The following is a 144,179-nucleotide window of genomic DNA, read 5'->3' as shown; positions in this document are numbered from 1 at the left end:
TTTCTCTCATTGATGCGGTGAAGTAGTCCTGTACCCTTAGCACAGAAACTCCCCCAAAATATAATGTTTTCATCTCCATGCTTGACAGTGGGGATGGTGTTCTTTGGATCATAGGCAGCATTTCTCTTCCTCCAAACACAGCAAGTTGAGTTAAAGTCAAAGACCTCAATTTTTGTCTTATCTTACCACAGCACCTTCTTCCAATCACTTACATAATCATCCAGATGTTCATTGGCAAACCTCAGAAGAGCTGGAACATTTGCCTTCTTGAGCAGGGGGACCTTACAAGCACAGCAGGATTTTTAACCTTTATGGCGTAATGTGTTACCAATGGTTTTCTTGGTGATTGTGGTCCCAGCTACCTTAAGATCATTAACAAGTACCCCCCATGTAGTTTTAGGTTGATCTCTCCCCTTCCTCATGATCAAGGATACCCCATGAGGTGAGATTTTGCATGGTGCCCCAGATTGAAGTCGATTGATAGTCATTTTGTATTTCTTCAATTTTCTTACTATTGCACCAACAATTGTCTCCTTCTCACCCAGCATCTTACCTATGGCTTCGTAACCCATTCCAACTTTGTGCAGGTCTATGATCTTGTCCCTATAAAAATAGAACCCAGCACTCAACTTAGTGTAAAGATTGTTGGTGATTTTATTCTATCCCAAACAGTAGCATTACAAAACATTCCGGTCCATACAAAAGACCTTCATCAGTTGCGTACTGAGGGTGATGAATGCCAAAAGGCTATGTTGTAGTCAGATATGCTAGGTAGCAGGAGGGTGGATGGAGTTATAGTTGTAGCTGCTGACACGGGTCTTTTGTATGGACTGAAACGTTTTGTAATGCTACTGTTTGGGATAGAATAAAATCACCAACAATCTTTACACTAAGTTGAGTGTCGGGTTCTATTTTTATTCATTATGGTTTGGGAACCTACCTGAGCACCATTATTCAGCTGTGCACACGTTTTCTCTGCACAATATGATCTTGTCCCTGACATCCTTAGAAAGCTTTTTGGTCTTGCCCATGTTGTAGAGGTTAGAGTCTGATTGATTAAGTGAGTCTTTGGACAGGAGTCTTTTATAAAGGTGACTGTGTAAGACATCTGTCTTTAATGCAGGTAATGAGTTGATTAGGAGCACCTAACTGGTCTGTAGGAGCCAGTACTCATAATGGTTGATAGGGGATCAAATACTTATTTCTTACTGCAAATTGTAAATTCATTTATAAAATTAATACAATATATTCTATATCACAATGTTAAAATGAACCTACCCTTAAAATTATAGACTGTTCATGTCTTTGTCAGTGGGCAAACTTACAAAATCAGTAAGGATCAAATATTTATTTCCTTCACTATATGTCACATCAAGTTTTAAAACAGAGACCATTAACAAGTTAAATTGTTCTTATCACTGAGCTGTTGTTTTAAGTTGCACTCTGAGGATAATGGCTTATTTTAGGGTAATGAATGTTAGGGCTAGCGGAACACACCAAATAATATAACGGGAGATAAGAGGTGCGTTCGCAGCCCGGGGTCCACCGTGCAGAGATGGAACCTGCTGCTGAGTTTTGGCAGATGACACTTGCTCACACGTGGGTTGAGACCTCACCCAGTGTGAATGGAAGTGAACTATGTTGCTTCACAGAGTCGCCAAATATATGCTGCATCCTGTTAGCAGTCACAGGGTGCAGCTGAAAGATGCTAGTGGGATCCCTATGAATCACCCCCACTAAACTGGTGATTGGACTCGCTCTGACCCTCGGTGGCTTTTGAGCCTGCACCTAAGGATGCCCTGAGTCAGATGCTGAGTCCAAGGGGGAATTCCCACCCTACACTGACCAGTTGTCAGGAAAGCGCACTGATTACGTACGGCGCCACACTGGCCATCGTTGCTAATAGACGCTGTAGCTTGTGCCTAGTGCTGGATGGCACAGTCTGGCACTAGGTAGCTCAATCACCCAAGTACTTTCAACAACACTAGGGATGGGAATGATTGAGGAGCTTTCACCAGATTCAGTCATACATCCACACACACACAATTTCAGTTTTATACTAGCACATGGCCGAGTGGCCATGCAAACCTTTTATATCTGTAGCCTTCCAGGACCTTCCTAGTGCTCCAATCGGAGCTGCTGCAGGACCTGAGCATGTGACCCCCGACCACCAATGAGAGGTTGTCCCGCGGGCATGCTCAGTAGAAGAAAAGCAGGACTTAGTCCCTGGAATATCTGCTCGCCGCTGATCAATGCTGGTTACAAAGGCTGAGACTGGAATTGCTGCTGCAAAAAATTGCACACTATATGCTTGAGCCAGATGCTGGGACCGACGTCTCTGCTGAGCAGGCTGCACTGCGGCTGAAGGAGAATGGGAGACCGCAGCGGACATTGTTTGAGATTCCCCCTGTGCAGTGGTGGTAACTCAACACCAAACAATGAATTTACTTTTACCATGGAAAAAAAAGCTATTTTAGATTTCAGTTAATAAAGCTGTTATTGAAGCGTATTTCAATACAAAAGAATTATAAACTCAGAAATAAAGTCAAATTCACTCATATTTTAAATTATGATTTTAAAAGGAGAGAGAATTAAAAAAATAAAGGCACCACCACATCAGAACCTCGTTCAGTAATTCTTGTTAGACACTTGCATTAGACAGAAATCCACTGTGTAGCCAGAAGAAGAAAATCTAATTTATACACTTACTATCATTAAGGATTTGAGGCAAAAAAGGCATTGGTGGAAAAAAAACTCACCCAACAATCATTAACTTTCCAAAATTAGGGGCTAATGGAAATCAATTCACTCTTAGCACTTCAGGCATGGAAGGATTCAATAATTGACTTTGTCTATGAATGTCCAATCCCCCATAAGAACCACATGGAGAGTTTTTGAATAACAGAAATCAAAGTCAGCTCTTCCATATGTATGTCCAGAAAACAGTTATTTTCCAGGTCAGTGAAAGCTTGCTTGTCTCTGACAAGGATGTGTACAACATGTCACTTGTCAGTGAATTGACTGGTTTGAGCTTGTGAGCTTTTTGATGAAAAACAATTTCTTTAATTTCAATGGTACCTTTTATATGGAATGGCATTTCTATGGGTGCTAAATATTAACCTTCTGTCACCAACTTAACCATGAGTTGGTGGGAGGAGTGCTATATCTTTAATGTCAGTAATCCTTTTCTGGGCTGTATATTCTGGTATGGCAGATTCATTGATGATGTGCGACTTATCTGGCTGATGATTCTGCCATAACATCATTCATTAACTATATGAATATGAATCCATTTAATCTAAAATTCACGTTCAATGTACAGAAAACCAACATTGAATTTTTGGATTTAAAACTAACAGGTATCAAAGGTCAAACAATCATTACAGAAACTTTTATGAAAGACAGTGGGAAACACCATCCTGCATTCCAGCAGTTACCACCCCATGCATGCTATCAAATCAATCCTATTAGGTGAGCTCACAAAAGTCAAAATAATTTGTAGTTCAAAATCATCATATGAAAATGAATCAATGAAAATTAATAGGAGACGCAATAACATGGGTTATAAACAGTGGATGCTCACTAGACCTAAAAACATTGTGAATAAAAAACCTTGGTTTAAATACTCGAGTAATGTAGAATAAACATAAATATCTCACACCCATTTATCTTTGGAATACAGTAATCAATTTCCTATCATTAAGAAACTGTTTATCAAAAATCTATCCAATTTGAAACAGAGGAGAAATCAGTGTCAGTCATAAAAAAAAGGTTACCATGTTGTCCCAGAGAAAGCACCTTCCTTGGGATAAATTTTCACTCCAAGTTAAGTAAAAACTCTAGCCAAGAAAGTAGAAAAAATTGATTATCAATTACTGGATTTTTTAAATGTGGCATGAAATCTTGTATTATGTGTTTGTATACCAAGAAATGTAAGCCTTTTTTATTCCTCAGACAAAGCCGAGTTTCCAATTAAAACTTTCATCAATTGCTAATCAAATTTTGTTGTGTATGTCGTGGAATGCTCCCACTGCAATTTACAATACATCGTTTCTACCACTTGCCAACTAACGTTTCACATTAGGGAGCATATCTACGATATACACAACCATAAAAATTCTCATAGGCAAATTTTAATTGAAAAGCATCATAGTGACACATCAGGGATAATGGTTTATGCCATTGAACAGGTATTCATCAGTAAAAAAAAGGGGGAAAAAGAGATGCTGCTTTGAAAAGACCTGAGGCTTGGTGGATATTTAATTTGAATACAAGGGTACAGAAGCGTATGAATCTTAAAAAGGATATTTTGCTCCACCATTATCCATATTTTCCACCAAAGTAGGTGAAGGGTTGGATGGATTTGGATCATAATTTTCATATTCTTCCCATTGTTTATGTTGAATCAAGGTGTATCTGTTTGCAATAGAAATACTGTAATAAGAATATATTTATAAAAATATTTTTTATAATTTCTGGAAACATACATGCTTCTGCAGCAACAATAACAACAACAGAAAACCTTTCATTTTTGCACATATGCATATTGTTTACATATACCCTTCCCATTGTATGGTAACATGATTAAAGGTTTCAGTACCTGAAACTAGACTGTGTTCCAAATTATTATGCAAATTGGATTTAAGTGTCATAAAAATTGAATTGTTTTGTTTTTGAAATAAACTCGTGGATGGTTTTGTGTCTCACGACTCAATGGATCAATCTTAAACACATGTGATAATTAGTTTTCCCGGTGATTCTAATTAAAGGAAAACTACTTAAAAATGATGTTCCACATTATTAAGCAGGCCACAGGTTTCAAGCAATATGGGGAAAAAAAAGATCTCTCTCCTGCTGAAAAGCGTTAAATAGTGCAATGCCTTGGACAAGGTATGAAAATATTAGATATTTCACAAAAACTTAAAAGAGTCATCATCATACCGTGAAGAGATTTGTGACTGAAACAGAGCACAGACAGAGTTCATGCAGATAAAGGCATAATGAGGAAGGTTTCTGCCAGACAAATTCATTGGATTAAGACAGCAGCTGCCAAAATACCATTACAAAGCAGCAAACAGTTATTTGAAGCTGCTGGTGCCTCTGGAGTCCCTCGAACCTCAAGGTATAGGATCCTTCAAAGGCTTGCTGTGGTGCATAAACCTACAATTTGGCCACCCATAAACAGTGTTCAAAAGCAGAAACGGTTGCAGTGGGCCCAGACATACATGAAGACTAATTTTCAAACAGTCTTGTTTACTGATGAGTGTCGAGCAATCCTGGATGGTCCGCATGGATGGAGTAGTGGATGGTTGGTGGATGGCCACCATGTCCCAACAAGGCTGCAACATCAGCAAGGAGGTGGAGGAGTCATGTTTTGGGCTGTAATCATGGGGAAACAGCTGGTAGGGCCCTATAAGGTTCCTGAAGGTGTGAAAATGACCTCTGCAAAGTATATAGAGTTTCTGACTGACAGCTTTCTTGCATGATATAAAAAGCAGAAACATGCCTTCAGGATCAAAATCATCTTCATGCATGACAATGCACCATCTCAAGCTGCAAATAATACATTGGAGTCATTGGCTGCTATGGGCATAAAAGGAGATAAATTCATGGTGTGGCCACGATCTTCCCCTGACTTCAACCCTATAGAGAACCTTTGGAGTATCATCAAGCAAAAGATCTATGAGGGTGGGAGGCAGTTCACATCAAAACAGCAGCTCTGGGAGGCTATTCTGACTTCATGCAAAGAAATACAAGCAGAAACGCTCCAAAAACTCACAAGTTCAATGGGTGCAAGAATTTTGAAGGTGATATCAAAGAAGGGTTTCTATGTTAACATGTAACTTGGCCTGTTAGGATGTTTTGGAGTTATAGTAAATAGCTTTTTTGTTCAGTGACTGTGACTTCCTAATGCTGCAAATTTCACACATGAGCATTTTAAGTTCTTTAAAACATCAAATGTTTAGAAATTCGAATGTGCCTAATAATTTGGAACAGTGCATTTTTAGTTTTTATTCATTTTGGAGACTATAATGTTATCATTGGGAGGTTTTTTTTAATAAAATTTGATGTATACTCTAACGGGTGATGACTTTGATTAAACTGACTGTCATTTGTACTGACCATTTAGGAAAATCTGAGAAAAATGTAATTTGCATAATAATTTGGAACATGGTGTAGGCTCATTTGATTTTCTTCTCAAATTTTGTCTGTGAAATGGCCACAGTGTGAGCAAGCTCTTTGATATAGCTCAACATTTCATCTACTATATATAGCTTCCCATGGAAAGGTGACTGCAAGTCGGGCTACCGTCCTGCTCTGCCTTTCACATTTAGGTCAGCTGACAGAAAATAACAGTAGGGCTCCTGTCCAGGTCTGTCCTCATTCACATTTAGGTCGGCTTACACAAGTTAATTTTTTAATACTAGAGACAGGACAGGACCATCCCGAATGAATATCCCTTGCCGCGTTGGGATGACTTTTTTCACTTTTTTGATCAAAATAGTGTTAAGAACCTTATGTTATTTACCGTATATACTCAAGTGTAAGCCGAGATTTTCAGCCCATTTTTTTAGGCTGAAAGTGCCCCTCTCGGCTTATACTTAAGTCATTGTCCCAGGACAAGAATGGCGGCAGTCACAACATACTCACCCTCCCGGCGCAGTCTCTACACCTCCCTGCTTCACAGATGGTCTCTGGTGCCTGCAGCACTTCCTGTGTTCAGCGGTCACGTGGTATCGCTCATTAAAGTAATGAATATGGACGCGACTCCATTCCCATAGGCATGGCACACATATTCATACTTTAATGAGCTGTACCATGTGGCCTGTGAACACAGGAACAAGCTGCCGACACATGCCGGAGACCATCAGAGAACCAGTGACTTGCAGAGAGACCGCGCCAAGAGGATGTGTATGACAGGGAGGATGAGCCATGCAATATTCACCTGTCCCTATTCCACTGCTGCACTGTTACTTCCATGTCCTCTGGCTGTGACATTCAGGTCAGAGGGCACAATGAAGTGTTTAGTGTGCGCCGTCTGCCTGAACAGTCACTGCAGAGACCCGGAAGACACAGCAGCGTGCGGTGGTGGAATGGGGACAGGTGAATATCACAAGTGCCGGGGGCCTGATCCAGCGATGACACTGGCACCTGACCTCCACAGAGCAGTGTCCCTGCTTGCTCAGGACCCCGGCACTCAATGCCCAGTGATGAGAGATGAGTATGTCATTTTTTTAAATCGCAGCAGCAGCATATGGGCATATTATACTATGGAGCATCTTATGGGGCCGTCAACCTTTATGGAGCATATGGGGCATATTATGCTATGGAGCATCTTAGGGGGCCATCAAACTTTATGGAGCAGCATATGGAGCATATTATTCTATGGAGCATCTTATAGGGCCATCAACCTTTATGGAGCAGCATATGGGGCATATTATTCTATGGAGCTTCTTATGGGGCCATCAACCTTTAAGGAGCATTTAAGGGGCATATTATTCTATGGAGCATCTTATGGTGCCATCAGTAACCTTTGTGCAGCATTTTTTGGGGCATATTTTTGTATGGAGCATCTTATGGGGCCCATCATGAACATTATGGAGCATTTTATGGGGCATATTTTGTATGGAGCATCTTATGGGGCTCCTGATTCAATATGGATATTCAAAAACACTTAATCTACTGATGTCTCAATCAATTTTACTTTTATTGGTATCTATTTTTATTTTTTACATTTACCAGTAGCTGTTGCATTTCCCACCCTTATACTTAGGCTTATATTCAAGTCAATAAGTTTTCCCAGGTTTTTGTGGCAAAATTAGGGGTCTCGGCTTATACTCCGGTCGGCTTATACTCGAGTATACACGGTACATGCAATATTACTGCTTACTTACTATAGGGAATTTGGTTTTGCGTAGATGAACTGATACTGTTTAAAAAGATAAAGGGTGTTCACATTAAGTATTGATTTTATTTAGATTTCTTTTTTTGTTTAATTCACTTTCCATTTTGTAAATTGATAAAAATATGCTATTAAAAACCTTTATTTTTTCTAGCATTCTTAATTGCAGTATTCTTTCCACAGCTGCCTAAAATAATACACAGTGTATCCATTCTACCAGGTCTTGGCTAGCATTTCATTTATAATATTACTACAAAAATAATTAAAATTAATAGACTTTGTATGCCGCATATACACCACCATATACATGCAGGTTGATTTATTTATATATATATATAGCTAATAGTTATTTTTGGAAGATAATTTGGAATAGACAGAGTTTTATGGAAAGAAGAAAGTGCCACATTTCGTTATATGTACTAATTTTTGACATATAAAAGTGGAATGTTAAAGTATTTTAAAGGGAAAGACTTAAATGCCATTTATTTCTTGAGAGTACACAAGAATAGACACAAATATGTAGCATCTTAGACACATAAATCCATTACTAAATCACAATACTCACATATTTCAGATGTGTTGATTCATTTTTGAATTTCACTGTTCTTGATTTCCATTAAAAATGCATCAAATTTTTGATTAGTTTATCACAATGTGGAACCAAACAAGTCTGTATGATAAAATTTAATTTTGGTTGCAGATGAGCTATTCTCTTGATGCAGGAGCTGTGATCACCCAATCAAAGCCCATGTAAAGGTTAGGAAATATGCTCTTGAGTAAATGTCAGGAGAAATTTGATACAAACTATGAATAACCTTATCCTTTCAGTGACTTTCAATGGGAAAGAGATTGAATCAGCCCTTATTCCATATATCAAAGCTGCCTGGAACAAAGGATCCTTTCTTGCCTTTCTGCACTGATACACCTCAATTATTTGCAAATTTCTATCTGATGGATACAAACTTCAGTATAAATAATATAACTGTCAAAATTATTTTCAAGTCTGATAGATTGATCTATGATATATACGTATGGTCTGATAGCATTAGTGGAGAATAAATAGAATTTTTTTTTCCAAGTAGCCTAATTACTTTTACATGGTTAAGATAATTTGGTCTGTACTTGATTTAGAGTGCCAGCCATGTGCCATGATTATAGCTAGACATCCCTAAGTTCATGCACAGTGCTTACTGAAAAATTAGTCAGCACAGATTTTTACACTAAGAACCCCAGTAAAACTCCATTGAGACTGATGCCTAAAAATGTAGTATTAGGACTTCTCTTGAACTTATAGAGTATCAATAGTTATAGAAGAGATTCCTTTTTAAGAGTAAAATAACAATTGTATTGTGGCCCAAAGGAACAGGCAAGGCTATTTTTTCTTTTTTTTTTCTATTTTCTCTTTTTCCTTTCCTTGTTTGGCAATCTGATCCTTAATTCTTCTTTATCCTTTAAAGTTACTTTAAAGTATTTAAATTCGGAAGGTAGAATTTGGTCCCAATTCATCAAGCAGTTTTTGTCAGGTTTCTGGCATAAAATTTGATTGAAATGTCACAAAATGTTTCCAGTTTTTGGCATTTAACAAGAGTCTCTACCAGCTATATAATTTTTACGTGAATATGGATGGAACATAGCTGGAAGTGGGCATGGCCACACATGGATGACAACAAGCTCTTCATATTTTATACCAAAAAGTGACATCATTTACAACAGAAAAGTATTCCACTTGGTGAAATGGTATACTGTATATCCTGCAGTAGTGTATAGCAGGGGAAATACTATATGTGCCAATGAATAAGTATGTGTCCACCTGTTTAAAAATTATTTTGATGCATCTTACTCAAGTGCATCTTCTTTCAAAACAGGTATGAAAGAATGATCGTTTAGTACGATGAGACATCATTCAAGCATTGATTTCAAGTTTTTCAATGCACAATCATGCAGGTTCAATAAAAAATGTTGGTAGTGGTATGGGTTTTACTGAAGATCTTAGTAAGGTTATACATGATCCTCTGATTAGATGCTAACATTTTCATAATTCAATTTATGAAATTTCTGATCTTCTTGATCAGATCTGGATAATTATTCATACTATTACTCTGAAATTTAAATGTATAGGGTTAACAGCAACTTGGTCTTGAAGTAGTAGATCAAACATAAATACTGTATATACATAGAGCATAATAATCATCTATCATCTACCTCTAAGACACAATCTGTTTGGACTTAATGGTAGATCATTTTGTCTTCCACGTCACAAGTTTGAATCCTGGCATTGATCTAAAGTTTTAGTTTCAGACAAAATTGAAAAAAAAAAAAATTCTTCAACATTAAAATTGCACACACAAAGAAGGAAAAATTGTGAAAATATAAAAATCACAAGATGCATTAACATGTTATAGATATGAAAACAATAAAGGCAAAATGATCAAAACATCTCTATTTGGTTTCAAGTATGAGAGACAAATGTAGAAATAAACACTTTTACACATTATCGTGCTATCAATGAGGTTATTAATGATTGTCTGAGGACTGTTCTGTTATGCTTAATGCACTTGGGTATGGAAATTATTAAGATTTGCAGCTGAGAGCACTCTTTGCAGTTGCTGACTAACGATGTCCCAGAGGTTCTCAATGGGGAGACATGTCCAGAGATACTGGAGGGCATGGTTGCATGTTTAGTCCACAAAGGCTGCTCAAAATATAACAAGCAAGATATGTGCTTGCATTGTCATGTTGAAAAATGGTTCCTGAAGCATTGTAAAGAAATGGTCATACCAGAGGTTCCATGAACAATTCAATGCAATTGTTATTGTAACTACTTAGAATAAAGACAAGATTTTTAGAGCTACCATACATTTTTCCAACCCACAATATAATACCAGGAGTAAGGACTCTTCATGGCATTACCCATGTTATCTGTAGATCAATAGCGGGCTAACAGCACAATCAAGACTAAGGGTACCGTCTCACTATACGATTTACCAACGATTACGACCTGCGATACGACCTGGCCGTGATCGTTGGTAAGTCGTTGTGTGGTCGCTGGGGAGCTGTCACACAGACCGCTCTCCAGCGACCAACGATGCCGAGGTTCGCTGGTAACCAGGGTAAACATCGGGTTACTAAGCGCAGGGCCGCGCTTAGTAACCCGATGTTTACCGTGGTTACCAGCGTAAAAGTAAAAAAAAAAAAACAGTACATACTGACCATCTGATGTCCGTCAGGTCCCTTGCCGTCTGCTTCCTGCTCTGACTGAGTGCAGTCGTACAGTGAGAGCAGAGCGCAGCAGTGATGTCACCGCTGTGATCTGCTCTCACTTTCCGGCCGGCAGACAGACAGAGCGGGAAGCAGACGGCAAGGGACCTGACGGACATCAGATGGTGAGTATGTACTGTTTTTTTTTTTTACTTTTACGCTGGTAACCACGGTAAACATCGGGTTACTAAGCGTGGCCCTGCGCTTAGTAACCCGATGTTTACCCTGGTTACCAGCGAATGCATCGCTGGATCGCTGTCACACACAACGATCCAGCGATGACAGCGGGAGATCCAGCGACGAAAGAAAGTTTCAAACGATGTGCTACGATGTACGATTCTCAACAGGGTGTCTGATCGCAGTAGCGTGTCAGACACTGCGAGATCGTAACGATATCGCTAGAACGTCACGAATCGTGCCGTCGTAGCGATAAAAATGCCACTGTGTGACGGTACCCTAAAGCATGACCGATTGCTGAAGAGGATAGCTTGCTGTCTTGCTCTGTGCCATGATAGCCTGTATTGGTGGTGTTGAGATGCCAATGAAATTCCTGTAGCTGGACTTCTGGCTTGTAGCTCAGTGTCATGCAAATTGTTTACTAACTGTTTGACATTTTGGCTTGGTATGAGATATTCAATTTCACTTGCAATACGGAATGGATCATTTGTGGAGCTAACGAAATGCCCATTTCTACAAAGTGTTTCAGTAGCAGTTTTTCACACAACACAACAATGTTTCCTAAATTTGTTTCCATGGTTCACAAGGTGTCCATACGTGTCCATTGAGAGCATCTGAAATGTCATCAATTGCAAATAGAGCTGCCAATTGATGATTTGCATGTCCAGGTGCATTCAGTGTGGCAGAAAATTCTTCAGACAACTATTATTAATCTCCAGGATGACGAATTTCATTGCAAAACATGGATTGGATGTGGTGGGTTCCTTGTTGTTTACACTGTAGGTAATGTTATCTTTATCATCATACAGGGAGCAGGGAAATGGATTAATGGTAACTTACCACAATCTAGATGAACACAGGTGCCAGGAACAAGTACCTGGATACCACTCATTAAGAATGGCAAAGGAAGGAAAATCATGTGGGGACACAATTACAGAGATCAGACGTCTCCTGTAGCTATAGACTAAGTTTGTACACACTTCAGCAGGGATTTTCAGATCTTCTCCAGATCTTTCAGGTTTTGGAGCTGTTGCTGGGCAACATTCAGTGTCAGCTCCCTCCAAAGATTTTCTATTGGATACAGGTCTGGAGACTGGCTAGACCACTGCAGGACACTGAAATGCTTCTTAGGCCGGGGTCACACTAGACCGTAATACGGACGAGTGCAATGCGCTAAAAAATCGCATTGCGCTCGTCCCAATGTTAAGCTATGGGTCAGCTCCCATCATCCGATATTTTCTCACCCGTATTCCGGATCTGAGTGAAATCGCAGCATGCTGCGATTGTCAGCGTATCTCGGCCGAGAATCGCCAATGCAAGTCTATGGGTGCGCAAAAAAATCGAATTACACATGGACCATGCGTGTGCATTGCGAGAAATACGGAAGACTTCTCCAGGTGACAGGAAATTGAATCATCCATTATCAGGAAGCTTTGGCATGCTAATTTCTGGCCCACACTGGATTGCAAAGCAGGAAGCATGCCTCCACGGAGTGTACTGTGTAGCAGCATGGCCAGGCATATAAATATTGAGATGCTGATTGCTCTGGTCCATGATAGACCAGAATTATGGGACCAACGCGATGCACATTATGCGGACCATGCACGTAAAGACGCAGCATGGAGGGCAATCTGTCACCACATGTTCCCCGATTTTGATGAGCGACCTCAAGAGGTTCAGCAAGAAATTTGTAAGTACCATCCTTTACCAAAAAATGGGCTTTTATATGGGGTTCCTGATAAAATTAGGCATAAACACATCATATGTTGTGTGTTTATGAGTGATGTAAATGTTCAAAGCTCCTGGTTGAGGCTGAAAAAACATTAACAAGACACCCAAATATGGTTCAAATGTAGTAGCTATAGTCCTTTAATATATTACCAAGTGAGTTTTAGGTCCCCTTAGGCTCCAGGGCCTGTGTGTGATTGCAAACCCTGTAACTGTTGGAGTTATGTGCTTGGCCAGCATGGTGGCTCAGTGGATATGAGTAGGGTTGAGCGACTCATTTTTTTAAGATCGAGTCGGGTTTTGTGAAACCCGACTTAGTCCAGAGTCGAGTCGACTGCAGTCGGCCGATTATCGCTAAAAGTCGGGGATCGACCGAAACACGAAACCCAATGCAAGTCAATGGGGAAGCATAGTCGGCAGTGAGTGGAGGCCAGGAAAACACCTACAGTGCCCATTTTAATGCCAAAAACATCCATTCTTGTTTTCTGAAGCTTGTCAATCTTAATTAACTTTATAATAATAGTTGGGCACTGGAAATTGGGGGTCATTTGGCAAAAGTTGTGGGGGGTAGGGCTGGTTCAAGGTTTTAGTGGGCCCAGGAAACGTGGACTACGTCACGGCGGTGGAGCAGGGAGAGGTAAGTATTTCAATGTTGCAAGTGCTGTGATCCTGAGCAAGCGGGGGGGGGGCACTCGTTCGCATTGGCACTGGCACAGGGCCCCTCAAAGTACAGCGATGTGTGTTTGCATGGCGGGGGCGCCTCCCACCAGCAGCGACACTTTTGCGTACTCTGAGGGGCCCTGTGCCAGTGACGTCGCCAACGAGTATGCCCCCCCACCTGATGAAGGAACCTGCACTTTCATCTGCACCTTCCTCTTTGTCCCTGTGTAAGGTGGTATAACATGCGGGAAGGGGAACCTGACTTTCAGCAGGGTCAGATTCTGGCTGTGTAGAGTGCAAGGGGAATGTAGTGGTCTAGGTCAATGTACCAGCAGACTCATGTAGCAGTGGCTGGGCAGTGGGCAGGATGAGGAGGAAACAGATATAGGGCCAAAGAATAAAGTAGGCTAAATGCAGTTCAAAATTGGTAACAGGACTAAACAGGCGGCATTGCTTTGTTGAGTGGAGTAGCAAACCCAGGAGCAGCAGACACTGTTTTAAGGGCCCAAACATACTAATAGGCCAAATGCAGTTTAATATCTGCTACTGTAGGCCAAAAGCCAGAAGGTTGAAGCTCAGCTTTATTCAGTTGAGGACAAACACCACGCAGGGGCAGACACCGTTAGTAGGCCGGAACCAAAGTTGAAGGCCAAATGCAGTTTAATATCTGATACTGTAGGCCAAAAGCCAGAAGGTTGAAGCTCAGCTTTTTTTAGTTGAGGACAAACACCAGGGAGGAGCAAACAGAGCTATTAGGCCCCATCCAGCAATTTAAAAAAAAAAAAAAAAAAGAGACAGAAGGTGGAAACTCAGCTTTGTTCAGTGGAGGACAACACCAGGCAGGGGCAGACACCGTTAGTAGGCCCTAAGCATTTTTTTTTTTTAAATCTTAATAAGAGCCAGAAGGTAGAAGCTCAGCTTTGTTCAGTGGAGGACAACACCAGGCAGGGGCAGACACCGTTAGTAGGCCCTAAACATTATTATTTTTTTTTTAAAATCTTAATCAGGAACAGAAGGTTGAAGCACAGCTTTATTCAGTTGAGGACAACACCAGGGAGGGGCAGACACCGTTAGTAGGCCGGAATCACCAATCTTTTAAAAAACAGCAGTTAATAAGAGCCAGAAGGTTGAAGCACAGCTTTATTCAGTTGAGGATAACACCAGGGAGGGGCAGACACCGTTAGTAGGCCCTAAACACCCAATTTCTTTTTTAAAAATCTTAATTTGGAACAGAAGGTTGAAGCACAGCTTTATTCAGTTGAGGACAACACCAGGGAGGGGCAGAAACCGTTAGTAGGCCCTAAGCACCATTTTAAAAAAAAAAAACAGCAGTTAATGAGAGGCAGAAGGTTGAAGCTCAGCTGTATTCAGTTGAGGGCAACACCAGGGAGGGGCAGAAACCGTTAGTAGGCCCTAAACACCATTTTTTTTTAAAAAAACAGCAGTTAATGAGAGGCAGAAGGTTGAAGCTCAGCTGTATTCAGTTGAGGACAACACCAGGGAGGGGCAGACACCGTTAGTAGGCCGGAACCACCATTTTTTTTTTAAAAACAGCAGTTAATCAAAGCCAGAAGGTAGAAGCTCAGCTTTATTCAGTTGAGGACAACAGAAGGCAGGGGCAGACACCGTTAGTAGGCCGGAACCACCAATGTGTTTAAAAACAGCAGTTAATCAGAGCCGGAAGGTAGAAGCTCAGCTTTATTCAGTTGAGGACAACAGAAGGCAGGGGCAGACACCGTTAGTAGGCCGGAACCACCAATCTTTTAAAAAACAGCAGTTAATAAGAGCCAGAAGGTTGAAGCACAGCTTTATTCAGTTGAGGACAACACCAGGGAGGGGCAGACACCGTTAGTAGGCCCTAAACACCCAATTTCTTTTTTAAAAATCTTAATTTGGAACAGAAGGTTGAAGCACAGCTTTATTCAGTTGAGGACAACACCAGGGAGGGGCAGACACCGTTAGTAGGCCGGAACCACCAATCTTTTAAAAAACAGCAGTTAATAAGAGCCAGAAGGTTGAAGCACAGCTTTATTCAGTTGAGGACAACACCAGGGAGGGGCAGACACCGTTAGTAGGCCCTAAACACCCAATTTCTTTTTTAAAAATCTTAATTTGGAACAGAAGGTTGAAGCACAGCTTTATTCAGTTGAGGACAACACCAGGGAGGGGCAGAAACCGTTAGTAGGCCCTAAACACCATTTTTTAAAAAAAAAAACACCAGTTAATGAGAGGCAGAAGGTTGAAGCTCAGCTGTATTCAGTTGAGGGCAACACCAGGGAGGGGCAGAAACCGTTAGTAGGCCCTAAACACCATTTAAAAAAAAAAAAAACACCAGTTAATGAGAGGCAGAAGGTTGAAGCTCAGCTGTATTCAGTTGAGGGCAACACCAGGGAGGGGCAGAAACCGTTAGTAGGCCCTAAACACCTTTTTTTTTTTTAAAAAACAGCAGTTAATGAGAGGCAGAAGGTTGAAGCTCAGCTGTATTCAGTTGAGGGCAACACCAGGGAGGGGCAGAAACCGTTAGTAGGCCCTAAACACCATTTTTTTTAAAAAAAAACAGCAGTTAATGAGAGGCAGAAGGTTGAAGCTCAGCTGTATTCAGTTGAGGACAACACCAGGGAGGGGCAGACACCGTTAGTAGGCCGGAACCACCATTTTTTTAAAAAAACAGCAGTTAATCAGAGCCAGAAGGTAGAAGCTCAGCTTTATTCAGTTGAGGACAACAGAAGGCAGGGGCAGACACCGTTAGTAGGCCGGAACCACCATTTTTTTAAAAAAACAGCAGTTAATCAAAGCCAGAAGGTAGAAGCTCAGCTTTATTCAGTTGAGGACAACAGAAGGCAGGGGCAGACACCGTTAGTAGGCCGGAACCACCAATGTGTTTAAAAACGGCAGTTAATCAGAGCCAGAAGGTAGAAGCTCAGCTTTATTCAGTTAAGGACAACAGAAGGCAGGGGCAGACACCGTTAGCAGGCCGGAACCACCAATTTTTTTTAAAAACAGCAGTTAATCAGAGCCAGAAGGTAGAAGCTCAGCTTTATTCAGTTGAGGACAACAGAAGGCAGGGGCAGACACCGTTAATAGGCCGGAACCACCATTTTTTTTTTAAAACAGCAGTTAATCAAAGCCAGAAGGTAGAAGCTCAGCTTTATTCAGTTGAGGACAACAGAAGGCAGGGGCAGACACCGTTAGTAGGCCGGAACCACCAATGTGTTTAAAAACGGCAGTTATTCAGAGCCGGAAGGTAGAAGCTCAGCTTTATTCAGTTGAGGACAACAGAAGGCAGGGGCAGACACCGTTAGTAGGCCGGAACCACCAATTTTTTTTAAAAACAGCAGTTAATCAGAGCCAGAACGTAGAAGCTCAGCTTTATTCAGTTGAGGACAACAGAAGGCAGGGGCAGACACCGTTAGTAGGCCGGAACCACCATTTTTTTTTTTAAAACAGCAGTTAATCAAAGGCAGAAGGTAGAAGCTCAGCTTTATTCAGTTGAGGACAAACACCAGGGAGCAGCAAACAGAGGTATTAGGCCCCATCCAGCAATTAAAAAAAAAAAAAAAAAAAAAAAGCTTAATCAGAGCCAGAAGGTAGAAGCTCAGCTTTATTCAGTTGAGGACAACAGAAGGCAGGGGCAGACACCGTTAGTAGGCCGGAACCACCAATGTGTTTAAAAACAGCAGTTAATCAGAGCCGGAAGGTAGAAGCTCAGCTTTATTCAGTTGAGGACAACTTGAATTAGGGACTGCAGACAGAATTAGCAGGCTGTCCCCTGTGTGGACCATGCATCCAATACATTAACCCATTGAGCTACAAAGGACACGTAACCTTCCGTGGCCATGCCTACAGGTCCATGTGTCTGTTGTCAGGTGTACCTTTGTCAGTGTAGGCCTAGTGGAAGGAGGGACCGCAGACAGGCTTCGAAGGCCTAACACAATAAAATGGGCTGTCTGTAGGCACTTTATAATTGGTTCCAGGGGTACACGGGCAGCAGTGGTCTGGTCAGTGTAGGCCTAGTGGAAGGAGGGACCGCAGACAGGCTTCGAAGGCCTAACACAATAAAATGGGCTGGCTGTAGGCACTTTATAATTGGTTCCAGGGGTACACGGGCAGCAGTGGTCTGGTCAACGGAGGCCGATTGTAATGAGTGTCTGCCAGTTAGTAGTCAAAAACAACAATTAAATGTGAATGTCTCGCATTAAAACAAAACAAAAACACTAAAGGGTGCAATCATTAGGTTCAGGGGTGGGATCCTCTGCGTTGTTTCAGACTATGTTAAGTACCATCATACATGTCAACACAATGGTATTGTCAGTGGCAGGTGTGGAAGGATGTCATCGCATAGACTAAACATTGGTGGAAGTGTGAGAGATAACTGTGGAAGTGGTAGAGCAATGTTTGACCTGGGGGTGGGTGAACTCTCTTGTGGCCGGCGGTACAGGCCCAGGGCCCCTCATGTTACAACAGTGTGTCTGACGTTGGGTGCGCACCACCACTGCCAGAGACACTTTATTGTACTATGAGGGACCCAGTAGCAATGCCGTCGACCAAAAGCGAGCACACCCACCTCTTCAGACAAACAGCAGTCTCACGGGTGCTTGCGCCAAGTCGCGATACCACGGCCCCGTGTGGGGAGTTTGGCCATTTAGGGAGGTGTAAACATGTCGTATGCTGGACAATCAGCTGCAGAAAATTAGACATTAGAAAAGTAATTCACAGTAGTCCACAGGCAAGAGCTTTTCATAGGAAAGCTAGGTGTCGGCCGGGCAAGGTGGGGCAAAAGATTTCGAAATCCAGTTGTGGTTCATTTTAATGAATGTTAGATCGTCAACATTTTGGGTAGCCAGACGAGTCCTTTTTTCGGTTAATATTGAACCTGCAGCACTGAATACTCTTTCTGATAGGACACTTGCTGCCGGGCAAGCAAGCTCCTGCAATGCATATTCTGCCAATTCTGGCCAGGTGTCTAATTTTGATGCCCAGTAATCAAATGGGAATGACGGTTGAGGGATAACATCGATAAGGGATGAAAAATAGTTAGTAACCATACTGGACAAATGTTGTCGCCTGTCACTTTCAATTGATGCAGCAGTACCTGTCCTGTCTGTGGTCATAGCAAAATCACTCCACAACCTGGTCAGAAAACCCCTCTGTCCAACGCCACTTCTGATGTGTGCACCCCTAACACTCCTAGTCTGCTGCCCCCTGGAGCTCGTGTGAGAACGATCACGTGCGCTGTGTGCTGGGAATGCCTGAAGCAAACGGTCAACAAGAGTTGATTGTTTGGTTGCTAATATTAGTTCCAAGTTCTCATGTGGCATAATATTTTGCAATTTGCCTTTATAGCGTGGATCAAGGAGGCAGGCCAACCAGTAATCGTCATCGTTCATCATTTTCGTAATGTGTGTGTCCCTTTTTAGGATACGTAAGGCATAATCCGCCATGTGGGCCAAAGTTCCAGTTGTCAAATCTCCGGTTGTGATTGGTTGAGGGGCAGTTTCAGGCAAATCTACGTCACTTGTGTCCCTCAAAAAACCAGAACCCGGCCTTGCCACGCAACCAATTTCCAGTGCCCCAGGGAAAGCTTCCGCATTAAAAATATACTCATCCCCATCATCCTCCTCGTCCTCCACCTCCTCTTCGCCCGCTACCTCGTCCTGTACACTGCCCTGACCAGACAATGGCTGACTGTCATCAAGGCTTTCCTCTTCCTCTGGTGCAGACGCCTGATCCTTTATGTGCGTCAAACTTTGCATCAGCAGACGCATTAGGGGGATGCTCATGCTTATTATGGCGTTGTCTGCACTAACCAGCCATGTGCATTCCTCAAAACACTGAAGGACTTGACAGATGTCTTGTATTTTCGACCACTGCACACCTGACAACTCCATGTCTGCCATCCTACTGCCTGCCCGTGTATGTGTATCCTCCCACAAAAACATAACAGCCCGCCTCTGGTGGCACAGTCTCTGAAGCATGTGCAGTGTTGAGTTCCACCTTGTTGCAACGTCTATGATTAGGCGATGCTGGGGAAGGTTCAAAGACCGCTGATAGGTCTGCATACGGCTGGAGTGTACAGGCGAACGTCGGATATGTGAGCAAAGTCCACGCACTTTGAGGAGCAGGTCGGAGAAACCAGGATAAGTTTTCAATAAGCACTGCACCACCAGGTTTAAGGTGTGAGCCAGGCAAGGAATGTGTTTCAGTTGGGAAAGGGAGATGGCAGCCATGAAATTCTTTCCGTTATCACTCACTACCTTGCCTGCCTCAAGATCTACTGTGCCCAGCCACGACTGCGTTTCTTGTTGCAAGAACTCAGACAGAACTTCCGCGGTGTGTCTGTTGTCGCCCAAACACTTCATAGCCAATACAGCCTGCTGACGCTTGCCAGTAGCTGGCCCATAATGGGACAACTGGTGTACAACAGTGTCATCTGCCGATGGAGTGGTTGGCCGACTGCGGTCTGTGGAAGAGCTGTAGCTTCTGCAGGAGGACGAGGAGGAGGAGGAGGGGGTGCGAACGCCTACAGACAACTGTTTCCTAGACCGTGGGCTAGGCACAACTGTCCCGAAATTGATGTCCCCTGTGGACCCTGCATCCACCACATTCACCCAGTGTGCCGTGATGGACACATAACGTCCCTGGCCATGCCTACTGGTCCATGCATCTGTAGTCAGGTGAACCTTTGTACTCACAGATTGCTTGAGTGCATGGACGATGCGCTGTTTAACATGCTGGTGCAGGGCTGGGATGGCTTTTCTGGAAAAAAAGTGTCGACTGGGTAGCTCGTATCGTGGTTCAGCGTACTCCATCAGGGCTTTGAAAGCTTCGCTTTCAACTAACCGGTAGGGCATCATCTCTAACGAGATTAGTCTAGCTATGTGGGCGTTAAAACCCTGTGTACGCGGATGCGAGGATAAGTACTTCCTTTTTCTAACCAGAGTCTCATGTAGGGTGAGCTGGACTGGAGAGCTGGAGATCGTGGAACTTTCGGGTGTGCCGGTGTACATGGCAGACTGAGAGACGGTTGGAGACGTTATTGTTTCCGCCGGTGCCCTAGATGCAATATTTCCTCCTACAAAACTGGTGATTCCCTCACCCTGACTGCTTTTGGCTGGCAAAGAAACCTGCACAGATACTGCCGGTGGTGCGGAAAATGGTGGCCTTACAGTGACGGAAGGGATGTTGCGTTGCTGACTAGCTTCATTGGCTGAGGGTGCTACAACCTTAAGGGACGTTTGGTAGTTAGTCCAGGCTTGAAAATGCATGGTGGTTAAGTGTCTATGCATGCAACTAGTATTTAGACTTTTCAGATTCTGACCTCTGCTTAAGCTAGTTGAACATTTTTGACAGATGACTTTGCGCTGATCAATTGGATGTTGTTTAAAAAAATGCCAGACTGCACTCTTCCTAGCATCGGATCCCTTTTCAGGGATTGCAGACTGAGCTTTAACCGGATGGCCACGCTGTCCTCCAACAGGTTTTGGCTTTGACACGCGTTTTGGGCCAGATACGGGCCCGGCAGATGGAACCTGTTGCGATGTTGATGCCTGCTGCGGCCCCTCCTCCACCTCCGCTTCTGAACTACTGCCGCCTGCACCCTGTTCCCCCAATGGCTGCCAATCGGGGTCAACAACTGGGTCATCTATTACCTCCTCTTCGAGCTCATGTGCAACTTCGTCTGTGTCACTGTGTCGGTCGGTGGTATAGCGTTCGTGGTGGGGCAACATAGTCTCATCAGGGTCTGATTGTGGATCAGTACCCTGAGAGGGCAATGTGGTGGTCTGAGTCAAAGGAGCAGCATAGTACTCTGGCTGTGGCTGTGCATCAGTGCACTCCATGTCAGAATCTACTTGTAATGGGCATGGCCTGTTAAGTGTTTCACTTTCTAAGCCAGGGACAGTATGTGTAAAGAGCTCCATGGAGTAACCCATTGTGTCGCCTGCTGCATCCTTCTCTCTTGTTGTAGTTTTTGCTGAAGAGGACAAGGAAGCAACTTGTCCCTGACCGTGAACATCCACAAGCGACACGCTGCTTTTACATTTACCAGTTTCAGAAGAGGAGGCAAAAGAGCTAGAGGCTGAGTCTGCAATGTAAGCCAAAACTTGCTGTTGCTGCTCCGCCTTTAAAAGCGGTTTTCGTACTCCCAGAAAAGAGAGCGTTCGAGGCCTTGTGTAGCCAGACAACGAAACTGGCTCCACAGCTCCAGACTTAGGTGGAATATTTTTATCCCCATGACCACCTGATGCTCCACTACCACTACCATCATTACCAGCTGACAATGAACGCCCAGGACGACCTCTTGCACCAGACTTCCTCATTGTTTTAAAATCTTAACCAAAGTAACTTTATTTGTTGCTGTCAAACAACTTACACGGTGAGCTATAACTTCAGTATGATTTCAATATCCCTTAACAGGTTGGTGAGACCACAAGGAAAATCAGGCACAATGCTACACACTCTGTTTTCTGTGGCACCAAATCACAGAGATGCCACACATGCAGGACTGTCACTCAAGCACAAATGTCAATATTAATCTCCCACTGTTTTATTTTTTTTCCTTTTTCAGGGAGACTTTAGAAACAAAATAATAAAAAATAAATAGGCTCTCTATGGCCCACTGAGTGAGAGATGGCACACACAGGAGTCAGGAGTGGCACACAAGCAGAAAGGGCAATATTAATCTCCCACTGTTTTCTTTTTTTTTCTTTTTCAGGGAGACTTTAGAAACCAAATAATAAAAAATTAATAGGCTTTCTATGGCCCACTGAGTGAGAGATGGCACACACAGGAGTCAGGAGTGGCACACAAGCCCTGACTGAGGCCAATATTTTTCTTCCACCGATTGATGTAGTGTTTTTTTTTCAGGTAGATTTTAGAACCCAAATCAAGCAAAAAAATTAATAGGCTTTCTATGGCCCACTGAGTGAGAGATGGCACACACAGGAGTCAGGAGTGGCACACAAGCCCTGAGGCCAATATTTTTCTCCCACTGATTGATGTAGTGTTTTTTTTCAGGTAGATTTTAGAACCCAAATCAAGCAAAAAAATTAATAGGCTTTCTATGGCCCACTGAGTGAGAGATGGCACACACAGGAGTCAGGAGTGGCACACAAGCCCTGACTGAGGCCAATATTTTTCTCCCACCGATTGATGTAGTGTTTTTTTTTCAGGTAGATTTTAGAACCCAAATCAAGCAAAAAAATGAATAGGCTTTCTATGGCCCACTGAGTGAGAGATGGCACACACAGGAGTCAGGAGTGGCACACAAGCAGAAAGGGCAATATTAATCTCCTACTGTTTGAATTTTTTTTTTTTTCAGGGAGACTTTAGAAACCAAATAATAAAAAAACAAAGGCTTTCTATGGCCCACTGAGTGAGAGATGGCACACACAGGAGTCAGGAGTGGCACACAAGCAGAAAGGGCAATATTAATCTCCCACTGTTTGAATTTTTTTTTTTTTTCAGGGAGACTTTAGAAACCAAATAATAAAAAAAAGGCTTTCTATGGCCCACTGAGTGAGAGATGGCACACACAGGGTTGGCACTCTAGCAGAAATGCCAATCTTAATCTCCCACAAAAAAAAAACAAAAAAAAAAACAGGGACTGTCCTACAATTACTATCTCCCTGCAGTAATCTCAGCCAGGTATGGCAGGCAGCAATAAGGAGTGGACTGATGCACAAATTAAATAAAAAGTGTGGACAAACAAAAAAGATAGCTGTGCAGAAAGGAAGGAACAAGAGGATTTGTGCTTTGAAAAAAGCAGTTGGTTTGCACAGCGTCGTACACACACAGGCACAGCAACGCAGCTATCAGGGTCAGGGAGCCTTCTAGGGCAGCCCAATGAGCGACAGCGCTGAGGAAAAAAAATGTAGCTTCCACTGTCCCTGCAAACAAAAGGTGGTGTTGGACAGTGGAAATCGCTACAGCACAAGCGGTTTGCAGCTTTATGTACCCTGCCTATCACTATCCCTGCTTCTGAAGAAGCGGCAGCAACCTCCCCCTACGCTCAGATCAGCAGCAGTAAGATGGTGGCCGGCGGGAACGCCCCTTTATAGCCCCTGTGACGCCGCAGAAAGCAAGCCAATCACTGCAATGCCCTTCTCTAAGATGGTGGGGACTGAGATCTATGTCATCACGCTGCCCACACTCTGCGTTCACCTTCATTGGCTGAGAAATGGCGCTTTTCGCGTCATTGAAACGCGACTTTGGCGCGAAAGTCGCGTACCGCATGGCCGATGCAACGCTGGGATCGGCTCGGTTTCATGAGACGCCGACTTTGCCAAAAGTCGGCGACTTTTGAAAATGAACGACCCGTTTCGCTCAACCCTTGATATGAGTCCTGGGTTCAAATCCCACCAAGGACAACATCTGCAAAGACTTTGTATGTTCTCTCCGTGTTTGCGTGGGTTTCCTCCGGGCACTCCGGTTTCCTCCCACATTCAAAAAGACATACTGATAGGGAATTTAGATTGGGAGCCCCATTGGTGACAGCAATGATAATGTCTGTAAAGCGCTGCGGAATATGTTATCGGTATCTAAAAATAAAGATTATTTATTATTATTTGTTATTACAAAAACAAATTTTGTTTCTTTGCAGTGAATGATGTCACTAGACGGTGGCGGAGTTGCCGGGACCAATACCGGCATGAACGTCAAGTTTCTGGGCGGAGTGGTGATGCAGCAACAAAAAAAAGGAAATATATTTATTTTGATCGGCTTAATTTTCTTGCACCGGTGATGGAGCTCAGACCGTAAGTGCATGCATGTCACAAAATATTTTACACATCTTCTAACGTGAATATGTTTCTAAATTTTTGCTAAAAAATCCTTTTTGAAATCCAGAACAGAGTCAAATCTGACAGAAAGGGAGACTGCATCTGACTCGGAGTTGGTGATTGACCCCATTGGTCAAGGTTCCGAAATGGCTGGACCATCAGGGCAAGCACCAAGCAGCAACCAACCACCACCACAACCAGCAGCAGCGTCTTCTGACACACAGGAGGCCAATCCAGAGGTTGAGGAAGGAGCCCAGAGCAGCAGTCCAACCTTGGCTCTGGATACATCACCACAGCCTACTACAAGACCAAACCGTGGTCGGCGCAGAAGGGTGGCTTCTAACCCTGGCACCAGGAGGCAAGTGGATACAGGGGTGTTGGACTATTTGTCCAGGGCTGCACATGACGATGGGGAGGAAGCGTACGTCTGCAGTCTTGCCTGCTATTTACGCCCCATTCCACGCTCGCTCAGGCTGCGGACCAGAGGTTGTCTACAAATTGTGATTGATGCGGCAACACCCCCAAACAACCCGACTCATGTGTTCAACTACCTCGAATGGTGGCAAATGTCAGCTACAAACCTTCTGGCGGTGCAAGACCTTCCACAGGAACAAACCCAAACAGTCGCAGCACCACCCCTGCCACGTATAGCTCAACAACAACAGCCTGGCCAAAGCACCCAACAACACCAAAACAGAATATCCAGCAAATGTCCAATCTGACCACTTGAACAGACACATGTTTGGAGGCTGGGCCCAACATATGTCTGCTCGACATGGCCATATTGGGGGGTATGACCAAATGGGTCAATACAGTACACAGGACTTGATGCCCTTCTACCCTCAACATCAAGTTTTACCTCACACACAGGATAGAAACTTGCAACAACACCCTACATATATATCTGCCATACCACAGGTTGACAGTCTGGTTGGTCCACCACCTAGGCCAATTTCCGCACATGCTGGACACCCGCCATCACCATCGCCACCCCCAATATACCAGAACCTGTAATTTCTTCTAACAAGGTTTTGGCCTGTCATTTCGTTTTTTTTATGTGCTAAGTTATTTGCGCCCTTGGCATGTTCTGGTTTCTGGTTTCCTCTGGTTAATATGCCTACAATTACATATGATGTCAATATGTTTTGGGCTAATATATATATGCTTTGAGCAGTAAAACTGTTTTTCCAAATATGAGTGTTATGTATTCTTCTGACTAAAAAGATGATGTGGCAACTTAACAAATTTAGAGATTTTTAAAGGAGAAACATACTACACAATTCAAACAGGAACATTATGCTATTTATTAACTAACAACATAACTAAACTTTAAAGCACAAGAGCATTGTCTTGCCAAACAGTCGATCCCTCTGGTGACACAAAATAATTTGTTAACACATCACAAACTTTTAGGCCTGAGGGCTGACGACGTGAAGGAAAAACACGTGAAGTAGACAAGACAGTATTTGCATAATCAATTTCATCAGCAGCAGATGATGGGCAATCATGGTATCTAGTAAAGTTGTGAAGAACAACACATGCTTTGATCACACCATTGACATTGCCTTCACTCAGTTGTATTGCGGACTGAAGTACCCGCCATTTTGCAGTGAGAATGCCGAATGAACACTCTACAAGACGGCGGACACGGGAAAGGCGCAAATTAAAAATTCTACGCCGGTAGTCCAGGCCTCTCCGTGGATATGGCCTCATGACGTTCCTTGATAATTGAAACGCCTCATCTGCTACCATCATGTAAGGCACCGCATCCAAATTCGCCCCTGGTAGGTGACTTGGGGGTGGGAGATCCAAATCATTGTTGCGCAGCCGCCGACCCATAATGGAAGAACTGAAGACTCTAGAGTCTCCAGTTCTCCCATAGGCCCCAATATCTACAATTATAAACCTGTAGTTGCTGTCGACTAGGGCCAACAGCACTACAGAGAAAAATTGTTTATAATTATAGAATTGGGTCCCTGATCCTGGCGGCTTACGCACACGGATGTGCTTTCCGTCCAGAGCCCCAATACAGTGCGGAAACTGGCAGGTGTCCTGAAATCCTTGGGCAATACGTAACCAATCGGAGATTTTAGGCTCAGGCATCACCTCTTGATGGAGTCTTCTCCATATTTCCGTGCATGTATCCCGCACAATTCCAGAAATTGTAGATTTGCCAAGTAAAAACTCTAAATGCAGTGCCGCATATGATAGTCCAGTGGCAAGGAAGCTAAAAGAAAAACGAGAATTTTGTTTGCTAAATACCAAATTAACACATTACAGTGTTATATGGGCCAAAACTACAATTAGATAAATAATATGCCATGATTAATCAAACATTAAGGACATGCGATGGCTTTGATGTTCGATAAACTTAAATATTATAAAAGAAGCCAAAATGATGTTGAAGTTTCATAACCAGTTAATTAGCTAATTTTCAAAATGGGTAAGACCATTAAAGACAAAACATTGTTTGTAAACAGAGGATACATACCGTAAAGTAAGGATAAGGCGCTCCTCTGCAGAAATTGAGTTGCGCATCCTGGTGTCCTTCTTGGTGATCCCTGGTCGCAAAATCTCCAACAAAATATCAAACGTTTGGATCCTCATCCGACAATAGTTGAAGAACTTGTCTGGATTTGTCCTCAGAGCAGCATACAGATGGTGGAAATGGCCTTTATTGATCCGTTGCTTCAAAAGTGGATGTACCCACATCCGTCTCCACCTCCTCGGATCTACAATAACTGGGTATGGCTCTCCAAAACGTTGGGAAAGTACCCAGTTGTAAAGCACACGCTCTGTGGTGTTAAAAGTCAGTAGATCCGACATGTTGCTCATCAAGCAGAAGTGCACCAACACAAGCAGGGACTCTGCTGCATAGATTGGTGTCTGGCACCTGTTTTTGGGCCATTAAATAATGTTCTTGTTGATGATTTAAATTTTTTCAGGTGAAAAAAACTGTTATATGTCCATTTTGCAAGCTTGAGTGAAAATCTCACAAGACGGATGGCATACGGATGTCACACGGATGTCCAACGGATCATTTGATGCGAGAAAAACGCATCCTCGCACTCTCGCACTGCACACGGATCACTGTTTTGTTAACATTAGTGCGATTCTCGATCGTGAAAAACGGACCGTTTTTTTATACGTTGTGTGTGTCCCCGGCCTTAAGGAGATACTCCTTAGTTGCCCTGGCTGTGTATTTCATGTCATTGTCATGCTGGAAGACCCAGCCATGACTCATTTTCAATGCTCTTACTATGGGAGGGAGGTTGTTGTTGGCCAAAATCTTGCAATACTTGACCCCATGCATTCTTCCTTCAACATGGTGCATTGATCCTGTCGCCTTTGCACAAAAGCACCCCAAAAGTATGATGTTTGACCCACCATGCTTCGCAGTTGAGACAGTTTGTACTTTGATTTGGCTTATTGTACATTTAATTCTTCCAGGGCATTTTTTGCAAAATAACAACTGTTCATGAGTTTACCTTTTCTAAATATGGCATACTCCTTCCAGAGCCATCACTTGGTTCAGCTGTTTATTATTATTATCTTTTCATTTTTTGGTTTGTTTTTATACATTATTCATAATAAAATTTGGTATACTATGCTATTACGCTTTCTTTCATATGGTCTTCTTTTGCATTTATTTTGTATGTGATCCCTATGATAAAAATTACAGACCTCTCCATTTTTTGTAGGTGCGAAAACGTGCAAAATTGTCCGTGTATCAAATACTATATATATATATATATATATATATATATATATATATATATATATATATACACAGACGGAGGAAGCAAAGTGCAGGGATGTTTAGGTACTGTATCATAAGTCATGTCCACTTCTTTGTGCATATTAATTAACATATTGAAACTATGAATTTTGGTGCTGACTATAAACTATGGCAAAGACTTAACAAAAAAATGTGGTCTAGAGTACTTCGATTCTTACTTTGGACAAAATGTATGAACACATTTTTGCCGTAATCATAAATATGTATAAAACTAAGAATGCAAGTCTAAATTATAAACACACAACAACTCTTTCATAGGTAAGAAGCAGCATTCTGTAGGTGTGTAAAAAAAAGCATGTATATTAAAGAGAATGCACAAACAAGGCTTTTAAATAATACATAGCAAAAGACCAAACATCTATATGAAGAAAATGTTTGGTTCATGTTATTGATTTTTCTGAATATACAATCTTCTTTTTGATCATGATTAGGTTCAATTACATTTTTCTAATAAAACGTTCTGAAAATAAAAACAATCATATCAGTATTGACATTTTCTTGTTCACTAATGAGATTAATGCGACATATTTTAGGTGGTTTATGTAAGATACAAGTATAACAAGAAACAAATTCATGCTAAAAACATTGTATATACCTGTTTTAATATTTATATAATTAATGACTAAATAAAATAACATGTTTTCCATAACACTTCATGGATCAAATAATATTTTTTAACAAAATGACAAAAAAAATCACTGCTGGATATCTCTTTGGTTCATTTACTCCACACAGTTTTCAACAGATGAATATGTTCATAGACTGATTGCTGTAATTACGTAGTCCTGCTGCTTTACAATATTAAGTAAATAAATGCCCAAGACCAAACAACAACAGGAAATCATCCAGACCACTGAGAAAAAAACTTTCCTGCTATCAAATTATCTGCTGTGATTTATATTCCAATTTTCCAATTTCTCCCTGTAACAGCAAAGCTTTACATTAGCATAACTGTTTTGACAAAGATTGTGTATGCATGTAATTGTGTTACATTATGATATAATATATAGCCTGTTAATAATCACAATCCCAGTAATCTTCGTGTATAGATTTTAAAATCATTATACTGTCCTGACAAAATATATAGTTGCTTTGAAAAATATATGCTAATTTCAATAAATGCAAGCAATTTACCAAAAGTTCATGCATCCAATTAAATCAAATTCAAAATCTGTTGACCAAGGATGTAGCGATATATGTTGTACATATATGTTATTTAATATGAGCTATACAAAGTTCATGTTGGTAAAGTTCATTGAAAGACCCTAGTAATAAAAAAGAACTAATCTTTTCAAGTAATAACTTGTTCCACTCCTTTTTATTTTAAAAATTCTCAACCCCCCAAAAAAAAAAATGTATACAGTTTGTCATGTCAGGCTGAGGCCTGTTGGATCTGTGGTGGAAAAATTGTAGCTTTGCAGGCATAAGTTGCATGGTTCTGTCTGCTAGCCTTGTTCCACTCTTTTTTTTTATTTTAAAAATTTTCCAAACTCCCCCTCCCCCAAAAAAATTATCCAGTCTGTTATGTCAGGCTGAGGCCTTGTGTATCTGTGGTGGAAAAATCATAGCTTCGCAGGCATAAGTTTCATAGTTCTGTCCGCTAGCGTTGTTGTACTCATTTTTAATTTTTTGCCAAATTTCACATACAAGAGAAAAAAAAAATAGTCTGTTATCTGTGGCTGCGGCCTGGTGTATCAGTGGTGGAAAAATTGTAGTTTCTCAGGCATACATATCATATTTCTGTGTGCTAGCCTTGTTTTCCTATTTTTTCTTTTTTTTTTCAAAAATTCACTTAAAAAAATATTTTATAAAGTCTGTTATGTCAGGCTGAGGCATTGTGTATCTGTTATGGAAAATTAGTAACTTTGCAGGCATAAGTTTCATAGTTCTGTCTGCTAGCCTTGTTCCACTCTTTTTTTATTTAAAAAATTCTCCAACCCCCCAAAAAAAATTATACAGTCTGTTATGTTGGGCTGAGGCCTTGTGTTTTTGTGGTGGAAAAATCCTAGCTTCGCAGGCATAAGTTTCATAGTTCTGTCTGCTAGCCTTGTTTCACTCTTTATTTTTAAAAGGCAAAAAAAAAATATATACAGTCTGTTATGTCAGGCTGAGGCCTGTGGTATCTGTGGTGGAAAAGCTGAAAGTGGGCCACAACAAAGACCCACGTTTTCTTGCTTGACATTCCTGTCCCATTTTCTAGGGAATTGCAGCACACCACTATTGAAGCCAGAGCAGTGTGAAACGGTTATTGGTTGGATAGCCGATAATGCTTCCAGTCACTTAGCCACCACCACCACCACCACCATGTCTTCCACATGGTCAAGTCTGAGGAGACATGAGTGTGGACCAGATATTCCTCACCCTGATCCTCCTTCCTCCCACCATGCTGAGTGCCCTGAGACAACACTACGAAGAGCTGTTCAGTTTTCCCTTTCAAGATTTCGTACTCTCGGCCTGTCAACTTGAAGTGCAGCAAGATGAGATCACATGTAGTGATGTCCAAAGCTTTGACCAGCCACGGTCACATGAAGGCAATGGTGGGAAAGTGTCACAAGAGGTGGATGATGATGAGACACAATTGCCAGAAAGTCAGGAGGAGGAGCAGGGTGCAGATGTGGAAGACGAGGTGGTGGAAGCAATAGTGACTGACCCAATCTGGCAGGAAGACATGCAGAGTGAGGACAGCAGTACACATGGGGAAGGAGGCAAATCACCCCAACAGGCAGGAAGAAGCAGTGAGGTGGCCACAGACAGAAAGCGTGCATCCATTCCCCGTAACACCAACATGAGGGAAGTTGTCATTCCAACTGTCAGATCTTCCCGAGTCAGGATTTTTTAAAGATACTCTGCCGATAACCCCAAACATGCCATTTGCAACTCCTGCCATGCCCGCATCAGCACCTGTACCAAAACTACCAGCCTGACCACCACCAGTATGATCAGGCACATGGTAGAAAAGCACCCAACTTTGTGGGCCAAACCCCAGGCTCCAGGAACACTGTCTGCAGGTGACACCACTGCTTCTTCCACTGTTTTGTGTAGAAGCCAATCCCCAGTCTACCGTTCATGTGAAGATGCCTCTAGCCCTGCACCTGTTGTTGGTTTTTCAGGCACGCGCCGTTTGCCTGAAAAAGGAAAGCACAGCGCAGGTGCCGGGTACGTTACTGAAGGCAGAGGAGGCGGCACCCGACGCACAGAGGGACTGAGTGATGACTGGGAGGCGGTTGCGTCAGGGGAAAAAGATGTGCCCCCGGACAGACTAAAGGTCTGGTGCGCAAATTATAAAAAGTAATATTTCAGCTTTGGAAGGGACCACAAAAAGAAGAGCCACCTTCACAGAATGCAGCATTAGTGCTGCACAAGGTGGCTCTTTTAGTTAAAAATGCCAAGGGGGTGACAGATTCCCTTTAACGTCTTCTGTGCCGCTACAGGCAGTCCAATTTTTGTCAAGGGTGTCTATGATGCCCATAGTATATTTGTTAGAAATGTATCCCCTTTGGGAAATGATTGTCAGCCCATGCACTTGGAGCGCCCCCACTGCCGCAGGGCCAAGGGGTACCCGGTACCGGGCCTCTGAGTCTCTGTTCTGGGGTTGTCACGGTGGCTAGACCCGGTCCGTGACCCTGCTGAGGGGCGTCCAATGAAAGGTGTGGATGGTGGTGATGTTGTGGTGGTGCGGTGCAGGTCGCAGTAAATAACGAGGACACCAGATTGCAGTCTCTTTACCTCTTTACTGAAGGCTTCAGGATCCTCAGTCCGGAATACGGTTAACCGGGCTGTGCAAGTCCGGCCGGTCTGATGGCACCTCCAAGGTTCCCTTTGCAGGTGGAAATCTGTGCCTACCTTCTAGCGCTTGTGTGTTGTGGTCCTCCCCTGCTGTGCTTACGGGATAGTCCCCACAACTGTTGTGTCTGTTTCTGAAGTTCCCTCACAACTCGATTATGATATTCTGCTTCGTCCCCCAGATGATATGGCTAGGATGCACCCATATGATGGGTAGGCTCGAAGTTCTTCCGGGACCCTAGAGTCGCCCCTCTCCAAATGTTGCCCCCTATGTCTTCTTAGGTGATTTGAGTGAGACAGCCCGCCTATAACTGACTGTCCTGCCGTAGGTTTGAAGTAAGGCCTGGAGCTTAATACTTCCTCGGCATTCCGGACACCTGCTGCGCGCCTCAGTAGGATGTTGCCTCGACTTACAGCACGACTCCTACTGGTGTTTCTCCTTGTTGCATTGATCTCGTTTCTCACTCAGCACAATAAACCTCACTTCTTGTCCTTTCTTGGGGTACCGCAGCAACGAAGTGCAGGCGCGGTCCCGTAACATTCTTTCTGTTCGCTAGGCCTCTGTCAGGATCCCACCCCTGACAGGGACCCCTCTGAATCATCTTCCCCTGCAACACCCTCTGCCACAGGATGTTGCCTGGTTCCAACCCAGTCAGCTTCTAACTAACTTCCTACCTAACCCCCAGTTTTACCAGATTGTGAGGAGTGGCCTAATACATAGTGCCCTTAGCTCCTCCTGGAGGCCAGACTGTGAAGTGCATTGGTGTCTGTGATACCTGGTCAGGTGAACTCCTTCAGTGCCATCAGACGTACCATAGCCCCCCTTAGCGGCGGAGCATCAGTACTGCAACGACCAGGACTCTGGGGTGCTGCACACTCTGTGTATGGGCATTACAAATCTAGGAGACACACTCCTTTACATTGGGCCCAGTATTTAATGAGGCCTTCAGCAATGTCTTCTCATTCTCCACCACTACATCACCACGCTTAACGTGTTCTGTGCTGCAGTCCAATTTTTGGCAAGGGTGTCTATGATACTCATAGTATATTTTTAAAAAATGTATCCCCCTTTGGGAAATGTTTGTCAGCCCATGCACTGCGTGTATGGGCATTACAAGTCTAGGAGACACACTCCTTTACATTGGACCTAGTTTTTAATAAGGCCTTCCTCCACATCTCATCATTCTCTGTAACTAGAATACCATTGTGAACTTGTTGCATGCTATTACAGCCATTCCATTTTTGTGCAAGGATGTTTTTATGACGCCCATTACCAATTTGAAACCAAAACACATGTTAGTCCCCCAGAGGGAAATGTCGTAAAGATGAGCTCTTTTATATTCTTCCCATTTATTTGTAGATTTTCTATTTTTCATGTCTCTGGACCATCCTCTAATGAGATACTTTATACCTCTACAATAGAAAAGTATTGAAATACTATTATATTATATTTTTATTTATATCCCTGTCTCTGAGTTGTTGCTAGGGACAAACATATCTCGTTGGACACATTCTGGCTTCAAATCTATGAACCTGTATTCTCCCCTCCCTTTTGTTACTTTCTGTCAGAGGTGGATTAACTTTTTATTTATTTGTTTGATTTCATCATTATGTCTAGTCATTCTCCGCCACTAGATCACCAGGGTTATCATATTCTGTGCTGCTACAGGCAGTCCAATTTTTGCCATGCCTATCTATGCTGTCCATATGCTGTCCATATAAAATTTTTAAAAAAGGTACACCCATGGGGAAATGTTTCTCTGCCCATGCTCTTCATGTATGGGCATTACAAGTCTAGTAGACCCGCTCCTTAACATTGGGCCTAGTTTTTCATTGTGCTAGCTGGGCAGGGGAGTCTATGTGCACATATCTACATCAGTGCAAGGCTTGCAGGCACTGTATGTGAGTCTATAGATCTATCTGCATGCATTAAAAGGCTCCATTACTTTCCTCTGCTGCTTAATTAATATATACCTAGCTGCAGTTTTCTGTGGCCTTTTTTTCACCTTATACCTGCTCATTTTATTATAAAGCAATCCATAGCCCCCTTTTTCAACATTTATTTGCTTGGTCACGCTGCGGACTACAACCAGGTCATTGCAATATAAGAGCGTGAAAATATAATTTTTAACCTATTTTGGGGGGGGGCCCAGGCATCAGATGTGAGTGGGCCTAAAAATCTGCCCTTTTATGGGGGATACTATCTAATATTCTGTAGTATCTTACAACATTTTTGGACACCATTTTGCTGCCCCAAAAAACTTTAGCCGGCACCAAATATTTAGCTCCAGTTGTTATATTTATCACTGTGAGTTGTATGCCACACGCATCACATATCATTGCGCTAAATATCTTAAAATTGTAGTACTCCAATTTTATTTTTGGATGTCATAGCCAACTTTTTGACACAATTTTGGTGTGCCCAAAAAAACAAGGCCACATTTTGATCAGTCTGTTATCTCTGGCTGACGCCTGGTGTATCAGTGGTGTCAAAATCCGTGCTTTGGAGGCATATGTTGCATTCTTCTGTCTGCTACCTTTGGTCTACTCAGTATTTATTTTTTTAATAAAAAAAATAAATTATACAGTCTGTTATGTCAGGCTTAGGCCTGGTGTATCTGTGGTGAAAAAATTGTAGCTTCGCAGGCATAAGTTGCATAGTTCTGTCTGCTAGCCTTGTTCTACTCTTTTTTTCTGTTTTCTAAAAATTCACCAAAACCCCTTCAAAAATTTCTCGACTTTAACCAACACCACCCGATTCATCTTCATGTGCATTTGCTGTGTGATATTGAACATGTTCTGCAGAAGAGTGTTCACTGCATCCTAATTTCTCCGGGTGTAAAAGAGTAGCCAGTTATTCATATCTCAGGGGCTGATCAGGACGGGACCCCTCAGCCCTCACAACCAATTAGCAAACTGTGGATTATATTCAGCAGATTTGTCTTTTTGCAGGATTTAATTCCGGAGGTGCGATTCTCCCTTCGAACTGTAAGAGTTCAGTATCGAAAATTCAGCCCCCAGTCACATAGCTCTTTCTGTACGCTCTCATTCTTGTGTATGTAGTTCATGAACTTCGCAACTTGCCGCTCCCTCTGTTATGGTGGTAAGCAGGTGTGAACTGCCAGGTCTTTCATGATGTTGAAGTGGTTTCTCATTCTATCGGTCAGACCAGTTAGGTTACAGAACTCTAGCACCAGTACGATGCCTTCGTCTGTGGCTCCCGGCTTGGGCCTCCGGGGGATGTTCACGATTAGCAGCTGAATCATGTCTTTCACTTGTTCATTGTATTGGTTCTTATAGTAGTCCACAAAGCTGATCTCGCTTCTGTCAGCCTTCTTGAAGGTGGACGCTGTAGACATGTTCCAGGCGATATCATCTATACGGTGTGTTTTAGTGTTGTACTTGGAGAGGGCGATCTGTTCCATCAACTCCTTGCAGCAGGCGTCCTGGAACCTCTGAGGGCCACACGAGGAGTAGAGGCTGCTCATGATTAGTGATGGGCGAGCACTAAAATGCTCGGGTGCTCGTTGCTCGGGTTGAGCAAATTGGAATACTTGGGTACTCGGCCAGAACAACGAGCCCAATGTAAGTCTAAGGGAGACCAGAATATTTTTACCGCGATCCCTCCCGGGGTTCCTTTTAAGGTCTGAAAACATCTGAAAAAGATGGAAACACTGCTCAAATGACACAGGAACCTCATGGAGATCGCCTCTGGAAGCATTCCTGACTCCTAGTTCACAGCTTTAATCATTTTTTTTTTTAGAGATTCATGCCATTTTTCCCGGTGCCCCAAAAAACACATGAAAACGAAACCAGAACGGGTTTTGCTTGGAAATATGTCAAGGTACATCCTTTGCAGGTTAATGACTTGCCAGTAAGGCCAAATATTTAACCCCAGACCGAAAATTTCCTCTCCCACTTAGACTTAGTTCAGACACAGCATTTTTGAAGCATTTTTCAACTTTAACATTGCTTTCAACCACTATAAATGCATTCACTGGGAAATGTCATTGTAACATTTAACACTCCTAGCTGGCCATGTGGTGTGTGACACAATAGCAGACCCATCTTGTTTCATTTACGAAGGAGGGACTCTTAAAGTCACAGAGCCTATTTTTACTGGTGCATCAGGCGGCATTAATCTTCTTAAACGGCCATTATGAAACAGTGGGTCTCCTAAGCTGTTGTAGCCTATGCTGTGAGTGGATGGGCTGCCAAGAATTATGATGCACCACAATACCCCTGTCATAAGATGTCCAGGTAGGACTCCTGAAAAAGTATTGCATTGAATTCAAGGCCTGCCCTGCTACCAATTCATATGCACCCCAATAATCCTTTGAACCCACATAGTGGATGGGCCCAGGAAAATCCACTTGACAATATGCATTTTGTGCTCCATAGTCCTTTGCTTTATACATTGGCAGGAAGGCGAGCCCTGCTGCATAGTCATAGGCACCCTGTTAGGCCTTGGAACCCACATACTGGATGGGCCCAGGAAAATCCACTTCACAATATGAGTTTTGTGCTCCATACTCCTTTGCTTTATACATTGACAGGAAGGCGAGCCCTGCGGCATAGTCATATGCACCCCATTAGGCATTGAAACCCACATACTGGATGGGCCCATTAAAATCCATTTTACAATATGCATTTTGTGCTCCATACTCTTAGTTTTATACATTGGCAGGAAGGCGAGCCCTGCTGCATAGTCAGTCATATGCACCACATTAGGCCTTAGATTCCACATACTAGATGGGCACAGGAAATCCACTTCACAATATGCATTTTGTGCTCCATACTCCTTTGTTTTATACAATGGCAGGAAGACAAGCCCTGCTGCATGGTCATATGCACCCCATTAGGCCTTGGAATCCACATACTGGATGGGCACAGGAAATCCACTTCACAATATGCATTTTGTGCTCCATACTCCTTTATTTTATACATTGGCAGGAAGGCGAGTCCTGCTGCATAGTCTGTCATATGCACCAAATTAGGCCTTGGAACCCACATAGTGGATGGGCCCATTAAAATCCACTTCACAATATGCATTTTTTCTCCATACTTCTTTGTTTTATACATTGGCAGGAAGGCGAGCCCTGCTGCATAGTCATATGCACCCCATTATGCATTGAAACCCACATACTGGATGGGCCCATTAAAATACACTTCACAATATGCATTTTGTGCTCCTTACTCCTTTGTTTTATACATGGGCAGGAAGGCAAGCCCTGCTGCATAGTCATATGCACCACATTAGGCCTTGGAACCCACATAGTGGATGGGCCCAGGAAAATCCACTTCACAATATGCATTTTGTGCTCCATACTCCTTTGTTTTATACATTGGCAGGAAGGCGAGCCCTGCTGCATAGTCATATGCACCCCATTATGCATTGAAACCCACATACTGGATGGGCCCATTAAAATCCACTTCACAATATGCATTTTGTGCTCCATACTCCTTTATTGTATACATTGGCAGGAAGGCGAGCCCTGCTGCATAGTCATATGCACCCCATTAAGCCTTGGAACCCACATACTGGATGGGCCCAGGAAAATCCACTTCACAATATGCATTTTGTGATTTTGTGTTCCATACTCGTTTGTTTTATACATTGGCAGGAAGGCGAGCCCTGCTACATAGTCAGTCATATGCACCCCATTAGGCCTTGGAACCCACATAGTGGATGGGCCCAGGAAAATCCACTTCACAATATGCATTTTGTGCTCCATACTCCTTTGTTTTATACATTGGCAGGAAGGCGAGCCCTGCTACATATTCAGTCATATGCACCCCATTAGACCTTGGAACCCACATACTGGATGGGCCCAATAAAATCCACTTCAAAATATGCATTTTGTGCTCCATAATCTTTTGTTTTATACATTGGCAGGAAGGCCAGCCCTGTTACATAGTCAGTCATATGCACACCATTAGGCCTTGGAACCCACATAGTGGATGGGCCCAGGAAAATCCACTTCACAATATGCATTTTGTGCTCCATACTCCTTTGTTTTATACATTGGCAGGAAGGCGAGCCCTGCTACATAGTCAGTCATATGCACCCCATTAGACCTTGGAACCCACATACTGGATGGGCCCAATAAAATCCACTTCAAAATATGCATTTTGTGCTCCATAATCTTTTGTTTTATACATTGGCAGGAAGGCGAGCTCTGCTACATAGTCAGTCATATGCACCCCATTAGGCCTTGGAACCCACATAGTGGATAGGCCCAGGAAAATCCACTTCACAATATGCATTTTGTGCTCCATACTCCTTTGTTTTATACATTGGCAGGAAGGCGAGCCCTGCTGCATAGTCATATGCACCCCATTAGGCCTTGGAATCCACATTCTGGATGGGACAAGGAAAATCCACTTCACAATATGAATTTTGTGCTCCACACTCCTTTGTTTTATATATTGGCAGGAAGGCGAGCGCTGCTGCATGATCATATGTACCCCATTAGGCCTTGGAACCCACATACTGCATGGGCCCAGGAAAATTCACTTGTATTTTTTAATGGTATGATGGTTCCCTCTTTGCACAATTATTAACAGGAGAATTTTGCAATTTTATTTGACATGTTTTTAACACTAAGGTTCAGATACAGCTTTAAAAAAACAAATATTTGAAACACAAGGCAATTTTATTGCAAACTACAAAATTCAAGGAATAGTATGATTGAATAGTGTGATTGCGTACACTTTTGTATGTGTTAACATACACAGGTTAATAAGTACATATAGGATTAAATAAATATAGTGATTACGTATATATGAAAATTAACTACAAACAGTATAGTTAGATAATCACCAAGAGGCTTTTAAACATCATCCGTCTGGAATATCAGAGAAGTAACACCAAGACAGAGAACCCCACAAGGATTTAGATAAAACTACCACCGGCATAGTTTCAGTAAACCTTAATGTTTGTGAAGTGAATAAACAAACATTTATCAAGATTGTGTCACTATGAGCATTGTCTGTCACATCTCTAAATGTTTTACAAGAAATGCAGCTATGTGATTGAATGAATTCAGTATACAGTATTTCAATCTTGTTTACAAATCACCATTTGTATATTTTCCATTTGTACATTTGAGGCAGACAAAGTTAAGGCTCGCAAGGACAGAAACTAATAAAGTGGACAAAGCTATATTTTTAATGAACTATTGAGGCAAAGTAACAGCATTACTTTATCAAATTTATATGAAGTGTATTGTGTTCAATGTTAGCAACCAGGCAACACAAAAAGGAGCTTTTCAAGTGAGCTCTTTAAGGTACACAAATGTTATGAAATGTTTGCCAAAAAGGATGTGGTTTCAGCAATCTGGGGAACTTTTTTGTAAAAATAGACTAGTGCCAACACAGTCCCCCTTGACCAAACTTCACCGGCCTATAACAGTACAAAGCACATTCACCCTGGTGATCTAGTGGCAGTTAAACAAGAGACATTGCATCAGACAGAGTTAAGAAGTAGGCCCAATGGAATGCCATGCCCAATTCCCCAATGTGGGGTCCTTTTTGGACTGATTAAAATAGTGCCATCACAGCCCCCTAGCCCAAAGTGAACCATACAGAGCACCTTCAACCTTGTGATCTAGAGGCAGGTACAGGACACAATGCAGGAGACTGAGTTAAAAAGCAGTCCCAATGTAATGTAATGCCCAATTCCCCAATGTGGGGTCCTGTTTTTACAAAATGAAATAGTGCCTTCACAGCCCCCGTGCCCAAAAATCATCGGCCTATAACAGTACTGAGCATGTGCACCCTAGTCATCTAGTGGCAGTTAAAGGACACATTGCAGGAGACAGACTTAAGAAGTAGGCCCAATGGAATGTGATGCCCAATTCTCCAATGTGGGGTCCTGTTTTTACAAAATGAAATAGTGCCTTCACAGCTCCCTGTGCCCAAAAATCACCGGCCTATAACAGTACTGAGCACGTGCACCCTGGTCATCTAGTGGCAGTTAAAGGACACATTGCAGGAGACAGACTTAAGAAGTAGGCTCAATGTAATGTAAAGCCCAATTCCCCAATGTGGGGTCCTGTTTTTACAAAATGAAATAGTGTCTTCACAGCCCATGTGCCAAAACTTCACCAGCCTATAACAGTACTGAGCGCGTGCACTCTGGTCATGTTGTCAGAGATGAGGAAGAGACATTGCAGGAGACAGAGTTAAGAATTAGGGCCAATGTAGTGGTGTGAGTGGTGTGAGTCTCTGAGAATTTTAATGCAGTGCATGATCTGCCAAACAATTCCCCAATGGGGGTACCTTTTTGAAAAATACACTAGTGCCATCGCATGCCCCTAGCCCAAACTTCAATGGCCTATAACAGTACTGAGCACGTTCACCCTGGTGATCTAGTGGCAGGTACATTTTAGATTGCAGGAGACCGAGTTAAGAGGTCGGCCCAATGGAATGTCATGCCCAATTCCCCAATATGGGGTCCATTTTTAAAAAAAATAGAGTTCCATCACAGCCCCCTTGGCCAAAATGCACCCTACAGAGCATGTTCACCCTGGTGATCTACTGGCAGGTACAGGACAGATTGCAGGAGACAGAGTTAAGAAGTAGGCACAATTTAATGTCATGCCCAATTCCCCAATGTAAAATACTTTTTTTTTTAAATAAAAGAGAGCCATCACAGGCCCCTTGGCCAACATGCACCCTACAGAGCACATTCACCCTGGTGATCTACTGGCAGGTACAGGACAGATTGCAGGAGACAGAGTTAAGAAGTAAGCCCAATGTAATGCCATGCCCATTTCTCCAATGTGTTGTCCTTTTTTTATAAAAATAAAGAGTGCCATCACAGCCCCCTTGGCCAAAATGCTCCGTACAGACCACGTTCACCCTGGTGATATAGTGGTTCTGGATGAGGAGGATGAGGATAAGGAGGAGGATAAAATCAAACCGACCAAATCTGGAAGCGTATACCCATGTGTGGTTGTGAAGAGGTGCATGAGAATACACCTCCCCAAAAGAGAGAATGTATTTGAGTAGGGTTGAGCGACTTTTACTTTTTTAGGGTCGAGTCGGGTTTGGCGAAACCCGACTATCTCAATAGTCGAGTCGAGTGAGATCGGCCGATTATGTCAAAAAGTCGGGATCGACCGAAACACGAAACCCAATGCAAGTCAATGGGGAAGCATAGTCGGCAGTGAGTGTGGGCCAGGAAAACACCTAGAGTGCCCATTTTAATGGCAAAAACATCCATTGTTGTTACTGAAGCTTGCCAATCTTAATTTACCTTATAATAATATTTAGGCATTGGAAATTGGGGGTCATTTGGGTAAAGTTGTGGGGGGTAGGGCTGGTTCAAGTTTTTAGTGAGCCCAGGAAACATGGACTAAGTCATGGTGGTGGAGCAGGGAGAGGTAAGTATTTCAACTTTGCAAGTGCTGTGATCCTGAGCAAGCAGGGGGGGGCCCACTCGTTCGTATTGGCACTGGCACAGGGCCCCTCAAAGTACGGCGGTGTGTTTGCACGGCGGGGGCGCCTCCCACCCGCAGCGACACTTTTGCGTACTATGAGGGGCCATGTGCCAGTGACGTCGCCAACGAGTATGCCCCCCCACCTGATGAAGGAACCTGCACTTTCATCTGCACCTTCCTCTTTGTCCCCGTGTAAGGTTTTATAGTATGCGGGAAGGGGAACCAGACTTTCAGCAGGGTCAGATTCTGGCTGTGTAGCGTGCAAGGGGAATGTAGTGGTCTGGGTCAAGTACCAGCAGACTCATCTATCACTGGCTGGGCAATTGTCAGGATGAGGAGGAAACACAGATATAGGCCCAAATAATAAAGTGGCCTAAATGCAGTTCAAAGTTGGTAACAGGACTAACCAGGCGGCATTGCTTTGTTCAGTGGAGGACAACGTTAATGAGAGGCTGACACCGTGAGTGGCCCAAATAAGTAACTAGGCTAAATGCAATTCAAAATTGCTAACAGTATTAAACAGGCGGCACTGCTTTGTTCAGTGGAGGAGAACAGCAAGGAGCGGCAGACACCGTTAGTAGACCCCAACCAAAGAAGTAGCCCAAATGCAGTTTCCTATTTTTTAAAATAGCCCTAAAGCCGGAAGATTGAAGCTAGTCTTTGCAAAGTGGAGAACACCAAGGAGCGGCAGACACCGTTAGTAGGCCCCAACCAAACTAGCAGCCCAAATGCAGTTTCCTATTTTTAAAAATAGCACTAAAGCCTGAAGATTGAAGCTAGTCTTTGCAAAGTGGAGAACACCAAGGAGCGGCAGACACCGTTAGTAGACCCCAACCAAACTAGCAGCCCAAATGCAGTTTCCTATTTTTAAAAATAGCACTAAAGCCTGAAGATTGAAGCTAGTATATGTAAAGTGGAGGAGAACACCAAGCAGCAGCAGACACCTTTAGTAGGCCCCAACCAAAGTAGTAGCCCAAATGCAGTTTCCTATTTTAAAAAATAGCCCTAAAGCCTGAAGATTGAAGCTAGTCTATGTAAAGTGGAGAAGAACACCAAGCAGCAGCAGCAGACACCGCTAGTAGGCCCCAACCAAACTAGTAGCCCAAATGCAGTTTCCTATCTAAACAACTACTTAATGAGAGCCTGAAGGTTGAAGCTCAGACAAGGAAACCTGGAGGAGAACACCCAGGAGCGGCAGACACCGTTAGTAGGCCCCAACCAAACTAGTAGCCCAAATGCATTTTCCTATTTTAAAAAATAGCCCTAAAGCCTGAAGATTGAAGCTAGTCTATTTAAAGTGGAGAAGAACACCAAGCAGCAGCAGACACCTTTAGTAGGCCCCAACCAAAGTAGTAGCCCAAATGCAGTTTCCTATTTTAAAAAATAGCCCTAAAGCCTGAAGATTGAAGCTAGTCTATGTAAAGTGGAGGAGAACACCAAGCAGCAGCAGACACCGTTAGTAGGCCCCAACCAAACTAGTAGCCCAAATGCAGTTTCCTATCTAAACAACTACTTAATGAGAGCCTGAAGGTTAAAGCTCAGACAAGGAAACCTGGAGGAGAACACCCAGGAGCGGCAGACACCGTTAGTAGGCCCCAACCAAACTAGTAGCCCAAATGCAGTTTCCTATCTAAACAACTACTTAATGAGAGCCTGAAGATTGAAGCTCAGACAAGGAAACATGGAGGAGAACACCCAGGAGCGGCAGACACCGTTAGTAGGCCCCAACCAAACTAGTAGCCCAAATGCAGTTTCCTATCTAAACAGCTACTTAATGAGAGCCTGAAGGTTGAAGCTCAGACAAGGAAACCTGGAGGAGAACACCCAGGAGCAGCAGACACCGTTAGCAGGCCCCAACCAAACTAGTAGCCCAAATGCAGGTTCCTATCTAAACAACTACTTAATGAGAGCCTGAAGGTTGAAGCTCAGACAAGGAAACCTGGAGGAGAACACCCAGGAGCGGCAGACACCGTTAGTAGGCCCCAACCAAACTAGTAGCCCAAATGCAGTTTCCTATTTTAAAAAATAGCCCTAAAGCCTGAAGATTGAAGCTAGTCTATGTAAAGTGGAGGAGAACACCAAGCAGCAGCAGACACCGTTAGTAGGCCCCAACCAAACTAGTAGCCCAAATGCAGTTTCCTATCTTAACAACTACTTAATGAGAGCCTGAAGGTTGAAGCTCAGACAAGGAAACCTGGAGGAGAACACCCAGGAGCGGCAGACACCGTTAGTAGGCCCCAAACAAACTAGTAGCCCAAATGCAGTTTCCTATTTTTAAAAATAGCCCTAAAGCCTGAAGATTGAAGCTAGTCTTTGCAAAGTGTAGAAGACCAAGGAGCGGCAGACACCGTTAGTAGGCCCAACCAAACTAGTAGCCCCACTGCAGTTTTCAAATTCCTATAGGCTGAAAACCTGACAATTGAAGCTCAGCTTTTTTCAGAGGAGGACAGCTGTATTGAGTGGCGCAGACAGACACAGGTAGTAGGCCTTAAACAAAAAAGTAGGCTCAATGCAGTTTAAAAAAGGTTACAGGGGTACACAGGCAGCATTTGTGTGGTTAGCGGAGGACAATTTGAATTATGGACGGCAGACAGACTTAGTAGGCTGTCCCCTGTGGACCCTGCATCCACCACATTAACCCAGTGCGCCGTAATGGACACTTAACCTTCCGTGGCCATGCCTACTGGTCCATGCGTCTGTCGTCAGGTGCACCTTTCTAATCACAGATTGCCTGAGTGCATGGACAATGCGGTCTTTTACATGCTGGTGGAGGGCTGGGAATGCTTTTCTCGAAAAGAAGTGGTACAGCGTAGTCCATCAGGGCTTTATAAATAGAAAATAAATTTAAAAAGTAGGCTTTATGCACTTTAAAATAGGTTCCAGGGGTACACGGGCAGGATTGGTGTGGTCAGTGGAGGACTATTGGAAGGAGGGACCGCAGACAGACTTCCTAGGCCTAAAATAATAAAATAGGCTCCATGCAGCTTAAATTTGCCAACAGGGGTACACAGGCAGCATTGGTGTGGTCAGTGGAGGACAATTGGAAGGAGGGACCGCAGACAGACTTAGTAGGCCTAAAATAAAAAACATTAGGCTCAATGCAGTTTGAATTATCTTGCAGGGGTACACAGGCAGCATTGTTGTGGTCAGCGGAGGATGATTGGAAGGAGTGTCTGACACAGTTAGTACTCCCAAAAAATAAATAGATGTTAATGTCTCGCAAAACAACAAAACAAAAGGGTGGCATACTTAGGTACAGTGGTGGGCTCCTCTGCTGAGTTTCAGACATAGTTATTTGGCACTAAGTATTTACTGGTGTCAATATAGGACACTGACCCTGACAATTTAAACTAGCATCATACATGTCATCAAATTGGTATTGTCAGTGCCAGGCATTGAAGGATGTCAGCGCATAGACTAAACATTGGTGGAGCTGTGAGAGATAATTTTGCACGTGGTAGAGCACAGTTTGAGCTGGGGGGGAAACTCTCTTGTGGCCGGCGGTACAGGCCCAGGGCCCCTCATGTTACAACAGTGTGTCTGACATTGGGTGCGCACCACCACCGCCAGAGACACTTTATTGTACTATGAGGGACTCAGTGGCAGTGCCGTCGACCAAAAGCGGGCACACCCACCTCATCAGACAAACGGCACTCTAACGGGTGCTTGCGCCAAGTGGCGAGACCACGGCCCCGTGGGGGGAGTTTTCCCATTTAGGGAGGTGTAAACATGTCGTATGCTGGACAAACAGCTGCTGCAAAGTAAGAGATTGGAACACTCAGTAAGACCAGTCCACAAGCAAGACCTTTTTATAGGAAAGCTAGGTGTCAGCCTATAATAATATTGAACCAGCAGCACTGAATACTCTTACAGATAGCACACTAGCTGCTGGGCAAGCAAGCTCCTGCAATGCATATTCTGCCAATTCAGGCCAGGTGTCTAATTTGGATGCCAGTAATCAAATGGGATTGACGGTTTAAGGAGAACATCGATACGGGATGAAAAATAGTTAGTAACCATACTGGACAAATGTTGTCTCCTGTCACTTTGAATAGATGCTGCAGTACCTGTCCTGTCTGCGGTCATTGCGAAATCACTCCACAACCTGGTCAGAAAATCCCTCTGTCCAACGCCACTTCTGATTTGTGCACCTCTAACACCTCTGCCCTGTAGCCCCCGGCGCTGTGTGCTGGGAATGCCTAAATCAAACGTTCTGCAATAGTTGCTTGTTTGGTTGCTAATATTTGTTCGAGGTTCTCATGTGGCATAATATTTTGCAATTTGCCTTTATAGTGAGGATCAAGGAGGCAGGCCAACCAGTAATCGTCATCGGTCATCATTTTAATAATGCGTGGGTCCCTTTTGAGGATACATAAGGCATAATCCGCCGTGTGTGCCAAAGTTCCAGTTGTCAAATCTGCGGTTGTGCTGGGTTGAGGGGCAGTTACAGGCAAATCTACGTCACTTGTCTCCCTCAAAAAACCAGAACCCGGCCTTGCAATGCCACCAATTTCTATTGGCCCAGGAGAAGCTTCCTCATTAAAAAAATACTCATCCCCATCATCCTCTTCGCCCGCTAACGCGTCCTCTACACTGCCCTGACCAGACAATGGCTGACTGTCATCAAGGCTTTCCTCTTCCTCGGCTGCAGACGCCTGCTCCTTTATGTGCATCAAACTTTGCATCAGCAGATGCATTAGGGGGATGCTCATGCTTATTATGGTGTTGTCTGCACTAACCAGCCGTGTGCATTCCTCAAAACACTGAAGGACTTGACACAGGTCTTGTACCTTCGACCACTGCACACCTGACAACTCCATGTCTGCCATCCAACTGCCTGCCCGTGTATGTGTATCCTCCCACAAATACATAACAGCACGCCTCTGTTCGCACAGTCTCTGAAGCATGTGCAGTGTGGAGTTCCACCTTGTTGCAACGTCGATGATTAGGCGATGGTGGGGAAGGTTCAAAGACCGCTGATAGTTCTGCATACGGCTGGAGTGTACGGGCGAACGGCGCACTTTGAGGAGCAGGTCGGGTAACCCCGGATAACTTTTCAGGAAGCACTGCACCACCAGGTTTAAGGTGTGAGCCAGGCAAGGAATATGTTTCAGTTGGGAAAGGGCTATGGCAGCCATGAAATTCCTTCCGTTATCACTCACTACCTTGCCTGCCTCAAGATGTACAGAGCCCAGCCATGACTGAGTTTCTTTCTGCAAGAACTCGGACAGAACTTCCGTGGTGTGTCTGTTGTCGCCCAAACACTTCATTGCCAATACAGCCTGCTGACGCTTGCCAATAGCTGTCCCATAATGGGACACCTGGTGTGCAACAGTGGCAGCTGCGGATGGAGTGATTGTGCGACTGCGGTCTGTGGACGACCTCTCGCTTCTGCAGGAGGATGAGGAGGAGGAGGGGGGCGAACGCCAACAGCCAACTGTTTCCTAGACTGTGGGCTAGGCAGAACTGTCCCAATATTGCTGTCCCCTGTGGACCCTGCATCCACCACATTAACCCAGTGTGCCGTGATGGACACGTAACGCCCCTGCCCATACCTACTGGTCCATGCATCTGTTGTCAGGTGCACCTTTGTACTCACAGATTGGCTGAGTGCATGGACGATGCGGTCTTTAACATGCTGTTGTAGGGCTGGGATGGCTTTTCTCAAAAAGAAGTGTCGACTGGGTAGCTCGTAGCATGGTACAGCATAGTCCATCAGCGCTTTGAAAGCTTCGCTTTCAACTAACCGGTAGGGCATCATCTCTAATGAGATTAGTCTAGCAATGTGGGCGTTCAAACCCTGTGTACGCGGATGCGAGGATGAGTACTTCCTTTTCCTAACAAGAGTTTCATGTAGGGTGAGCTGGACTGGAGAGCTGGAGATCGTGGAACTAGCGGGGCTGCCGGTGGACATGGCAGACTGAGAGAGGGTTGGAGATGGTATTCTTGCCGGTGCCCTACATGCAGTGTTTCCTACTAGAAACCTGGTGATTCCCTGACTGCTTTGGCCTGGCGACGAAAGCTGCACAGATACTGCAGGTGGTGCGGGAAATGGTGGGCTTACAGTGAGGGAAGGGATGTAGCGTTGCTGACTAGCTTCATTGGCCGAGGGTGCTGCAACCTTTAGGGTTGGTAGTTAGTCCAGGCTTGCAAATGCATGGTGGTTAAATGTCTATGCATGCAACTTCTATTTAGACTTTTAAGATTCTGACCTCTGCTTAAGGTAGTTGAACATTTTCGACAGATGACTTTGCGCTGATCATTTGGATGTTGTTTAAAAAAATGCCAGACTGCACTCTTTCTACTATCGGATACCTTTTCAGGCATTGCAGACTGAGCTTCTTTAACCGGATGGCCACGCTGTCCTCCAACTGGTTTTGGTTTTGCCACGCGTTTTTGGCCAGATACAGGCCCGGCAGATGGAACCTGTTGCGATGTTGATGCCTGCTGTAGCTCCTCCTCCGCTTCAGAACTACTGCCGCCTGCACCCTGTTCCCCCAATGGCTGCCAATCGGGGTCAACAACTGGGTCATCTATGACCTCCTCTTCTATCTCGTGTGCAACTTCGTCTGTGTCACCTTGTAAGCCGGTGGTATAGCGTTCGTGATGGGGCAACATAGTCTCAGCTGATTTTGATTCTGGCTCAGTACACTGCGAGGGCAATGTTCTGGTCTGAGTCAAAGGAACAGCATAGTAATCTGGCTGTGCATCTGTGCACTCCATGTCCGATTCAACTTCTAATGGGCATGGCCTGTTAACTGTTTCACTTTCTAACCCAGGAACGGTATGTGTAAAGAGCTCCATAGAGTAACCCGTTGTGTCGCCTGCCGCATCCTTCTCTCTTGTTCTGGGTGAAGAAGACAAGGAAGTGACTTGTCCCTGACCGTGAACATCCACTAACGACGCGCTGCTTTTACATTTAGCAGTTTCAGAAGAGGAGGCAAAAGAGCTAGAGGCTGAGTCAGCAAGGAAAGCCAAAACTTGTTCTTGCTGCTCCGGCTTTAAAAGCGGTTTTCCTACTCCTAGAAAAGGGAGCGTTTGAGGCCTTGTGTAGCCAGACGACGAACCTGGCTCAACAACTCGAGACTTAGGTGCTATATTGCTTTTCCCACAACCACCTGATGCTCCACCACCACTACCATCATTACCAGCTGACAATGACCGCCCACGGCCACGACCTCTTCCACCAGACTATCTCATTGTTTGCAAAACGTAACCAAAGTAACGGTATTTGTTACTGTAAAACCAGTTACAAGGTGAACTCAAACTTATGTAGGATTTATATATCCCTTTGTAGGTGGCTGAGACTGCAGGTAAAATCAGGCCCAATGTATAACAGTACACATCTTCTGTGGCAGACAGATATGCCACTAACAGGACTGATGCTGATGCAGACACTACCAATAAAAATCTCCCCCTTTTTAGTTTTTCTGGGAGAATATTTAAGAAATGTGGGCCACTCTTATACAGTATACGTTCTGTGGCATAAAATGAAAGACAGATGACACACACACGACTTGCACTGAGGCAGAATTGCCAATCTTAATCTCCCCCTTTTTTTTAACTTTATTGTGGGAGAATTGTCAAGAAATCAGGCCCAGTATTACACACTAGGTTTTCTGTGGCACACAGTGAGAGACAGATGCCACACACAGCACTGGCACAGAGGCAGAATTCCCAATCTTTATCTCCCACTAGTTATTTTTTTTTTCCTGGGAGAATTAAAAAAAAATGGCCCAGTATTACACACTAGGTTTCCTGTGGCACACAATGAGAGACAGATGCCACACTGTTGTGAATTTGCTTTTTGCTCCCTCTAGTGGTTACTAGTTTTTTGACTCTGGTTTTTCTGTCATTCCTTTTATCCGCACCTGGGTCGTTAGTTAGGGGTGTTGCTATATAAGCTCCCTGGACCTTCAGTTCAATGCCTGGCAACGTAGTTATCAGAGCTAGTCTGCTGTGCTCTTGTCTACTGATCCTGGTTCCAGTTATATCAGCTAAGTCTGCCTTTTGCTTTTTGCTTTTTGCTATTTGTTTTGGTTTTGTATTTTTGTCCAGCTTGTTCCAAATCTATATCCTGACCTTTGCTGGAAGCTCTAGGGGGGCTGGTGTTCTCCCCCCGGACCGTTAGACGGTTCGGGGGTTCTTGAATTTCCAGTGTGGATTTTGATAGGGTTTTTGTTGACCATATAAGTTACCTTTCTTTATTCTGCTATCAGTAAGCGGGCCTCTCTGTGCTAAACCTGGTTCATTTCTGTGTTTGTCATTTCCTCTTACCTCACCGTCATTATTTGTGGGGGGCTTCTATCCAGCTTTGGGGTCCCCTTCTCTGGAGGCAAGAAAGGTCTTTGTTTTCCTCTACTAGGGGTAGCTAGATTCTCCGGCTGGCGCGTGTCATCTAGAATCAACGTAGGAATGATCCCCGGCTACTTCTAGTGTTGGCGTTAGGAGTAGATATATGGTCAACCCAGTTACCACTGCCCTATGAGCTGGATTTTTGTATTCTGCAGACTTCCACGTTCCTCTGAGACCCTCGCCATTGGGGTCATAACAGTTTGCCAGGCCAGTATTAAATGTTTAATGCATTGCAGAAGAGGGATTATAAGAAAGAAGATTCTGAGTTGTTTTTTTTTCCTTTTTCCCCTTTACCTCAGAGTGGCTATGCTTGCTGCAGACATGAATGTCCAGACCTTGATTACAAGTGTGGACCAGCTGGCTACTCGTGTGCAGGGCATACAAGACTATGTTATCAGAAATCCTAGGTCAGAACCTAAAATACCGATTCCTGAACTGTTTTCCGGAGACAGGTTTAAGTTTAGGAATTTCGTGAATAATTGTAAATTGTTTTTGTCCCTGAGACCCTGTTCATCTGGAGATTCTGCTCAGCAAGTAAAAATTGTTATTTCGTTCTTACGGGGCGACCCTCAGGATTGGGCTTTTTCGTTGGCGCCAGGAGATCCGGCATTGGCTGATCTTGATGCGTTTTTTCTGGCGCTCGGTTTACTTTATGAGGAACCCAATCTTGAGATTCAGGCAGAAAAGGCCTTGCTGGCTATGTCTCAGGGGCAGGACGAGGCTGAAGTGTATTGCCAAAAATTTCGGAAATGGTCCGTGCTGACACATTGGAACGAGTGTGCACTGGCCGCTAATTTTAGAAATGGCCTTTCTGAAGCCATTAAGAATGTTATGGTGGGTTTTCCCATTCCCACAGGTCTGAATGATACTATGGCACTGGCTATTCAAATTGACCGGCGGTTGCGGGAGCGCAAAACCGCAAATTCCCTCATGGTGTTGTCTGAACAGACACCTAATTCGGTGCAATGTGATAGAAAAACCGCAAATTCCCTCATGGTGTTGTCTGAACAGACACCTGATTTAATGCAATGTGATAGAATCCTGACTAGAAATGAGCGGAAAATTCATAGACGCCGGAATGGCTTGTGCTACTACTGTGGTGATTCTACACATGTTATCTCAGCATGCTCTAAACGTATAGCTAAGGTTGTTAGTCCTGTCACCGTTGGTAATTTGCAACCTAAATTTATTCTGTCTGTAACTTTGATTTGCTCACTGTCATCTTATCCTGTCATGGCGTTTGTAGATTCAGGTGCTGCCCTGAGTCTCATGGATCTCTCATTTGCTAAGCGCTGTGGTTTTACTCTTGAACCATTAGAAAATCCTATTCCTCTTAGGGGTATTGATGCTACACCATTGGCAGCAAATAAACCGCAGTATTGGACACAGGTTACCATGTGCATGAATCCTGAACACCGCGAGGTGATACGTTTCCTGGTTTTACATAAAATGCATGATTTGGTTGTTTTAGGGCTGCCATGGTTACAGACCCATAATCCAGTCCTGGACTGGAAGGCTATGTCAGTCTCAAGTTGGGGCTGTCGTGGTATTCATGGGGATTCCCTGCCTGTGTCTATTGCTTCTTCTACGCCTTCGGAAGTTCCGGAGTATTTGTCTGATTATCAGGATGTCTTCAGTGAGTCTGAGTCCAGTGCACTGCCTCCTCATAGGGACTGTGACTGTGCTATAGATTTGATCCCAGGCAGTAAATTTCCTAAGGGAAGACTGTTTAATCTGTCGGTACCTGAACATACCGCTATGCGTTCATATATCAAGGAGTCTCTGGAGAAAGGACATATTCATCCGTCTTCTTCCCCTCTTGGTGCGGGATTCTTTTTTGTGGCAAAAAAGGACGGATCTTTGAGACCTTGTATTGATTATCGGCTTTTAAATAAGATCACTGTCAAATTTCAGTATCCTTTACCGCTGTTGTCTGACTTGTTTGCCCGGATTAAGGGTGCCAAGTGGTTCACCAAGATAGACCTTCGTGGTGCGTACAACCTTGTGCGCATTAAGCAAGGTGATGAATGGAAAACCGCATTCAATACGCCCGAAGGTCATTTTGAGTACTTGGTGATGCCTTTTGGGCTCTCCAATGCGCCTTCAGTTTTTCAGTCCTTTATGCATGACATTTTCCGGAAGTATCTGGATAAATTTTTGATTGTTTATCTGGATGATATTTTGGTTTTTTCTGATAATTGGGATTCGCATGTGGAGCAGGTCAGGTTGGTCTTTAAAATTTTGCGTGAAAATTCTTTGTTTGTCAAGGGCTCAAAGTGTCTCTTTGGTGTACAGAAGGTTCCCTTTTTGGGGTTCATTTTTTCCCCTTCTGCTGTGGAGATGGACCCAGTCAAGGTCCGAGCTATTCTTGATTGGACTCAGCCCTCGTCAGTTAAGAGTCTTCAGAAGTTCTTGGGCTTCGCTAACTTCTACCGTCGTTTTATCGCTAATTTTTCTAGCATTGTGAAACCTTTGACGGATATGACCAAGAAGGGCTCCGATGTAGCTAACTGGGCTCCTGCTGCCGTGGAGGCTTTCCAGGAGTTGAAACGCCGGTTTACTTCGGCGCCTGTTTTGTGCCAGCCTGACGTCTCACTTCCCTTTCAGGTTGAGGTGGATGCTTCGGAGATTGGGGCAGGGGCCGTTTTGTCGCAGAGAGGCCCTGGTTGCTCTGTTATGAAACCTTGTGCCTTTTTCTCTAGGAAGTTTTCGCCTGCCGAGCGAAATTATGATGTGGGCAATCGGGAGTTGTTGGCCATGAAATGGGCATTTGAGGAGTGGCGTCATTGGCTCGAGGGTGCTAAGCATCGTGTGGTGGTCTTGACTGATCACAAAAATCTGATGTATCTCGAGTCTGCTAAACGCCTTAATCCGAGACAGGCCCGCTGGTCATTGTTTTTCTCCCGCTTTGATTTTGTTGTCTCGTATTTACCAGGTTCAAAGAATGTGAAGGCCGATGCTCTTTCTAGGAGCTTTGTGCCTGATGCTCCTGGAGTCACGGATCCTGTTGGTATTCTTAAAGATGGAGTTATCTTGTCAGCTATTTCTCCGGATCTGCGACGTGTGTTGCAGAGATTTCAGGCTGATAGGCCTGAGTCTTGTCCACCTGACAGACTGTTTGTCCCGGATAAGTGGACCAGCAGAGTCATTTCCGAGGTTCATTCCTCGGTGTTGGCAGGTCACCCGGGAATTTTTGGCACCAGAGATCTGGTGGCCAGGACCTTTTGGTGGCCTTCCTTGTCAAGGGATGTGCGGTCATTTGTGCAGTCCTGTGGGACTTGTGCTCGAGCTAAGCCTTGCTGTTCTCGTGCCAGCGGTTTGCTCTTGCCCTTGCCTGTCCCGAAGAGACCTTGGACACATATCTCCATGGATTTCATTTCTGATCTTCCGCTATCTCAGGGCATGTCCGTTATCTGGGTGATATGTGATCGCTTCTCCAAGATGGTCCATTTGGTTCCTTTGCCTAAGCTGCCTTCCTCTTCCGATCTGGTTCCTGTGTTTTTCCAGAACGTGGTTCGTTTGCACGGCATCCCTAAGAATATTGTGTCAGACAGAGGATCCCAGTTCGTTTCCAGGTTCTGGCGATCCTTTTGTAGTAGGATGGGCATTGATTTGTCGTTTTCGTCTGCTTTCAATCCTCAGACTAATGGACAGACGGAGCGAACCAATCAGACTTTGGAGGCTTATTTGAGGTGTTTTGTCTCTGCTGATCAGGACGATTGGGTGACATTCTTGCCGTTGGCTGAGTTTGCCCTTAATAATCGGGCTAGTTCCGCCACCTTGGTTTCGCCTTTTTTCTGCAACTCTGGTTTCCATCCTCGCTTTTCTTCGGGTCATGTGGAGCCTTCTGACTGTCCTGGGGTGGATTCTGTGGTGGATAGGTTGCAGCAGATCTGGAATCATGTGGTGGACAACTTGAAGTTGTCACAGGAGAAGGCTCAGCGCTTTGCCAACCGTTGCCGCGGTGTGGGTCCCCGACTACGCGTTGGGGATTTGGTATGGCTTTCTTCCCGCTTTGTTCCTATGAAGGTCTCCTCTCCCAAATTTAAACCTCGTTTTATTGGGCCTTACAAGATATTGGAAATCCTTAATCCTGTATCTTTTCGTCTGGATCTTCCTGTGTCGTTTGCTATTCACAATGTATTTCATAGGTCCTTGTTGCGGCGGTACATTGTGCCTGTAGTTCCTTCTGCTGAGCCTCCTGCTCCGGTGTTGGTTGAGGGCGAGTTGGAGTACGTGGTGGAGAAGATCTTGGATTCTCGCCTCTCCAGGCGGAGGCTTCAGTACCTGGTCAAGTGGAAGGGCTATGGTCAGGAGGATAATTCCTGGGTGGTCGCCTCTGATGTTCATGCGGCCGATTTAGTTCGTGCCTTTCATGCCGCTCATCCTGATCGCCCTGGTGGTCGTGGTGAGGGTTCGGTGACCCCTCACTAAGGGGGGGGTACTGTTGTGAATTTGCTTTTTGCTCCCTCTAGTGGTTACTAGTTTTTTGACTCTGGTTTTTCTGTCATTCCTTTTATCCGCACCTGGGTCGTTAGTTAGGGGTGTTGCTATATAAGCTCCCTGGACCTTCAGTTCAATGCCTGGCAACGTAGTTATCAGAGCTAGTCTGCTGTGCTCTTGTCTACTGATCCTGGTTCCAGTTATATCAGCTAAGTCTGCCTTTTGCTTTTTGCTATTTGTTTTGGTTTCGTATTTTTGTCCAGCTTGTTCCAAATCTATATCCTGACCTTTGCTGGAAGCTCTAGGGGGGCTGGTGTTCTCCCCCCGGACCGTTAGACGGTTCGGGGGTTCTTGAATTTCCAGTGTGGATTTTGATAGGGTTTTTGTTGACCATATAAGTTACCTTTCTTTATTCTGCTATCAGTAAGCGGGCCTCTCTGTGCTAAACCTGGTTCATTTCTGTGTTTGTCATTTCCTCTTACCTCACCGTCATTATTTGTGGGGGGCTTCTATCCAGCTTTGGGGTCCCCTTCTCTGGAGGCAAGAAAGGTCTTTGTTTTCCTCTACTAGGGGTAGCTAGATTCTCCGGCTGGCGCGTGTCATCTAGAATCAACGTAGGAATGATCCCCGGCTACTTCTAGTGTTGGCGTTAGGAGTAGATATATGGTCAACCCAGTTACCACTGCCCTATGAGCTGGATTTTTGTATTCTGCAGACTTCCACGTTCCTCTGAGACCCTCGCCATTGGGGTCATAACACCACACACAGCACTGGCACAGAGGCAGAATTGCCAATCTTTATCTCCCACTATTTATTTTTTTTTCCTGGGAGAATTAAAAAAAATTGCCCAGTATTACACACTAGGTTTTCTGTGGCACACAATGAGAGACAGATGCCACACACAGCACTGGCACAGAGGCAGAATTGCCAATCTTTATCTCCCACTATTTTTTGTTTCCTGGGAGAATTTTTTAAAAAAAGGCCCAGTATTACACACTAGGTTTTCTGTGGCACACAATGAGAGACAGATGCCACACACAGCACTGGCACAGAGGCAGTATTGCCAATCTTTATCTCCCACTATTTATTTTTTTTGCTGGGAGAATTTAAAAAAAAAATGGCCCAGTATTACACACTAGGTTTCCTGTGACACACAATGAGAGACAGATGCCACACACAGCACTGGCACAGAGGCAGAATTGCCAATCTTTATCTCCCACTATTTTTTTTCCCTGGGAGAATTAAAAAAAAATGGCCCAGTATTACACACTAGGTTTCCTGTGGCACACAATGAGAGACAAATGCCACACACAGCACTGGCACAGAGGCAGAATTGCCAATCTTTATCTCCCACTATTTATTTTTTTTTCCTGGGAGAATTTTAAAAAAAAATGGCCCAGTATTACACACTAGGTTTTCTGTGGCACACAATGAGAGACAGATGCCACACCCAGCACTGGCACAGAGGCAGAATTGCCAATCTTTATCTCCCACTATTTATTTTTTTTTTCCTGGGAGAATTTAAAAAAAATGGCCCAGTATTACACACTAGGTTTCCTGTGGCACACAATGAGATACAGATGCCACACAGGGCACTGGCACAGAGGCAGAATTGCCAATCTTTATCTCCCACTATTTATTTTTTTTTTCCTGGGAGAATTAAAAAAAAAATGGCCCAGTATTACACACAAGGTTTTCTGTGGCACACAATGAGAGACAGATGCCACACACAGCACTGGCACAGAGGCAGAATTGCCAATCTTTATCTCCCACTATTTTTTTTTTTTCTGGGAGAATTTAAAAAAAATGGCCCAGTATTACACACTTGGTTTTCTGTGGCACACAATGAGAGACAGATGCCACACACAGGACTGCCACTGATGCAGATTTGCCAATTTTAATCTGCACCCTTCTTTTTTCTCTTCAGGGAGACTAGTGAATAAATCTGGGCCACTGTATTAGAGTATATTTTATGTGGCAGAAAGTGGCTTGAAGAGATATAACGGAAAAAAAAAAAATGGGACTGTCCTACAATTACTATCTCCCTGCAGTAATCTCAGAAAAGTATGGCAGGCAGCTATAAAAAGGACTGCTGCACACAAAAGTGTGGACAAACAAACAAGATAGCTGTGCAGAAAGGAAGGAGCAACAGGATTTGTGCTTTGAAAAAAGCAGTTGGTTTGCACAGCGGCGTACAAAGAGCAATGCAGCTATCAGGGAGCCTTCTAGGGCAGCCCGATGAGCTACAGCGCTGAGGAAAAAAAAAAAAGCCTCCACTGTCCCTGCAAACAAAAGGTGGTGTTGGACAGTGGAAATCGCTACAGCACAAGTGGTTTGGGGGTTAATGTACCCTGCCTCACGCTATCCCTGCTTCTGAAGAAGCGGCAGCAACCTCTCCCTATGCTCAGATCAGCAGCAGTAAGATGGCGGTCGGCGGGAACGCCCCTTTATAGCCCCTGTGACGCCGCAGAAAGCAAGCCAATCACTGCAATGCCCTTCTCTAAGATGGTGGGGACCAGGACCTATGTCATCACGCTGCCCACACTCTGCGTCCACCTTCATTGGCTGAGAAATGGCAGTTTTCGCGTCATTGAAAAGTGACTTTGGCGCGAAAGTCGCATACCGCGTGGCCGACCCCACACAGGGATCGGGTCGGGTTTCATGAAACCCGACTTTGCCAAAAGTCGGCGACTTATGAAAATGACCGATCCGTTTCGCTCAACCCTATATTTGAGGTTATGTTTCGCTGTTTTCACTTGGTGGTGTACAGAAGTCTTTCACAATCCAGGCCTTGTTCATTTTGATAAGAGTTAGCCTGTCAGCATTTTCAGTTGAAAGGCAGATGCGCTTATCTGTTATAATTCCACCAGCGGCACTAAAACCCTCTGTGAAAGAACGCTAGCAGCAGGGCAGGCCAGGACCTCCAAGGCGTAGAGAGCCAGTTCATGCCACGTGTCCAGCTTGGATACCCAATAATTAAAAGGCACAGAGGAATCATGGAGGATGTTTGTACAATCTGCAAGGTACTCCCTCACCATCTTCCCAAACATTGCACTTCTTGTGATAGCACCCCTTGCCTCTGTGCCACCACGATGGGAGAGTCTGAGAAAACTGTCCCAGATCTTGACCATTGTTCCCCTGCCTGAGCTGGATTGTACTTCTGTCTCTCTCGCTTGGAGTCCTTGGTTGTACAACAAAATCAGACGTCTGCTGTCAGCGTTCTCACATGGGAATTTTCTAACTAATTCCGCTACAAGGGCCCTGTGGTACTGCAACATTTTAGTACAGCTCTCTTCCTCAGGCAGAAGAGATTAAAAGTTCTCCTTGTAGCGTGGGTCTAGAAGGGTCACCAACCAGTAATGAGTGTCACCCAAAATGTTGATAATCCATGAGTCACGTGAAATGCTGTGCAACATAAAGTCAGCCATGCGTGTCAGACTGCTAACAGGCAAGACTTCTGTGTCCTCACCAACAGGACGACTGACCATGCTGTCCTCCTCCTCCTCATCCTCATCCTCAGGCCATCCCCGCTGAACAGAAGGTAATACAGATGTGTTTGTAGTACAGTCTATAGCACATGAAAGTAGCTCCTGTTCTTCCTCCTCCTCCTCCTCATTGCCTACCAATCCACGTTGAGAAGACATGAGGCTGGGCTGAGTGTAATCCCCTTTATGTTTCCTTGCTCCATGTCCTCATGCTCCGCCTGCAATGCAACCTCTTTGATTGTGAGCAGAGAGTTTTTCAGAATGCTGAGAAGCGGGATGGTGATGCTAATTATGGTGTCATCGCCGCTCACCATCTTGGTGCAGTCCTCAAAGTTTTGGAAGATGTTACATATGTCTGACATTCATGGCTACTCCTGAGGTCTTATGTGTGGAGTCTGACCTGAAATTCGATGGCCTTGTTGATGTTGGTAGTCAACAACGGCCCTCTTCTGCTCACAAATCCTTTCCAACATATGCAGCATAGAGTTCTAGCACATGGGGACATCACACAACAGTCGGCGAGCTGGAAGCTGAAACCGCTGCTAAAGCACGGCAAGGGCAGCTGAAGCTGTAGCTGACTTTCTGAAATGGGCAGACAGATGGCGTACTTTCAGATCCAGCAGCACCGGGTAGCTTTTCATAAAATGTTGATCCACGAGGTTAAGCACATGGGCCAAGCAAGGTATGTGTGTGAGCTCACCTTGCCTCAGAACTGCTACCTGGTTACAGCCATTGTCACAGATGACCATGCCTGGCTGTAGGTTCAGCGGTGTCATCCAAACATTTGACTGCTCTTTCAGTGCTGTCCACAACTCTTCTGCATTGTGCGGTTTGTCACCTTTGCAGATTAGCTTCAGCACAGCCTGTTGCCTCTTGGCTGAGGCAGTGCTGCAGTGCTTCCGGCTTATGATGTGTTGATTTCAGACATGGAGGATGAAAAGGAGGAGGAGGTGCAGGAGCTGTAGACTGTGGGGGTAACCCTGATTGACATAGGGCCAGCAGTCCTCGGCGTGGGGCGGATGTGTTCCATCCCAAGGTCCGACTGGGTCCCGACTTTCACTATGTTAACCCAGTGTGCTGTCATTGAGATGTACCATCCCTGCCCACTAGCACTTGTCCACATGTCCGTGGTTAGGTGGACTTTCCGGGTAACAGTGTTGTTGAGATGAACGGGTTATGTTGTGGGACACATGCTTGTGGTAATGCCAGTAGGGCACACAGGGAGAAATAGTGGTGACTGGGGACTGAGTACCTTGGGATGGCTGCCGCCATCAGGTTGCAGAAAGCTTCCATCTCAACAAGCCTAAAATGCAGCATTTCTAGCGCAAGCAGAAGAGAAATATTAGAATTGAGGACTGTGGCCTGTGGGGCGTTGGCTGAGTATTTCTGCTTGCATTCCAAAGACTGGGTTATAGACAACTGAACGCTGTGCTGGGACAAGGATGTGGACACGCTTGCTGATGGTGCTGCTTGACTGTGCGCCACAACAGGTGCAGGGCTAGAGGCATCTTAACATGCACGGTGTACTGGGGATTGGCTTCTACACAAAACAGTGGAAGAAGCAGTGGTGTGACCAGCAGGCAGTGGTCCTGGAGCCAGGTGTTTGGCCCACAAAGATGGGTGCTTTGCTTACATGTGTCTGATCATGCTGGTGGTGGTCAGGATGGTTGTTTTGCTACCCCTGCTGATGCGGACATGGCAGGTGCTACAAATGGCCTGTTTGGGGTTATCAGCAGAGTCTTCAAAAAATAGCCAGACTCAGGAAGATCTCACAGGTGGAATGGCAACTTCACTCATGTTGGTGTTACGGGGAACGGATGCATGCCTTCTGTCTGTGGCCATCACACTGCTTCTTCCTGCCTGTTGGGGGATGTGCATCCTTCCCCATTTGTGCTGCTGTCCTCGCTATGCATGTCCTCCTGCCAGGTTGGGTCAGTCACTATGTCATCCACCACCACGTCTTCCACATCCACACCCTGCTCCTCCTCCTGACTTTCTGGCAATTGTGTCTCATCATCGTCCACCTCTTGTGCCACTTTATCACCATCTCCTTCGTGTGACCGGGGCAGGTCAAAGCTTTGGGCAGCTCTACATGCGATCTCATCTTTCCCCACTTCAAGTTGACTGGCAGAGATTTCTGAATCTTGAAATGGAAAACTGAACAGTTCTTCAGAGTGTCCAAGTGTGAGTCAGTTGTCTCAGGCCACTCAGCATGGTGGGAGGAAGGAGGATCAGGGTGAGGAATATCCTGGCCACACTCACAGCTGCTCAGACTAGAAAGTGTGGAAGACAAGGTGGTGGTGGTGTCTAAGTGACTGGTAGCATTATCCGCAATTCAACCAACAACCGTTTCACATTGCTCTGGCTTCAATAGTGGTGTGCTGTGGTCCCCTAGAAACTGGGACAGGAAGGTCGAGCGAGAAGATGTGGGTCTTTGTTGTTGCCCACTTTCACCTTGCCCACGGCCTCATCCTCTGGATGCACCATCAGCATCATGTCCACTTCCCCGTCCCTTGCCCCTTGCCTTAACCATTTTAAATGGGCTACTGCACTATTTCAAATGCTCAACACAAATTTCTTTATTACTAGCGAAATAATATGTGATCAGTATGCCTGCAAACCTACTATTTTGCAAACCCAAACACCAGGAAGGGCTCAGCTTGACCTAACAGACTGTATTCATTTTTTTTTAAGTTTATTTATGCTAAATAGTGCTGTATAGAATTAAAGTATCACATACAGTCCTTGTATTTTTTCATAAATCTTCCAGACACTTTCTGCCACTTACATTGTGTTGTTTTATACACTGGGCCTGAGTTTTGGTTCAGTCTCCAAAAAAAAGCAAGATTCAAATTCTTACAAAGTGGATATACTTAAGTCCTGTTAGTTTGTCGTATATCAGCCAGCCACTTTCTACCACTTACATTGTGTTGTTTTATACACTGGGCCTGAGTTTTGGTTCAGTCTCCAAAAAAAAAGCGAGATTCAAATTCTTACAAAGTGGATATACTTCAGTCCTGTTAGTTTGTCGTATATCAGCCAGCCACTTTCTGCCACGTACATTGTGTTGTTTTATACACTGGGCCTGAGTTTTGGTTCAGTCTCCCCCAAAAAAGTGAGATTCAAATTCTCACAAAGTGGATATACTTCAGTCCTGTTAGTTTGTCATATATCAGCCAGCCACTTTCTGCCACGTACATTGTGTTGTTTTATACACTGGGCCTGAGTTTTGGTACAGTCTCCAAAAAAAAAAGTGAGATTCAAATTCTCACAAAGTGTATATACTTCAGTCCTGTTAGTTTGTCGTATATCAGCCAGCCACTTTCTGCCACGTACATTGTGTTGTGTTATACACTGGGCCTGAGTTTTGGTTCATTTGAAAAAACTGACCATCACATCCAAACATAGATCAAGTGTGAACAGGTGCTGAACCTTAGAGTCACCAACTCCTATACAGTCAAGCAAAAAAGGCAGCACACTGCAGCGCTAACACATGCAAAAATGAAACACAGAAATTGAACTGCATTACTGCACTAAAAATATGAAAAATGAGAGCATTTAGCGCATAAAAAAGGCCAATTTTATGTGTACCTGGTAGCCACTTTACGGCATCTCTCTTATACCAGGTCCTGCGCTATCCTTCCTCGCTGAGAATAAATGTCTCCATGTGAATGGGCACCTATGAAAACCTCTCATGAGACTAACATTCTCTTTCTCTGTGGAGGGGTACTGGACCTGATGCAATTAAGACATTTGTGACTAGGAGGCGGAGTGCTTGGTCAGAAGGCTAGACAATACATTTGAAAAAACTGACCGTCACATCCAAACATAGATCAAGTGTGAACAGGTGCTGAACCTGAGAGTCACCAACTCCTATACAGTCAAGCAAAAAAGGCAGCACACTGCAGCGCTAACACATGCAAAAATGAAACACAGAAATTGAACTGCATTACTGCACTAAAATTATGAAAAATGAGAGCGTTTAGCGCATAAAAAAGGCCAATTTTATGTGTACCTGGTAGCCACTTTACGGCATCTCTCTTATACCAGGTCCTGCGCTATCCTTCCTCGCTGAGAATAAACGTCTCCATGTGAATGGGCACCTATGAAAACCTCTCATGAGACTAACATTCTCTTTCTCTGTGGAGGGGTACTGGACCTGATGCAATTAAGACATTTGTGACTAGGAGGCGGAGTGCTTGGTCAGAAGGCTAGACAATACATTTGAAAAAACTGACCGTCACATCCAAACATAGATCAAGTGTGAACAGGTGCTGAACCTTAGAGTCACCAACTCCTATACAGTCAAGCAAAAAAGGCAGCACACTGCAGCGCTAACACATGCAAAAATGAAACACAGAAATTGAACTGCATTACTGCACTAAAAATATGAAAAATGAGAGCGTTTAGCACATAAAAAAGGCCAATTTTATGTGTACCTGGTAGCCACTTTACGGCATCTCTCTTATACCAGGTCCTGCGCTATCCTTCCTCGCTGAGAATAAACGTCTCCATGTGAATGGGCACCTATGAAAACCTCTCATGAGACTAACATTCTCTTTCTCTGTGGAGGGGTACTGGATCTGATGCAATTAAGACACTTGTGACTAGGAGGCGGAGTGCTCGGTCAGAAGGCTAGACAATGCATCTGAAAAAACTGACCATCACATCCAAACATAGATCAAGTGTGAACAGGTGCTGAACCTTAGAGTCACCAACTCCTATACAGTCAAGCAAAAAAGGCAGCACACTGCAGAGCTAACACATGCAAAAATGAAACACAGAAATTAAACTGCATTACTGCACTAAAAATATGAAAAATGAGAGTGTTTAGCGCATAAAAGAGGCCAATTTTATGTGTACCTGGTAGCCACTTTACGGCATCTCTCTTATACCAGGTCCTGCGCTACCTCTCAGCGAGGAAGGATAGCGCAGGACCTGATATAAGAGAGATGCCGTAAATTGGCTACCAGGTACACATAAAATTGGCCTTTTTTATGCGCTAAACACTCTCATTTTTCATATTTTTAGTGCAGTAATGCAGTTCAATTTCTGTGTTTCATTTTTGATTGTGTTAGCGCTGCAGTGTGCTGTCTTTTTTGCTTGACTGAGTTTTGGTTCAGTCTCCCCCCCAAAAAATTGTAATTCAAATTCTCCCAAAGTGGATATACTTCAGTCCTGTTAGTTTGTCGTATATCAGCCAGCCACTTTCTGCCACGCACATTGCGTTGTGTTATACAGTGGGCCTGAGTTTTGGTTCAGTCTCCCAAAAAAAAGTGAGATTCAAATTCTCACAAAGTGGATATACTTCAGTCCTGTTAGTTTGTCGTATATCAGCCAGCCACTTTCTGCCATGTACATTGTGTTGTGTTATATACTGGGCCTGAGTTTTGGTTCAGTCTCCCCCCAAAAAAAGTGAGATTCAAATTCTCACAAAGTGGATATACTTCAATCCTGTTAGTTTGTCGTATATCAGCCAGCCTCTTTCTGCCACTTACATTGTGTTGTTTTATGCGCAGGGCCTGAGTTTTGGTTCAGTCTCCCCCAAAAAAGGGAAATTTAAATTCTCAACAAGTTTATATTCACCTTCTACATTGTATTACAGTACCATATAACGGTTGATATTTTGGTTAGATTTTCCAAAAAATGAGGAAGTCTGGTGGAAGAGCCCGTGGGCGGTGGTTGCCAGCTGGTACTGATGGTGGTGGTGCATCTGGTGGGAGTGGCAAAAGTACAATAGCACCTAAGGCTGGAGGTGTTGAGCCAGCGTCATCATCTGGCTACACAAGGTCTCAAAGGCTCCCTTATCTGGGAGTAGGAAAACAGCTTTTAAAGCCGGAGCAGCAGGAAAAAGTTTTGGCTTTCCTTGCTGACTCAGCCTCTAACTCTTTCGCCTCCTCTTCAGAAAGTTCCAAATGTAAAAGCAGTGAGTCATCAGTGGATGCTCCCAGTCAGGAACAAGATGTTTCCTTGTGTCCTTCACCCAAACCAAAAGTGAAGGATGCGTCAGGCGACACTACAGGTTACTCCATGGAGCTCTTTACACATACTGTGCCTGGGTTAGAAAGGGAAGTTGTTAACTGCCCATTACAAGATGAATAGGACATGGAGTGCACTAATGCACAGCCACAGCTAGAGTATTATGCTGTTCCATTGACTCAGATCACTACATTGCCCTCACAGTGTACTGAGCCAGAATCTGACCCTAATGAGACTATGGTGCCCCGTCCTGAACACTATAGCACCTTAAACGGTGACACAAAGGAAGGTGCACATGACATTGAAGAGGAGTTGATAGATGACCCAGTTGTTGACCCAGATTGGCATCCATTGGGGGAAAGAGGGTGCCAGTAGCTCAGAAGCGGAGGAGGATGATCCGCAGCAGCCATCTACATCGCAACAGCTGTCATCTGGCAGGCCTGTATCAGGCCAAAAACGTGTGTCAAAAACAAAAACAGTTTTAGGACAGCGTGGCCCTCTGGTGAAAGTAGCAAAGCGTGCAATGCCTGAAGAGGTATTCCATAGTAGGTAGAGTATAGTGTGGCAATTTTTTAACCAAGATCCGAATGATCAGTCAAAAGTTATCTGCAAGAAATGCTCAAAGACCTTTAGCAGAGGGAAGAATCTTCAAAATTTATATACAACATGCATGCTTAGACATTTAACCAGCATGCACTTGCAACCCTGGACTAATTACGAAACGTCCCGTACCGTTGGTGCACCTGCTCAGAATGAAGGTAGTCAGCAACGCTACATTGCTTCCCTCACTGTAAGCCCACCGGTTAGGACACCACCAGCAGCAAATGTGGAGGTATCATCGCAAGGCCAAAGCAGTCAGGGAATCACAAGGTTATTGGTAGGAAAAACTATATGTAGGCTAACATCAAGAATACCATCACCAACCCTCTCTCCATCCGCCATGTCCACCACCAACACCGCTAGTTCCACCATATGCAGCTCTCCAGTCCAGCTCACCCTACAAGAGACTCTCGTTGGGAAAAGAAAGTACTCATCCTCTCATCCGTGTACACAGGGTTCGAACGCCCACATTGTATACTAATCTTGTTAGAGATGATGCTCTACCGGTTGGCTGAAAGCAAAGCTTTCAAAGACCTGATGGCCTACGCAGTACCACGCTATGACCTACCAAGTCAGCACTTATTTGCGAGAAAAGCCATCCCAGCCCTCCACCAGCATGTCAAAGACCGCATTGTCCATGCACTGAGGCAATCAGTCAGTGGAAAGGTGCACCTCACAACAGATGCAAGGACCAGTAGGCATGGCCAGGGATGTTACATGTCCATCATGGCGCACTGGTTTAATGTGGTGGATGCAGGGTCCACAGGGGACAGCCATAGTGGGACAGTTCTGCCTAGCCCACGGTCTAGGAAACAGTTGGCTGTAGGCATTCGCCACCCCTCCTCCTCCTCCTCCAGAAGTGAAAGCTCGTCCACAGAGCGCAGTTGCACGACCACTCCATCCGCAGCTGCCAGTGTTGCACACGAGGTGTCCCATTATCGAACAGCTCGTGGTAAGCGTCAGCAGGCTGTGTTACAAATGAAGTGTTTGGGCGACAACAGAAACACTACGGAAGTACTAGCCGAGTACTTGCAGCAAACTCAGTCATGGCTGGGCAGTGTAAATCTTGAGGCATGCAAGGCAGTCAGTGATAATGGAAGGAATTTTATGGCTGCCAAAGCCCTTTCAGAACTGAAACACATACCTTGCCTGTCTCACACCTTGAACCTGGTGGTGCAGTGCTTCCTCTAAAATTATCCGGAGTTACCAGCCCTGCTCCTGAAGGTGCGAAGACTTTGCTCGCACATCCGCCGGTCGCCTGTACACTCCATTCATATGCTGAACTATCAGCGACCGTTGAATCTTCCCCAGCACCACCTAATAATCAACGTTGCAACAAGGTGGAACTCCACACTGCACATGGTTTAGAGGCTGTACGAACAGAGGCATGCTGTAATTAATTTGTGGGAGGATACACATACACGGGCAGGCACTTGGATGGCAGACATGGAGTTGTCTGGTGTGCAGTGGTCAAAGCTACAAGACCTCTGTCAAGTCCTTCAGTGTTTTGAGGAATGCACACGGCTGGTAAGTGCAGACAACGCCATCATAAGCATGAGCATCCCACTAATGCATCTGCTGATGCAAAGTTTGACGTACATTAAGGAGCAGGCATCTGCAGCCAAGGAGGAGGGAAGCCTTGATGACAGTTAGCCATTGTCTGCTCAGGGAACTCTCCTGGACGAGGTGGTGGACGAAGAGGAGGAGGATGATGGGGATGAATATTTAAGGAAGGAGGATGCTTCTCAGGGGGCAATAGAAACTGATAGCGTTGCAAGGTCAGGTACAGGGTTTTTGCGGGACACAAGTGATGTTGATTTGCAAGAAAGTGCTCCTCAACCCAGCACAACCTGTCAATTGACACCTGGAACATTGGCCCACATGGCTGAATATGCCTTGCGTATCCTAAGGAGGGACCCACGCATTATCAAAATGATGACCGATGATGATTACTGGTTGGCCTGCCTCCTGGATCCATGATATAAAGGAAAATTACAAAATATCATGCCACATGAGAACCTTGAGCAAATATTGGCTACCAAACAAGCAACTCTTGTAGACCGTTTGGGCGTTCAGGCATTCCCAGCACACAGCGGCGGTGATGGTTCTCAAATGAGCCGTAGGGGGCAACATGGCAGAGGTGTTAGAGGTGCACAAATCTGAGGTGGCATTGGACAGAGTGGTTTTATGACCAGGTTGTGGAGTGATTTTGCAATGACCGCTGACACGACAGGTACTGCTGCATCGATTCAAAGTGACAGGAGACAGCATTTGTCCAGTATGGTTACGAACTACTTTTTCTCCCTTATCAATGTTCTCCCTCACAGGTCATTCCCCTTTGATTACTGGGCATCTAAAATAGACACCTGGCCTGAATTGGCAGAATATGCATTACAGGAGCTCGCTTGCCCTGCTGCTAGTGTGCTATCAGAAAGAGCATTCAGTGCTGCTGGTTCAATACTGACCGAAAAAAGGACACGTCTGGCTACCCAAAATGTTGATGATGTAACCTTCATTAAAATGAATCAATCATGGATTTCAAATTATTTTGCCCCACCTTCCCCTGCTGACACGTTGCTTGCCTGAAAAATGTCTTGCTTTTGGCCTCCTCTTACTGACTTCTCCAATTCCTCCATTTGCAGCTGCTGAATGTCCACCATAGGCCATTTTTATACCTCCCTAAATGGGCTGACTCCCCCCACAGGGCCGTGTTCACCACCTGGCACAAGCACCCGTGCGAGTGCCATTTGCCTGGACAGGTGGGTGGGCACACTCTTGGGTGACGGCACTGGCACAGGGTCCCTCATTGTACAATGAAGTGTCTCTGACGGTGGTGGTGCACAACCAACTTCAGATACACTGTCGTAATATGAGGGGCCCTGTGCCAGTACCGCCGCCCACGAGAGAGTGTTCCCCCCCGTTCGAACAGTGCTGTACCACTTGCAATACTTACCTATCCCTGCTCCACCACTGTGTAGTCTGTGCTGTTAAATCCTTCAATGGCACTGCCAATACAAATTTGTTGAAATGATAGATGATAGTTAAAATATACAGGGGCCCTGGCCTCCATTTAGACTAGTTAATACTTTGCACCTACTACCACTGTCTGCTACTCAGCAGTGGAGCCCACCCCTGTACCTAGCTATGCCACCTGTTTATTTATGAACAATTTTTTGGCAGACATTTAGCCCACTTTATTATTTGGGCCTACTAACTGTGTCTGCCACTCATTACAGTTTTCTCCTCTGAACAAAGCAATGCCGCCTGTTTAGTCCTGTTACCACATTTGAACTGCATTTAGCCTACTTTATTTTTTGGGCCAACTAACTGTGCCTGCCACTCATTACAGTTTTCCTCTACTGAGCAAAGCAATGCCGCCTGTTTAGTCCCATTACCAATTTTAAACTGCATTTAGCCTACTTTATTATTTGGGCCTATATCTGTGTCTGCCACTCATTACAGTTTTCCTCCACTGAACAAAGCAATGCCGCCTGTTTAGTCCTGTTGCCAATTTTGAACTGCATTTAGCCTACTTTATTATTTGGGCCTCCTAACTTAGTCTGCTACTCATTACAATTTTCGACACTGAGCAAAGCAATGTCGCCTGTTTATTTATGAACAATTTTTTGGCAGACATTTAGCCCACTTTATTATTTGGGCCTACTAACTGTGTCTACCACTCATTACAGTTTTCCTCCACTGAACAAAGCAATGCCGCCTGTTTAGTCCTGTTACCACATTTGAACTGCATTTAGCCTACTTTATTGTTTGGGCCTACTAACTGTGTCTGCCACTCATTACAGTTTTCCTCCACTGAACAAAGCAATGCAGCCTGTTTAGTCCTGTTACCACATTTGAACTGCATTTAGCCTACTTTATTATTTGGGCCTACTAACTGTGTCTGCCACTCATTACAGTTTTCCTCCACTGAACAATGCAGTGCCGCCTGTTTAGTCCTGTTACCACATTTGAACTACATTTAGCCTACTTTCTTATTTGGGCCTACTAACTGTGTCTGCCACTCATTACAGTTTTCCTCCACTGAACAACGCAATGCCGCCTGTTTAGTCCTGTTACCACATTTGAACTGCATTTGGCCTACTTTATTATTTGGGCCTATATCTGTGTTTCCTCTTCATCCTGCCCATTGCCCAGCCACTGCAAGATGAGTCTGCTGGCACATTGACCCAGACCTCTACACAGCCAAAATCTGACCCTGCTAAAAGTCATGTTCCCCTTCCCGCATACTATACCACCTTACACGGGGACAAAGAGGAAGGTGCAGATGAAAGTGCAGGTTCCTTCATCAGGTGGGGGGCATACTCATTGGCGACATCACTGGCAGAGGGCCCCTCATAGTACGCAAAAGTGTCTCTGCCAGTGGGAGGTGCCAACCGCTGTCAAACACACCTCCGTACTATGAGGGGCCCTGTGCCAGTGCCAACGAGTGGGTCCCCCTGAATGCTCAGGATCACAGCACTTGCTCCACTTGCTTAACCGCCGTGACGTATTCCACGTTTCCTGGGCCCACGAAAATCTTCAGCCAGCCCTACCCCCTCCACAACTTTAGCCAAATAACCCCCAGTTTTCAATGCTTAACTATTATTATAAAGTAAATTAAGATTGACAAGCTTAAGTAATAAGAATTGATGTTTTTGGCATTAAAATAAGCACTGTAGGTGTTTTCCTGTCCTCCACTCACTGCCGACTTTGATTCCCCATTGACTTGTATTGGGTTTCGCGTTTCAGTCGGCCCCTGACTTTTCGCAATAATCGGCCGATTTCACCCGACTCGACTTTTGACATAGTCGGGTTTTGCGAAACCTGACTCGATGCGAAAAAAGAAAAAGTCGCTCAACTCTATATCACATAGCCACAAAGTAAGTACACCGGCCTCCAATGCCCAACCTTAGAGCACAGAGATATATGATGGCTGTAACGGAAATACCACACTGGCAAATCTGTGGCCTTTCAATTTTTTGGGATGCCAAATAGCGCTGTATAGAATTTGAGAATCACACAGCCACAAAGTAAGTACACTGGCCTCCAATGCCCAAACTTACAGCACAGAGATATATGACTGCTGTAACGGAAATACCACACTGGCAAATCTGTGGCCTTTCAATTGTTTTTATGCTAAATAGCACTGTATAGAATTTGAGTATCACACAGCTACAAAATAAGTACACCAGCCTCCAGTGACCAAACTTGGAGCTCAGAGATATATGAGGCCTTTTTTAGTGATTTTAAAACACCAAAAAAAAGGGGGGGCAAAAGGGTAGTACACACAACTATGCTATTTATGCCTGGCACGCTATCACTTTTCAACAGGCCTCAGTCTGACAGAACAGACTGTATATTTTTTTTTTGGGGGGTGGGATTTTTTGGAAAAAAAAAATAGGTATACAGACAGTAAATAAGCGGCAGCAGCAGCAGGCAGTTATGGAGCTTTGGGAAGGATGCAGTGGGAGCAATGGACACACATACAGTGCCTACAGGCCTTCCACTGATGTTGATATGCTGTGCCCTGCCTGCCTAGCGCTGCAATATCGGGATCCACAAATTAGCCCTAAAAAAGACTGTTGGTTTCTCAGGAGTTGTGGGTGTAAGAGTTGCAGACCTAAACTAACTCTAAAACCATGATTCTGACCCTATCTCGGCAGCAGCTCTCCCTACTTTCACTTCAACAGGAACAGAATGTGGCGAGCAGGGCGGCGCCTGGTCTCTTATACTTGGGATGATGCTGTACGGCCCAGCCAATCACTGCACGACCACAACAAAGATGGCTGCGGCGTTTCTTGGCCTGGCAGACAATCCCTGCATCGTGATTCGGTCTCTAAAGTCCGCCAAAACTGCTGGGTGGAGACTGCAGTTACCGCTGAATAATCCCGGGAAATGCTCGCTGCTCGCCGAGTACGCCGAGCATAGCAATACTCGGCCGAGTAACGAGTAGTGGCGAGCACGTTCACTCATCACTACTCATGATGTAATTCATAGTCTCATTCCTGAGGACTTTATGGCTGACATCAATGCTCAACATGATGCTGGACTCGTACTGGAGGATGGAGGTGGAAAACCCCGGGCAGATGGCGAGTCAATGGGCTCTGACTTCGGTGGCGTCGCTCGGGTTGTAGTAGTTTCATCCTATCTGCTTCATATCCATTATCTTCAGGAGTCTTCGGAAAATGATGTTATAGAAATGGAAGCAGGTGGGCGAGGTCGGTGGAAGCTCATTGGTCAGAGTGATTGTTATCCTCATGTTCTCTCCATTTTGAGTTTAGCTGAACACCTCGGTGACCTTTTTCGGTCTATTTGTTAAAAACAACACAGTTCCATCAAATGTCTGCGCCTTCCCGATCGTTTTTCATGCTGGCACAGGAGGCCATACCGCAAACGCTTGGACTCCATGGCGGGGTTGAAATCAAAGTGATGCTGGTACAGGGCCCACTGTGGTCGGGACATCAGCTTGATGTGGTTGGTCACAAGAGCAACCTTGGCTCCAGCTTTCGATTTTTGGACATTTTCGATAGTCTCCCGGGTGCTCACCCTGACGTTATGGAAGTCATGCCTATGGCTGCCCCATTCCCCGATAGACACTTCTGCAAGTCCGGATGACATCTGCAGAACCTTGGGGGATGGCCTCTCTGCTGCCGCTGCCAGCGGCTCTCTCTGGTGCCCTCTTCCATTGAGCAAAAGGCTCAGGTGCTGGCTGCAGAGATCTGACTGCTGGCCGGGGTCCCTGGGGTTTCTGTACCTGTCCAGGTGGTCTTTGTGGGGCCTGCTCCTGCACACGAGCTCGTTTGTGGGCCCAGGATCTTGCTCATCTGCTCATCTTTAGTTCGTACAAAATCCAGTCATTAGTGTGTCTAGTTTTTAATGAGGCCTTCATCAATGTTTTTTCATTCTCCATCACTAGATCACCATGGTGAACATGTTGAATGCTGCTACAGCCATTCAATTTTTGGGCTAGGGTGTCTATGATACACATAAATAAATTTACAATTTTAAAACTGTAACCCCTATGTTTGTCAGCCCATGCACTTCATGTATGTGCATTACAAGTCTAGGAGACCCGCTCCTTAGCAGTGGGCCTAGTTTTTAATAATGCCTTCCTCCATATATCATCATTCTCTATCACTAGAACACCATGGTGAACATGCTGTTTGCTGCTACAGCCATTCAATTTTTGGGCAAGGGTGTCTATGATACCCATAAATACATTTTTAAACTGTAACTCCAATGTTTGTCAGCTCATGCACTTTGTGTATGGACATTACAAGTCAAGGAGACCCGCTCCTTAACATTGGGCCTAGTTTTTAATAATGCCTTCCTCCACATATCATCATTTGCCACCACTAGGACACCATGATGAACGTTGTATGCTTCTACAGCCATTCAATTTTTGGCCAAGGGTGTCTATGATACTCATAAATACATTTTTAAACTGTAACCCCCATGGGGAAATGTTTGTCAGCCCATGCACTTCTTGTATGGGCATTACAAGTCTAGGAGACACGATCCTTAACCTTGGGCCTAGTTTTTAATAATGCCTTCCACCACATATCATCATTCACTCCCAGTAGAACACCATGGAGAACATGTTGTATGCTGCTACAGCCATTCCATTTTTGGGCATGGGTGTCTATGATATCCATAAATAATTTTTAAAAACTGTAACCCCCACGGGGGAAATGTTTGTGAGCACATACACTTTATGGGCAGTACGAATCTAGGAGACACACTCCTTGGTAATGGGACCATATTGTTTAGGAGGCCCTCATCCATGTTTATTCCAAGGGGGGATTGGGGTGCCTGCACATTTTGGTCAAGGTGGCCCTTGCATTCATTGCATAAGGACACTGTATGGCAGAACCAATTGAAGACTGTGAAATGTGTTTTCCTGTGGCCATCCAGTATGTGTGTTCAAAGGCTTATTGGGGTGCATATGGCATATGACTTGATAGAAGGCCATGCCTTGCATTCATTGCAACATTTTTTCAGGGAGCCCTCCTGTACCTCTCATGAAAGGGGTATTGGAGTGCAATGTAATTCTTGGCAGCCCAACCACTCACTGCATAGGCAATAACAGCATAGGAGACCCAATGTTTAATAATGGCCCTTCAAGAATATTAATGCTGCCTGATGCCTTTCTAAAAATAGGCTTTCCGACTTTAAGAGTCCCTCCTTCATAAATTAAACAAGATATGTCACACACCACATGCCTAGCTAGGGCTGTTAAATGTTTCAATGACATTTCCAAGTGAATGCATTTGTATTGGTTGAAAGCAATGTTAAAGTTGAAAAACACATCAAAAATGTTGCGTGTGAACATAGCCCATATGGTGGAGGAACATTTTGGTCTGGGGTAAATTATTTTGCCTTATGTAAAAGTCACTAGCCTACGATGTACCTTAACATATTTCCCAGCAAAATCCATTTTGGTTTCCTTTTTGTATGTTTTTTGGTGCACTTGTAAAAATGGCGTGAAACATTGCTTACAGCTGTGACCTAGGAGTCAGAAATGCTTCCAAGGGCGATCCCTATGATGTTCCTGTGTCATTTGAGCAGTGTTTCCATCATTTTCAGACATTTTGATATCTTAAAAGCACCCCCTGGGGATTGCGGTAAAAATACTCGGGTTTCCCATAGACTTATATTGGGCTCCTTGCTTGGGTCGAGTACCTGAGTATTCCAATTTCCTCGACCCGAGCAACGAGCACCAGAGCAATTTAATGCTCACTCCTCACTAGTGGACAGCTCTGAAAGAGCAGGCAGTTCTGTGGCTAACATTGCTACACCTACAGCCAGGCATGGTTGTGTGTAACAATGGCTGGAACCTGGTGGTAGCTCTGAGGCAAGGTGAGCTCACAAACGTACCATGCCTGGCCCATGTGCATAACCTTGTGGTTCAGCAGTTTCTCAAAATCTACCCGGAGCTGCTGGATCTTCTTGTCAAAGTACGTCACCTGTGTGCTAATTTTAGAAAGTCAGCTTCAGCTTCCACCACCCTTGGCGTGCTACAGCAGCATTTGTAGCTTCTGGCTCACTGACTGGTGTGTGATGTCCCCACGTGATGGAACTCTACACTGCAGATGTTGGGAAGGATTTGGGCAATTGTTGACTACCAGCATCAAAAAGGACATCTGTATTTAGTTTAGACTCCACACATAAGACCTCAGGAGTGGACATAGAAGTCAGACATATGTATTTTCCTCCAAAACTTTGAGGAATCCACCAAGATGGTGAGCGGCGATGACGCCATGATTAGCATCACCATACTACTTCTCTGTCTTCTGAAATGCTCTCTGCTCACAATTAAAGAGGATGCATTGCAGGCAGAGCATGATGAGATGGAGCAAGGAACCATACAGGGTGCTTACACACAGCCCAGCCTCATCTCATCCCAATGTGGATTGGAAAACAATGAGGAAGAGGACAAGGAGGAGGAAGAACAGGAGCTATATCATGTGCTATAGACGGTACTACCTGCACAACTGTCATACCGTCCGTACAGCGTGGATGGCCTGAGGAAAGGGAGGAGGAGAGCATGGTGAGTCATCCTCTTGGTGAGGACACGGAAGTCTTGATTGTTAGCAGTCTAGCATGCATGGCTGAGTTTATGTTATGCTGCCTTTCCCTTGACCCTCGCATTCTCAAAATTTTAGGTGACAGTGATTACTGGTTGTTGACGCTTCTAGACCCAGCCTACAAGAAGAACTTTCTGTCTCTTATTCCTGAGATAGTTTGACTAAAATGGAGCAGTACCAGAAGACCCTTGTTGCGGAATTATTAAAAAAATGTCCATCTGAAAACACTGGCAGCAAAGGTCGCAGTTTGTTGGACAACCAAGGAGTGCAGGCAAGAGAGCCACAACTCCAATCCAGCAGAAGCAGGGAAACACTGTCAATTTCTGGGAGAGTTTATTAAGACCCTCCCATTGCACAGGCCCTGATACACAAGGAGTGCAAAATTTGGGAAGATGCTGAGGGAGTACCTTGCTGACCGTATCAACATCCTCTGTGATTCTTCTGTGCCTTATAATTATTTGGTATCCAAGCTGAACACGTGCCATGAACTGGCTCTCTATGCCTTGGAGGTCCTGGCCTGCCCTGCCGCTAGCATTTTGTCAGAGCGGGTTTTTAGTACCACTGGTGGAATTATAACTGCTAAGCGCATCTGCCTGTTAACTGAAAATTCTGACAGGCTAACTCTTATAAAAATGAACATGGGCTAGATTGGACCAGACATCACACCACCAAATGATAGCAGCGTAACATAAACTCAAGTCCAGTGTCCTTTTTTGGAAGGTCTATTCCCATGCACCTCTTCATACCCACACATGGTATAAGCTTCCTGATTTTTGCTATTTGTTGTTGCCCTCTTCCTTCTCCTCATCCTCATCCTCCACCACCATATTACAAGGGTGACTGAGATCCGTGATGCAACAACCACATATTTTTTAAAGGGTGTTAATGATGCACTTAAAATTTTTTTATATACAGTATGTTCATGTATACCCCCAAGGGTAAATGTTTGTCTGCCCATAGTTAGCCCCCAGTTAGTGCATGGGCATTACAAGTATAGGAGACCCGCTTCTTTCTAATGGGAACATATTTTCATGAGGCCCTCCTCAACGTCTCTTCAAAGGGGCATTGTAGTGCCTCCAAATTTTTGACAGCCCTTGCATTCACTGTATAGGAAAACACTATGGAAGACCCACTTCCTGATAATGGGAACATTTTTTTCATGAGGCCCCCCTCTACGTCTCTTCCAAGAGGCATTGGCGTAGGTCCGAAGTTTTGGCAGCCCTTGCATTTACTGCATAGGCAAACAGTATGGGAGACCAATTTTCTAATAACAGGAACATTGTTATCACGAGGCCTTCCTGTAAGTCTATTCAAATGGATATTGGGGTGCGTCCAAATTTTGGGCAGCCCTGCCAGTCACTGCATATGCAATAACAGTATAGGAGACCCACTGATTAATAATGGGAACAACAAAGCATAGTCGGCTGATGGCTCTGTAAGATTAGTGAGGGCCAACTGCTGGCCCTTTAATAATAGTAAAGGCCGCCTGAAAACCCTATGAAAATAAGCTTTGTGACTTTCAGAGTCCCTTCTTCATAAATGAAACTGGTGATATGTCACACACCACCATATAAGGTTGTAAAATGTTAAAATGACATTTCCCAGTCTTGCACTGCTGCCGAGATCATCCCTGCACTGAATGTGTCAGCGCCGGACGTCACCGCTGTGCTTTGCTTTACGGCCGGCACTGACACAGTCAACCCTGTGGACGCCGGGTGACGTGACAGACATCAGAATGTGAGTATATACTGTTTTTTTTTTTACTTTTACAATGGTAACCAGGGTAAATATTGGGTTACTAAGCGCGGCCCTGAGCTTAGTAACCCAATATTTACCCTGGATACAAGTGAACACATCGCTGGATCAGCGTCACACATGCCGATCCAGCGCGTGACAGCGGGTGATCATCGACCAAAAAAAGGTCCTGATCATTCCCATCGACCAACGATCTCCCAGCAGGGGCCTGATCGTTGGTCGCTGTCACACATAATGAGATCGTTAGCGGGGATCGTTGCTACGTCACCAAAAGCGTGACGTTGCAACGATATTGTTAATGATATCGTTATGTGTGACTCAGCCTTTATCTCAAGGTAGATCAAACATTGTGTGTGTGTATATAGATAAATTTTTAAATAACTGTCAATTATAGATAGCCAAATGGTTGAGCAGATGTTTCTCACATGTTTGCTAGTACCTAGGTGCTGAACCAAAGGTAAGGCTAGGGCATTAGAACCTGTATACACTAAGGCTCCGCAGTTACATGGAGCCCATATGATACAATGAAAAAACAATATATTAATGTTATCTTTTTAAGAATCCAAGTTTGACACTGTATAAGGATATTTTCATAATTCGGGAAAATGATGTCATCTGTGGGTAAAAATTCAAAAGTGTAGGTAGCTTGTAACCTACAGGATTACCATGTTACCTGGAATTATGGATATATCATATTTATGTACTGTGTGTTTAGAATGCTTAAAGTATGTTTAGTAAGATGATGACCATATTGTTTCTCAAGGAAGGTGATAGAGGAAAATATCACCTATGGCATAAATGAGTGCCTAACCTGGGTTTGAATTAGTGGTTCTCATTAAACATAAGTAAAGGGAGGGATGAGGGGTCTGATGAAAGTTTTGTGAATGTGAGACACTGGCTTTTGGGTGCGCTTACCTTTTTTTCTAGCTTAATTTGATAGGCGAGCGGACGCGGGAGTGTGGGAAGTGGAGTCGCCCTTTACAGCGCCATCTGATGCACATGTCTTAAATGAGTGGTGTTTCTGACTGTAATGAATGAAAACAGCATTGAATACTGCACAAGATTCAATACTGACTTATTTTAATAGTTGCTTATCTTCTGTCATTTAGGTCACTGCACATGTGGAATACAGCAGTCAAGATAAAGTTTTGACTTTGGCACCTGGAGCAACTGCCCTAGTAAATCTCCCTGCCAAACCATTGAACAAGGGTGCCAATAATGTTGGCCACAGCTGCAGAAAATCAGATCATTGTGATGACTTGTCTGTCTGTCTCTGCATTATTGTTTTGTGTTATTAGTTCTGTATCTGTGTAAAAAAAAGGTTTTTAGCTTCCTAGTCAAGAAAGGTTCCTTTTGTAAAGTTCATTGGAGGTAAGAGAAATAAATGTTTATCAGTTAAATAACAGAAACATCAAGGACTGTTATAGTTTGATAAAATTCTCTTTATCTCAGTAGCTAAAGTAAACCAAAGAAATAAGGGTTTCATTTGTGGTTTTGGACCAAAGCTGTTGTAATTCAAAGTGAAAGAACTAATGAAAAGTTCTACATTCTTGTCTTTACAAGACATTAAAAAAGGTTAAAATTTGATGTAGTTAGAAAGTCTCATCTCTCCTTCAAGAAGAAAAATAAAAGTACTGGGTAGGTATCTATTAAAATAGAAACAAAAGTCTTCTAAAAACAAAAATGTCACACAGGTTTAAGAACACTAAGGTCAGTCTTTTCCTGTTTTACTAAGCATCATTCATTTTGCTGGATTGTTTATAAACCTCTGTATCTATCATCTAGCCCATTTTTATTAGAATTGAAGCAAGCAATAAATTATTATTACTCTGAGAAAAAATTAAAGTCGCCATATCGTAATGCCAGCAAAATAAACATTACAATGACATCATAATGTTTATGTAGACCATGTTAATTGCTAAAATTGGTGTTGTGCCTGATCGGGGTCCAGAAGGCCAGACGGCGGGGAGCTGGCACCAGAGGTAGTTGGTGTGCAGGGATAGAAGAGAGGTGAGATTATTATTTTTGCTTTGTTTTGTAACCTTTTGCTGTCTTTCTACATTTCAGCAAAATGCTGGGTGCAGCTGTATGAATTACAAAAAGTCCATATTCAAGAGAATATGCGTTTCTGTACAATTTCAGTAGAATTTAATTCCAATTAAATTTATTTACTCATCTCCAGACATGACTATTCTTTGTAAACTCCTTGGAAAAAAATAACTTGTTTTTGTTAAATGTATAAATAATATATAATTGTCAATCGACTCTGTCACAGCTTCCGCGATTGTGTCGCTACCATAATCGACCACACCAGAAGTAGCCGACCGCCACATTGGAATACCCAAGTGATGGGTATTCCAATATGGTACTCGCTGGTGGTACCGGGCCCTTGTGCAGTACCACCAGCGGGTCATATCATACTCACCTGCTCCTGACGCATCTCTGCATGTCCCTGCTTCTCCGGCATCAGCAGCTTCTTCCTATGTTCAGTGGTCACATTGTACCGCTCATTACAGTAATGAATATGGAAGCGACTCCACTCCCATAGGGGTGGAGCCGCATATTCATTACTGTAATGAGCAGTACGATGTGACCGCTGAAAATAGGAAGAAGCTGCCGGCGCCGGAGATCATCTGTCAGTGAGAAGCAGGGACTGCTCAGGGAGCAGGTGAGTATAATGGGAGAGAGTATGCATTGCAACATATTCACCTGTCCCCGTTCAACCACAGCACGCTGCTCCGTCTTCCGCGTCCTCTGCCTGTAACATTCAGGTCAGAGGGCAAAATGACGTGTTTAGTGTGCGTGCCCTCTGTCTGAAGATGGAGCGGCACCCGGTGGACAGGTAAATATCGCAAGTGCCGGGGCCCTGTTCAGGACAAGAGGTGAGTATGTAATTATTTTTTTTTATCGCACCAGCAGCATATGGGGCACATGTTTCTATGGAGCATCTTATTGGATCATATTCAAACTTTATGCTGCATTACATGGGGCAAATGTTTCTACGGAGCATCTTATGGGGCTATAATCAACCTTTATGCAGGATTGTATAGGGCAAATGTTTCTATGGAGCATCTTATGGGGCCATAATTAACTTTTATGCAGCATTATATGGGGCATATTTTTGTATGAAGCATCTTATGGGGCCCATCATAAACTTTATGGAGCATTATAAGTGGCATATTTTGTATGGAGCATCGCTTGAGGATGAGAGATTCTCAGTGCTGCAAAGCCTGCCCCATTGGGACATCACCACCCTCCCGATGCGATAGCATTGGGCCTCATCTAGTAATACATAATTGAATATAGTGATAATTTGTTCAAGTCACAAAGGAAACAAGTACATTAACTAAATTGGTGGCTGCTAATACATTTTCTCTTTAGTTAGTTAGTTTAGTTAGTTTCAATTTACATAATACCTTCAGACAGAGTAAACTTTAAAAGCTTTGGAAACTTAAGCATGTAATGTAGCTGGAAACAAGAACAGATCAGATTTTTGTTTGTAAAAGCCTTAAAGGGAACGTATAATTTTCGATATTAATAATTATACATGCTATAAACATTTATGTTTAAACTAAAATGTATTATATGCATTTTTTTTCATCCACTGTGGGCTGTCATTTTTATTTGGTGGTGTGTCAGTTTCAGAGTACAACACTTAAACAGAACAAATATCGCAGTCCCAGACCATAGGAAGCTGTGGTCAGTGAGTGACCGCATCTCATACTCCGTGGCTGCCTCAGATGTGAACTGTGTGTGCCCCTTGGGCTGCCAAAATCATTGTGTTAGATGAAGTAAGATGTCATCCTATTGTAGCCCAGTGGTTTGTGCTGAGCTACACTTTCCCCCTATCACTGATATGTATAGCAGTCACCTGGTCTCTAAGGAACCAGGCAGTGGTTGTAATAACACATAAGTAATCTTTTACTGCACTATTAATGCCATTAATAAACAACATCTGCAAAAATAAAGCTAAATTCTGCTCTTACTCATTGTATCCACCTGGGACCAGATGCTACATCCCTGTCAGGACTCTGAACATTTTTTACCTTTTGTGCATTACTGCCCTTTTCCAAGATGGCATCCTTGGTCTCATGTGCACTGTGTCTTCCTGCTATAACACTCCACCCCAGCCTTCAGTCTGTGCTAGAGTATTCTGCCTTGCATCCAGCACCTGACCTTTCATTACTCCCTGGCTATACACCTGCTCCTGTGAACCTGTGTGGTGATCCTGCTACTCTGCTCTGAGTTCCTGCTGCATACACAAGTTTCCAGTAATCCTCCTTCATCTGCTACTCGTGTTTACTTCCACCTGCATTTGCTGGACATGTAAGCTGCTGTTGCTTTGCATTAACCTGAGACTATTAACCAGGCCTCCCTGGTTGAGCTAAGATATGATTTCAACTGCCCATAAGCATATCTATCTGTGTCTGGACTAAGACAAGAATTTATTCGTGTCAAGTATCCTCAAGAATAACTGTGCTTCATAAATTTTCTGCTTGATTGCATTTTGCTCTGAAGTTTCCTATAGACTGCTAAGCTGCGTTTATTATTTGCACCAAGTGTTGTGGACTTGAGTTTCTCTCTGCACCTGTTTGAATCACCGTGTGATAATATAGACTTTACCACTTATAAAACTGTGTCCTGTAGTTGTCTTGTTCCACGCAAAGAGTCTCCTGAGTTATCCCCTATAATTATTACAGGATAATCTAGCCTAAAAAAAAGGAGACTGCTGGAACAATGACTGCAGAAATCAGATCAGAGCAGGTGTTTTCCACAATTAGATCACTGCAGAAAGATGTGGAAGGTCTGCAAAAGAAGTTTGGAAGCTTTGAACTCAATCAACAAGTGTTTGGACAGACTTTGCAGGACTTGAGCAACCACATGGCATCCCAGGAAAACAAACTTGCTGGCATAGAGTCCCAGTATGGATGGGCTTTTCAGGACATAAGCACACAAATAGCTGCACAAGTGACTTTACCCTCTGGGCAACCGCCACCAGCTAGCCAACCTAAGTTGCCCCATTCAGATTTAACGACAAATTTCGTGGCTTTGTGAATCAATGTATGCTATATTTTGATGTGCATGCTGACTGTTTTCCTACTGATAGATCCAAAGTATTGTGTGTAATAATGCTACTGACCTCACGAGCGCTCGCCCGGGCGAATCAGATGATTGAGTCTCGTGACCTACGGTTAAATGACTTGGATGATTTCTTTGCTGCTATGGCATTAATGTTTGATGACCCTAATCACCGTGCAACCGCTGAATCTGCTTTGTTGTCTTTACGCCAGTCTAAACGTTCTGTTATTGAGTATGCCACTGAATTCAGGAGATTGGCGTAGATACCAATTGGGACAGTTATGTACAATTGCCTATTTTTAAAAGGGGTCTGTCTAGTATTGTAAAAGATGAACTAGCCCGCTCTGAGTCACCACAAGAGCTAGAGACATTTATACAGCATTATGTGCGCATAGACATTCGCCTTACTGAGCGTAGGCAGGAGAAATTTGCTGCATATAACCGTGTTTCTAACTTTTTCCTTCCTTCCAAAGAGCCTGCAGGTAAAACCTCTCGGGAGGTGGAGGAGGTGCCCATGCAAATTAATTCCGTTCAGAGGCATGAGATCAATGAGAGCCAGGAGCATCACCTTCGTGAAAGTCTATGTTTCTACTGCGGCCAGTCTGACCACTTCTTGATCAATTGTCCTAAGTGCCCAAGATGGCCTAACAAGGTGCTACCAGCAATAGGGTGATGATGAATCTGACATCTCTGAATGTAACCTGCCTTTAAACGCTGTATTCCATTCACTTTCTATGACTTCACCCCCCAAGGAGCCGAAGGAAAAGAACTCTCACTGTTCTCTCCTTATTAAGATCCTGTGTTCAGAACAGTGGATTTCCAGTTCAGCTATAATTGACTCTGGTGCAGGTGGCAATTTCATGGATATTGCATTTCCAAGGAACATGGTATTAAAATTCAGCAAAGAGCCTCTCCAATTACCATGGAAACAGTGGATGGGTCACCTTTAATCTCTGGGCCTGTGGATCAGGAGACTGTACCCCTTGAAATTTTGTTGGAGCCTAATCATCAGGAGCAACTTTCTTTCTTGTTAATTTCTTCTCCTCATTTTCCTGTGATTTTAGGCATTCCTTGGTTGCATTCTCAGAACCCAATTTTCAACTGGGAGACCAAGGAGATTATCTTCCCAACAAGGAGCAACTCAGCGTTAACAGAAGCTGTCCCTGAGTCCATGACTACGGAACCACATGTACAGGTATTTTCTTCACCTCCAGCTTATAAAGAGTTCTTTGACATCTGTGACAAGAAGAATGCAGATCAGCTTCCTCCACACAGGCATTATGACTGTCCCATTGAGCTGCTTCCGGGGCAGCCATTCCTTTTGGTAACGTATACCCTTTGGCGGCACCTGAGCTTCAAGCCTTAAAAGAGTATATTGATGAAAATCTGGCCAAAGGCTTCATACGTCCTTCTTCCTCACCAGCAGGGGCACCTATCTTTTTTGTAAAGAAGAAGGATGGTACCCTGAGACCCTGTGTTGACTATCGAGAACTCAATAAGGTAACCGTACGAAACCGTTACCCTTTGCCTCTGATTCCAGAATTACTGGAAAGAGTCCGCCATGCTAAGGTGTTCTCTAAACTGGATCTTCGTGGGGCTTATAATTTGGTGCGTATTCGTCCAGGGGATGAGTGGAAGACAGCATTCCGATGCCGGTATGGACACTTTGAATCTCTTGTGATGCCCTTCGGGCTTTGTAACACCCCTGCAACATTTCAACACCTTGCTAATGACATTTTCAGAGATTTGTTGGACCAGTTTGTAGTGATCTATTTGGACGATATACTAATCTTTTCTGACTCTCTACAGGAACATGAAGAACATGTCAAAACTGTTTTAAGACGTCTGAAAGAGAATCATCTGTATATTAAGCCGGAGAAATGCAAGTTTCATCATTCTGAGATACAGTTCTTAGGTTATATCATCTCTCCCCAGGGGCTGAACATGGAATCTGGTAAGATTCAGGCTATCCTTGACTGGCCGGTACCCAAGAACGTTACGGAGGTCCAACGTTTTATTGGTTTTGCAAATTTCTACAGATGCTTCATTCGATATTTTTCTGATATTGTCCGTCCCATTACTTCCTTGACCAAGAAGGAAAAGCCCTTTAAGTGGTCATCACAGGCTCAAGAAGCTTTTGATCGGCTTAAGATCTGTTTCACATCAGCACCGTTGTTAATACACCCAGATCCAACACTTTCTTTCATTATGGAGGTGGACGCTTCTGATAATGCTTTGGGGGCTATTATCTCCCAAAGAACTGGAGAGAAGGGTCTGCTACATCCTTGTGCTTTATTTTCCCATAGACTAACCTCAGCAGAGAAGAATTACAATGTGGGAGACAAGGAATTGCTGGCTATTATTGCGGCTTTCAAGGAATGGATGCATCATCTGCAAGGAGCTGCACAACAGATCATAGTGCTAACTGACCATCACAATCTAGAGTTCCTTAGATCCGCTAGATGTCTTTCTCCTCGTCAGGCTCGTTGGAACTTATTTTTAAATCAATTTAACTTTGTTATCTCGTACCGTACAGGTTCTCGTAATGGGAAGGCTGATGCTTTATCCCAAATCCATGCTGCGGATTCCATACCTGGAGCCCCGTCCAAGACCATTCTATCTGATGCCAATTTCATCGGAGTTATCCACAATCAGGACTTGTGGAAGGAGTGCAGGGAGGCCTATGAAGGTGATGTATTTCTGGCCAACCCACCTGTGGATATTAATCTTGTCTTTAAGGGTGGCATGTGGTTCAGAGATCGATGTATCTACGTCCCTGAGGTCATCCGTCAGCAGATCCTCAAGTTGGTACATGACTCCAAGTTGGCTGGTCACAGGGGGTACAGAAGAAACAAGAGTTCCTGAGCAGATTCTTCTGGTGGCCAACTTGCCTGAAGGATACCATGGACTATGTTCTCTCTTGCGAGGTATGTGCCCGTTACAAGACTCCTCATGTGGCACCTACTGGTCTTCTACAACCATAACCTGTTCCGTCCCGCCCTTGGGGGTCTATATCAATTGACTTTATTGTGGAGCTGCCTACATCAGGGGGCATGAATACAATCATGGTGGTAGTTGATCGCCTGACTAAAGCTGCTCATTTTGTTCCGTGCACCGGCCTCCCCTCAGATAAAGATACAGTGAACTTGGTTATACAGAATGAACTTGGTTATACAGAATGTCTTTCGGTTGCACGGGGTTCCGGATGAGATCATCTCTTACCGTGGAGTACAGTTCACTTCAAGATTCTGGAAGGGGTTTTGCTCTGCACTCAATATTAATGTCTGTCTCTCTTCTGCTTACCATCCCCAGACAAATGGTCAGACTGAGCGTACCAACCAGATGATGGAACAATATCTAAGATGCTATGTCAGCCATCTCCAGGATGATTGGTTGGAGTTGTTGCCTTTAGCCGAATTTTCATATAATAATTCTCTGAGCGCCTCCACTAAATTTGCAACTTTCTTTGCCAATCTGGGTTATCATCCGTGTATTTTACCTAGGTCTCCAATTAATTATCCGGTTCTGGCAGTGGAGGAAAGGCTGACTGCAATGAGACAAAATCTGGAGGTTCTGAAGGAACCCCTGACCACAGCTCAAGAACGTATAAGAGATCGGCTGATAGATTCCGTAAACCTGCACCCATGTTCAAGGTAGGAGATTCCATGTGGTTATCAACTAAGAATCTGAAGGTAAACATTCCTTCACAAAAACTTGGACAGAATTTCATTGGCCCTTTCAAGATCAACGGTATTGTGAGCTCTGTGGCCTGCTGGCTGAAGGTGCCTAGGACTGTGAAGGTACACCCAGTTTTTCATGTATCTTTACTAAAGCCTGTATCTCCTAACACCTTCCAGGGATGTGTTGTGCCACCTCCGCAGCCTGTGGTAATTGATGGGCAAGAACAATTTGTGGTGGAGGAAATTATTGATTCCAGGACTCGCAGGAATCGGCTCCAATATCTGATAAGATGGCAGGGATATCCCCCTGAGGAAGACTCTTGGGAACCTGTGGAAAACATCAATGCCCAAGAGAAGATTTCTCGTTTTTATCAGAGATTCCTTGAGAAACCAGGTCCAGGATCATCCTGAGGCCGCTTCTAAGGAGGGAGTAATGTCAGGACTCTGAACATTTTTATTACCTTTTGTGCATTACTGCCCTTTTCCAAGATGGCATCCTTGGTCTCATGTGCACTGTGTCTTCCTGCTATAAAACTCCACCCCAGCCTTTAGACTGTGCTAGAGTATTCTGCCTTGCATCCAGCTCCTGACCTCTGATTACTCTCTGGCTATAAACCTGCTCCTCTGAACCTGTGTGGTGATCCTGCTACTCTGCTCTGAGTTCCTGCTGCATACACAAGTTTCCAGTAATCCTCCTTCATCTGCTGCTCGTGTTTACTTCCACCTGCATTTGCTGGACATGTAAGCTGCTGCTGCTTTGCATTAACCAGAGACTATTAACCAGGCCTCCCTGGTTGAGCTAACATATGATTTGAACTGCCCATAAGCATATCTATCTGTGTCTGGACTAAGACAAGGATTTATTCGTGTCAAGTATCCTCAAGAATAACTGTGCTTCACAGACTTTCTGCTTGATTGCATTTTGCTGTGAAGTTTCCTATAGACTGCTAAGCTGCGTTTATTATTTGCACCAAGTGTTGTGGACTTGAGTTTCTCTCTGCACCTGTTTGAATCACTGTGTGATAATATAGACTTTACCACTTATAAAACTGTGTCCTGTAGTTGTCTTGTTCCACGCAAAGAGTCTCCTGAGTTATCCCCTATAATTATTACAAGCCCCAATGCACGTTTTGCTGCAGCCCTCAGGAGGAAGCCCACACAAAATGCACATTGGGGCTGCAGAATCTGGTCCCTGGTGGATACAATAGGTAAGAGCAGAATTTAGCTTTATTTTTGTAGATTGTTGTTTCCCTTAACCCCTTCACCCCGAAGCCTGTTTTCACCTAAGTGACAGGGCCAATTTTTACAATTCTGACCACTGTCACTTTATGAGGTCATAACTCTGAAACGCTTCAACGGATCCTGGTGATTCTGACAATGTTTTCTCGTGACATATTGTACTTCATGGTAGTAGTAAAACTTCTTCGATATGACTTGCATTTATTTGTGAAAAAAAAAAATTGTCGAAAATTATGAAAATTTAGCAATTTTCAAACTTTTAGTTTTTATGCTTTTAAATTACAGACTTATTTCACATAATATAGTTAATAAACAACATTTTCCACATGTCTGCTTTACATCAGCACAATTTTGGAAACATATTTTTTTTTGTTAGGGAGTTATAAGGGTTAAAAGTTGACCAGCGATTTCTCATTTTTGCAACAAAATTTGCAAAACCATTTTTTTTACGGACCACCTCACACTTGAAGTGACTTTGAAGGGTCTATATGACAGAAAATGCTAAAAAGTGACACCATTCTAAAAACTGAACCCCTCAAGGTACTCAAAACCACATTCAAAAAGTTTATTAACCCCTCAGGTGCTTCACAGGAATTTTTGGAATGTTTAAAAAAATTGAACATTTAACTTTTTTTTCACACAATTTTTACTTCAGATCCAATTTGTTTTATTTTACCAAGGGTAACAGGAGAAATTGGACCACAAATGTCGTTGTACAATTTGTCCTGAGTATGCCGATACCCCACATGTTGGGGTAAACCATTGATTGGGCACATGGCAGAGCTCGGTAGGGAAGGAGCGCCATTTGACTTTTCAATGCAAGATTTGCTGGAATTGAGAACAGAACCCATGGCTCGATTGAAGAGCCCCTGACGTGCCTAAACAGTGGAAACCCCCACAAGTGACACCATTTTGGAAAGTAGACCCTCTAAGGAACTAATCTAGATGTGTGGTGAGTATTTTGAACCTCCAAGTGCTTCACAGAAGTTTATAATGTAGAGCTGTAAAAAAAAATTCATATTAATTTTCACAAAAAATGATCTTTTTGCCCCAAATTTTTTATTTTCCCAAGGGTAACAGGATAAATTGGACACCAAAAGTTGTTGTGCAATTTGTTCTGAGTACGTTGATACTTCATATATGGGGATAAACCACTGTTTGAGCACATGGCAGAGCTCAGAAGGGAAGGGGCACCGTTTGACTTTTCAATGCAAAATTGGTTGGAATTGAGATCGGAACCCATGTCGCGTTTGGAGATCCCCTTACATGCCTAAACAGTGGAAACCCCCCACAATGGACCCCATTTTGGAAAGAAGACCCCCTAAGGAACTTATCTAGATGTGTGGTGAGCACTTTTAACCCCCAATTGTTTCACTAAAGTTTAGAATGTAGAGCTGTGAAAATTAAAAAAAAAACATTTTTTAGTTCCACAAAATGATGTTTCAGCTCGCAATTTTTTCTTTCCCAAGGGTAACAGGAGAAATTGGACCACAAAAGTTATTGTCCAATTTGTCCTGAGTACGCTGATATCCCATACATGGGGGGAACCACTGTTTGGGCGCACGGCAGAGCTCGGAAGGGAAGGAGCGCCGTTTGAAATGCAGACATAGATGGATTGGTCTGCAGGTGTCATGTTGCATTTGCAGAGCCCCTGACATACCTAAACAGTAGAAACCCCCCACAAGTGACCCCATATTGGAAACTAGACCCCCCCAAGGAACTTATCTAGATGTGTTGTGAGAACTTTGAACCAACAAGTGTTTCACTACAGTTTATAACGCAGAGCCATGAAAGTAAAAAATTTTTTTTTCCACGAAAATGATATTTTAGCCCCCACGTTTTTATTTTCCCAAAGGTAACAGGAGAAATTGGACCACAAAAGTTGTTATCCAATTTGTCCTGAGAACGCTGATACCCCATATGTTGGGGGGGACCACTGTTTGGGTGCACAGGAGAACTCGGAAGGGAAGGAGCACTGTTTTAGTTTTTCAAAGCAGAATTGGCTGGAATTGAGATCGGATGCCATGTCACGTTTGGAGAGCCCCTGATGTGCCTAAACAGTGGAAACCCCCAATTATAACTGAAACCCTAACCCCAGCCCTAACCCTAGCCCTAACCCAAACCTTAACCCCAGCCCTAACCCTAGCCCTAACCCCAACCCTAGCCCTAACCCTAGCCCTAACTCTAGCCCTAACCCTAGCCCTAACCCTAACCCTAATGGGAAAATGGAAATACATACATTTTTTAAAATTTTATTATTTTTCCCTAACTAAGGGGGTAATGAAGGGGGGTTTGATTTACTTTTATAGTGTTTTTTTTGGTGGATTTTTATGGTTGGCAGCCATCACACACTAAAAGACGCTTTTTATTACAAAAAATAGTTTTTGCATCACCACATTTTGAGAGATACAGTGGGGCAAAAAAGTATTTAGTCAGTCAGCAATAGTGCAAGTTCCACCACTTAAAAAGATGAGAGGCGTCTGTAATTTACATCATAGGTAGACCTCAACTATGGGAGACAAACTGAGAAAAAAAAATCCAGAAAATCACATTGTCTGTTTTTTTATCATTTTATTTGCATATTCTGGTGGAAAATAAGTATTTGGTCAGAAACAAAATTTCATCTCAATACTTTGTAAAATATCCTTTGTTGGCAATGACAGAGGTCAAACGTTTTCTGTAAGTCTTCACAAGGTTGCCACACACTGTTGTTGGTATTTTGGCCCATTCCTCCATGCAGATCTCCTCTAGAGCAGTGATGTTTTTGGCTTTTCGCTTGGCAACACGGACTTTCAACTCCCTCCAAAGGTTTTCTATAGGGTTGAGATCTGGAGACTGGCTAGGCCACTCCAGGACCTTGAAATGCTTCTTACGAAGCCACTCCTTCGTTGCCCTGGCGGTGTGCTTTGGATCATTGTCATGTTGAAAGACCCAGCCACGTTTCATCTTCAATGCCCTTGCTGATGGAAGGAGGTTTGCACTCAAAATCTCACTATACATGGCCCCATTCATTCTTTCATGTACCCGGATCAGTCGTCCTGGCCCCTTTGCAGAGAAACAGCCCCAAAGCATGATGTTTCCACCACCATGCTTTACAGTAGGTATGGTGTTTGATGGATGCAACTCAGTATTCTTTTTCCTCCAAACACGACAAGTTGTGTTTCTACCAAACAGTTCCAGTTTGGTTTCATCAGACCATAGGACATTCTCCCAAAACTCCTCTGGATCATCCAAATGCTCTCTAGCAAACTTCAGACGGGCCCGGACATGTACTGGCTTAAGCAGTGGGACACGTCTGGCACTGCAGGATCTGAGTCCATGGTGGCGTAGTGTGTTACTTATGGTAGGCCTTGTTACATTGGTCCCAGCTCTCTGCAGTTCATTCACTAGGTCCCCCCGCGTGGTTCTGGGATTTTTGCTCACCGTTCTTGTGATCATTCTGACCCCACGGTGTGGGATTTTGCGTGGAGCCCCAGATCGAGGGAGATTATCAGTGGTCTTGAATGTCTTCCATTTTCTAATTATTGCTCCCACTGTTGATTTCTTCACTCCAAGCTGGTTGGCTATTGCAGATTCAGTCTTCCCAGCCTGGTGCAGGGCTACAATTTTGTTTCTGGTGTCCTTTGACAGCTCTTTGGTCTTCACCATAGTGGAGTTTGGAATCAGACTGTTTGAGGGTGTGCACAGGTGTCTTTTTATACTGATAACAAGTTTAAACAGGTGCCATTACTACAGGTAATGAGTGGAGGAAAGAGGAGACTCTTAAAGAAGAAGTTACAGGTCTGTGAGAGCCAGAAATCTTGATTGTTTGTTTCTGACCAAATACTTATTTTCCACCAGAATATGCAAATAAAATGATAAAAAAAACAGACAATGTGATTTTCTGGATTTTTTTTTCTCAGTTTGTCTCCCATAGTTGAGGTCTACCTATGATGTAAATTACAGACACCTCTCATCTTTTTAAGTGGTGGAACTTGCACTATTGCTGACTGACTAAATACTTTTTTGCCCCACTGTATAATTTATCCATATTTTGGCCCACAGAGTCATGTGAGGTTTTATTGGTACCATTTTCGGGCACATGACATTTTTTGATTGCTTTTTATTCCGATTTTTGGGAGGCGGAATGAACAAAAACCAGCAATTCCTGAAATTCTTTAGGGGGTGCGTTTATACCGTTCCACGTGTGATAAAGCAGCTTTATTCTTCAGGTCAGTACGATTACAGCGATACCTCATTTATGTAATTTTTTTATGTTTTGGCGCTTTTACACAATAAAAACTATTTTATATAAAAAAATAATTGTTTTTGCATCGCTTTATTCTGAGAGCTATAACTTTTTTATTTTTCTGTTAATGATGCTTTATGGTGGCTTTTTTTTTGCGGGACAAGATGACGTTTTCAAAGGTACCATGGTTATTTATATCCGTCTTTTTGATCGCGTGTTATTCCACTTTTTGTTCGCCTGTATGATAATAAAGCGTTGTTTTTTGCCTTGTTTTTTTTTTTTTTTTGCGGTGTTCACTGAAGGGGTTAACTAGTAGGATAGTTTTATAGAGCGAGTCGTTACGGATGCGGCGATACCAAATATGTGTACTTTTTTTTTTTTTTTTATTTACAAAAATAAATGGTTTTACTGGGAAATGTTTTTTTTTTCTTTATTTGGGGATTTTTTAATTTTATTTTTTATACATTGTATTTTTTTTTTTTTACTTTTTACCATTGTCCCAGGGTGGGACATCACTGTTTTAGATCAGATCGTTGATCTGACAGTGTGCATAGCACTCTGTCAGATCAATGATCTGACAGGCAACTTACAGAGGCTTGCCGGCGCCTGCTATTAGGAACTCTCAGCAGGCGCCGGCAAGCCAGGTCAGTAAATGACCCGGAAGGAGTCCCGCGGCCATCTTGGATTGGGGACTCCTTCCGAATCACCGGAGCAGAGCGATCTCATCTGCGCGATCCACCTCTATGCCGCTGTCACCACTGACAGCGGCATCAGAGGGGTTAAATGTCCACGATCGGCGCTAGCACCGATCATGGGCATTGCTGCGGGTTGTCAGCTGTCATATACAGCTGACACCCGCACCCGATCACCGCGGTGATCGTTCCGCCGTACTAGTACTGCGGCTGGCACAAATGCAGTGCCGGCAGCGCCGTACTAGTACGGCGAATGGCGCGAAGGGGTTAAAGCAGTATACACCTCATTTTTTTAGCTAGTATACACTACTGTTCAAAAGTTTAGGGCCACTCAGACAATTTTGGGTTTTCCATGAGAACTCATACTTTTATTAATCAAATGAGTTGCAAAATGAATTGAGAATCTAGTCCAGACATTGACAAGGTTCGAAAAAAAGATTTTTATTTGAAATAATAATTTTCTCTTTCAAACTTTGCTCTCGTCAAAGAATGCTCCCTTTGCAGCAATTACAGCATTGCAGGCCTTTGGCATTCTAGCAGTTAATTTGCTGAGGTAATCTGGAGAAATTTCACCCCATGCTTCCAGAAGCCCCTCCCACAAGTTGGTTTGGCTTGATGGGCACTTTTTGCGTACCCTATGTCAAGCTGCTCCCACAACAGCTCAATGGGGTTGAGATCTGGTGACTGCACTGGCCACTCCATTACAGATAGAATACCAGCTGCCTGCGTCTTCCCTAAATAGTTCTTGCATAATTTAGAGGTGTGCTTTGGTGAACGTTAAGCTTTGATGATTATATACACATTAGCACATCAAAATATCACATTCCCATGTCTTAGGTAGAAGATTAAAAGTACATTTGCATTTCAAGGCAATTAAGTGTTCTTTGTATCTATTATATATTATGTAACATAATTAGCTGTCTTATGCGAGATTCTAACTTTCAAATGTTATTATTTACATATAATACATAAATAAAAGTGTAGGTTATCACAAACAATTGAATCTTTAGAAATACAATTTGCCTGGTTTGGCAATTTGAAAGAAAAAATGATTGACAACAATTTAATTTGCCATGGATCACAATAATGTAAATCTTCCAATTGCGCTAAAAAGATATGTGCAAAAGTAATCAAGGAATGTGCTTGGATAAGGTGGTATTTGAGCATGCTCGTGTGCTAAGGGTGTGTCTTTGGTGTGCTCAAAAAATATGTTCCCAAGGCTGCATTGCTGGTTGGGTTGTCGAACATCAATGAGACATGCAAGCATGAGGACACGAATATATATTTCCAGCTTGCCAAAGACACTCATTTAGCACATGAGCATGGTCGGATAACAACTTATTGGAGCACGTTCGCTCATCCATAATGTGTAACACTCTCCTAGCTCTGTATTTATATATTTTCCTCTCTTATTTTAACAACATAAATTCCATAGCACTTCACAGACATCATTATCAATGTCACCAATGGGACTCACAATTTAACTCCTTCACAAGGCAGCTTTTTTTCATTTTTGCATTTCTGTTTTCACGGAAAGGTGTTTTCTGCTCACCTTCTTCTCAGAGCCATACCTTTTTTATTTTTCCATTAACATGGCCATATGAGGGCTTGTTTTTTGCAAGACGAGCTGTACTTTTGAATGAGGGCTTACAAAGTCACTGGAAATCTAGCCCTTGTTCAATTTTAAAAGAGTCAGCTTTTCGGCATTTTATGTTGACAGGCGTGTGCACCTATCTGTTATGATTGCACCAGTCAAATTAAAATTTTACTCAGACAACACACTTGCAGCAGGGCATGGCAGCACCTCCAAGGTGTAGAAGGAGAGGTCAAGCCAAATGTGGAGCTTGGACAACCAATAGTTAAAGGGCACTGAAGAATAGAGAAGGATGCTGATATGGTCACTTAAGTAGTCTTTCACCATTTTGGTCTACTTCTCCCTCCTTGTCATAGTTACACCCACAGATAGGCCTTTGTTATGATCCTAGTGGCAAGGATCGCAGGTCGGACTAGCTAAGTAACTGAACAGACTACTAGCTCTGGGGAAGTGGTAACTAGATTGACCGCAACCTGATCCTATCCGCAAACAACTATAGGCAGCCGTGGAACGTTACCTAAAAATCCTAGACGTCTCGTCACGGCCTGAGAAACTGACTATTCCTGGAGGGAAAGTAAGTCCTCACTTGCCTCAGTGGAAGACCCCAAAGATATAGAATAGCCCCCCACAAATATTAACGGTGAGTTAAGGGGAAAGCACAAATGCAGAGATGAAATCAGATTTAGCAAATGAGGCCCGCTAATACTAGATAGCAGAAAATAGGAAGGAAACTGTGCGGTCAATAAAAAACCCAATCAAAATATCCACGCAGAGATTGCTCGAGCCCCCGCACCAACTAACGGTGCGGGGGAAGGAACTTCATACCCCAGAGCTTACCAGCAAAAAGAAATCACATGTTAGCAAGCTGGACTAGACTCATCATACACAGAAATCATATTGCAGGCAGATGAGCAAAAAATATTCAAACAGAACTTAGCTTATCCTGAAGAGGCAGAAAACGAGATAATCAGGAGTAATCAGAATAGTACTGAATACTTTGATTGCGGGCAACAAGTGGAAGTGAAGCAGAGATAAATAGGAGCCTCCCTGGTGAATAACGAGGCAGCTGATCCAGCAGACCCGCAGGATAATAAACCAAACCACCAGGGGGAGCCAAAAACCCAAAGTCACACAATACCATCTGTGACCACAAGAGGGAGCCTGAAAACGGAGTTCACAACAGTACCCCCCCTTGAAGAGGGGTCACCGAACCCTCATCAAAACCCCCAGGGTGATCAGGGTGAGCCACATGGAAGGCACGAACCAAATCGGCCGCATGAACATCAGAGGCGACAACCCAAGAATTATCCTCCTGACCATAGCCTTTCCACTTAACCAAATACTGAAGCCTCCGTCTAGAAATACGAGAATCCAAGATCTTCTCCACCACGTATTCCAATTCTCCCTCAACCAGCACAGGGGCAGGAGGCTCAACTGAAGGAACCACAGGCACCACATACCTCCACAACAACGACCGATGGAACACATTATGAATAGCAAACGATGCCGGGAGGTCCAAACGAAATGACACAGGGTTAAGGACTTCCAAAATCTTATAAGGACCGATAAACCGAGGCTTAAACTTAGGAGAGGAGACCTTCATAGGAAAAAAGCGAGAAGACAACCACACCAAATCCCCAACGCGAAGTCGGGGACCCACACAGCGACGGCGGTTGGCAAAGCCCTGAGCCTTCTCTTGTGACAGCTTCAAATTGTCCACCACATGATTCCAAATCTGATGCAACCTATCCACCACAACATCCACTCCAGGACAGTCAGAAGACTCCACCTGACCCGAGGAAAAACGAGGATGAAACCCTGAATTACAAAAAAAAGGAGAAACCAAAGTAGCAGAACTAGCCCGATTATTAAGGGTAAACTCGGCCAATGGCAAAAAAGTCACCCAGTCATCCTGATCAGCAGAAACAAAACATCTTAAATAGGTTTCCAAAGTCTGATTAGTGCGCTTGGTTTGGCCATTCGTCTGAGGATGGAAGGCCGACGAAAAAAGACAAATTAATGCCCATCTTAGCACAAAAGGTCCGCCAAAATCTAGACACAAACTGGGATCCTCTGTCGGAAACAATATTTTCAGGGATCCCGTGCAAACGAACCACATTTTGAAAAAACAGAGGAACCAACTCAGAGGAGGAAGGCAACTTAGGTAAGGGCACCAAATGGACCATTTTAGAAAAACGATCACACACCACCCAATTGACCGACATTCTCTGAGAGACAGGGAGATCTGAAATAAAATCCATGGAAATGTGCGTCCAAGGCCTCTTCGGGACAGGCAAAGGCAACAACAAGCCACTGGCACGAAAACAGCAAGGCTTAGCCCGAGCACAAATTCCACAAGACTGCACAAAGGAACGCACATCCCGCGACAAGGTAGGCCACCAGAAGGACCTAGCCACCAAATCTCTGGTACCAAAAATCCCAGGATGGCCTGCCAACACCAAAGAATGAACCTCGGAAATAACTCTGCTGGTCCATCTATCCGGGACAAACAGTCTCTCCGGTGGACAACGGTCAGGTCTATCCGCCTGAAACTCCTGCAGCACTCGTCGCAAATCTGGGGAGATGGCAGACAAAATCACCCCTTCTCTGTGGATACCAGCTGGCTCTGAATCACCAGGAGAGTCAGGCACAAAACTCCTAGAAAGAGCATCAGCCTTCACATTCTTCGAACCAGGCAGGTATGAGACCACAAAATCAAAACGAGAGAAAAACAATGACCAACGAGCCTGTCTAGGATTCAGCCGCTTGGCCGACTCAAGATAAATCAAATTCTTGTGATCAGTCAAGACCACCACACGATGCTTAGCTCCCTCGAGCCAATGTCGCCACTCCTCAAATGCCCACTTCATAGCCAACAACTCCCGATTACCAACATCATAATTCCGCTCGGCAGGCGAAAACTTTCTTGAAAAGAAAGCACATGGCTTCATCACAGAGCCATCAGAGCTTCTCTGCGACAAAACAGCCCCCGCTCCAATCTCAGAAGCATCAACCTCGACCTGGAAAGGAAGGGAGACGTCTGGCTGACATAAGACCGGAGCAGAAGAAAACCGGCGCTTCAGCTCCCGAAAGGCCTCCACAGCCGCAGGAGAACAATTAGTAACATCAGAACCCTTCTTGGTCAAATCCGTCAATGGCTTAACAACACCAGAAAAATTAGCGATGAAGCGACGGTAAGAATTAGCAAAACCCAAGAACTTCTGAAGACTCTTAACAGATGTATTTTTATTGTGCCATAATGCAATGTTTCAACCCCTAAGGGTCTTTGTCAAAGACCCTTAGGGGTTGAAACGTTGCATTATGGCACAATAAAAATATTCTTGATCTTCACCTGGATTGGATGCTGTCCTTCACTTTGAACTATTGGTATGTAACCCTCCCTTTGGATCCTGTGGAGTTAGGACGTGCAGCCACTTGCCACGGTAGTGCTGTCAGCCGCCATTCTATTATTTGTCTTAACAGATGTAGGCTGAGTCCAGTCATGAATAGCCTGAACCTTGACTGGGTCCATCTCAATAGCAGAAGGAGAAAAAATGAAACACAAAAAAGAGACCTTCTGGACTCCAAAAAGACATTTTGAGCCCTTCACAAATGAAGCAATGGCACGCAGAACCTGAAACACCATCCTGACCTGCTTAACATGGGACTCCCAATCATCCAAAAAAAACAGAATATCATCCAGATACACAATCATAAATTTATCCAGATATTCGCGTAAGATGTCGTGCATAAAGGACTGAAGGACAGAAGGAGCGTTAGAAAGTCCAAAAGGCATCACCAAGTACTCAAAATGGCCTCCGGGCGTATTAAATGCAGTTTTCCATTCATCACCCTGCTTAATACGCACAAGGTTATATGCACCACGAAGATCTATCTTGGTGAACCAACTAGACCCCGTAATGCGAGCAAACAGATCAGATAACAATGGCAAAGGATACTAAAATTTGACCGTGATTTTGTTTAGAAGGCGATAATCAATACAAGGTCTCAAGGAACCATCCTTCTTAGCCACAAAAAAGAACCCCGCACCAAGAGGGGAGGAGGAGGGCCGAATAAGTGCTTTCTCCAAAGACTCCTTTATATAACTCCACATAGCAGCATGCTCCGGCACTGACAAATTTAAAAGTCATCCCTTAGGAAACTTACTACCAGGAATCAAATTTATAGCACAATCACAATCCCTATGAGGAGGTAGAGAACTGAGTTTGGGCTCATCAAATACATCCTGGTAATCTGACAAAAACGCAGGGACCTCAGAAGGAGTGGATGAAGCAATTGACACCACAGGAGCGTCGCCATGAATTCCCTGACAACCCCAACTTGACACAGACATTGCTTTCCAATCCAGGACTGGATTATGAGTCTGCAACCATGGCAGGCCCAACACGACAACATCATGCAAATTATGCAATACAAGAAAGCGAATCACCTCCTGATGAACAGGAGTCATGCACATGGTCACTTGTGTCCAGTACTGAGGTTTATTCATAGCCAATGGTGTAGCATCAATTCCCCTTAGTGGAATAGGGAATTTTAAAGGCTCCAAAACAAAACCACAGCGCCTGGCAAATGACAAATCCATCAGACTCAGGGCAGCACCTGAATCCACAAAAGCAATAACCGGGTAAGATGACAGGGAACAAATCAGGGTAACAGACAAAATAAACTTAGGCTGTAAAGTACCGATGGTGACAGATTTATCAATCTTTTTTGTGCGCTTAGAGCATGCTGAGATAACATGAGCTGAGTCACCACAGTAAAAGCACAACCCATTTTGCCGTCTATAATTTTGCCGTTCACTTCTGGTCAGAATTCTATCACATTGCATAGACTCAGGTGTCTGTTCAGAAGACACCGCCAAATGGTGCGCAGGTTTGCGCTCCCGCAAACGCCGATCAATCTGAATGGCCAGAGTCATTGACTCATTCAGACCTGCAGGCGTAGGGAACCCCACCATGACATTCTTAATGGCTTCAGAAAGACCTTTTCTGAAATTTGCAGCCAGGGCACACTCATTCCATTGAGTAAGCACCGACCATTTCTGAAATTTCTGGCAGTACACCTCTGCATCATCTTGCCCCTGAGAGAGGGCCAACAACGCTTTTTCAGCCTGGTTCTCAAGATTAGGTTCCTCATAGAGCAATCCAAGGGCCAGAAAAAACGCATCCACACTGAGCAATGCAGGATCGCCTGGAGCCAATGCGAAAGCCCAATCTTGAGGATCGCCACGCAAGAAAGAAATAATAATCTTAACTTGCTGAATAGAATCCCCAGAGGAACGAGGTTTCAAAGAAAGAAACAACTTGCAATTGTTCTTAAAATTCAGGAACCTAGATCTATCTCCAGAAAACAACTCCCGAATAGGTATTCTAGGCTCTGACATAGGACTGTGCACAACAAAATCCTGAATACTTTGTACCCTTGCAGCAAGATGATCTACACTGGAGGCTAAACTCTGGATATCCATATCAGCAGCTGAACTCAGAGCCACACCAAGATTAAGAGGAGGAGAGAAGCCAGACACACAGCAGCTAGACACACGGCAGCAAAAAAAAAAAAAAATAAATATCTCCAAGCTTCTTTTCTCCTGCTTCTGCCATGCAATTAACACTTTATAGGCCGGCTGTACTGTTATGATCCTAGTGGCAAGGATCGCAGGTCGGACTAGCTAAGTAACTGAACAGACTACTAGCTCTGGGGAAGTGGTAACTAGATTGACCGCAACCTGATCCTATCCACAAACAACTATAGGCAGCCGTGGAACGTTACCTAAAAATCCTAGACGTCTCGTCACGGCCTGAGAAACTGACTATTCCTGGAGGGAAAGTAAGTCCTCACTTGCCTCAGTGGAAGACCCCAAAGATATAGAATAGCCCCCCACAAATATTAACGGTGAGTTAAGGGGAAAGCACAAACGCAGAGATGAAATCAGATTTAGCAAATGAGGCCCGCTAATACTAGATAGCAGAAAATAGGAAGGAAACTGTGCGGTCAATAAAAAACCCTATTCAAAATATCCACGCAGAGATTGCTCGAGCCCCCGCACCAACTAACGGTGCGGGGGAAGCAACTCCATACCCCAGAGCTTACCAGCAAAAAGAAATCACATGTTAGCAAGCTGGACTAGACTCATCATACACAGAAATCATATTGCAGGCAGATGAGCAAAAAATATTCAAACAGAACTTAGCTTATCCTGAAGAGGCAGAAAACGAGATAATCAGGAGTAATCAGAATAGTACTGAATACATTGATTGCCGGCAACAAGTGGAAGTGAAGCAGAGCTAAATAGGAGCCTCCCTGGTGAATAACGAGGCAGCTGATCCAGCAGACCCGCAGGATAATAAACCAAACCACCAGGGGAGCCAAAAACCCAAAGTCACACAATACCATCTGTGACCACAAGAGGGAGCCTGAAAACGGAGTTCACAACAGGCCTTGCTGATGTGATGGTCTCATAAAAATGTGCCAGTTTGTGGACATTTCCCACACCTGAGTTGCACCTGGTGTGCCTGGCCCTCCCCTGTAATCCTTCTGGGTAAAAAAGAGCCTGTACCTCTGCCAGCAGCGTTGTCTGAGGGTAATCTTTTTAGCAAGTCTTCCACAACGACCAACTGGAATACATGCACAGAAAATGTCATGTCTGCCTCCGATATGAGAGAAGCAAATTCTTCCTTGAACCATGGGTCAAAAAAGGTGCACAGAAAGTATTTCATGTTGGACAAAATGTGTTTCATGCAAGGGTCTTGGGAAAGGAATCTGGACATGAATTCTGCCATGTGTGTTAGACTAAAAAGAGTCAAATGTTCAGTGTCCTCACCAGGAAGAACACTAACCATCCTCTACTCATAATGATAAACAGCCTTCTCTTCCTCCTTCTCCTCTTCAGGCCTACCATGCTGGACAGGCATGAAGTTGGAAATGAGAGTTCCCTCTGTAGTGAAGACCAAAAACTACTGTTCCACCTCACATCTTCTTCCTCCTGTTTCTCATCATCAACCAATGTGGCTTGAGAATATTATGTGAGGCTGGGCTGTGTGGTATCAGTCACTGTAAAATCTTGCTCCGTAGCCACCTGCTCAGCATTCAAAGCTTCCACTTTGAGATTTTGCAGTGAAATTTTAATAGACAGAGCTGCTTGATAGTTATGCTTACAATAGTGTCATCAGCACTCACTATCTTGGTGCTGTACTCAAATTTTGAAGAACCTCAGAAATGTTATTGATCCACAACCACTTGTCACTTGTGTGTGGGGGGCTGACTGTTACGCTGACAGGCATTGAGAAGCTGGAATTCAGACATTGCTCTCTGCTGCTCACTAAGCCTTGCCAACATATGAACTGCTTACTTCCTCAACACATTTATCTAACTATTTCTGTGCTGCCCATTCAAAATTTTCTTCATAACCAGGATTCTTGTATCTTGTTCTCACACCCTTTATGCATTTAACAGCCTTCTGTGTCTGTACTTTTACATATACTGGTTGGTAACCGGTTCATGCAGGATTAAATGAACACCCGATTTCTTACATTATGGCTGGTCAGAACATTGAAAGCAGTTGTCAGAAAATTGTAAGCTTGCGAGCAGGGCCCTCATTCCTCTTGGTATCTGTTGTTTACATGATTATTGTTATTCTGTAATATCTTTTATTGTCTGAACAAGTCTGTCTAAAATGTAAAGTGCTGCAAAATACGTTGGTGCTATAGAAATAAAATTATTATTTATTATTAGTATTATTTTTATTATTATTATTATTATTATTATTATTATTATTATTATTATTATTATTAAAGGTCAAATTATAGTGTGTGGGCAGGTCACAAATCAGTTGGTGAGGAGGCAAATTAAAGAGCTACTGAAGCAAAGCTAGTCCGCAGAAAGCCTGAGTGAACTTTTGGAAATGTTCACTGACATGTCACAGGGTATGTTTCTAAAAAGCACTGTAAAACCAAGTTCAGCACGTGGGTCATGCAAGGAACGTTTACCAGCTTGCCAAGCTTTAAAGCTGCCACTAATTTACACCCATTATCGCACACAACCAGACCTAGTTGGAGGTTCAGCAGGGAGAGCCACTGATCGGTCTGTTCTTTTATTACCTTCAACAGTTTGGCTGCATTATGAGCTTTATCACCAAAACAGATGAGCTTCAGCAGAGTATGCTGCCACTTTGCCAAGGCAGTGGTGCAGACCTCCCAGCTAGGGAGTGATGGGGAGGCTACTTTTGATGAGGAGTAGGGTTGAGCGAAACAGATCGGCACTTTTCAAAAGTCGCCGACTTTTAGCAAAGTCGGGTTTCGTGAAACCCGACCCGATCCCACTCTGGGATCGGGTCGGCGATACACGATCTGTAATCCAAAGTCGGGTTTCGGTTTTTATATATATATATATACACTCACCGGCCACTTTATTAGGTACACCATGCTAGTAACGGGTTGGACCCCCTTTTGCCTTCAGAACTGCCTCAATTCTTCGTGGCATAGATTCAACAAGGTGCTGGAAGCATTCCTCAGAGATTTTGGTCCATATTGACATGATGGCATCACACAGTTGCCGCAGATTTGTCGGCTGCACATCCCAAAGATGCTCCATACAAGGCAGGATGGATCCATGCTTTCATGTTGTTTACGCCAAATTCTGACCCTACCATCCGAATGTCGCAGCAGAAATCGAGACTCATCAGACCAAGCAACGTTTTTCCAATCTTCTACTGTCCAATTTCGATGAGCTTGTACAAATTGTAGCCTCAGTTTCCTGTTCTTAGCTGAAAGGAGTTGTACCCGGTGTGGTCTTCTGCTGCTGTAGCCCATCTGCCTCAAAGTTCGACGCACTGTGCGTTCAGAGATGCTCTTAGGCCTACCTTGGTTGTAACGGGTGGCGATTTGAGTCACTGTTGCCTTTCTATCAGCTCGAACCAGTCTGCCCATTCTCCTCTGACCTCTGGCATCAACAAGGCATTTCCGCCCACAGAACTGCCGCTAACTGGATTTTTTTTCTTTTTCGGACCATTCTCTGTAAACCCTAGAGATGGTTGTGCGTGAAAATCCCAGTAGATCAGCAGTTTCTGAAATACTCAGACCAGCCCTTCTGGCACCAACAACCATGCCACGTTCAAAGGCACTCAAATCACCTTTCTTCCCCATACTGATGCTCGGTTTGAACTGCAGGAGATTGTCTTGACCATGTCTACATGCCTAAATGCACTGAGTTGCCGCCATGTGATTGGCTGATTAGAAATTAAGTGTTAACAAGAAGTTGGACAGGTGTACCTAATAAAGTGGCCGGTGAGTGTATATATATATATATATATATATCATAGAGAGACACATATATATATATATATTTATATTTACTTCAGCGCGATAAAGTCGAAAAGCCGGTAATTCAATTGCCGGCTTTTCATTTCTCCTGCCTAAACCCGACATGATATGAGACATGGTTTACATACAGTAAGCCATGTCATATCCCCCTTTTTTTTTGCATATTCCACACTACTAATGTTAGTAGTGTGTATGTGCAAAATTTCGGCGCTGTAGCTATTAAATTTAAGGCCAAATATATTTATAAAATGTAACAAAGTTTATTGAAGACAAACATACATGAATATAAAAACATGATAATGGCCACCAGTGCAGGAAAAGAATGGTGGGACAACACGGATCAAACTCTACAATGGTATATATAGAGTAATGTAAACACTGTAATTATACAGCCCAAGGTAACCCCTGGACCCCTGGACGAAGCATTTCCGTGCGAAACGCGCGTCGGGTGTGGTGGGTCTCCGGGTCTACTCCTGTGGTAACTATACTTATATACTGTTTGTTTACTTATGCTCAATGTATATTTTGCATTTATCTATGTGTTAGATTTTTCAGCCCAGTGTGTAGTGCCTTTTTAACATGTGCATTACATTGCATTAGGCACAGTCTAATTTAATTTAATTCTGATACGGCATTTGCACTCAATGCACGGTAGCACTTTATTACCTTTCCAAGATGTATTTTGTGTACGGGTATTTACCATGAATAAATTTTCCCGGGCTGTACTATAATAGTACTTATATCACATTGCTTTACACATATATATTACCTTGGGCTGTATAATTACAGTGTTTACATTATACTATATATACCATTGTAGAGTTTGATCCGTGTTGTCCCACCATTCTTTTCCTGCACTGGTGGCCATTATCATGTTTTTATATTCATGTATGTTTGTCTTCAATAAACTTTGTTACATTTTATAAATATATTTGGTCTTTTAGTGAAGGTTTTTTCTCTTGGTGTCTATTTATGGTACCCTTCATGACTTAGTAAGGGATATTATTTGGTGTTTTTTTTTTATTTATTTTTTTTATTAAATTTAAGGGTTAAATCGCGGAAAAAATTGGCGTGGGCTCCCGCGCAATTTTCTCCACCAGAGTGGTAAAGCCAGTGACTGAGGGCAGATATTAATAGCCAGGAGAGGGTCCATGGTTATTGGCCCCCCCGTGGCTAAAAACATCTGCCCAAGCCACCCCAGAAAAGACACATCTGGAAGATGTGCCTATTCTGGCACTTGGCCACTCTCTTCCCACTCCCGTGTAGCGGTGGGATATGGGGTAATGAAGGGTTAATGCCACCTTGCTATTGTAAGGTGACATTAAGCCAGATTAATAATGGAGAGGCATCAATTATGACACCTATCCATTATTAATCCAATTGTATGAAAGGGTTAAAAAAAAACCCACACACATTATTAAAAAGTATTTTAATTAAATAAACACACAGGTTGTTTTAATATTTTATTGCTCTCTCAATCCACCTGAAGACCCTCGCTTGGAAAAATAATAAACCAACCATATACATACCCTCTGATGAACTGTCACGTCCCACGAGGTAAATCCATCTGAAGGGGTTGAAATATTTTACAGGCAGGAGCTCTGCTATAATGCAGCTGTGCTCGTGCCTGTAAACCTCGGGGAATGAAGGAAATGTAGGTCAATGACCTATAGTTACCTTCAGTCGTGGTGATGTGCGCCCTGGTGGATGTCCTCATGTGACCTGGAGCATGGGAAAAAGTTCCCAGGCTGCAGTTCATGAGGACATCCAGCAGGGGGCGCATCACCGCGAATGAAGGAAATGTTAAAAACGAAAACCCGACTTTGGATTACAGATCGTGTACCGCCGACCCGATCCCAGAGTGGGATCGGGTCGGGTTTCACGAAACCCGACTTTGCTAAAAGGTTTAGGCAGGAGAAATGAAAAGCCGGCAATTGAATTACCGGCTTTTCAACATTATCGCGCAGAGGCAAATATTAAAAAAGTATGCTTCCCCATTGAATTGCATTGGGTTTTGTGTTTTGGCCGTTCCCCGACCCCGACTTTTCAATAAGATCGGCCGATTTCACTCGACCCGACTTTTGAGAAAGTCGGGTTTCGTGAAACCCGACTCGATCTCAAAAAATGAAAAGTCGCTCAACCCTAATGAGGAGTAGTAGAGACAGGATCTGAAATACAAGGAGACTGAAACCCTGATGGAAGTTGGGACAGTTATTCTTGGTGCGGGTAAGATGTGTGATGTCCCAGCCTCTAACTCTGTTCCAGACTCCACCAGGTTCAGCCAGTGTGCTATAAGGGAAGTGTAGCATCCCTGACCACAAGAACTTGCTCTTGTGTCTATGGTAAACTAGAACTTCCCCGTGACTGCGTTGGCCAGAAATTGGCTGATTTTGTTTAACACATGCTCATGTAACTCATTGACTGCACACCACAAAAAATAGTGTTGGATGTTAATTGAGTACCATGTGGCTGCCACTGCCAAGAGGTCATGGACTCAGTTCCCACAAGTTGAAACGTCAACATTTCCTGGGCTACCAATCTGGCTATGTAGGTGTTTAGCATTTTGGCCTGTGGGTGGGTCAATATTTCTGCTTTCTGTTAACCCCTTAACGACCGCCGATACGCCTTTTAACGGCGGCCGCTAAGGGTACTTAAACCACAGCGCCGTTAATTAACGGCGCTGTGGAAAAAGTGAATAGCGCCCCCCAGAGTCGGATTTTCTCTGGGGTCTCGGTTGCCGAGGGTAGCCGAGACCCCAGAGAACATGATTCGGGGGTTTTTTACCGACCCCCAAGTTGCGATCGCCGGTAATTAACCGTTTACTGGCGGTCGCAACAAAAAAAACAATGCGATCTGCCGTTTAATTTCTCTGTCCTCCGATGTGATCGCACATCGGAGGACAGAGAAATGTGGTCCCCGATGGCCCCCAATAGTCCCCCGATACTTACCTACCTCCCCCGGTGCTCCTCGTGGCTCCCCATGGGCGCCGCCATCTTTTTTCCGGGAAAAAATGGCGGGCGCACGCGCAGTGCGCCCGCCGCCCGGCACCCAGAAGATCTTTGGGGTCTCGGCTGCCGTGGGTAGCCGAGACCCCAAAGAACATGATCGGGGTCGGTTTGCACCGACCCCTGTTTTGCGATCGCCGGTAATTAACAGTTTAAAAAAAAGCGATCTGTAATTCTCTGTCCTCTGATGTGATCGCACATCAGAGGACAGAGAAATAGGGGGATTCGAGGACCCTATGATACTCACCCGGTGTCCCTGGGTCCTCTTCTGTCTCCTCCTGCCGGCCGGCTTTTTCCTTATGGCGGGCGCATGCGCAGTGCGCCCGCTATCTGCTGCCATCTGCCGGCCGGCAGGAGAGACGAGTTGGGGCAAAAATTAGGGTTAGGGTTAGGGTTAGGGCTAGGGTTAGGGTTAGGGTTAGAGTTAGGCTTAGGGTTAGGGTTAGGGTTAGAGTTAGGGTTAGGGTTAGAGTTATGGTTAGGGTTAGAGTTAGGGCTAGGGTTAGGGTTAGGGTTGGGGCTAAATTAAGGGTTAGGGCTAGGGCTAGGGTTAGGCTACTTTCACACTAGCGTTTTTTGGCTTCCGTCGCAATGCGTCGTTGGAGAAAAAACGCATCCTGCAAAAGTGCTTGCAGGATGCGTTTTTTCTCCATTGGCTTGCATTAGCGACGCATTTCGACGGATTGCCACACGTCGCATCCGTCGTGCGACGGATGCGTCGTGCTTTGGCGGACCGTCGGCACAAAAAAAACCACATGTAACTTTTTTGTGCGACGTGTCCGCCATTTCCGACCGTGCATGCGCGCCCGGAACTCCGCCCCCGCCTCCCCGCACCTAACAATGGGGCAGCGGATGCGTTGAAAAAACAGCATCTGCTGCACCCGTTGTGCGGCGCTTACAACGCTAGCGTCGGTACGTCGGCCCGACACACTGCGATGGGCCGAGTACGATGCTAGTGTGAAAGTAGCCTTAGGCTTCTTTCACACTTGCGCCGGTACGGGGCGGTCGCAATGCGTCGGCCTGACATACCAACACACGTTGTGAAAATTGTGCACAACGTGGGCAGCGGATGCAGTTTTTCAACGCATCCGCTGCCCAGTCTATGTCCTGGGGAGGAGGGGGCAGAGTTACGGCCACACATGCGCGGAAATGGCGGATGCGACGTACAAAAAAAAGGTTACATTGAACTCTTTTTGTGACGACGGGGCTAAAGTTATGGTTAGGGTTGGGGCTAAAGTTAGGGTTAGGGTTGGGGCTAAAGTTAGGGTTAGAGTTGGGATTAGGGTTAGGGGTGTGTTGCATTTAGGGTTTTGATTAGGGTTATGGTTAGGGTTGAGATTAGGGCTGTTTTGGGGTTAGGGTTGTGATTATCATTAGGGTTGTGATTAGGATTATGGATCAGGTTGAGATTAGGGTTAGGGGTGTGTTGGAGTTAGGGTTGGAGTTAGAATTGGGGGGTTTCCACTGTTTAGGTACATCAGGGGGTCTCCAAACACGACAGCCAATTTTGCGCTAAAAAAGTCAAATGGTGCTCCCTCCCTTCTGAGCTCTGCCGTGCGCCCAAACAGTGGTTTACCCCCACATATGGGGCATCAGCGTACTCGGGATAAATTGGACAACAACTTTTGGGGTCCAATTTCTCCTGTTACCCTTGTGAAAATAAAAACTTGGGGGCTAAAATCTTTTTTGTGGGAAAAAAAAATATTTTTTTATTTTCGCTACTCTGCATTATAAACTTCTGTGAAGCACTTGAGCATTCAAAGTTCTCACCACATATCTAGATAAGTTCCTTAGGGGGTCTAGTTTCCAAAATTTGGTCACTTTTGGGGGGTTTCTACTGTTTAGGTACATCAGTGGCTCTGCAAACGCAACATAACGCCCGCAGACCATTCTATCAAAGCCTGCATTTCAAAATGGTGCTCCTTCCCTTCCGAGCTCTGCCGTGCGCCCAAACAGTGGTTTACCCCCACATATGGGGAACCAGAATACTCAGGACAAATTGGACAACAACTTTTGGGGTCCAATTTCTCTTGTTACCCTTGTGAAAATAAAAACTTGGGGGCTAAAAAATCTTTATTGTTAAAAAAATATATTTTTTATTTTCACAACTCTGCATTATAAACTTCTGTGATGCACTTGGGCATTCAAAGTTCTCACTACACATCTAGTTAAATTCCATGGGGGGTCTAGTTTCCAAAATGGGGTCACTTTTGGGGGGTTTCTACTGTTTAGGCACATCAGGGGCTCTCCAAACGCGACATGGCATCCGATCTCAATTCCAGCCAATTCTGCATTGAAAAAGTCAAACGGTGCTCCTTCACTTCCAAGCTCTGCGGTGCGCCCAAACAGTGGTTTACCTCCACATATGGGGTATCGACGTACTCAGGAGAAATTGCACAACAACTTTTGTGGTCTAATTTCTCCTGTTACCCTTGTGAAAATAAGAATTTGTGGGCGAAAAATCATTTTTGTGAAAACAAATGCGATTTTTTATTTTCACGGCTCTACGTTATAAACTTCTGTGAAGCACTTGGGGGTTCAAAGTGCTCACTACACATCTAGATAAGTTCCTTAAGGGGTCTAGTTTCCAAAATGGTGTCACTTGTGGGGGGTTTCCACTGTTTAGGCACATTAGGGGCTCTCCAAACGCGACATGGCGTCCGATCTCAATTCCAGCCAATTCTGCATTGAAACAGTCAAACGGTGCTCCTTCACTTCCAAGCTCTGCGGTGCGCCCAAACAGTGGTTTACCTCCACATATGGGGTATCGGCGTACTCAGGAAAAATTGCACAACAAAATTTGTGGTTAAATTTCTGTTTTTACACTTGTGAAAATTAAAAAAATGGTTCTGAAGTAAAATGTTTGCAAAAAAAAGTTAAATGTTCATTTTTTTCTTCCATTTTGTTTCAGTTCCTGTGAAGTACGTAAAGGGTTAATAAACTTCTTGAATGTGATTTTGAGCAGCTTGAGGGGTGCAGTTTTAAGAATGGTGTCACACTTGGTTATTTTCTGTCATATAGACCCCTCAAAATGACTTCAAAGGTGATGTGGTCCCTAAAAACAACATGGTGTTGTAAAAATGAGAAATTGCTGGTCAACTTTTAACCCTTATAACTCCCAAACAAAAAAAAAATTGTTTCCAAAATTGTGCTGATGTAAAGTAGACATGTGGGAAATGTTATCTATTAACTATTTTTCGTGACATATCTCTCTGAATTAAGGGCATAAAAATACAAAGTTTGAAAATTGCAAAATTTTAAAAATTTTCGCCATATTTCCATTTTTTTCATAAATAATCGCAATTAATATCAAAGGAATGTTACCACTAACTTGAAGTACAATATGTCACGAAAAAACAATCTCAGAATCAGCAGGATCCGATAAAGCTTTCCAGAGTTATAACCTCTTAAAGTGACACTGGTCAGAATTGTAAAAATTGGCTCGGTCATTAAGTACCAAATTGGCTCTGTCACTAAGGGGTTAAACATCTAGGGCAGGGCCAAGTGAACGCTGTGCTGGTTCAATGAACTGGACGTGGTTGCTGACTGTTGTGTCTGTGCAACTGCAGATTGTGGGCAGGAGGCATCAGTGTTCACTTCATGGACAGCAGATTGTGAAGGCTGTAATGCAGGGGAAGGTGCAGTGGTTTCACACTCAGAGAAAGATTTTGTACCCAGGCGAATGCCCACCTACTTGGGTGCTTGGCTGACTTGTGCTTTTATATGCTGTTGGTGATAAGGTTGGCAGTGTTCTTGCCTCTTTTTTGCTTGGTTTGTCAGGTGATTCAAATTACATGGTTTTTTTATGAGGGAATTTCAGTAAAAAACTGCTATACAGGAGAACAATGCACCCTTGGCCTGTTATCTAGCCAAATGTGGGGGGCGCTGTGTAACCAAGTGATCCTCCTGGTCAAACAACTACCTCTTCTTGCCTGTTTTTATGCTATGGACCAATCCCTATGTGCACTACTCGCTAGGTGTGCCAACATGCCAGGTTGGATCAGTGGCCTCATCATTTACCATGAAATCTTCCAATTCCTTAATCTGATCCTCTTTCTGAGTTGTGAGTTTAGGCTGACCTGATGGCAACTGTGCATCATGATCATCCTCCACCTCTTCAGACATGAATTGAACTTCCACAACCTTGCTTTCTCCTTGTCGTGGGTGCGCAAATGTTTGGGCATCACTGCAGTCCACCTCCTCAAGACCTTCTTTAACCCCTTCATGACCTTGGGATTTTCCATTTTTCTGTGTTCGTTTCTCGCTCCCCTCCTTCCCAGAGCCATAGCTTTTTTATTTTTCCATAAATATGGCCATATAAGGGCTTATTTTTTGCGAAACAAGTTGTACTTTTGAATTACGTTATTGGTTTGACATGTCGTGTACTAATAAACAAGAAAAAAATTCCAAGTGCGGTGAAATTGCAAAAAAAGTGCAATCCCACACTTGTTTTTTGTTTGGCTTTTTTGCTAGGTTCACTAAATTCTAAAAGTGACCTGTAATTATGATTCTCCAGGTCAGTACGAGTTCATAGACACCTAACATGACTAGATTATTTTTTATCTAAGTGGTGAAAAAAAATTGCAAACTTTGCTTAAAAAAAAAAAATTGCGCCATTTTCTGATACCCGTAGCGTCTCCATTTTTCATGATCTGGGGTCGCTTGAGGGCTTATTTTTTGCATGCCAAGCTGGCATTTTTAATGATTCCATTTTGGTTCAGATACGTTCTTTTGATCGCCCTTTATTGCATTTTAATGCAATGTCGCGGCGACCAAAAGAACATTCTGGCGTTTCAAATTTTTTTCTCGCTACGCTGTTTAGCGATCAGGTTAATGCTTTTTTTATTGATAGATCGGGCGATTCTGAAAGCGGCGATACCACATATGTGTAGGTTTGATTTTTTTTTTATTGATTTATTTTGAATGGGGAGAAAGGGGGGTGATTTAAACTTTTATATTTTTTTCACATTTTTTTTTTTTTACTTTTGCCATTCTTCAATAGCCTCCATGGGAGGCTAGAAGCTGGCACAATGCGATCGGCTCTGCTACATAGCAGCGATTATCAGATCGCTGCTATGCAGCAGAAATGCAGGTGTGCTATGAGCGCCGACCACAGGGTGGTGCTCACAGCTACCAGGGATCAGTAACCAAAGAGGTCTCAAGGATCTCTATAGTTACTCTGCAGAAGCATTGCTGACCCCCGATCATGTGACGGGGTCAGCCATGGGCTCATTTTTGGCCACCCAGCCGGAAGCGCCAGTTAAATGCCGCTGTCTGCGTTTGATAGCGGCATTTAACTAGTTAATAGCGGCGGGTGAATCGTGATGCGGGCTCACCGCCGGAGCCCGCACCAAAGAGGGGGATCTGACCTCAGACGTACTATCCCGTCCGAGGTCAGAAAGGGGTTAATGGTGCATGTTGAGGGGCCTAACAAATTACAAGGGAATGTAAACAGTTTTTCAGAGTGGCCAGAGTTGGGGTCATATGTCTCCTGGCAATCTTTATAGTGGGATGATGAAGGACAAGGTTGAGGATTCAGAGGCCCAACCTCTTGGCTACTGAGACTGGACCCTGTGGAAGACTTTGTGGTGCTGCTTGTCAACACACTGGAGCCTTTGTCTGCCATCCAACCCTTAACATCCTCGCAGTTGTTTGGGTTCGGCAGTGGTGTACCGCGCTGACTACATTTTGACCAGAAGCTAGAACTAGATCCAGTCACCTTCTGAACTGTAACACGGCCTTGGCGACAACCACCACATCCAAGTCTCTTAACATCATCTTTTCTCATATTGAATGTTCTATGCTTATACAAAACAAATTCCTGGCTTTACTTTTGACAAGTACCCTTACAGAGGTGTCATGTTCAAATTCAGTATATCTAGCAATGTGTGGCAATTTTTTTAAGATATCACTTTTATTACAAACCTAAACAGCAGACTCATGAAAATTATAGACGAGTAGGCACTTTGTGTATCTCAGTAGGCTTTGCGCCATTCGCAAAACTGCTAGATAAAGATATGCTTTTATTAAATTAATAGAAAATTATGATTTTTTTGTATACCTCTTGTAATAACTGCAAAGTGTATTGTGATGTCCCCATCACGGCGTCTTTCAGCATGTATGATACAGAAATCTTGAGTTATTTTTTAAAACCTTTTTACATTGTGCAAAGCACAAATTTTTACTCTCAATTTCTATATATTCTATTATTATAATTTGTTTAGTGTGTTGCCCTTCTCACGGTCTCTAAGTGTGTATTTGGTAGCCTGATGTTGATTTTTGGTTGAACGCTTGGACATTTTGGCACATGAATGCCTTAATATGCTCCACACAATTCTTCGGGTTTCAGTCTTACACAGAATTATAATATGAGTACTGAAACATGCCCTAAATAAATGCTACTACCAGCATATACATAGAGTATGTTTCATTACTCATATTATAATTATCCACACATCCTTTTATAAAGGGAAATTCGACATAATACCTCTGTTAGCATGTGCTGTATACTGCTCATATACTTAATACCCCAGTAGGTGGGAGGAACGCCTGGGCACAAAATCTGTGTCTGATGGTGAGACCACTCGCCCTTCCCCTGTGTTACGCCCTCTGCTGTTAAGGAAGGAGGCGCTGATGCCTCCTGTCCACAACCTGCTTTTGCACAAACACAACAGTCAGCAACCACGTTCAGTTAATTGCCCCAGTGCAGCGTTCAGTTGTCCCTTGTCAGCATATAAGTCTGTTCACAAATTGTTAGTTAGATAGGGCATACATATTCGTTAGCACTTTATATTGTCCGGTGTTGGACAAAGTCCATTGCTGACTTTTTCAGGATCCTGAATGACACTTCGGTCTCTTTATTAAACTTTTGCTTCCCCTACATTTCCTACATTTGGGTCCTTGCAAAAAAATTGTGGTGGGGTATTAGCCAGTTTATGAATATTTTAAGCATGTCTAAGAGACTGGGTTAACACGCTCCAAAGACGTATTCAGGCCGCAGTCTTTCACATATTGGATCATGGCAATTGCCAAGCTAAGGCATTTACTTGAGCTCTGTAGCACTGCCTGTCACCTGAGTAATACCATCCACAGACCTGACACTCTCTTGGACATGTCCTGTAATTGTTACACAAAACCATGCAAAAGATACATTCTGCCTGGTTGGGTAGTTTCCAGAAGAAGTGCTTGGTCTTGTACAGTTTGGTCATTGGCACTCCTGTCATTTTCCCTTGAGGAAGCTGCTTCCATGTAAAATAAGGCTTGTACCTGTTCTGACATGGTTTTCTGGCATGACAGACTGACCACAATACAGGCCCTCTCTTGCATACACTGTATTCAGAATTTAATTCTAATTCTTTTGGTGTCTGGTAGAATCCAATTTACTTACAATGATCATATAGCTCCCCCAAATCCTGTATTGTATTCACCTTACAACGGCTTCACCCACTATGACAGTGATTACATTGGCATCCGGTGGCAAAAATGAACTGTGGACCTTACAAAATGCAGGTTTCAGAGCACCTGGTGGCTCTCTGAAAATTAAAAGCGAGGGTCATATATTGACATGGTGGTGGACATGGTGGTCAAAGCTAAAAATTCAAATGGGCATATTCGAAATGGCATTGCAAAGGGATGGTGAATGAGTATTTCACTATCTTGCTATTTGGCATGAAGTAGTGACCTCCCAAATGGAAGAGTGAGAGCTCTCCCAAATGTATGATACAGGGCCTCCTGAGGGCCCTTACCAAACTCAGGTTTCATGGCACCTGCTGGCACTTTGAAAATTGTAAGCGAGAACCGCATAATGACATGGCCGGGTAGTGTTGGCAAGCGAAGCTCAAAATTCAAATGGGCATGTTTGAAATGGCACTGTAAAAGGATGTGTAATATGTATTCTACTATCTGGCTAACTATTTGGCATGAGGGAATGACTTCTCAAATGTAGGAGTCAGAGCCCTAACAAATATTAAAGGAAAAACTAAAGCCAAAACACTTCGTGTGAACATATTCTAAAGGGGATGTATAATTTTTTTTTTTTATTTTTTTTTTATTTATCTTTATGTCCATGTAATTATGAAGGAAAAAATGTTTCTTAGCATTTTTTCCCTTTAAAAAAATGTTGTTTCTTTGGTGGGTCTTTTTAAAACCCATAAAACCAACGCAATTGTCTGACATTATTCCCAGATACCATACGTGAGTCAGAAAGGCATGCAGACATTTTTTCCATGCTGTTCCTATTTAGTTTAAGCTCTTTCCCATCAATTTCAGCTTGTTTTCCCATGCCCCCTGACCTCTTTGTTGGGTCAGCAGAAAAATATCCGGTTTTCCCATTGACTTGCACTGTATTCGTTATTTGGTACGAGTACATGCTTATTAGAAATTATTTGTGCCGATTTTCATGAATCCAAATATTTCACTATTCAATCATCACTAGTCATAACTCATTAATGGAAAGTTTTAGGGAGTTGGTTTTGGCACCAGTGGATCTGGTCATACCCCTGCTATGCATTGAGACTAAACACATCTTTGATATCATGTTCCCACTGGTCATTCTAGATACCTCCCCTCCTTGGGGTATTTGAACAGATCGAGACCCTGGGTTGCACTCAGTTAGTTCCAGAGGTCTCAAAAATGTACACAATGTACAACTAGGACATACAGTATCTCCATAACTCCTTATGAAATTACATTTCTAGAATGTTGTTGGGTAGCTTCAGCATGACTCTATATTGCAAGTATGCCTTTGTGCTGCTCTGCGCTGGCTAGCACAAAGTGTGACATCTGTCACTCGCAGCCTTTGGAGGCTTGACTCCCCTGCTGAGCTGGGTACCAGCTTTCTCCTTGAAGTTTTGAGAATATTGGAGTTCCTGGTGAGTCCCTGCTGGACAAAGGAAAGAGGGTTTTATAATCCCAGGCCAACTAGGATACAAATAATTGGCATGAAATGATATCTCCAATATTCTTCACAGTTGTACACCACTTTTATGTTCATAGCTTATCCTTAGGATAGGTCATCAGTGTCTGATCGGCCAGGATTTGATACCCGCCATCCCCACCGATCAGCTGCCAGTAGAGTTGGCAGCTCCTGCCTCAAGCCAGAAGTGCATGCATGCCAAGTTGCTCCATCTACTTGTAGTGGACGGGACTTGTTACTGCACATTCCCCTTCTATTGATTTGAATGGGAGGCAGATGTTGTGTCCCCTGAAGCAACCACTACAAGTAGATGGAGCAGTTCGGCAAGTGAGTACTTCTGGCTGGAACCCGCTGACACTGTCACCAATAACAGCTGATTGACAGGAGTAACCCAAGACCCAGGCTGATCAGACATTGATTGATTAACTATCCTGAGGATAGGTCATCAATGTAAAAATATTGAACAACCTCTTTAATGTCAATTGGATTGATCATGGTGGTAGCATAGGTACTAATAAATGTTGCATGCTTCTTGTTTGTAAGTGGGAGCTGAAGTGTCATTAGGCAGTCATTAATGCCCTCCGGTAACTGGACAAGTTTATGAACAAGGTGAGATTTGATAACAAATCCCACTCCTGATTCTCATAGTTCAGTGCTACCTCAACCACTCCAAAAAAGAGTGTATCTACCACTACGCTTTGTCAGTTGGCCCTTGTCTGCTAACCGTGTTTCGCTGAGAAATGCTATGTCCATGTTGTAGAGCTCCTTAGCAAACAGTGCCATTCTTCTTTTCAGTGTTTCTGCCTTGATATTGTCTATCAGAGTTCTCACATTCCATGTGCCAAAATTGAATACCATAATTTTCTTCTTTGTGTGTCAACTGCTATGAGAATACTTGCCAGCTGTGGAAAGCTGGACAGGTCAAGGTGAAGCAGAGTATTTTTGAAGCACCTTTTTAGCTCCTTCCTCAATGAAGGTGAGCAGAGTTATCCTAAAGAGGGCTGTTCAGACACCCAGGGGGCTGCCAAACTCCATTGCCGCTTCGGTCCAGTGTAAAGTGACCCTGTGCTATGAGTCACCTGTGTGCAGGTTCCTCACTGCAGATTCTAGTGATTCGCCACCTGCTGCTTTGCCATTCCCCAATTGCCACAGTACTTTTAAGAGTGGTGATTGAAGTCATGACGTGGGCTTGATTTGGATTAAAGTGAGGAAGAATTTTCCAGGTCGACCATCCTCACTCTCTCATTCATACCTATAGCTGAAGATAGGTCAGAAGGCAATGGATGGCCAGAAGTGTCCTACATGTGCCTCACTGCATCCCCTCAGTGCTCCATAATGCTCTGCTGGAAATTGATTTTCTGTTTGATGAAACTTAGATGGTTTCTTCTGCACAGTCAACCGAATCCAGCCTTCACATTCATGGCTAGGCAAACTCTTAAAATAACAATGTGCCTTAAAACTAATGGCAACCCCACTTGGTTTTGTCAACATGTCAAGGTGGTGTTCCGGGATGTACGAAACTGCCACATGCTAGCAGTTACAGGTGAGAGCTGACTACCAGTTGAGGATCAAAGATGGTCAAGCTGTCCTAAAAGTACATGGCAAGCGCACCAACAATTTATTTATTCTCCTTGAATCAAATATTTGTGAACATTTGGCGAAGATGGAGAATTTGAATTTCAAATTATTTGCTCATCTCTAGTGTTGTACAAAAACATATGTATGGGGTGTTTGTGTACAGGCAGTGACAACACAAGAAGAAGCAGTTTCTTTTTATAAGGTGAGGTGCATAAATCATCCCTGTTTGAGGATAAGCTTTTTTTATTTGCTAAATGAAGAATTACAAGCTTTTTAAAAATAATACAATTATAATGGGACTGGATAGGATGCCTGTTCTGAAAGAAAAGGAGTAATGGCTTCTCAACTAGGTTGAAAAAAGTATTCCTTTTTTGAAGTCAGCAACAAGTTTGTTATACTTAAAATAATTAAACAATTAAAAAAGCTTTTTATTAAGTTATTCAAGAAGCATTCTTTTTAGGGAGCAAGACAAGACTAGCTTTGTTAGAAGTGAAGAATAGTGATGGGCAAGCACTAAAATGCTCGGGTGTTCGTTGCTCGGGTTGAGCAAATTGGAATGCACAGGTGCTCGACCCGAGCAACGAGCCCAATGTAAGTCTATGGAAAACTCAAGCAATTTGCAAAGGGACTAGAAATTGTGCAAATCGATGGGAACAGTGCTCCAATGACATGGTAACAGCATGGGGGAGACCCCAGGAAGCATTTCTGACTACCAGGTCAATGCTGTGAACAATGTTGTCAGAGTCTTAAGCCACTATTTCAGACTCACACCAAAACATACAAAAACAAAACCAAAATTGATTTTACTGGGAAATATGTTAAGGAACATCATTTCCAGGGTAATGACTTGTATATAAGGCAAATTAAATAACAAAAATGCTCCTCCACACCTTGGGCTATGTTCCTACGAAGTATTTTTCATGTGTTTTTGAACGTAAGCATAGCTTTCAACCAAGACAAAAGCATTCACTGGGAAATGTTATTTTCACATTATGCAACCTTATCTGACCATGTGGTGTGTGACATATCATCAGACACATCCTGTTTCATTCATGAGGGAATGACTCTGAAAGTCACAAAGCCTATTTTTATAGGGACATCAGGTGGCATTTACTATTCTTAAAGGGCCAGCAGTCAGCCTTCACTATTATTAGGCTACTTTCACACTAGCGTTGGGCACCGCACGTCGCAATGCGTCGTTGTGGAGAAAAAAACGCATCCTGGTCCAAAACACGACGCAACCGTTGCACGACGGTTGCGACAAGTGGCACTGTGTCGCAATGCGTCGCTAATAAAAGTCTATGGAGAAAAAACGCATCCTGCAGGCAACTTTGCAGGATGCGGTTTTTCTCCACAACGACACATTGAGATGTGCAGTGCCCGACGCTAGTGTGAAAGTAGCCTTAGAGAGCCATCAGCCAGCTATGCTTTGTTGTTCCCATTATTAAACAGTGGGTCTCCTATACTGTTATTGTGTATGCAGTGAGTGGCAAGGCTGCCCAAAATTTGGACGCACCCCAATACCCCTTTGTAGAGTAATGTTCTCTTAATTAGGAAGTGGGTCTCCCATACTGTTTACCTATGCAGTGAATGCAAGTGCTGCCAAAAATTTGGAGGAACTCTAATGCCCCTTGGAAGAGATTCGTAGAGGTCACAGGGCCTCCTGAAAACAATGTTCCCATTATTGGGAAGTGGGTCTCCCATAGTGTTTTCCTATGAAGTAAATGAAAGGACTGCCAAAAATTTGGAGGCACTCCAATTCCCCTATGAAGAGAAGTAGAGGAGGGTATCATGAAAAAAATGTTCACATTATTAGGAAGTGGGTCTCCCATAGTGTTTGCCTATGCAGTGAAGCAATGGCTGCCAAAAATTTGTAGGAACTCCAATGCCACTTTGAAGAGATGTAGAGGAGGGCCTCATGAAAATTTTTTCCCATTATTTGGAAGTGGGTCTCCCATAGTGTTTGCCTATGCAGTGAAGCAATGGCTACCAAAAATTTGGAGGAACTTCAATGCCCCTTTGAAGAGATGTACAGGAGGGCCTCATGAAAAAATGTTCCCATTATTAGGAAGTTGGTCTCCCATAGTGTTTGCCTATGCAGTGAAGTAATGGCTGCTAAACATTTGGAGGGACTGCAAAGGCCCTTTGAAGAGATGTCCAGAAGGGCCTCATGAAAAAATGTTCCCATTATTAGGAAGTGGGTCTCCCATAGTGTTTGCCTATGCAGTGAATGCCAAAAATTTGGAGGCACTCCAATGCCCCTTGGAAGAGACGTGAAGAAGGGCCTCATAAAAAATGTTCCCATTAGAAAGGAGTGGGTCTCCTATACTTGTAATGCCCATGCATCAAACACATCCTTTAAAAAAAATTATGTGAGTGCTGCATCACGGACCATGGTCACCCTGGTGATATGGTGGCGGAGGATGAGGATGAGGAGAAGAAGGAGGACAACAGGAAATAGCCAAAATCAGGAAGCGTATACCCATGTGTGGGTGTGAAGAGGTGCATGGGAATAGACCTCCTAAAAAACCCCACAGGATTTGAGTTTACTTTATGTTGCTATTATTCAGTGGTGTTGAGAAGTATGGCCCAATCCAGCCCTTCTTCATTTTTATAAGAGTCAGCCTGTCAGCATTTTCAGTTGACAGGCGGATGCGCTTATCAGTAATAATTTTGCCAGCAGCACTAAAAACACTAAAAACGCTAGTGGCAGGGCAGGCCAGGACCTCCAAGGTGTAGAGAGCCAGTTCATGCCACGTGTCCAGCTTGGATATCCAATAATTATAAAGCACGGAGGTATCACGGAGGAAGTTGGTATGGTCAGCAAGGTACTCCCTGGCATCTTCACAAACTTTGCACACCTTGTGAGAGTACCCCGAACCTCAGGGCCTGTGCAATGGGAGGGTCTGAGAAAACTTTCCCAGAAATTTGACAGGGTTTCCCTGCCTCTGCTGGATTGGAGTTGTGTCTCTCGCGCTTGCACTCCTTGGTTGTCCAACAAACTGTGACCTCTGCTGCCAGCGTTTTCAGATGGGAATTTTTGTAAAAGTACAGCAACAAGGGCCTTCTAGTACTGCCCCATATTAGTAGACCTGTCCACATCAGGAATAAGATTTAGAAAGTTCACCAACCAGTAATAACTGTCACCCAAAATTTTGAGAATGTGAGGGTCATGGGAAAGGCAGCATAACATAAACTCAGCCATACGTGCCAGACTGCTAACAGGCAAAGCTTCCGTGTCCTCACTAAAAGGACAACTGACCATGCTCTCCTCCTCCTTGTCCTCAGGCCATCCACGCTGAACAGCCGGTTTGATATTTGTGCAGGTAGTACCTTATATAGCACATGAAACTAGCTCCTGTTCTTCCTCCTCTTATTCCTCATTGTCACCCAATCCATGTTGGGATAAGATGAGGCTGGGCTGTGTGTAATCACCCTGTATGGTTGCTTGCTCCATCTCAAGCGTGGTGAAAGCTGTAGCTGACTTTCTAAAATGGGCACTCAGGCAGAGTACCTTGACAAGCAGATCCGGCAGCTCCAGGTTGGTTTTGAGAAACGCTGAACCACAAGGTTAAGCACATGGGCCAGGCATGGTACCTCACCTCACCTCAGAGCCATCACTAGGTTCTGGCCATTGTCACACATGACCATTCCTGGCTGTGGATTCAGCAGTGTTAGCCACAGAACTTCCTGCTCTTTCAGAGCTGTCCACAACTCTTCAGCATTGTGTGGTTTGTCTCCTAAGCATATTAACTTCAGCACAGCCTGTTGTCGCTTTGCTAAAGCAGTGCTGCAGTGCTTCCAGCTTATGACTTATGTGATTATTTCGGAGATGGAGGCTGAAGAGGAGGAGGAGGTGCAGGAGCTTTAGACTGTGGGGGCAACCCTGATTGACGTAGGGCCCACAATCCTCAGCGTCCGGAAGACGTGTTCTATCTCAAGGTCCAGCTGGGTCCTAGCTTCCACTATGGTAACCCAGTGTGCCATCAGCAAGACGGTAGTCCCTGCCCACAAGCACTTGTTCACGTGTCTGTGGTTAGGTGTACTTTCCCAGTAACTGCATTGTTGAGGGCAAGGCTAATGTTGTGGGACATGTGCTTGTGTAATGCATGGATGGCACACCGGGAAAAATAGTGGTGGCTGGGGACTGAGTACCGAGAGACGTCCGCCGCCATCAGGTTGTGGAAAGATTCCATCTCCACGAGCCTAAAGGGCAACATTTCGAGCACAAGCAGTCATGAAATGTATGAATTTAGTAGTGTGGCCTGTGGGGTGCGCTTGCGTTCCAAGGACTGGGGTATAGACAACTGAATGCTGCACTGGGACAAGGAGGTGGACGTGCTTGCTGATGTGTTAGTTGAGTGTGTGCAATGAAAGGTGCAGGGTAGGAGGCATCTTTGCAATGACCATGGACAGGGAATTGGCTTGCACACACAACATTGGAAGAAGCAGTGGTGTCACCCGCAGACACAGTTCCTGGACCCTGAGGTTCGGCCCACAAAGTCGGGTACTTTGCTGCCATGTGCCTGATCATGATGGTGGTGGTCAGGCTGGTAGTTTTGCTACCCCTACTGATGCTGGCCTGGCAGGTGGTGCAAATGGCCTTTTTGGGGGTTATTGAGAGGAAATGAAGTATGGTCTGAGGGAGCGCTGGTGAATAGTCCTGTCGGCAGGTAAGGGGAGTTACATGCGGTCCATCTGTAGCAGCTCCAGCTGTGTTCCCCCGAAGGAGGAATGGAGCTTGAAGAAAAAAACATTTGCAACACTGTCTGCAGAACGCTCAGATGAAAGTCACAGAGGGCCAGTGGTGAAGAGAATAAAAACCTTTAATCCACAATGCGTTTCAACGGCATATCGCCATCGTCATCAGGTGGTATGACTATTAGGAAGGGTAGGGGGGTATTTAAAAACAGAAAGACCAATAGAAACAAAGAAGTTATTAACAAACAATTAGATGCAAATTAACAATAAAATTACACATGGTACAAATGATTGCGGCTGTGAAGCAAAATTTAAAAGGGGGAGCATGGGATAATAGATTAAAAATTGGATAAAAACAAGCAGCATAATAATAATGTATGTAAATAAGAAATTGTGAATAAAAAATATAAATATAAGAAAATGTATGTAAAAAATATAAAAATGCATAAAAATACACATCAATAAGGGAAAGGACAACCGAATACAATAATGCAGATTATTTAGCTACATTTTTATTCTCTCCACCACTGGCCCCCTGTGACATTCATCTGAGCGCTCTGCAGACTACGTTGCAAATTTATATTTTTTGGGGAAGTTATTGGCAGAGTCTTAAAAAAACAACCAGACTCAGGAAGACCTAACAGATGGACTGGCAACTTCCGTCGTGTTGGTGTTATGGGGAACGGTTGCCCGCTTTTTGACTGCGGCCACCACACTTCTTCTTCCTGCCTGTTGGGGTGCTTTGCTTCTCTCCCCCTGTGTGCTGCTGTCCTCGCTTGGCATGTCCTCCTGCCAGGTTGAGTCAGTTACTATATCATCCAGCACCTCGTCTTTCACTTCCGCACCCTGGTCCTTCTCCTGACTCTCTGGCAATTGTGTCTCATCATCATCCACCTCTTGTGACACTTTCTCACCTTCGTGTGACCGTTGCTGCTCAAATATTTGGGTATCATTAAATGCGATCTCCTCTTTCTCTGCTTCAAGTAGACCAGGCTTGAGGCCCAAATCTATAAATGGAGGAGTGAACAGCTCTTCGGAGTGTCCAAGTGTGGGATAAGTTGCCTCTGGGCACTCAGCATGGTGGGAGGAAGGAGGATCAGGGTGAGGAATATGCGGTCCAGACTTATGGCTACTGAGACTTGACCGTGTGAAATACAGGGTGGTGGTGGCAAAGTGACTGGAAGCAGTATCCGCTATCCAACCTTTTGACACTGGTCTAAGTTCAATAGTGGTGTGCTGCGGTCCCCTATTAATTGGGACAGGAAGGTCGTGCAAGAAGATGTCGGTGTTTGCTGTGGCACAATTTCAGCATGCCCACGGCCTCAGCCTCTGCATGCATCATCATCATCACGTCCTGTTACCCATCCTTTCCCACTCGCCTTGCCCATTTTAAATGGAGGATAATATTTTCCACGTTGACCACAAATGGCTGAATTTGGAGCAAACTTATATGCGATCTGCGTGACGAAAAAGCACAGTTTTAAATAGCTGGAACGTAGGTAACTATGTTTCACAGCAAACTGGTGTCAATAACTTCACTAACACACTGCAACAAAATTTAAATGAAGGCCAGAAATGGCAGAATTTTGAGAGCAATTATATATGATCCGTGTGACGGACAAACCACAGTTTTAAATAGCTGGCCTCTAGGTAACTATTTTAAACAGCAAACTGGTGTCAATAACTTCGCTAACATACTGCAAAAAAATTTAAATGGAGTCCAGAAGTGGCAGAATTTTGAGTGCAATTCTATGTCATCCATGTGACGGACAAACCACAGTTTTAAATAGCTGGCCTTTAGGTAACTATTTTTAAAAGCAAACTGGTGTCAATAACTACGCTAACACTGCAACAAAATTTAAATGGAGGCCAAAAATGGCAGAATTTTGAGCACAATTATATGTGATACATGTGACAAGCAAACCACAGCTTTAAATAGCTGGCCTGTAGGTAACTATTTTTAACAGCAAACTGGAGTCAATAACTTTGCTAACACACTGCAGCAAAATTTAAATGGAGGCCAGAAATGACTGAATTTTGAGCGCAATTATATTTGATCTGTGTGATGAACAAACTACACTTTTAAATAGATGTATTTTTAGAACTGTAATATTGAAAGGATCTGGCTGTATTCTGCAGTGCCCACAAGCAAATGGAGCAGAAAAACGGTGTTCTCTGGATTGCTTTTTAAGCAAATAAACAGGATTAAAATCCCCAAAAAATATTCCTGACCCCTGATACCTGGGGCTATGTCAAGAAATATCTGAAAAAGCAACAGCAGCAGCAGACAGAACTGGAGTGGACCCTCTTGATATGTGCCCTGCCGTCTGCCACATACACTGCCTGCCTACCTAGCATTGATATCTATGCAGCTGGATTAGTCCTCAGAAGGACTGTTAGTTGAGATGACTATGGGTATAATATGTTGTATACACTAAGGCCGGTTTCACATTAGTGTTTTGAGGAGCTGTGGAGGGCTGCGGACTTCCTCCGTGAAGCCCCGCCCTCGGCAGCACCTCCACCGCTAGCTCCGCCTACTTCTGCATGTGTCGACCAAAGAGAACCAAAAAATGCCCCTAAAATATAAATTTTAATTGTATTAGGTAAAATGACCTATATAGGGTCAGGAGACAATGGTTAAGTTTAACAATATAAACTTAACACTAAAAAGGATAGAGGTATAACAAGTGAGGGGGTGCTCTCTCCCTTACTCACCCTACCTTACCGTGGAGGTTGGCACCCTAAGTTCGACATGGCGCCCCCACTCGATGACGGCTCTTCCTTAAGACCCTAAGGGGGACTAACAAAGAAAACACCATCACCAACATCAGTATTTTAAAGTGCTAATGTGCTTTAAAAGTGCTTAAATAACACCTGCATAGGTATATACCAATATTTTCATATACCAATTTTTCTTTGTTTCAGGATTCTGATTGATATGAGTCTTGATACCTTATAACTAAGGTGCAACTGTGAGCAAAGATATAGAATAATCTTATAGCAATAGGTTATCTAATTGTGCCGTATCTTGAACCATTTGTTATCACCTCATAAAAAAGATACAAAAGCTCTTATACCCTGTCTCATTAGTATTAACAATATACCACACAAGGGGCAACCAGTAAGGGGTAATGACTCTGTTTCTAGTTAATAGTCAGGTTGCCAGGTATCATCAATCGCAGTATTCCACAAATGTAAAGGCATAATCATGCTCATAAATGCTTAATAAATAGTAAATTCCCAAATTATATACCACAATTAGCAATGTACCACAAGAAAGGGATAACCAATGTTTCTGGTTACATAATCAGGTTGCCACATATCATCAGTCACAATATATTCACAAATGTGAAGGCACAGTCATGCTCACAGGTGCTTAATAGGTAGATTCCTAGTTATATACCACATTATGAAAAATTGCAGGGATATAAGTGATCCATAATTAGATCGTGGTCATAGAAAAAATCGTAAAGATAGTACTTATCGATTAGTTGCCCATCCTGACGCGCAGATAGACCGGGGTTCATCAGGGGACCAAACCGGGGGCTTATTTTCCGGACCGGGGGCTGCTACAATACGCTGCACCCCATCCTGACCACTCACTATGAAGGGTTACCTCATCGTCGCTGTCCTGTTTAAATAGCGTTCGCCGCCATAATCAGCGTGCCCACATACCGGATGTGACGTATCGCAAGTACGGACTTCAGGCCGGACTTCCGGTATAACAAGCACATAACCGTTCCTGCTGAGAGGAAGACATTCCTGGTGATACCCAGCGGTGGAACGCCTTGAGCTCCACCATGCGCAGTCGTAATCAAAAGAAGGAGTGTCCACAACTCTGCTTTTAGATAGGCAGAGGCGCTACTCCACTACAGAATATATTCACCATTCAGATTCCTCATATTAAAGCATTTTGAAAGATACGGTCTCATAATTACGGCTCCTTGTCTTGAAACATTTAAAGGCACCATTACAAATGTTAGTATGGGCAAAAAATAGGAATGCACATTCTGAATAACAGGACTTAGTGAAACAAATTTGGCAACCCCTCTATGAAGGTCTCTTATTAGAACAAACATTTTTCTCTCACCACCACTGTATCAGTGGGGTTAACTTTGAAAGACCAATTTGATACTGTTCCACTGATTAAGTAGGAACTCCTTTTGTGGTCTTACGGAAGACCTATACATTATCAGTTCGCTGTCACTAGGTACCTTGTGAACACAACCATAATTACTTTAAATAAAGCTTGTGAAGTTGAATTGCTCATTCAGACCTGAAGGAGACATGGATTCCAAAAGATAGATCCACCTTGTCTCTCGCTGGAGTATTTTTCTATCCCAGTCTCCCATCCTGGCAGAGATAGGGACGGTCTCTATAGCCTGGAACGAGAACGAGTCGAGATCTCCCCCATGATTTCCACCATATGTCGTGCTAGTGGGGTCTCGCGTTTATGCTTAATATCCCCTACGTGTTCACCTATCCTGATCCTCAGCTGTCTTTTTGTTTTCCCAACATAGTTTAATGGACAGCTGCATGTACAGAGGTAAACTACTCCCATTGTGCTGCAACTGGCAAAGTCCCTATTTTTAAAGGTACGTCCTGTAGCCACACTACGGAATGTATTTGATTAATTAATCAGTTTACAAGTTTTACATCCTCTACACTTAAATGTACCCAAATTTCTACGCTCCAACCAAGTGCCTCCCACCTTTTGAGGATTTAGGTGACTGTGGACCACATGTTCACGTATAGATTTCCCCCTTCTGTATGTCACTGAGCGAAACCTAGGGAAACATCTGACCAAATCCGGGTCAGCTCTCAGAATACCTCAATAACGCCTCAGGATACCCATCACCTTCTGATTTTGATCGTCATAGGTACCGATCAATCTAGTTAGATTGTCATTTTGTTTTTTTGATCTAACAGTTAATAATTGATTCCAATTTAATCCTCGTGCCGTCTCATATCCGGCATCGATCACATGGTCTGGGTATCTTCTTTCTCTGAAGCGTTGTTTTAGTTTAACTGCTTGATGTTCAAAATCTGATAGAGAGGAGCAGTTCCTGCGAAGTCTGAAGAACTACCCTTTCGGTATGCCCCTCTTTAAATTAGTGGGATGATAGCTCTCCCATCTCAGGAGACTATTGGTAGCCGTCTTCTTTCGATAGATAGAGCTACTCAATGTCCCCTTACTATTTCTCCAGACAAGGACATCCAGAAAGGGATCTTATCTCCTCCCACCTCGCAGGTAAACCTTAAATTCAAATTGTTGTTATTCAAGTGGTCCACAAATCTCCTATATGAGTTAGCCTCCCCTAACCATAGGACGAGGATGTCATCAATATAGCGCCCCCAAAAAATAATATGGGGGCACCATGTGACATCCTCATCCCTGAATACCACCGTTTCCTCCCACCAGCCCAGGAGCAAGTTAGCGTACGTAAGGGCACAGGGAGTCCCCATCGCTGTGCCCCTGAGCTGGTGGAAGAACTCCCCGCTAAACAGAAAGAAATTGTGAGTCAACATATATCAGAGTAGTTTAACTAAAAAGATATTGTGTGGAAAACAGTGGTTCCCCCGTGCCTTCAGATAATACTCAACAGCCTCGATGCCCTTGTCATGTGGTATACTGCTGTACAGGGTTTCCATGTCTATTGATGCCAGAATAATATCTGACTCAAGTTGGATCCCCTCAATTTTAGTGAGTAAATCTGAGGTGTCTCTAATATATGAAGGTAGGGAGTGTACAAATGGGCGCAAAATTTGGTCAAGACACTTGAATTTTGGCAGAGCGCATCCATACCGGCCACAATTGGGCGTCCTTTAAGTGGGCTATAGCCCTTGTGAACTTTTCGTAGGGAACAGAAAGTTGCCAGCGTAGGATGTTTGGGGTACATAAAATCGAACTCGTTCCTAGATATAAGGCCATTCCCTAGTGCTTCTGATAATATTGCTCTCAATTCAGTTTGGTAGGGCAATGTGGGGTCCTTTTTTAGAATCTCATAGGTTGTGGAGTCAGATAAAATATTCCTACACATGGGGAGATACTGTGATGTATCAAGGACCACCACATTGCCCCCCCCCCTTGTCAGAAGGCTTAATTATGATGTTATAATTTTTCTCTAGGGAAGACAGTGCTTTCCTTTCTGAATCCTCCAAATTGGATGTAGATGCATTTCTTCTTGGATCTATTGTTAATCTCTTTAGTAACTAGATCCAGAAAGATGTCAATGTTACTAAAGATTCCAGTTGGAGGCATCTTCTTACTTTTAGGTTTCAGGTCTGAATATGGGCCTTCCCCAATACCCCGACTCCACTCCATGGCTAATCCAGCCAACAGTCTTACGTCTTCTAATGAGTCAGCTGATATACCCAGTAATTGGCATTGGGATTTATCATTATTAATGTAGAACTTCCTCCATTTTAATTTCCTCATAAATAGATTAACATATTAGACCCATAAAAATGGGTCAAACCGGGTAGTGGGTACAAATGATAATCCATGGCTCAATACTAATAGTTCAGGTTGAGACAGTTCGTGGGAGGACAGGTTGATGATTTGTTCTGCCCCTCCATCTTCATGATTAACTATCTTTTTTGGCCTTGGGGGAGTCGTGTACGTAGTGGGTAAGGAAGTAATTATCTGTTCTCTAAAAAAGAGGCAGATGAGGAAGACAATGAGGGTACTAATGCCAAGGTGTTTGATGAACCTTGTGCAGGGGATGTCGGTTTCTAATATGACCCCCGTTTTCCCTTGTAACCCCCTTTTTGCCATCTTTTTTGAGACCCTACTTCTGCAGGTGGCCTGCATTCGGCCTGTGTACCTATCTTTAACATTAGGTACACAGGTCGTGCGGCTGTATGCGGATGCTTCCACATGCATCGTTTTGACGATGCGGCGACCAGCGTAGGACGCAGCTGGTTGCAATTTATTTTTTTCTCCGCATCGTCAAAACGACGCATGTGGAAGCATCCGCATACAGCCGCACAACCTGCGTACCTAATGTTAAAGATAGGTACACAGGCAGCATGCAGAAGTAGGCGGAGCTAGTGGCGGAGGTGCGGCCAAGGGTGGGGCTTCACAAATTAAGTCCGCAGCTCCTCAAAATGCTAGTGTGAAACTAGCCTAAGAAACAAGCAAATCTCTCCATAGCTTAGCAGCACCTCTCCCTACACTGCCTGATTCTGGAGTAGACCTGATGATGCTGGGCAGCTAGCAAATCACTGTAATGCCACAATCAACATGGCTACGGCATTACAGTGTGTGGCAGACAATCCCTGCATGTTCATTGGCTCTCTAAAGAGCACTAAAAATGCAGGGAGGGAACCCGTGCTCCCGCCAAGCAACCCCGGAAATACTCGTCGAGCTCCGAGAATCTTGAGCAGTGAGATGGTCGGGCGAGTACCGAGTAGTGGCGAGCATGCTCGCTCATCACTAGTGAAGAAGCAATGAAGAAGCCCATGCAAAAAAATTGTAACATTTTTGGAGGTTCTTTCTTATTTTTCTACCCTCAAAAGAGTATTACATTTTAGCTCTAAACCACAGCAGCTAGTCAAGACATGTGTGGTTGACAAGGCTGTGCAGTGACAGATGCTGATAGTGGCAAAAGCCACTCAGTAGTGAATTAGAATGGGGCAGGCAAGGACATATTTGGCAATGTGGGGCCACTGACGGCAGCCCTGACAGAAACAGAATTGAAGTATAGCTGATATGATGTAGAGGCTACAGATGCGCAATTGAGCATGGGCCATTAGCACTGGCACCAACAGAATCATGTAAAAGACATTAAGGCAGGTAGACTGAATGGAAAATTTAATAATTGACATGAACCATAGGTGATTGAAATTCAACAACGTTCCTTGCCTGATTAATTTTGACAGATGTAAGGTTTACCACAATTGCGGCAAATGACCTTGTCTGCTTTGATGTGAAAAGCTACAAGCAGTTCAGTATCACCTTTCTGACAATACACTGTAGATTGGACATAGAAGTGCGACAAAAGAGAAAAGGGTGCTCATTCTTACCACTGGTTCAATCTCCTGCATAATAAGTTCATGAGATTAAAGCTTAGGGATTCTGCTGGATAAAATACACAGTACAAGTGCAGCTGAATCTGGTGGTTCAGATAGTGAGACTCAGCAGCAGATAAAACATCTGGTCTGCCATCTCATGTAAACTGTAATCTGCTTCTGCCTTAATTATTTGTTGTAGTTGTAGTGCAGTTACACGCAAATGAGTGCTCCGCTAAAAAATCATTCACAGTATTCCAAGTAGAAATGTTTGATAATTTACAACAAATTTGCCTATTTTGCCCATGCCTTGTCCAAGCACCAAACAGCTGGAAAAATGTGGATTAAGCAGGGAGAAGAGAGCGTTTTCCTATTAAAACATGCAATCATCAGCTGTTCACTCTTCAATTGCTTCATCATGCAGGGAACGCAGGTGCTCATGGTCATACGCCAATTTAATCACCCCAAAGTAATTTAATAATTAAAAAAAAATTAAAGAAGAAATTTTTTTCCTGAATTTAAAGAATTTTGAGTTGATAAGTTACAACAATTTTGCTCTGTGTCTTGCTCTGCACAAGATTTCCTAATCTTGATCAGGTAAGTCACCAAAGTTGAGGGCACAATAAGTTGAAGGCACAATAAATACAGGTGGTTTGGAATGGGTTATGCTCAATTGCATGACTTGATGAATATTTCTTCCCCACAATGCAGTGAAGGGAGAGGATGAAAATACAGAAAGCTGTAGATGTGAATGATGAGGTGGCTCATTAAAATGATAAAGCACTGCTTGTGGATGTGGACTGGTTGTTAGAAAGACGATCATGAGAAGAAGAACAGCTTGAGTCTTCCTCGTTTTGCTGTAATTTTTCTTTCCTTACATGTGCAGGTGATGTTATTCTCCCACTCTCTGAGTCTTAAGCAGTGAGTGAAATGGTGTGGGATGTTTGTTTTTTGCAGATCCTTGCAAATCAAATTGTTGATTGCTCAAATTCACGGGGACATGTTAATTTGAGAAAATTCAACTTGAAGTAAATCTACAGCTAATCTTTCTGCTCATTTCTATTCAACACCATAATAATAATAATCGTTATTTATACAGCGCCAATACATCCCACTGCACTTTACAGTTTAACAGTTCATACACAATACAATAACTAAAGCAAAATAAGACAACCCTGCTGGTGAGAGCTTACAATCGACAATGAGGTGGGGGGAGACAAAGTACAGGGGCTTATTTACAATGAGGGTCTAGCCATCTTGAGAGAGTGGGGGATAGATAAGGCTGCATGACCTGGTCACCAGCCAGTATTTGTGGTGTTATTTGGTGTGGTGGAGTTTATTCTCAGATAGTGAATGGGCTATACACACACACAAACACACACAAACACAGGGACTTTGACTAGGGAATGTGATAGGCCACCCTAAACAGATGTGTTTTTAGGAAGCGCCTAAAACTGGGTAAGTTGTGGATAATCCTAATTTCATGGGATATAACATTCCAGAGGATTGGGGCAACCCGGGAGAAGTCTTGGAGCCGGGAATGAGAGGTACAGATTAGTGCAGAGGTTAATCAAAAGTCGCTTGCAGAACGGGTAGACCGATAAAAAGAAATGAGGGGGGTACTGGACAGTGGAGAGCTTTGTGGGTGACAACAAGCAGTTAAAATTGGATCCTAGAATGAATGGGCAGCCAGTGCAATGACTGGCGAAGAGCAGACGTGTCCGAGTACCGATTAGCCAGATGGACAACCCTGGCTGTTGCATTAAGGATGTACTGGAAAGGGGAAAATTGAGTGAGGGAGAGGCCAATAGAGCACTAAAGTAGTCCAGAAGGGAGTGGATCAGAGCAACAGTGAGGGTCTTTGTAGTTTACATGATGAGAAAGGGGAGGATTCTAGAGATGTTCTTTAGGTGTAAACGGCAAGAATGGGCAAGAGATTGTATATGGGAGGTGAAAGAAAGATTGGTATCAAGCTAGAAAGTGCGCCTGCTGCTTAGGCATTATGATGGTGCCACCCAACCCAAGAAGATGGAAATGTCAGATTTAGGGAGGCTAGTAGAAGTGGGAGCAGAAGACGTTCAATTTTGGAAAGTTGAGTTTCAGATAGAGAGTGGACATGATGTTGGAGACTGCAGACAGACAGCCACTTGTATTCTGTAGTACAGAGGGGCTAAGGTCAGGGGATCACATTTTTGTGTGTCATCATCATAAAAATGGTACTGAAAGCCAAATCTGCTGATGGTTCATCTAATTGGGGCCATGTAGAGAGAGAAAAGAAGGAGGCCAAGCACTGAGCCCTGAGGAACCCCAACAGTGAGAGGAAAAGGAGATGAAGTAAAGACAGTGAAAAAAACACTGAAGGAGTGGTCAAAAAGATAGGAAGCAAACCAGGACAGGGCAGTGTCCTTAAAGCCTATTGATTGGAGCATAGAGAGTAGGAGATGGTGGTCAACAGCATCAAAAGCTGCAGAGATCGAGAAGAATGACCAGAGAGTGGTCACCATTACAATTTGCTGTCAGAAGGATGCTGGTCACTTTGATGAGTACGGTTTCATCAGAATGTAGAAGGCAGAAGTTGGATTGTGATGGATCTAGGAGAGAGTGAGTGGAGAGATAATGGGTAAGGGGGGAGTTGATGGGCACTCCAAGAGTTTAGAGATGAAAGGGAGATTGGAGACTGGTCTGTAGTTATTTGTGTAGGAAGGATCGAAAGAAGTTTTTTAATAATGAAGTAATGATAGAGTGTTTGAAGGAGAAGTGAAAATACGAGAAGCGAGTGAGAGATTGAAGATTGCATTTAGGTGAGGAGTGACGACTGGAGAGAGAGACTGGAAGAGATGTGAGGGAATGGGGTCAGTAGTACATGTTGTAGGACGAGTAAAAGAGAGGATCCTGGAGACTTGGTGGCTTGGACCTGATTTCCAGAAAGATATTCTCTATTTTCTCTAAAAAGTGGGAGGCCAGGTCATCAGCACAGACGTCTGTGATAGGGGCCTGCGTTTTTGGACTGGGGAGGGAGTGAAGGGTGTCAAATAGTGTTGAGCATTTCGATACCGCAAGTATCGGGTATCGGCCGATACTTGCGGTATCAGAATTCCGATACCGAGTTCCGATATTTTTGTGGTATCAGAAATCGGAATCGGAAGTTCCCAGTGTATGGTTCCCAGGGTCTGGAGGAGAGGAGACTCTCCTTCAGGCCCTGGGAAACATATTCATGTAAAAAATAAAGAATAAAAATAAAAAATATGGATATACTCACCCGTCCGGCGGCCCCTGGACCTTACCGATTGTAACCGGCAGCCTCCGTTCCTAAGAATGAGGAGTTTAGGACTATCGATGACGTCGCGGCTTGTGAATGGTCACGTGCCGCTCATGTGACCACTCACACGACCAATCACAAGCCGCGACGTCATCGCAGGTCCTAAACTCCTCATTGAGTGTGCTGGCGTGGGCGAGGATTTGTGAGCGTGAAAGAGAGAATACACTATAAATTGTAGCTGTAGTTTTTTATTTTTCCGATATTAAAAGGACATATGAAAATAATAAAATAAATAATATGTATTATTTGCTGCTTTTTCCCCACTGGACTAGTCATTCATTCTCAATATTCTCATTTCATAAGTAAAATCTGTTGTCAATGAGTACAAAGTTCCCCATTACTAAGATAGGAGATATCAGCTAGTACTCATTAAGTACTATGGAGAGGGGAGTATGCAGAAGGAGGGAGACAGACACTGAGTTACTGCTTTTCAACCCCAATTATATAATAATAGAAAAAAGGAACTGAACAAGAAATGTAAGTAGGCGCCGGACCCAGACCGCGACGCCCATGGGACCGGACCGCAGCGGGACCGCCCCTGGGTGAGTATAATACAACCTGTTATTCTTCTCTTTCAGGTTACATCGGGGGCTTATCTATAGCATTACAGAATGCTGTAGATAAGCCTCTGATGCCGGTGGGCTTATCTCATATACATATAAAAAAATGCTGCAGCATGTCGCAATATAAGTATGGTGTATACAGTTGAAAAATTGAACTAGAAAAACAGGGGTGCAAACACAGACAAGAACTAAATTAAATTTAATGTCTAGATTTTTTTTTTGTAACAAAATTCAACTTTCTTTTCCAAAAAGGATGTAACAAGAAATATTAGGTTGGTAAATGTACAGAAAACAAAAAAGTGGCAGCAGGCCATAACATGTGTTATGGACTAGTAAAATAGATGTTCTAAAACAGACATGCACAGTTAAATGTCTCTTTCTTTTAAAGAAAAACTATTCTATTTTTTTGTTTACAACATTTGTCCTCATTCCCTAAAAAGGATGTAACTAGACATGCTCGGTTGGAACACATACCCAAAGCAAACTTCTGCAGTAGGGCCATAGTATACATGTGGTGGGTTTGGTTGTCAAATTGGACTAGTAGGTGTACAAAAACAGATACAGTATGCACAGTTAAATGTCTAGATTTCTTAAAATTTTTGCAACAAAATTCCCTTATTTTTCTCAATTAGTCCGAGCAAAAAATGCTTGATAATTAGGTAAATGTGTAGTATGCTAAAGATGGCAGTATGCCTCAGAATAGTTATGGTGTGAACAGTTGTCAAATTTGACTAGCAAAGAAAGTGTACAAAAACAGACATGCACAAATAAGTGTAGTCTAAGGGATAATTTTTCTCCTTATGGACATGCCTACCATGCCAGGGTAAGGAGAATTATTGGCTATGTAATGCTCCTCTGGGAAATTAAATATGCAAATTGTGTCTCAGAGTGAAGTGAACCTGAACTCTAGTGTCACCTGTTGGAAGTAGAAATCCTAAAAATTCCCAGTCAGTGGTCTCTTATAAAGCCAAATCATATCCCATGCCTTGCAGTGAGGAGGGGCAACCGCCGCCTCAAAACTTGTGTCTGAAAATTGAGATTCTGTTTTGGCTTTTATCCTAAGTTATGTGGCAAGGCTTGATAAAGAGTTGATTTTAACTTTTATGATAACTACTTTCAATAAGGTGGCACTATAGTTCAAATAATTTTCCTCTCTATTGAAACAATTTACACATTTAAAGGTATAAACTTTTTTATATTTTTGCTATATTCTTTTAAAAAATGCACCCCCTTTCTCAGCAAGGTCAAAACATGAAATATTAGATATTTACATGCCCAAGAACTGAGCACCTGAAATAAACCACTCTGATGGTGTTGTGTGTTCAGATGTAAATATTGATACAGAGGTGCAAAACAAAACAAAAATTGTGACTGACAATCATTGTGATGTAGACTCTCTCATTTAATCCAGGACTGATATTCGACACATCGGGAAAACCTATTTTACACAAATGACTTAGGGTACTGTCACACCCTGCAATTTTCGTCGCTACGACGGCACGATCCGTGCGTCGTAGACTGCGGTCACACTTTGCAATCACGGCGCTGGAGCGATGCCGAGGTTCGCTGGTAACCAGGGTAAACATTGGGTTACTAAGCGCAGGGCCGCGCTTAGTAACCCGATGTTTACCGTGGTTACCAGCGTAAAAGTAAAAAAAAAAAAACCGTACTTACTCACCATCTGATGTCTGTCAGGTCCCTTGCAGTCTGCTTCCTGCTCTGACTGAGTGCAGCCGTACAGTGAGAGCAGAGCACAGCGGTGACGTCACCGCTGTGATCTGCTCTCACTTTCCGGCCGGCGCTCACAGTCAGAGCGGGAAGCAGACTGCAAGGGACCTGACAGACATCAGATGGTGAGTATGTACGTTTTTTTTTTTTTTACTTTTACGCTGGTAACCACGGTAAACATCGGGTTACTAAGCGCGGCCCTGCGCTTAGTAACCCGATGTTTACCCTGGTTACCAGCGAACGCATCGCTGGATCGCTGTCACACACAACGATCCAGCGATGACAGTGGGAGATCCAGCGACGAAAGAAAGTTTCAAACGATCTGCTACGACGTACGATTCTCAGCAGGGTCCCTGATCGCTGCTGCGTGTCAGACACTGCAATATCGTAATGATATCGCTAGAACGTCACGAATCGTACCGTCGTAGCGATCGTAATTGCACTGTGTGACAGTACCCTTACTGTTACATCCAGGGTATCAAGTTGAGCTCAGAACGTGTACCTAGAGCAATCATTGCACAAGCTCAGCTTAGCTGACAGCCAAGCTGTGCAACAATAGCCAGGGAAGGTGTTAGCACCATCCTTAGCTGATTAACCATCTAATCCTTGCAGTGTTGGGGTCCTGGGTTCAAATCCCACCATGGACAACATATGCAAGGAGTTTGTATGTTCTCCCCGTATTTGCATGGGTTTTCTCCCATATTCCAAAGACATATTGATAGGGAATGTAGATCGGGAGCCCCAAGGAGGACAATGCCAATAATGTTTGTAAAGCACTGTGGAATTAATGGCGCTATATAAATGAGAAAAATAAATAAATAATTGGCATGATCCATAGTGATTGTAACATTTAGAAGCCTGTGAGAGGGTGGGAGTTTCCCCTTCTACCCCATGATGCAATCACAGGTTAACAATGGTTGCCCTGGTGGCTGTAGGTCTAAAAATGTCCTCAATCACTGCCAGTTATGGTGGACTTTTGCAGCCTGCAATTTTCACCTATTAACCCTGGTGAAAATGAAAAATCTGGTCATAAAGTATTTTAATGGAAAAAATGTAATAATTTATTCTCATGTCCCAATGGTATAAAACTCTGTGAAGTACCTATGCTCAATATAATTCACACAGCATCCGCAAAGCATTCTAGGAAAATCTGTATTGCAATATGGCAATTTTTCCCTTCTGAATTCTGCAATGTGTACTAACAGAAGTTTATGATCACATACAGTTTGTGGTATTGGTGTACTCAGAATAAATTGCTCTTTTAACTCCTGTGAATGTAAAAACAAAATTGTAGGCTAAAGAATGTGCAGAGACTTCTGATCATGCGCAGAGACACATACACCCAGCTTAAAAGGATCAATGAGAGCAGGGAAGAAGCCTTACGCATGGGCTAGTTAAGTATGGCGCTTGCAATGTTGCTGGCACTTGTAAGTTAAAATGTCACGCCCACAGTGGCTTGATAACATGCTTAGTGGGCCACCTAGTCTGGGAACACTAATATCCATCGAGTAGTCAAAGCCCTCATTTATATATAATAAATGTATGTTAGAAATGCTTTTTCTAAAGATCTGTTTATGTATGTGATATAACACTGTGCTGTGACTCTTAGGAAGTGTGTCTGCATATGCAAATGCAAATGATGGTGGTTCTGGGGGCATGGGGGACCTGACGTGTTCTATGTAAGTCTCATGCACATGTTGCTTAATATTGCCTTGATGATATGCAGCAGATTTACATCTCCAGAATGTCAATTCTTTTTGCCTTTTTGCTGAAGATTTAACCTATACGAATAAGGCTAGTTTCACACTAGCATTTTGAGGAGCTGCGGAGGGCTGCAGACTTCCTCTGTGAAGCCCCGCCCTCGGTCGCACCTCCGCCACTAGCTCCACCTACTTCTGCATGCAGCCGGCATGCGGCCTGCGCACCTATCTTTAACATTAGGTACGCAGGTCGTGCCGCTGTATGCGGATGATTCTGCGTGCCGCGTTTTGACGATGCGGAGAAAAAAAAATTGCTACAAGCTGCGTTCTACCAGAACCAAAGAACATGAAGTATATAACTCATAGATATATTAAAAAAATATATATATGTTTATTAATATACAATACCAAAAATACCAAAAAATAACATCCAGATAATAAACAGCAGATTAAATACTACAGAGTCATTTGAATATTGAGAAATGGGTGCACCAAAACCAGTGTTGCACCATGGATAAAGATAAAGGGCATAACTTGTAGTAACACAATTTTAATGGGTACCTGTATCATGAAATGCCAGTGCCTAATATACCACAAGGATAAATGTTACACAAAAATGGAAGGGGTATACCATATAGTCCAGTGACCCCAACGTAATATCAGTATAAAGGGACTAGTCCCATGCTGTCATCTTACCCTTCTCTCTATCCATGTGTGTCAACACGCGCCCCTACGCGTGTTTCGCCCACGGCTTCCTCGGGGGGCCCGCATAATATACGTGTCTCCCAAATCCAGCTTTTATAGTCCACGGCGGTGCTACTATATGGCGCATGTCTATGATGATTACGGGCGCCGCAAGCCGCATCATCACAGGCACCAACATGGCGGTGCGGGTCACCGGAATGTGCCGGTGATGTCATTGACCCGCACACATCAAAAAAAGGCGCCGGAGACGATGCCGCAGCCCTTGCCCGCGCCAGAGACATGCGCACTAGCTCTGCAATGGTTTTCTATGCAGCCACCAAAGGTAACGGATTAAATAGAAACAAAAGACGGCCCATAGATATGTCATACAAAACTCGCATCATCATATTTGATCACCCGATATGGGAACCCAGGGAAAATACTACATACATCAAAGTAGTGAGAAAAGATTCTTAAAGGACATAAGTGTATTGACATTTATCTCTGCCAAAATGACATATGTGTCAGATATAGAATATAAAATGCTATAATCGTGATAAAATACAAAATTACACTGATCATAAAGTGACATAGTGGATACATAATATAGATTCTACATCAGTCATAAATATAAAATATAAAAACTAGCATGATAATAAAGTGACAATGTGCATAAATATAAAGAAAAGCATTATCCCGGATCCGACGATCTTATTGCATGAGATGAAATATGGAGGTCTGTGTCCAGGCCGACTTTATTCAGTAAAATGCATCAATGAAAAAAGGTCCTTATTGTAACTATAACACTAAATAAATGAAAAAAACAAGAGTCAAATATATTAAAAACAAAAGGAAAAAACAGTGATCCTCAGTCCAAAGATGACATAATCTACAAAAATGATGTAAAATTCAGTTGCTCATTGAGTCCATGGGGAATCATTGTATCAAGATTTACTATCCAACAGCATTCTTTTTGATTTAGAACCCGTAGAGCATCACCGTCTCTTATCCCCATATGGACACAATCAATCCCCCAGACTTTCAACTCTTTAGAGTTACACTTATGTTTGAGTTTGAAATGTCTGGGGATTGTTTTTAAAGACTCCACGTCATCCACATCACGAGCGGCCTCTATATCTCGCACGTGTTCACGGGTCCTAACCCATAACTCACGTGACGTAAGTCCAATATATATCAAATTACAACTACACATGGCATAATATATGACATGCGTAGTTGCACATGTGATATTTTCTCTAATGTCATATATCTTGAGGCCACTCGATGATGTGAAGGACGTGGATCTGATGTGGTTCTTACATGCCAAGCATTTCCCACAGGGAAAGAAGCCCTTCCTATTGCCCTTGCTACCGAATAGAGAAGTGGGTTTTGAGATGTAATGACTTGACACTAAGGTATCTCTGAAGTTTCTCCCTCTTCGTGCTGTCATAAAGGGTGTCGGGGAGAGTTGTGTTTTCAAAACAGGGTCGGTTAACAGGACCGACCAATGCTTCTTGAGAATGGTTCTCATAAGGTCCCATTGCTGATTGTACGTAGAAATGAACCGTACCTCTATATCCTTACCCTTTCTCCTACTGAAATTACCCCCCTGTGGACCCAAGAGATCACTTCTCCTGGTGTTTTTAGCTCTAACATAGCCTTTCCTAATGCACCTGTTGCTATACCCACGATCTCTAAACCTTCGCCCAAGGTCTTTGGCCTGTCCCTCGAATAGTGCATCTGAGGTACATATTCTGCGAGCCCGCAGAAACTGGCCAGTTGGAATAGCAGCAATCGTGGAATATTGGTGTGCGGAAGATGCATGTAATAATGAGTTGACGGACGTTTTCTTACGATACATATCCGTGTATATCGATCCATCATCTTGCACCCTTAATTCGACATCAAGAAAGGACACCGCCCTTTGATCATAAGTATAGGTAAGTCTGACGTTGGATTCATTGCGGTTCAAGCCCACCATAAATGTTTCTAAATCACTAGCAGAACCCTGCCATATAAACAAAATATCATCGATAAAACGAAACCATCCAAGGACTTGGGGGGAGGCCTGTGCATCGTCCAACAGCAAACCCCTCTCCCAGAAACCAAGAAAGAGGTTTGCGTAGGAAGGCGCACACGCCACCCCCATAGCGGTACCACGTTGCTGTAAAAAGAATCGATCCTTGAATGTAAAAAAATTGTGGGTGAGAATGAACCGCAACAAATCCAACACCAGCTCCCTCATATCAGCATCAAGATTGCTGGACTCCAAGAAAAACTGTGACGATCGCAGTCCATCCTCATGTTTAATGCTCGTGTATAGGGATTCAACATCCACCAGTACAAGAAATGCACCAGTGTCGAGGGACAGACCATCAAGGCGCCTCAGGACATCCGTTGTGTCCCTGACATAGGAGGGCAGCGTCTCCACCTGAGGGTGTAGATAATGTTCAATGAATTTGCAAATGGGATCACACAGCCCTCCAATGCCAGAGACAATCGGATGCCCCGGGGGATTGACTGGATCCATGTGGACCTTGGCCAAAAGGTAGAACATGGGCCAACAGGGCATTTGACCATCAGACCATCTAGGACCTTTTTAGAGATGATACCCCTTTCATGTGCTATCTCTAAGATATAAGTAAGTTTCGTTTGAAAAGGGACCAATGGACTTTGTGTTAGTTGGGTATAGGTCTGTTTATCCCTTAATTGTCTAAAGGCCTCTTTCTCGTACCTCTCCACTGGCCAGATAACCACATTCCCCCCTTATCTGCTGGTTTGATGACTACGTCATCCAATTGTTTTACGTCTTCCAATGACTTCCGTTGTAAAGGAGTTAGATTGTCCCTACTCCTGCTATTATGAATTAGTTTAAATTCTTCTGTTACTAATTTAGTAAATATGTCAACCTGTTTCTTGCTCGGTTACATAGCCATCGCCCTGGTCAGTAGTTGATCTAGATTGCAATTTTCGTAATACCAATTTCCGAGAAAATAGGTGGAGGTCCTTTAGTGCTAAAAAGAAATTGAAATTATTAGTAGGGGCAAACGACAAACCCAGACCCAAAAGGTCCTTCTGGGTCTGAGACAGCACATGAGAGGACAAATTAATCACCTCCAATTTATTTTTCGTCCTTTTCTCCACAGGGGGTGAGGTAGGTATTTTACGTTTCTGATTTTTCTTTCCTCTCCATCTTGAATGATTCTCTCTAAAGAAATCTCTCCTCTCCCATATTGTTTTAAGATTTTCAGAGCCCTGAGCTCTGTCTTCAGCTGAAGATATAGATGATATGGAAGTAGATCGTGCCCTTGAAGACGATCTCTGACCAATTCCCTTTCTTCTCCATTTATAGACCTGATCATTCTGAAAATCTAATTGATCACGTTCATATTTCTTCGTTTTACCTTCCACAATATCCTTTTCCCATTTAAGCTGTTCCGAGTCAATTTCCCTTTTAAGTTTTGTAACTTTTTCGGGAGTTAGATGCTCATTAATATTATCTTTTATTTTTTTCAATTCACCATCAATCTCTATAAGAGATAGTTCATTAGATTTTATCAAAAGTTCTAAGAATGTTTTGGAGCAATTAGAAGAAGCCTCTTCCCAAGCTTTAATAAAGTCTTCATTAATTATAGGAAAAGAGGGAAACACTTGGATCCTAAGACCCCGTGGAATAAGACCACATCCAATGTATTTTTCTAAAAACGCCTTATTCCACCAAAGGCGGGTGCGCTTTTTGAGCAACTCTTTATATTTCTTGATTAATTCACTGTCATCTCTGGACTTTAGATCACATGGGGCACCCAGACCCTCATCAAATACTCTGTTTAATTGTGTCCGCCACACAATATAATATTTAATATATCTATGAGTTATATACTTCATGTTCTTTGGTTCTGATATATTAGGAAGTATCTCAGGGTATTATCCCAATTAGTCCTGGGTGATCCAGACAGGACTGTCCTCTTTAGTTATGGTTTCTGTGTTTGAGGTTTTGTTTCTGAAGCTGCGTTCTACGCTGGTCGCTGCATCGTCAAAACGAAGCATGCGGAAGCATCCACATACAGCGGCAAGCCCTGCGTACCTAATGTTAAAGATAGGTACGCATGTCGCATGACGGCCACATGCAGAAGTAGGCAGAGCTAGTGGCCGAGGGCGGGGCTTCATGGAGAAAGTCCACAGCCCTCCGCAGCTCCTCAAAACGCTAGTGTCAAACTAGCCTAGGTAAGGTGAAATCTGTAGCAGAAAAGCATATAAAATGCAACCAAATCACAAGAAAATGTTTATTTTCACAATATTTTTTCTGCCAACACATCAGGATTTTCAGCAGAATTTTCTGCTGAAAATCCTGTATGTCTGCACATACCCTATATGTTTTATGAACATAAAAAATCAGTTAAATATTGAAATTTTTTATTTTTTTGACAAATTTCCGATGTTTTCATAAATAAACAAAATCATATCCTAAATATACCACTAATATGAACAAAAATGTGTCATGAAAAAAAATCTTAAAATCACTAGGGTACGTGGAAACAATTACCGCATAAACTCAGGTTGGAAAAAATGGGCTGGTTAAGAAGGTGAGAATTAGTTTTTTGCTCTTTTTTTTAATCCATCATACCCTTCTACACCCAAATGAATGCTCAAGACATGCAAAAACTAAGTACTGCTGCATGTGATAAGTGTCTGACAATGATTTGAGATTTTTTTTAAATAAAATATTGTGTTGGCTTGCTCTTGTTGAGCCCATTAAGAGAGAAGAAACAATGTGTAATTCAAACACATCTGGACAATTGCCAGTTGCACCAAATTACTGATCAATCTCACTAAGTATGTCACCTTAATCAATTAAATCTCCTTAAAGCTCACAAGCTATTACACTTATCTTCTTCAGTGCTGCACTTGTACTATGCATTACTCTGTAGAGAACTTTTTCTTTCTATTTCTTTCTATTTCTGATGCTGAGTTTTGACATCCTTTCTAGCCTAAAATCACCCTAGAATCACTGGCTTAGGCTGCCTAGGCTTTTATATAAGCTCTGATACCTTTGCCTGTGATAGCTACAAGGTGTTATGTGGAAGTTCACAAATTATTGCCTTTGATAATGTTAGCCTTTGGTAGCTTATGCAGTCTGCATTGTGTAAAACCTTGATGGGCATTTTTTTGATGATTCGTTAAAATCAAATCACAACTTTTTCAAATTCACATGGATGCGTGATTTTTTTGATATTCAACATGAGTCACATTGAATCAATTTGGTAATCTCTAGTACAAAGCATTACCTTTCACATAGGTATCAGCCATGAAATCATTTCATAAGTGACCTCACATCAATCTTTACTGAATAATGCTATTACTTTAAGCTCTTTATGACTTTATGACATATGACATGCTTGCTTTCTGTGTTTCACATTGTGTCTCAATGACATAACATTTTTAATATTAAGGTCCACAAAAGTTCTGAAAGACTAAACATTTAAGTATGCTAATTATGAAATGTGTTCTTTCAGAAAATGAGCAATTTATGTACACAATCCATCAACTAATTTTCTATCCAAGTTCAAGTTGCATGATCTAAACCAATTAACCTTCATTTATTTAACAGGCGGTTGAGAGGCACAGAGTTGAATCCATTAGCAAAGTACAAATAAACCATGTATACTGCAATCATTTTTAATGATTCATTTCCTTTTCCTCCTTCATGCTTTACTGTTAGAGATACAAGTATATTAATATTTCTAAAAGCAACATAACACTTAAAGGAAGTGTCCTATGAAAAATAATTAAAACACGGTTCAAAAATTATGTCTCTTATGGCTTTTTCAAGCAAGCGTATAAACAGTCTATGTGCTTCACAAACCAAAAACAGAGCACATGTACCCATTATAACCAGTGAACTAGTGGGAAAAATCATGTTATGCACTAGTATACATTATTCTTACTGACCAATAATGCATGCAATAAAAGAAAGCTCTGGTACCTGTCCACAATGCATATTTGCACTTGCTTCTGCAGACAGAAAAGTCATATCCATAATTAGCTTTTATGACTTCCCCATTTTTAAATATGGCTGCCTAAACCTGACATTCTTCATTTGTGACTAAGCTGACCCTTCTATGCAGAGCGCTGACTCAAACTGACAAATCACCAACCGCAAATAATATTCTTCTGTGACTGAGTAGAGTGATGTCATATATTCCATAATGCCCTCTGTTTCTTCCACACAAATATGCATTCTGGGTAAAAGGAGACTGGTATTGGCTTCCATTTGTGGCCACTACAGCCCAGATGGTTTCAGCCGGTGATGATGCTTTTTTTCTCCTTTCACACTACCCCACCTAGTACCATTGACACTGTTTTCTTTTACTGTACATTTTGTACAAGACAATTACTAATGTTCAACAGTCCCATTAACCCCCATTACTCAACTTGTGCCAAACAGATATAAACAAATATAAATTAATGTCTGGACTTTGGAATTTTTTTTAAAATTTATTTAAAAAATAATGATTCCCAGTCAGTAAAAAGGATTGTACAACAAATGCAAAAACTCACTCCTGTCACTCATGCCAAGCAAGCACATTGTTTCTGACTTATACTGATTTAATTAGCTTTAGCAAAAATATTTTTGCTGGCTTGCATCTGCTTTCTTGTGCATTAAAAATGAAGAAAAATGTGTAGTTGAAATTCAAATACAGCAAGACAAATGCGAGCTAATCAGCTACATTAATCAATAAGCAATCATCACACTTGCACTGCTGCTGTCACTTCTACTGTGGTTCATCTCCCTATGAATTGCACCTTTGCAGTATTTATAGACTACTACCCTAATATTCTTCAATACTGCAGTTCTACAACATATTACTGTCTGCAGTATGTATCTAATTCATCAGGACTTTGTCTTTCTATTACTGTTGCAGATCAGTGAGCTCTGATGTCCTCTAACTATCTTAAATTGCTCTAATATAACTGCTGCATTTCCTGCTTTGGCTTTTAAACAGGCTGTGATAGTCTTTCCTGATTGACATGAGGTTACAGCTTCAAGGCACAATGAGGAAGTTTGTAAGGTCAAACCTGAGGTTATGTAAACCTCTTTTTCTGCATTGGGTAAAAAGATGGGAACATTTTTTGGCTATTTAATATTTAGGAACGACAAGAAGTAGAGCAGATTTGTTAACAGTATTGCAGTTTTGGGATTTATGATTTCTGTTTGTATGATTTGAAACATTATATTTTAACTGTTAAAAACTAAAATGATTTTCCTCTCCAGAACATGCAGAGTGGAAGCAAGCGTATTTTCACAGATGCTGAGCAAGCAGCCCATACAATGTGTCTTGCGAATGCTATGGTCTTTCAGTCAAGTGCAGTTTTAATTATGCTGGATTTAGTTGACATTTTGTTAGGATTTAGGGAAGTGATGGGAGAACTACATCTGACAATAAACTTAAACTTTAACATTATTTTGTTTTAACACATCACTTTTAATTCTGACACTACTGACAATATGAACCACCTATTTTCTTCTTGATCGGGTTATGTATCATTTTTTGCAGTTTAGCCTTTTCCTCTTCTTTCTTGAAAGAGCCAAACTTTATTTTCTTTCTACATTGAAATATGAAGGCTTCTTTTTTAGCAAAGGAGGTGGCAGTTTTATATCTAACACTTGGACTTATGACTCACTAAATGGACATACTTCATACCTCTACTTCAGTGATTTTCAACCAGTGACACATGGTCGGGTGTGCCACGGGGAAAGTTCCCCAAACTATGGTGCCCCCTCCTTTCTGCCTCGATCTCCTGTCCGCTCCCCTCCTCCCTCCTGTCCGCTCCCCCGGTCCTCCTGTCCGCTCCCCCGGTCCTCCGATCCCTCCCCCCGTGTTCCGATCCCAGCCCCCCATACTTACCTAGCTCCAATGTCCCTCCCGGTGTCCGGCCGTCTTCTCCATGGGCGCCGCCATCTTGGAAAATGGCGGGCGCATGCGCAGTGCGCCCGCCGAATCTGCCGGCCGGCAGATTCGTTCCTATACATTTTGGTCGCTGTGATAAGTTCTATCACAGCGATCAAAATAAAATAATAGTAAATAAAAACCCCCCTTTATCACCCCCATAGGTAGGGACAATAATAAAATACAGAAAATATAATTATTTTTGTTTTTCCATTAGGGTTAGGGGTAGGGTTAGGGGTAGGGTTAGGGTTAGGGTTAGGGGTAGGGTTAGGGTTAGGGGTAGGGGTAGGGTTAGGGTTGCACTTAGGGTTGCACTTAGGGTTGCACTTAGGGTTAGGGTTGCACTTAGGGTTGCACTTAGGGTTAGGGTTGCACTTAGGGCTAGGGTTGCACTTAGGGTTGCACTTAGGGCTAGGGTTGCACTTAGGGCTAGGGTTGC

The 144,179-nt window shown here is 43.5% G+C and overlaps 1 pseudogene; it reads right to left on the bottom strand.

Moving 5' to 3' along the window:
* Positions 1-34,795: 34,795 nt before the first annotated feature.
* Positions 34,796-138,321, bottom strand: LOC143817635 (piwi-like protein 1; annotated as a pseudogene).
* Positions 138,322-144,179: the final 5,858 nt, after the last annotated feature.

Source organism: Ranitomeya variabilis, chromosome 3 (genome assembly GCF_051348905.1).
Source record: "Ranitomeya variabilis isolate aRanVar5 chromosome 3, aRanVar5.hap1, whole genome shotgun sequence".
In the NCBI taxonomy this organism is placed as follows: domain Eukaryota; kingdom Metazoa; phylum Chordata; class Amphibia; order Anura; family Dendrobatidae; genus Ranitomeya; species Ranitomeya variabilis.
Note: the sequence above shows the minus strand (reverse complement) of the source record. Positions and strands in the feature narration are given on the sequence as shown.